The following is a 143836-nucleotide window of genomic DNA, read 5'->3' as shown; positions in this document are numbered from 1 at the left end:
CATGCATAAAACTTAGAAAAAAGAGGGGGGAAAAAGTCCCCCATGATACTATAACAAAAGAGACTCATTAATTCTTTTTTTATTTAAAAACATTTTTTTTACTTTATTTCAGACGTTCAGAGAAGTTTTCAAGACTAGGACAAAGAATTCCTGAACACCCTTTGCCAAGACTCCCCAACTGTTAACATTTTACTATATCTGTTTTCTTTCTCGATAGGTGGATAGATTTCCTGAACCCATTTAAGGAAAAGTTGCAGACATCGTGCACCCTTATGTAAACCTAAATACTTCAGTGTGTACTTCCTAAAAACAAGGAATTCTCTTACATAATCATACTATTATTTTTTATGTGTGCCTTTACAGGCTTCTTTTCTATGCACATACTTATATATTGGTATTTAAATTAAATATACATTGTTTTGTTTATATTCATTTACAAAGGCTTGCTTTTCGGAGGGGTTAGCAATAAAGACTATGTATAACCTCATGCCAATAAATATTCTACAATGTGATTCTTCATCAGACTCTGACTTCAGACACATGGGTTTCTGGAAGGCACATTTTAATGGGCCATTCTATTTCAGAGAATGAACTGTTCCTGTGCTCTCGCATGTCTGGTCATACGTCAGTGGAAACCACTGAATCCATGAGCAAAGAGTCAGGGTAGTGGAAAGCTTTGAATGCAAATTTAATCTTTATTCTGTAGCCAGTAGAGATCCAATGAAAGGTTCATAGCAGCAGAGTAAGCCAACAAGAGCTGTGTTTTTCTGGAGATAAATCTGACGTGTCTGTAGGAGGGAGTGAAGGAGGAAGAAATCAGAGCATGAGTCCGTAAGTCCCTTGGGTAAAATGATCCCTAGTTTCAAGGGCAGATCTCTGCCCAGGTAGAACAGAGCCTTCTCCAGCATAATGCATCCTTTTCTTTCATGTGTCTTTCAGAACTGGTTAAAGTCATATGGCTATCTGCTTCCCTATGACTCACGGGCGTCTGCGCTGCAGTCAGGGAAGGCCTTACAGTCAGCAGTCTCCACTATGCAGCAGTTTTACGGGATCCCCGTCACCGGTGTGTTGGATCAAACAACAATCGAGTAAGATTTGCGTAGGACGTTGTGCCTTTGAACTTTCCAGACTTACATTTGGGTTCACATTTGTCATGGCCTCATGTACACACCATGCCCATCCTACTGCTTTCCGATCTTTTACTCTGCAGTGTCATCATGGGAGGGAATACCCCAAGGTGCTCTTTCCTATGTAAGCTTGGGTTGTGCTCTGCCACAAACTTGCTGTGTGACCTGGGACCAGTCTCTTAACCCTTCCGGGCCTCAGCTTCCTTATCAGCACAGTGAGGGGGTTGGTTATAGGGGGCCTTAAATTTCCTCTGACTCTATAACTTGTACTTCTACGAATCGCCCCTCTGGCATTCCCTGAGATGTACACATCTCACTGGATACAGAGAACCCTTCCATGACAAGCTGACAACTCTTCTTCCACTTTTTCCATGTATGGAACATTTGCTCAGTGCCTACATGTGCCAAGCACTGTGTTTGACCCTATGATCCCCGTCCGCCCTCCAGAGGTTTATCGTGTAGTGAAAAGCACAGTCGTCTGGCTATACCAGTCTAGAACTCGGAAGGCAACACTGAGTTTCAGGGCGATCCTCAGCAGATAATAACAAGCCATGCGGATGGCTGAGATCACTCAGGAAGAGCATAAGGAGGAGGAAGAGAAGAGTTCTGGGGATGGACCCCCTCAACGCAAGCTGAGAAGTCGCAGACAGAGAAGTGGAAGAAGCCTGGGGCTGTGATGTCATGGCCGTGAGGGCGGGAACGGCCCGCAGGCTCAGCCGTTGCAAAGTGGTCCAACAGGAGACTGAGAAGTGTCTGCTGAGTCTAGGAACACAGAGGCCATTGTAAGCTCCGGAGCACGATGGAGACAAAATTAGACGCTGTGGGGAGAAGGGGAGGTGCGGAGCAGAGATGGCAAGTGTAGGGAAAACTTTCAAGAAGCTGAACAGTGAGAGGAAGAAGGAATAGATGGTAGCTAGCTAAGGGTGGGTTTTAAGATTGGAGAAATTTGAGCATGCTTAAGATTGTTTAAGAGATAGCCATGAAAGTTATTAAAGCTGTTTTTAAAAAGCCATTAACATCAGGAAGCGCTACAGAAAGAGCTGGAGTGAGTTTTTTTTAAGGAGGTGGCAAGGGGTGGATCCTGAGCTCAGGTGGAAGGAGAGAGGAGGGCTGGGTGAGGATGTGGGGAAGGTGCTGGGTAGAGGAGCAAGAAACGCACCCTGTTGTGGAGCCAGGATCAATTCACCCCTTGGGTGAATCCCTCCTTGAGAGAATCATCTTTCTGGGCCTCAGCTTGCTCATTTACAAAAGGGAGTGTTGGATTATGACTCTCAAATTCTAGATTCCATTATTCTAAACTTTTAAAACTTGGTGAGCCTGGGTTTTTATGATCCTAAAATCATAAAAACCCAGGATTCTCTCTATGTGTTCCTAGGATTCTCTGATTGTGAGGTTGTGAAATTCTAAGCTAATCCATTTCACTGCTCTTACGCTGTTGTGAGTGCAGTGGGCTCCTCGGTCCGGTGGCCTCACAAGCGATCTGGTTAAAGAGCGCCCGACCGCCTCTCCAAGCGGAGGTTATTTTGAGGGCTTTGTGCAGGCCTCATGGCAATGCATCCTGGGCAGAAGCACTCACTGGTGTCTCTGCTGAGGCACCACCTGGCCTTGGGTTTTACTCTGTTCCAGAAAGCCCCAGGCCTGTTGGACAGAATTCAGAGTGTGGCAGGTGGACAGCGAGAGGAGGAGGCAGAAGGAACAATCTGAGGGAGAAGGATGGCATTTCCCACTTGCAGTTCTGCCCCCACCTCTTTGTAGGAAGGCTGGGAATGCTGTTGTGGAGGCATGGAAAGAAAGAAGGTGCTCACACTTAAAACAAGACCTGAGTGGGGAGGGAGTTGGGGGAGAATTTAGAGACCTTAGTTTCCGCTCCAGCTCTGTGACCTTGGGCAGTTGCTGTCTTCTCTGGGCCTGACTCCGCGCTGGGGCTCTCCCTTCCAGGCCTAGCTCAGCCTTGTTGTAGCAGAGATGGCTCCTGGTTCTCTTCCCAGGGACTGTCAGTGAAAGGAGGCTAGATTAGCAACTCAAAGTACAGTGGTACCTCGGTTTTCGACCGGCTCCGCTGACGAACATTTTGGTTTATGAGCACCGTAAACCCAGAAGTAAATGGTTCGGTTTTCGAACACGACTCAGAAGTCAAACATGTCACACGGCTTCCGCTGAGTGCAAGATCTTGAGGCCTAGCTGTCGGCTCTTTTCGAACATTTCAGAACTCGTGGATTACGTTCGAAAACCGAGGTACCTCTGTGCTGTTTGAGTGCCTCCCTTAGGAAATGTCACACATTATTCATTCACTCATTCATTCATTCAGCAATCAGTTCCTCTAGCCCTTGTGTTCAAGGTGGAAATTGGTAGTTCATTCATTCATTCAACTACGTTCCAGTCTCGCCTCACTGTTTGCTACATTATACAAGTTGCTCAATTTATCTGTGTATCTTTTCCCTCATCTGTAAAAGGGAGAATAAATAAGTTCTGGGTACCTCACAAAGTTGTTTTGAGAATCAAAAAAAAAATGTTTTAATGTCAACACTGTGACAATTATAAATGTTTATTCTAATGCATGGCATGATTATTGCTTCTGATGATCGATTTCTGAGTATGGGCACTGTAGGCTGTGTGGAACATACAGAGATGAACAAGACCTGGCTAAGTCCCTCAAAGAGCATTTAATATTTGGTTAAAATAATCTGTTTTTCCTCTTCATTGCCAGTGGCAACTGCTTTCAGCAACTGCGAATGAGGTCAGACTGTTTTCCCTTCCAGGATCCCAAGCTACTGAGATAGTTTAGTGAGTTAGTCATTAGGCCAACAGAGACCTAAAATTCAAGGATGGCTTGGGCCCCAATCAGCCGTGATCTTTTAAATCTCCTATCCTGACCCCTTTTGTATGTCCCCAGTGATGTCTCAGGCTTACTGTTCCCTAATATAATTTCACCTGATAACAAACAGTTATCGGGATTTACTGTAGTTCAAGGCCCAGGACTAGCTTCTGGGAACATGATGATACATAAGATACAGTTACTGTCCTCAAAGAATTTCTCATTTATTAGAGGCAATAGATTAATGGATTTAAAATCACAATACAGTGTGATAAGTGCTACAGAGAATTGTTTCAAGGCCTACAGTTGTTTAGCCACTCTTTGAACACCTATAGTGAAAGAGAATTTGCTGTCTTCCAAGCTATGCCATTCTACTATTGGCTAGTTCTCAGTCATTCATTCATTCATTCAACAAATCATTATTGAACACCTTCTGTGTCAGGTACTGTGCCGGCATTAGGGATACAGGCAAGGTTCCTACCCTCACAGAGCTTAGAATCTGGCGGGAAAGACAAAGAATAAGCAGAATGTAAGTATATCATTCCCATGAATAATAAATGCTATGAAGAAAAGTTAAATAGGCTAAACAGATATTGGTAGAATGGGAGGGGGAGGCTACTTTAGAGAGGGTGGGCAGGGAAATCCTCTCTGAACGGGTGACACTTGAGCAGAGACCTTAATGACAGAAGGGAACACACCCTGTGAATGAGAAGAGCTTTGCAAGCAGAGCAAAGAGCAAATGCAAAGTGGGAAAACCTTAGTATGTTCAAGGCACAGCAAGAAGGTCACTGTGGCTGGAGGAGAAGATATGAGGAGGAGGGGGTGAGTGTGTCGGCCGACAGGTAGGCATGGGCGAGTCCATGCGGGGCCCTGTGGGCCAACGTGAGGAGTTTGGATTTTACTCTAGGTGTTTGTGGAAGTCATTGGAGGGTTTTCAACCAGGGAGTGATGTGATCTAATTACAGTCACAGAGCATGTTCACAGCCACGCCCTGCTTTGAGGTTCACTACAACCTAAGAATAGCCAGCACTATCATTCTTGCGTTGCAGATGAGGAAACTGAGGCTCATGCTGATTCAGTCGCTTGCCTGGGCTCCTATGATTAGTGATAGAGCTGAAACTAAGCCCAGGTCTTCTGACTCCTATTCTGTATGCAGCAGTGTTGCCTCACATTCAGTTGTGAGTGAATGAATGAATGAATGAGTCGATCATGTTCCTGCTGGGGAAGCGATCAGAGCCAGGGTCCCAAAGTCTAGGTAGAGGATGCACATTGCCATTCAGACCGGGACTGCGCACTCCGCAGCGTCTTCCTGGTGTTCACGGACCCCGGTGTGCGTGTGTGTCCTCTCTCTGACCAGGTGGATGAAGAAACCCCGATGCGGTGTCCCTGACCACCCCCACTTGAGCCGTAAGCGGAGAAACAAGCGCTATGCCCTGACTGGACAGAAGTGGAGGCAGAAACACATCACCTACAGGTGCTTTGACTCCCTCTCTTCCTCCCTGGTTTTGGCTCCAGCCTCATTCTGTTTCTTCCTGGCCTGGGTTTCAGAGGCTCACACCGTAGGTGGTTCTGCGATCAGGGTGAGGGCCAGTGCTGTGAGCCCATGACTTTTTCCTCCTGTGGCTTCCAGAGGATGCTGTGTCTCCAACTTCAGGTTTACTTGGTCCCTTAGGAGCTCCTTAGTTGTGTTCTGTTTAGATTCCTACAGTTTTTAGTGACCAAAAACAGGGTATGGATTGTTCAGTAACTTCCAGCTGTGACAAAGAACCATGGCTGAACTCATTCTCCCTATCACCCGTCAAAGCCCACTCTGGATCCCTCTCCCACTTAGCCTGATGGACTTCACGTGAGATTCCCAACACAGATTTCCAGTTGTTTCTTAAGGAGTACAAAGACCTGGGAACTAATTCACAACGGTGTCATTCATTGACTGTCTGAGGAAACCAAGGGCAGAGCAGGATCGGTCTCCAAGTCACACCAGCCACCAAGAGCAGGGACGATGGCGCCTACCACAGCATACACAGACATCAGAATTCGGAGTGGGCTGGGCCAAGGGCCAGACATAGGGCAGGCTCAGGTTGGCACCTCCCAGACTCTGATACCATCTCAGGTAGATCTCCTCAGTTCCGGGACAGGATCTAAGACAGAGATCTTAGAGTTGAATTAAGGGCTCTCCTGCTGACAAGCTGTAGAGATCAGACCAAGATTTTTTTCAGAAATCTGATAAGAGAAGGAAACTGAAGAAGAATCTGGGTTAGAAATTGTATAGACATAGGGTCTCCTGAAGAGGTAGAGTGGATCAAAAAAAAGAACTGGAGGGGGTGGCTGGATGGCCCAGTTGATTAGAGCACGAGCTCTCAACAAGGTTGCCAATTCAATTCCCGCATGGGATGGTGGGCTGTGCGCTGTGCAACTAAAGACTGAAAATGGAGACAGGACTTGGAGCTGAGCTGCGCCCTTCACAACTAGGTTGAAGGACAACAACTTGGAGTTGATGGGCTCTGGAGAAACACACTGTTCCCCAATATTTCCCAATAAAAAATTTTAAAAAACAGCTGGATTCTAACCCAAGTCTGACCTTAACTTTTATCACCCAACCTCTCTGGGTCTCAGTTTTCTTACCTATAGAATGGGTGAATAATCCTTGCCCCAGGTGTTCATGGGGCAGAACACCCAGAAGTAATGGTGCTCCGTTGTGGAGAATCATGCAGTATGCATATAGTAACCTTAAATAGCTAAATCTATAACTGATGAAATCAGACACCACCCTGTACCAGGTTTTAGACAGATGAGCAGTAGTAGCTGGTTCCAAAGTTTGTTGGTTTTTTAAAGAGACAGTTCACTTAAACTCTCCACTGTTTAAATATTTTTATAACTTTTACAAATGTACAGATTTTACGTATTGGGAGAAAACATAAATTTTAGAAAATGCTGTTCACCAATTTAATTTTTTCCTACAAATTGGAGCGAAATCCTATATTCAACACAAACTTTGCCAGAAAGTAAATATACAACAGTGACTAAAGCAAAGCTACTCTGTTTTGGGCAGGGGTAGGTCCCCAGAGCCTTGCCTATCGGCCCCTTCTTCAACCCCTAGGGCCCCTCCACAGAATTCTAGGGGTCAAAATGTGAACATCACTGGGCTATATGGTCTCTGATATTCCTTTTAGCTCTGCTAGTCTCTAACTCTGTCTCTTCCTCCCTAATCTAATTCCTTCCTCTCTCACCAGCATTCACAACTATACCCCAAAGGTGGGTGAGCTGGACACACGGAAAGCTATTCGCCAGGCTTTCGATGTGTGGCAGAAGGTGACCCCACTGACCTTTGAAGAGGTGCCATACCATGAGATCAAAAGCGACCGGAAGGAAGCTGACATCATGATCTTCTTTGCTTCTGGCTTCCATGGCGACAGCTCCCCATTTGACGGGGAAGGAGGATTCCTGGCCCACGCCTACTTCCCTGGCCCCGGAATTGGAGGGGACACTCACTTTGACTCAGATGAGCCGTGGACGCTAGGAAATGCCAACCATGACGGTAAGGACATGAGGGGACAGGGGGTCAGTGCCGGGTTTCTCAGAAGCCCTGAGGAAGAGCTTGGAGGATACCATAGATGAGCTCCTGGTATCTAAAACTTCCTGTCTAAAACTAAGAAGCTAAGAGGGTGGGAAGTGTAGATCCTGCTAACACTCAACACGTGCTCCAGCAGGGCCAGGGCCATAGAGATGGGTCAGATCACTTAGTAAATGGTCTAACCGGGCTGAGTCAGGTGGGAGGGGTTGGGCCATGAATAAGAAGATAAAGTAATGAATCAGAGGCTGGGGGAAAGGTTAAAAAAGCAGTAGAACTGAAAGTGGGATCTGAAAGTGGTAGGTTCTGGCCTGACTGTTGACAACTTCAAAGGCCGTCCTATCGGATGACGTGACGGACTCTCTCCCTTATGTCAACCTTACAGGTGAATAACAGGCCCCATATGACTCTAGCTTCCTTGCATAACTTGCTCTTCATCAGTATGATTCAATGAACACTATTTAGAGACAGAGTCAATACTGTGCAATCACAACAACAATACTCTTCAGATTTCAAAAGAGTTCCTCATCCATATTTACTCGTCAGGCATACGCTTAGTGAGTAGGCTAGTGTACACCATTTTTCAGGTGAAGAGTTTGGGGATCAAGTGGCATAGCTGGTAGGTGGCAGCACCGGGGCTCAAACCCTAATTCAACCACCTGGCTATGGGATTAGGGGCAAATAATTCACCCTCAGTCTCCTCATCTGTAAAACGAGGTACTGGATTCGGTGATCTCTGAGGTCCCTTCCAACTTTAATGTAACATGATGCACAACTCAGGGATTCCAAACATTTCAAAAAAAAGACATGGTCTCTGCCCTCTGGAAATCCAGAGTTGAGTCAGGGAGACAGATGTGTACGTAAGACACCCTGTCACAAGGCAGACTATACCAAAGCATGTAGCAGAAATACCAAGAAAACACAGTAGAGTCTAAAGAAGAAAGGGACAATAATTTGTATTCTATGCTATTTTAGACACAATAGACAACAACGAGTATGTTAATATTCTAAGGCCCATGTGCTTTCCACATAGTATGTACATATGTTTACCCCCATTTTACAGATAGGTAAACTGTATCGAGAAACATTAAGTAAACTACCGAAGGTCCCATAGTTGGCAAATGGTGAAATAAGGCTTTGAACCTGAGCATTTGACTCCAGAGCCCGTACCCTTAGCCACCATGCTAAGCTTCCATGGCTCTCAAACTGCAGGATGCACCAGAACCACCTAGAAACCTTTTTAAAGAATGCAGATTCCAGGCCCCAGGCCCCTAACCTCTTGCTACTCTGAGTCTCTGGTTCTGGGGCTGCATCTAGGAATCTGCACTTAGTCTAATAAAACCTCCAGGCGCTCCTGATGCAGGCGTAAGAACAGTCTTCATCCCCAGTTTCCCTAACCTGCCTGATCATAAGAATCAACCAGGGTTCTTGTTACAAATGTGGATTCCCAGGCCCTTCCCCTGGAGATTCTGATTCTTAGGCTTAGACAAGTTTGGAACACACTGGGCATTCTGTTTCCTTGGCGAAGCTTCAGAGTGAGAGCAGACCTTAAAGCCCATTTCCTCAGAGGCTGTGCCTGGTGTCTCTATAGATGAGAATGGCCTCCTTGAGAAAATTTCATATTTTCATGGATCGTCAACACTTGGCTTATCCATCAAAAGGTGGTTCAGGAGGTGGTTTGGCCAAGGCGCAGCCCAGGCAAAATTAGGAAACTGTTAAATTTCTCTTTGTCCCCTGCCCTCTTCAACTTTGTGTCCTCTTCCTATCTAGCTCTATTTCTGCTGCTCCAGTGTCCATTCCCTTCTGTCCTGGATGTGTTTCCTGGCTTTCAGAACACCTATTCTTGATCTCATTCTTATTCTTGGATCGGTGTCAAGGAATGGCGGTCTGTGCTGACTGATAAGGTGTGAGGAGAAGAGAACTAACATTTTTGAGCCCCAGTTATGTGCCAGGCACTGTCAGATAAGATTTTAGTTATAGCCCTGATACAGATAAATGAATTCTTAAAAGGTTGTTGCCCAGAGGAGATACTGGAAAGACACTTGTACTCCTCTGCCCTCCCCTTCCCAGCTTTGGGGGTTGGCATTTCCCATGTCCACTCCTTTCTGTCGGAGACCTTGGGCCCAGTCTCAAAATCCCAAGCACTTCTGGTGGTATGTGTGGAAAGGAGCTGGGACCATCCCAGCAACCTCCTGTCTGTCCCACCCCATCCTGATGAATGAATTTCTGATGGAAATTCCAAGATTCTGATAGAAACTCCAAGACGGCCAATGTCTGATTTGGACACGTCGGGACATTTCTGTGTTCTGGAAAACCAAGCATCAACTCTCCCGTTGCAACTCATAACCACAGCAAGAGAGCCCTGGCTGGTGAACTGGAATGCACCACGTTGGCCTAGGACAGCTTTTGGAAGGAGAGGAAAGGAATCAAAATTGACTGAGCACCTGTATGTTATCTTGTTTAGTTTCCTGATAAACTCAGTGAAAGCGGGAGTGGCGCCTCCTGGGAACTTTTTGTTTATTGGCTTTTTTCTCTATTCTAAATTTCCATTATGGAAAATTTCAAACTCACAAAAGTAGAGAGAACCCCCAGGCACCCATCACCCTGTTACAGCAATTATCAACATTACATCATTCCTATTTCATCTACCCTCCCCTCCACACTTTTATTTTGTGGCTGATGTATTTTTTTTTTAAATCCCAGGCATAATCGTTTCACCTGTTAAGACTTTAGTCTATACCTCTGACAGATTACCTTTTACACAACCACAAAATCAATATCCAACCCAACAAAATTAATAATTTCTTAAAATCAAATACCGGGTTCATGCGTCATACATGATTGACAGGTCCCTTAAGGTGCATTTAATTTAAACACAGTCACCTCACTTCCCTTTCCCCTACACCCTATATTTGGTGAAGAAATTGGGTCATTTGTCCTGAGTATAGTCATTTGGCTTGACTAAATTCAGGTTCACTTTTAACTTGTCTCTCTTCCCCGTGTTTCCTGAATATTGGTAATTAGATCAACAGGCCTGACTAGATTCAGGTTCCCCTGTTTGGCAAGAACGCTTCCTCTGTGGTTCAGGTCCTCCGTGTGGCATCACATTGGGAAGCACGTGTGATGCAGGCTGCCCCACGTTTAGTGGTATTAAGGTTGAGCTGTTCGTTCAGGTGTGTCAGCCTCACCTAACCGTTAGAAACTCACCTGGGGAACTTAACAAAAAAGGTTGCCTGAGACCTAACCCCAAACTCCTGAATCAGAATCTTCTCCACCTGTGTGTTTAAAAGACTCTCTGGAGAATCACTGGATTGTAAACTTGATTCTGATTCTCCAGCTCGTTGGAGTCTGTGTGAAAGGCAATCTGGCCCGCCGCACCTTGCAGCTGGTCTCGGGGACGGCTTCCAGGCACTTTCAGTCCTCAACTCTTCCTAAGGAGTCAAGCAGTGACGTCAGCAGAATTCACTAAGCTCTGCTGCGAGGGAGCCCAGCCCCGGGGTAGGTGAACACACAGGAAGAGTCACCCAGACCAGCCCCTCACAGGGTAGAGCCCTTCGGCAATTTGGTGACTCTTCCCCTCCCTGGGAGCTACGCCCAGCAGGGATCATACAATCTCCATTTTACAGATGAGGAAAGTACAGTTCTGAGGGGTTAAGAAATTCACAGTTGGTGAGCGGCAGCGCCAGGTGTGAGCCCAGGACTCTGAATTTTTAACAATCGCCCAAGGCGCTTCTGCCACACATGGTCCAAGGACCACACCTTGAAAAGTACCGAACTTTTGGCACTGTCCTGTCCTGGCTACTGTCACCTCGCCCCGTCAAGCACAAAGCTTGCCCTCAAGGAGCTCACAGTCCTAGGAGGAATAAAAGTGTGTGCTAGAGGCTATCATGTAGGGTGGAAAATGGTCAGTGCCATAGAGATGGTTCATATAAAGTGCTGGGAGAGTGCAGAGGAGGAAGCACTCACTGCCAGTGGGAGAAATCAAGGAGCGTTCCTGGTAGATGTGGCATTGGGCAGGTGGAGGAAACAGCACTGGCAAAAGAATAGAAGCAAAGGGAAATGCTATAACCTTTTGAGGAGTCAATGAGGTGGGACTCACCAAATATGGAGATCCTAAGAGAAGAGAAATGAGGCTGAGACCAGGTCCACTGGAGTAGCCAAATAGACTGTTGGGTACTTACGGAAAGGCCCAAGGCCTTGAGCTCCCAGCCCACTGGAATACTCCCTGTTGGAAATGCTGGTCCTCACCCACAGCTCAACGTGAGCCTGCTAATTAATAGTGATAGTTCTGTGCCAGGAGCCGCCTTACCTACCTTGCCTCATTAATCTTCACCTCGATTCTTACGAAGGCACCATTATTCCCTTCATTTTACAGAGGAAGAGATTTACACTGTCACACTGCTAGGACATGGCAGCGCTGGGATTCATGGCAGTCTGGCTCCCAGAGACTGTCCTTCTGACCACTCTATTTCCTGCTTCTCACCCTCTGGGAGTGAAGACCGTAACAGCCTCCTGCCCATTAAGAACTGGGGTCTTCTCCATCCCTCTCCTTTTCCACTCACAAGCTCCGGGAGTTCTCAGGCCCCATCCCCTCTCCTTCCATCTCCTTAGAACAGCCCCCACTTCACAGGTCTCTTGGGTTTCTGTGCGGTAAAACACCAGCTCCCCCACTCTGGTCCCAGGAACAAATCCACAGGCCCTTTCCTTCAAGGACTTACTCCTGTTTTCTGCAAAGACCCAGGCACAGAGGCTCAGGAATAGACACAAGCTGAGGACATAGGTTTAGAGTCTCACCAGGTGCTCGGAGCCCAGCTCCCTCATTCCCAGCTGAAATCCCTATCTATGCCCCCAAGGAAGAGCCTGTTTAGGAGACAGTGGCCCAAACAGCTTATCTCAGGTCAAAGAAAAGGCCAGGCGCAGAGCCAGGACTGGACCCCAGGAAGCAGAGCTGCCTTCCGCTAGCTCTAGCAGCCGCCTTGGTTTGGGATGGAGCTCAGAGATGAGCTCACCCTTCCCTGCTGCCAGAGGGACCAGGACCTGAGGAAGGAACTGGGGGCGGCTTCCTCCTGCCAGCTTGCCCTTCCCCAGCAGAAGGCAGCCCCAGGCTCTTGGCGAAGCTTGTGCTGATCTTGCCCAAACCCCCTTCACTCAAAACACTGGTGGTGTCAGCAGAGCGGCAGGCAAGCGTGCGTCTGGGTCTGCCCCATGGGGTTCTTCTCTTTTCCCAAGACTTTAGCCAGAAAGGCCAGAGACAATCCTCAACCCCATCTGACCCTCCCAGGGCCCTTGGCTGGGTTGCGGCAGAGCAACTCTACCTGGGGCCAGGGTGGAGCTAGGTAGGACTCCTGACAATGTTCTGGGCTCCTGGCAGACTCTCCTGCACTTCAAGGTGACAGGAATGGGCTGCAACATACCTTAGGGCTGGGTAGCAAGAGGCAGGGCTCAAGGGCATTCAAATGCCAGACATCAAAGTAAACAGGGTCTATAACTGGACAAGACAGGAATCGGGACGGTTGGTACAACAGCCTGCCCAACACCCAGCCCCTTGCATTTCTTTCCCAAAGCTGGAGTTCCTTAATCCCCCCAAAGTCAGGCCTTGCCCTATCCCCAGCCTGATCCGGAAGCTCAGGATAGCTGGCTTTAAGAGCATCTGGTTGCTAGAATCCCACTGGCCCTGTGCTTCCTTTATGTTCCAGGCCCCAGGCTTCTGTCTTATGTATGGGAACAACCACTACCCCGCAGTGCCATGCCCACTACACACATTATCTTATCCAACCCTCACACCACCCTATGCGGCAGGATGATTTCCCCATTTCCCAGATGAGGAAATTAAGGCTCAGGGGGTAGACCTTCGGGCCAAGTTCACCAGCTGGAAATGAACGAGGTCTGTCCTGCTCAGGGACCGGTGCTCATGACCACAATGTCACGTGTCTGCCTCAGCTTTATACTCGAGATCCCGTGCCCCATTTTTAGCACCTGGACCTTGTTGCTTTCACTCGCATTTGAATCCCTGCTTGATCTTGACCATAGCTCAGTTCTTTCAGGACTGAGGTCTTGCCAGACTGAGAGCTGCCGCAAGACCAGAGCCCTGCCCACCCCACCCCCCCAGGACTCCTCTCTGCTTGGGCCACTACCTCTGTCTGCCTTGGCTCAGGCCCTTTGCATCCCTCACCTGGACCCCTGGACCAGCTTCTGAACTGACCCCACTGACGCCCCTGTCTCTGGTCTCATTACCTTCTAACCCTTCTTCCAACCACAGCCAGATGATGTCATCGTGTCATCACCCCCACTCCTGCTGAAACCCCCCGCCAGCCAAGAAGCCAATCCAAATTCCTTTGCCTGGCATCACAGAGCCCAGCTTGCCAGCCTGGCTGACCTCATCTCTCTCTGGCCCTCCCCTTGTGCTTTGTTCCAGAGCCAAGTAGAATGAAGCTGCTTGTCTCTGGATCTTGTTTACAGCATTCCCTCTGCGAGGAAAGCCATCCCTACCCCTCTTCTCTCCTACCCCCGAATCCGTTCTCCTAGCTTATCTTTCAAGACTCAACTTAAGCTTCACCTTTATGAAGCTTTCCCTGAACACCTTCCTTCCAGTTTACATGACTCCCCCCTTCTCGGTGTGCTCACTGAACCCCTAAAGACATCTGCTAAAGCACCTGGAACACTAGTTTCACTTACTTTGTTTCTCTCTCCCTCTACCCCACTGTATGGAGCGTTCTGGAAGGCAGGGATGTGTCTAATTTCTCTGTACGTTCTCATGTCTGACACAGGGCCTGACACAAAGTCTATGCTCAGTGTTTGCTGACATAATGGATTGACTGATACCTAAGTGGTCCCCATCCCCTCTCCCCAGGGAACGACCTCTTCCTGGTGGCTGTGCACGAGCTGGGCCATGCACTGGGACTGGAGCACTCCAACGACCCCAGCGCCATCATGGCACCTTTCTACCAGTATATGGAGACACACAACTTCAAGCTGCCTCAGGATGATCTCCAGGGCATCCAGAAGATCTACGGTGTGTGGCAGGGGAGAGGGGCCACCATTTCTTCCGCAGGCCTGGGCTGTGACTGCCTGCCGGTCATGGGGAAGGGGGTGGAGGCAGAGAGGGGGGCAGCATCGCCATCCACCTGCATAGCTTCTGTGTCTCTGACAGCTGTTCCACCTTGGAGACTTCTGATGGCATTACTTAACCACAGGGGCAAGGCTACCTCCCACCCCACCCCACCCCACCCCCACCCCTTCCTCCCCTGTGGGAAGAAACCTAGGGGAGGGTCTGAGCCACTACTGGGAGGGACAAAGGTGAGTAGAGGCCCACCCACTCCTTCTTCTCTACCCACCTCCCCCTCCACACAACCTCCTCTAGCCTCCCGTGGGTCACTCTCCAGGAGTCCCACCTCTAGCCAGGAGATTCACACATCTGCCCAAGTAATGGTCATACAATGTGAGGAGGATTATAACCAGAGCTTTTTTCTTATGCAAGAAACACTGAGAAGCTAGGCTGGTATCTTGATAAGCTATGAGAAGCCTGCTTCCCTGCCTGCCTCCCAGTTCTCTGGTCACGCTGGTATGTGACGTTCTAGTTTTTGTCAAGTGGGCTGAGATGGGAAGACCAGACTTAAGCAAGTGCTTGTCCACGTAACACAGCCCCCTCGCCCCCACTGCTCCCAGGCTGGGGACCCCAAAGAGCTCACGCAGGAGGTGGCCCCACCCAGAGCCCTGGAGGATAGGCAGGATCTCCAGAGGGCAAGCTGTAGAGGACTGGACGGGGTGGTAGGGACTGGAAGGCATTTTGAAAATACAATGGACAGGATTTGCTGATAGGGCAGATATGGGGTGAAGAGAAGGATGGCACCAAGGTTTCTGGCTTTTGTAATTGTGGGGCAATAGGACTGGCCAGTCTGTAGCTCAGAGATCTGGGTTGGGATGTTGATTTGGGATCTCTGGTGCCCAACATTACCATATGTGGCTATTAAATTTTAAATTTATATTAATTACATTTAAATAAAATGTCAGTCCCTCTGTCAAATTAACGAGTCACTCATTTCAGGTACTCAATAGCCACATGTGGCCAGAGGCTACTGTACTGGGCAGTGCAGCTAGAGAACATGTCTGTCATCACAGAACAGCCCATTGGACGGCTCTAACGGAGAGTCTTTAAAGCCACGGACTTGGATGAGATCACTTAGGGTGGAAATTCTCAACTTGCCTGCCCACTAGAATCACCTTGGGATTTTAATCAATAATACTGATACCTGGCCCTCATCCCAGAGATTGGGTTTTCATTGGTCTGGGGTGCCTTTTGAGCCTCAGGAGTTTTAAAAGCTCCCCACGTGATCCTATGATGTAGGCCAAGTTGGGAAGCACTGACCTGGGGACCAGGAGAGAGAGAGAGAAGAGATGAGTACCCGGGGCCACCTCCACCTTTAGAGGAGGGTGGATGAGGAACCGCTGCCAGCACAGGAGGCTGAAGAGGACTAGCCCATGAGGGAGGAGGGAAACCAAGAGCATGCAGCGTTCCGGAAAAGAGAAGAGTGTTTCGAGGAAACTGTTTCTATGATCTTGCTGCTCATGGCGTGGGCCTCAGACAGCAATATCAGCATCACCTGAGAGTTAGAAGAAATGCAGAACCACAGGCCCCACCAAGACCCTCTGCTCTGAGTCATAATCTGTGTTTTATCAAGAGCCTTGGATTGATTCATAGGCACATCAAAATCTGAGCCAAGTAACCACTGGATTTGGCGACATGGTGATCTTGTCAGAGCAGTGTCAGTGGGTGACAGGGTGGAGGCCACATTGGAGCAGGACAAACAATGAAGGGGGAGTGAGAAAGTGGGGCCAATGTGTGTGGAAGGGAGCAGAGAAAGAGAGTATGGGGCACGGAGCCTAAGAAGGGCCATGTTCTCCCACAACAGTAGAGAACAAGCAGAACAATCTAGATCTGAGGATGGACAGATGAAAGTTCCCAGTTAATGGTGATTGTCATCTATTTTCTCAAAGATTGGGGAAGTACAAAATGAGGAAAGGGGACAGGAGGCTGGAGGGTGACAGACTTGTCTCAGAGCTGCCCAGGGGATGATGAGGCAATGGCAGTGGGAGGCAGGAAATGGATGGCCCTTTCTAAGATGTAACCCCTCTCTCTAGGACCCCCAGCCGAGCCCCTGGAGCCCACAAGGCCCCTCCCCACGCTCCCCGTCCGCAGGATCCATTCACCGTCTGAGAGGAAGCATGAGCGCCAGCCCAGGCCCCCTCGGCCACCCCTCGGGGACCGGCCATCCACACCTGGCGCCAAACCCAACATCTGTGATGGCAACTTCAACACAGTGGCCCTCTTCAGGGGAGAGATGTTTGTGTTTAAGGTAGGGCCAGTCAACTGGCACCATCCAAAGGTCCCCTCCCAGTCCGTCCCCCACCATGGAGCTGGAGAAGGCTGTTGCTGTGGGATCAGGCTCTGCTCTGGGGCCTGGACAGGAGCTGGCCCGATGGCCAGGACACAGCATCTCTTCCTTATGCTGCTGGGTAAATCAAGACGGAAGGGGGAAGACTGGTGATTCTGTACCTTCCCAGGGTTTCACGCTAGAGAAAAGTGCTGGAGACAGGATTTTGATCTGACTTTGAGCAAGTCACCTCCCTTCTCTGGACCTCTTGAAAACTAGGGGAGTCATTCCTCTAACTAAGGGTATATGAAAATTAAATGAGTGAGTGGCTGGGAAGAGGGCAGTTTGGAGCAGGGGCTGGTGCAGTGGTGGCTGCACCTATCTCCAGATCCTGCCAGGGCTGAGAGCCTGGTACTGAGGTGCCCGACAGAAAGCTGGCCAGGCTACATCTTCTCACCTGGCCTGGTCCTGTCACCTTGGCCATGAGCTGACTGGGGGGGTAGCCTGCTTAGTGTGTTGCAGGTTGGGTTCTAAGGGAAGCAGACTCTGAGACGGTGTTTGGAATGTAGGATTTTGATGAGGGAATACCTTTGGGATCAACATCTGTGGGAAGGAAGCAGGATTGGGCAGAAGGAGAAGATAAGCAGCAAGTAGGCCCATTGCAGACTCAGCCAACCCCCACAGGGGGCTCTGGAACTAGGTTGGCCCAGTCCAAATTATCCCACGTTGGGCCCCACATGGCTAGAACTTTATACCCCCTGCCTCATTCAGTCACCGGATAAGGAAGGGCATGACCTTGGGGGAGCTCTCTAAAGCGAGGCCATCCCAAGAGGCTGACAGGTGAAAACTACCTGCTGACCACTCTCCCAGCCTCGGAGGCAATAAACCCTCCACTGGAGGGGATCTGGGCAGCAGGTCTTTGCCACACGGGTGGTTGCGGAAGGCTGCCCCATTTCCTTGGCAGAGTTCTCTCCCCAGCAAGCTTTGAGCACTGAGCAAGAATCAGGCACCTTGGGTCAGCCCAATCCTGCCTCTCGCTGAGTAGCTCTAAGTCACTTGGCTTTCCTTAAGACTCTGTATGTCTCAGATCTGCTTAACAAGAGTTGTGAAAATCAAAATAAGGTTTTAAGAAGTGGATGTGAAAGTTCTTTATAAAACACCTGTACAAAGGTGTTTTCTAGCTTTTGTACCATCTTTTACAAATCACATTTATTCTTCTGCACTCTTGGATCCTCCAACTGAATGGTTCCTAGGCAAAGCTGGGTTTTATCATCCCATTTCCATATAAGAAAACTGAGGTCCTGGGAGGTTCTGGGCCTTGCCCAGAGTGCCTAGCAACCAAGGACTGCAGTGAGACAAGGCACCAGTTTGAAGAGAGGGCTTTTATCACACTCTTAGCCTACTATTTCTTCAACACCGACTCTGGGTCCTGTATTGTTCTAGACACTTCGCCCCTAATATCTCTCGTCTGATCCCCCATTATTACCCTCATTTGCAGGTGAGACTTTTTAAGTACTGTGCCTAAGGTCATGCAGCTGTAAGTGGGGGAACCTGAATTCACACCCAGATCTTGGGGAAATTCCCACGGTTTGCTTCCCATGGGCCTCGCCCTGCTGGATGGAGCCAGCCATGTATGAGGAGGGCACTTTGCCCAGGCTCAGAGACCACCGGAGCTTCCCACCAGCTGGGGCCCTGCAGACATCAGTGACTCTCCACTACCCTCATGTGGCCATTCCAGGCCCCAACATCCCTTCCACCTCCTCCACACCTCCTCCCCCCACCAGGCCTGTCTGCTGTCTGTTTCATGGCCCTTCGGGCAGCAAGAACCATCAAGAGGCTTACAGAAAGAGTTAATGAGCATCCTGTCTTCCTCACGGGGCTTTGAAAGGAAAAAGCAGTAAAGGGACAGACTTCGAGGAGGGTTGCAACGCTGGGCCCAGGGGAAGGTGCTGGGTTGTTGGGCTGAGATCACTGGGTTCAGAGGCTATGCCTCTTTCTCTCTCCTCCTTAACTCCCCCCCAGGATCGCTGGTTCTGGCGCCTGCGCAATAACCGGGTGCAGGAGGGCTATCCCATGCAGATCGAGCAGTTCTGGAAGGGGCTGCCTGCCCGCATAGATGCAGCCTACGAAAGGGCTGATGGAAGATTTGTCTTCTTCAAAGGTAATGTGGCCTGTGCCGAGGGACCTAGCATGGCTCCCTGCCCTCGGGACCCCCTTTTTCCATCTGTAAACTGGCAGAGGCGGGGTGGGCAACAGATGCCAGTTATAAGGATCCTTCTAGCCCTAACAGAGACACTAACAAACTGACATCGGACAGGACAGATCCCTGCAGGCAGGCAATGCACAATCTGCAGGAATCAAGTCAGGGAGTGATTGTTGAGGGTCTGCCTGTGCTGACGTTGGTGACAAGCGTCATCCACATGAAGTACAGGGTGTTCCATGGAGGGCCACTCTGGCAGTTCTGGAAGAGCCTGGAAGCAGGAGGTCACAGAACCCGAAGGCTAGAGAAGTCAGGGAATGGGGAGAGGGGCCTAACATGTACAGCATGCCACCCTGTGCCCACTCTGTGCCCACCCTGTGCCAGGTGGTTTCACTTCAATTATTGTGACGTGGGCCAGGCCCCAGCAGGGTAAGATACTGACAGTGAGAAGCGAGGAAAGCATTCCAAGGGAAAGAACAGCGTGGGCAAAGGAGTAATGTGGGAACATGCACGTGTATTCAAAAAGCTTTAGAAGGCAGCCCTGGGCAGCCATGGAGCCCTACATCGGAGAGCCGTGAGAAGCAGCCTGGAAAGGAAGTTTGGGGGAGAGGCCCGAGGAGTCTTGGTTGCCAGGCCAGAATGTGGTATTGATACATTAGGGCAATGCTGGAAATTCGCTGAATGCTTCTGAGCAGCAGAGAGCCAGAGAGCAGGCAGCAATCGGGGCAGAGACGAGGAAGCCATTTCTGAGATGGGTGCTGGAGAGGAGGATAGCAATGTCTATAAGGCCCACAGCAGGGAGGAGCCAGGAGGCTAGAGACAGCTAGAGGATTAGCAAGGCCTCAGGAGAGGCTGAGCATTAAGAGGGAAAGGCAAGAGCGGGCCAGAGGGGATGCTGGGACTTCTCCCTGGGGACCCTGGGAAGCAGAAAGGTGATGAGGGAGGGAGCCCCCTGTGGTGGAGATGGGGAACTCCAGGAAGCCTACGGAAATGCCCAGAGGCTGCTGGGCCATCGGGTCCCCTGGGAGAGTGGCTGTGTACTACAGCCTCAGAGTTGGGTGTCACTGGTGTAAGGTGGGGTGAGTACTAGTATGTATGAGTGGCTGAGGTCACCCAGAGAGGAGAAAGGAGCAAGTCACATGAAAGGCAAAGAGGCTGGGGCACAGAACCGAGGCAGTATGGGGTGAGTTGCCCAGGATTGGTGACTGGCTTCTGGCTTCTTGCCCCCCCAAGTTCTGCCTGGGCCAAGAGGCCCCAGTCTCCCACTGAGAGGATCAAGCAGGCCTATGGCTGTTTCCCCCTGACACTCTGGCTCTATGAATGACTTCAGTCCCAGTAGAAGATGGGCAAGTGGCACTAGCCACAACCTCTGGCACTGAGTGACTGGGGAAGGCTGATCCTGGGCTCCTCTTGGCCACAGGTGACAAGTACTGGGTGTTTAAGGAGGTGACAGTAGAGCCTGGGTACCCTCACAGCCTGGGGGAGCTGGGCAGCTGTCTGCCCCGAGAAGGCATTGACACGGCTCTGCGATGGGAACCTGTGGGCAAGACCTACTTCTTCAAAGGCGAGCGGTATTGGCGCTACAGCGAGGAGCGACGGGCCACAGACCCTGGCTACCCCAAGCCCATCACCGTGTGGAAGGGCATCCCGCAGGCTCCCCAAGGGGCCTTCATCAGCAAGGAAGGATGTACGTAAGGGCCCAGCCAGGTCGGGGGGCGGGGAGGGTTCTGATTTTATGTGGGTCTCCTCGGGGCCCACAGGCAAACTCTCAGGGTATTCAGGTTTGAGAAATACTGCCTCGTGGCAAAGACAACTGCCTCTTACCCACCTATGTTCACACAGTAAAGTCTCTCTTACCAGCTACCAAGTCACAATTTCTCATCTGCAGGGATGATTCGCAATTGAGAGATGTTTTCATAGACTGACTTCATTCCTTCAGACAGCATTCCTCAAACAGTGGTCCGCAGGAGTACTCGAGGGTTTCCTCAGGTTATCAAATCTGAATAGCAAGGATGGACATGGTGGTTCTAAGGTGTTAAGGGCAGGAAGATGGAGAGAAAAGTCTTCTTTATTTATGAGACATTTACTTAGCTCCTCCTGAAGGCGGGACTAGGAATTTCTCAAGAGGAGGGGCCAGGTCTTGCCAGGTGCAGAGTGGGTATCCATGAATGTCTGTTTGACGCATCTCCACTGATCTGGTCAAAAGCAGACCCTGGAGCCAGCCTGGCTGGTTTCACATCCCACCTCCACCACTTACTATGAGTGTGGGCAAATAACATAAGTTTTCTCATTTTCTTCATCTACAAGATGGGAATAGTGGTACCTATCTCGTAGGGTTTTGTGAGAATTAAATAATGTAAATTACGTACAGCCCTTAAACCAATGCCTAGCACTTATGCCCATGCCATATAAATTTTAGCTGCCATCATCACCATCATCATCATCGTTTGTGTATTTTCGTTTATGTGGAATGACAGGAGTCATTCATTCACTCCACAATAATTACTTAGAGCCAGGTTGCGTGGGAGGGCTGGGGATAGAGCAGGGAACAAGACTTGCAGGCTAGAGGCAGAAAAATAAGGTGCAACAAATGCTATAAGGGAAAGAATTGCTGTGAGAGGAGCAACTAGGCAGAGGGTGCCACAGTAAAGGTCATTGGGAAGGACTCTCAGAGGAGACGTCACTGGTAAGGAAGCCAACAGCCACAGGGACAGAGCTGCTATCTGGTGGCTCTCCTGTGTACCTAATGCTTTACACACATGGTCTCGCTTTCTGGAGAGCCTCAGAGACAGATGACATCAAGGACTTTGGCCAATGAAAGTCCCAGCCAGGGTGGGGAGTCAGCCAATAAGAGTCTGAACACATTGTTTTGCGTCTGTGGACTGGCTGGCCACTAAGGCTGTTGCTGGGAGCCTTGGGGTGGCTCCCCAGCCCTGCTGTCTTCTTTCCTTCTAGTCCCTTCCCTAGCAGGGTCCCAGAGACCCTGCAACCTGTGTTGCAAGGTGATGTGTGCCAAGTCAAAAAAAATCCCTAATCGCGAAGATGTGGTATCGACTGTCAATAGAAGAAATCTTCCTTCCTGTCTCCCTTGGCTCACGCAAGAGACAGGCTGAGGCCCTAGAGCTATGAGACGGTGCTGTCCAAGCCCTAAATTGGGGGCTTAATCTGACCCACATGGGGGTGCCTATGAACACTGTGACAGCTGTGGCCCCAGGCTGAGAAGGGTCCCATCTGGGAGGCACAAATGACCAATTCTACTTAAGGCCCCTCAGTGGCTCCTCAGAGCCTTTGAGAATATGGGCTGGGCTGTTCCAGGTCCCGGGTGCCCCTCTCTGCAGCTATGCAGGTCATATTCCATGACTCAGCCACACTATTTGCAGGATGTGCGAAGCACTGCACTCCCCCACTTCCAAGCTTTCCAAAACACAGTTCCCAGCACCTCGTATGCCTACCCCTCCTGCAGAGCTCCCCTGGGGCTCCTCCAGGGTGAGAGGTGCCCCTCCTGTACATTGCCACAGCACCTTGCGTCCTCCCACCCTGGCCGAGAGCAGGTGCAGAGAAGTGTCTGGAGTGGTGATGCTGGGCCGTGTTTCTGCAGATTACACCTACTTCTACAAGGGCCGGGACTACTGGAAGTTTGACAACCAGAAACTGAGCGTGGAGCCTGGCTACCCACGCAACATCCTGCGTGACTGGATGGGCTGCAACCAGAAGGAGGTGGAGCGGCGCAAGGAGCGGCGGCTGCCCCAGGACGACGTGGACATCATGGTGACCATCAACGACGTGCCAGGCTCTGTGAATGCAGTGGCTGTGGTCATCCCCTGCATCCTGTCCCTCTGCATCCTGGTGCTGGTTTACACCATCTTCCAGTTCAAGAACAAGGCAGGCCCTCAGCCTGTCACGTACTATAAGCGGCCAGTCCAGGAGTGGGTGTGAGCAGCCCAGAGCCCTCTCTGTCCACTCAGTCTGGCCAGCCAGGCCCTTCCTCACCAGGGTCTGAGGGGCAGCTCTGGCCACTGCCCACCGGAGCCAGCAGGGCCCTAGGCTAGGGGTCATGTAGTTGAAGTGGTGGGTGCACTGGCCTAGGCTGAGCGTGGGGCAGGGAGTGATGGCGGCTGTGCCCCAGGGTGGGTGTCTGGCACCCAGCCACCAGCCTTCTGTCCTGGGTGAACTGCTCCCTACTCAAGGGAATAGGCCAGGCCTCATACCAGGAGGCCCTGTGGTTACTGCATCCTGTGGTGTCCATGAGGCACCTCAGCTCTGTTCCTGGCTGGACCCAGCACCTTCTGTGGGAAGCCAGCACTAGTGCTCTCAGCCCCTTCTGAGAGAAGCCACCAGTCCTGGTTCCTCTCTGCCAACACCTGCTGGTCAGATGTCCCCCCACCCCCACCCCACTGTTTTCCAAGGCTACAGGACCCCTGCTGCAGACATGGTGGGCAACAAGCCTGGGTTTCCCCTGCTGGTATGCAGCAGATCCCTCAGGAAACCGGCTCCACACACCAGGGTCTCCTCTGAAACCCATGATTTACGGTCACATGCTGTAGGCAGGGCTGTGGCCCGGCTAGGTCTGACGAGGACCCAGCTGTCACATCTTGAATATTTAAATGTTCTGTCACTATTGTTTCAAGTCCCATTCTGCAAAGGCTGCTTGAGGCTTTAGGTGAATTAGATACAGGTGACTGTCTTGGTGATGAGGCCAGCGTGGCAAGCCCTCCCCCAGGCAGTAAGGACCAAGGTGCTGCTAAGGGTACTCAAACACCTAGACACCCGGGAACCAGGCCCTGTTCATGAGGCTAAAGGGCTGGGGCAGGAGCTGACCCCATTTATGGAGGCCGATCTGAGTTTGTGACCGTCCTCCACTCCCATCTCTCTCCTCAATCCCCATCTCCAGCCTATAGCGTGTGGTCTGGGGGCTCAGCCTGATTAGTTAGGTGAGGAAGAAAAGGGTCCAGGCCAACATTCTCATGGCCTTGGGATAAGGGACTCAGGGCAGCCTTCTAAAGTGCTCAGAGCCCACACCCAGAGCTGCCCTGAGGCTGACTCAATCTCAACCTGGAAGCAGTGTTCAGATCACAAGCTTGGCCCTTGCTAACCCAGCTCCCAGGGCCATCTTCCTGTATTGCTCTTTGGAAAAGGGCACCCACAATGGTAGCAGCCTCAAGCCTAGGGGCCCACCGATCACTGTCACTGGCAGGAATTCCTAGGGCTCAGCTTGTCTTACTCCAGCCCAGTGGAGGCAGCCGTTCGTCACTGACGAGCCCTAGGCAAGACCAATGGGTTCAGTGATGCCTGTTGGCTCTCTGGCCAAATCTAACAGGTGGTGTCAGTCTTCAGGGTGCTGGCAGGGCCTCAGATGCCAACCTGGCCCTGAGCCTGCGTGGGCCTTGCCCCCATCCCGTGACCTCTGGGCTTTGGGTCAGCTTAACCTGTAGCAGACAGGGACTCCTGCTGCCCTGGGAGCTGTCTCAAGCAAAATCTCTTGTCCCAGAGGCATCTGAGTCCACTGTGTTCCTTGTCATTATCCTTGTTTTGTCTCATTTTGGCCAAGGGCGGGCTCCCTGGGATGGGTGGGGAACAACTGCAGAGATATTAGTGATTCATAGGTTTGTACAGTGTTTTATACTTTGCAAAGCACTTTATTAGCTCACACCTGTCCACTCACATGAAACTTGTGTAGGCCCTGGGAGGCCGAGGGTAACTCTCACCGTGCCCTCAAATGAAGCACAGAGAGGTTGTTACATGCCCAGGCCATCCAGTGAGCTGGTTGGGCCTTAGGTCCCCACCTGTGGACCCTTCTAGGGTCCAAGATGAGATCAGAAGTGTCTCTTTTATCCATCTTTTCCTGGCTTCCCTTCTCCCCTTCCTGGTTCCTCTCCACTCCTCAGGTTGGTGCTCTTACTTCTTGAAAGCTCTAGGCCCCCCCAGGCTTCCCATTGGCTCCTGGTACTACCGAGGTCAGCTGAGAAAAGAGCAGGAGATGGAGGCAGGCAGCCCAGGCTGCAGATGTGAGGGATGTAAGGCCAGGCCCAGAGAGGGCTCAGCCTGGATGCTTCCAATCTCAGATTCTCTTGCCTTGTGGTCGGTCATCTGTTTGTCCATCATCCCAGGACAGAGCAGAGGGGCAAAGCACTGGGGGCCTCAGAGCCCAGCTTCCCCTTGGCCTGGGGAACATCACAGCATTTCAGTGTCAGTCACATTTTAAACTGATCAGCCTTTGTATAATGTTTTTTAAATCATTTCTAAATAAAACAAAAATACAAAGTGTGTCATTTCACTTGAATGTGGGAACAAAGATCAGGTTCTGAGAGTGGCCTAAGAAGCTTCTGGGGCAAGGGGAACAGGGTGCTTTGGGATGTGTAGGAGCTGCCCCATACATCTCATCTGCCAGCCCAGCAATCAGATGTCCCCTCTCTTCAAAAGGCTGGTCCAAGAAGCCCAGTGTTACTGTGTCCCAGGAATACAGCCTGATGATGCCTCATTGGGATCCAGGCTGGTGGTGCAACATCCCCTAGGAGGATGGGAAGGGTCACTGCGGCAAGGGCTTCTCTCAAGTCAACGTACACGGTGCCAGGACCAACAACAAAAGAGCCGCGTTTTCAGCAATAATGGACAGATAAGGTGAGGTCAGGTCAGCAGCCTTGGGGTCTTACCAAGAGTCCTGGCCTGGCTCTGGAAGTCAGTGACAGGGAAGGCTGCCCCGGGACCCAGACTGCTGGAGCTGTCGGGTGGGGATGAGCTGGTTTGGATGCAGGCTGGGAAGCGAACAAATTCCGGTTGGTGCGAGAGGACAGAGGCGAGACGGTGGCCCATGGTGAGGCTGTGGAGGCAGCCCTGCAAGGACTTCCAGTCCCCCGCGACCTCCTCGACTCTCATAGAGTCTACCGGGCGCCGGGCGGGGCGGGGACGGGGTAGATTAAGAGAAACGCCGGGCCGTGATGACAGACGGCAACGGCCAGACCAGGAGAGGCGGAGAGCACAAGAGATGAACGGTGACTCGGCGGGCGGAGAGTCAGTACCAAGAGGTGCAGGCGATAAGGAAGCGCACGTCGTCCAGCGGCCCCCACGGACCGGGCTCCGGCCGGGGCCGCTCAGGGCCCTCGGGCGCCGCGAGCTGAGGCTGGGGCTGTGCCTGCTCCGCGGCGCCGTCGCCGCCGCCGCCGCTCAGCTGAGCGCCCATGGCCTGCGGGAGCAGAGGCCCGTCAGGCGGGGGGCCAGCCGCACACCACCCCGGCCCCCGCCCCGCCCCGCCCCGCCCTCACCTCGCGCTGCCGGAGCCGCTAGTATTCCAGCGCCGACCTCCACGCTCAGCCCGGTGCGCACAGGCGCCTGGAAGGGCTGGCGCCGTGACGCCACCGCGCGGCGACACCGCCCTCGGGCCCCCGGAACGGAGTTTCCGGCCCCAGGGGCGGGGCCCAGCAAACTCGACCGCACCCACCAGCAAATGGCCGATCCCGCACCTAGGTCCTGGGGACCCGCCCCGCACGCAAACGGAGACCAATGGAACGCCCACCCACGCTCCTAACGTAAGGGTCCTGCCAAGGTTGGTCGGAGGCTGTCCCCGGCGCCTGGCAGCCAGGCCAGCACCCTCCATCCGTCTTGGGACAGAGGGTAAGATTGCCCTGTAGCCCGGTGCCCCAGAGCCCTTACACAGGGCTCTGCCCCAGGCTCCTCACACCATCCCAGGGGAGAAATGAAACAGGTTCTCATCCTTTGAAGTATGAGGCTGAAGTTGGGTGGAAAATGTGAGAACTCCAGTGTGGCGTGGGTGATTGTGGAACTGAGGTGTGTGTGCGCATCCCACCCCCCTTTCCCCTGGACAATGGTGGGAGCTTGGTGCAGGCCAAAGCCACCAAAGAACACATTTGGAATGGACAGAGGCAGATGCCTTTAATTGGGTAATAGAGGGCAGCAGAGCTCTCAGCCTGGAGCCATAAGGCCAGCAGACATGGCAGAGTTTGCAGTAACAAGATTCAGGAGATGGACAAAGGTGAAGCAGGGCTGGGCATCCAGCCACTGGATACCAGTGACCTCTCTGCACCAGCATCCAGAACAGATTGGGTGGGGCGTGGAGAGGGAGCCAAACAAAGTCCAGAGGCAGCCCGTGAAACATCATGGAAAGTGATTCATGTAAGGCTGCAGAGAAAGGAAGAAGCATTGTCAGTAAGTGCTTCACAGACCACACCCCCACCCTCTGTTCTCAAGGTACTTGCCACCACCCTTACCCCAGGCCCTTTGTTCCAGCTCAGGCCTGAAGAACCACACTCAGATCCCCTTCCAGGTTCCACTGCTCCCATGAGTCACAATCCAGTCTAGACCTCTCAATGCTTAAAAACTAAAAGTAACTCCTTCCCCACGCAGGTGCATTAACTCAGTTTATTCCAACTTATTGGTCATAAACCGGAGCCTCAGAGCTCAAGTCCAGTAGACATTAGAAAAGGGAACGGGGCTCAGTCAGGGTAAGGGATATGCCCAGACCACAGATCCCCCAGTGGCAAGGCTCAGGCCAGAACATTCTTCCTGCAGGTGGTAATCATGTGTATGATTATAAAAGTGAAGTACGTATTTCTGATGGCCTACCCAACACCTTCATTTTAAGGTCTCACTGGCAACTCAAAATCAATGGGTTCAAAATCAAAGGAAGCTAGTGAGTTCTGTCTCTTCCTTTCCAATACCCATTTATCTTATTAAACTGTAATGCTGACCAGTGCTGCTGACCATAAGCAATTCTGCATGACTTTAATGGCACCTTCTGAAGTTTCACCATTAAATGCAACATTTGCTATCGTTTTTCAGAAGGTACCAATTATCAGGTTACACAAATTTCTGGTCTTAGCTTATTAAGAAGTTTGTTGTTTTGTTCTTTAAATGATTAATGGTGTTAACTACTATCTTATGAGGTTCTATGTTCCAAAAGGGCAGAGGGGTATATTTTATTTGTCACCACATCACTAGTGTCTGGCACATAATAGGTGCTCAAAAAAAGTTGTTGAACAAATGACAAAAACACTGGTACCACCTCCCTATTCAGACCCTTTCAACTGCTCTCCAATGCTGACAGCACAGTTTGTCAGTGTGGTCTCCAAACTGCCCCATCAGAATCACACAGGGAAGTTTATTCAAATAACAACAGATGGTTGGGCCCCGCTCCAGACTGAGGAAGTTATTGGCTGGAGGGTATGCCAGATGCCAGGAATGTGGGTAAACAAAATGACCAAAGGTCAAAACCATAGGCCTACAGTCAAAACTTGACATAGGGGAGGAGGATTGAAGGGCTGGGTGAAAAAGATGAAGGGATGCAGAAGTACAAATTGGCAGTTACAAAACAGTCACAGGGATGTAAAGTACAGCACAGGGAATACAGTCAATGATATTGTAATAACTGTATGGTGTCAGGTGGGTACTACTTATCAGGGGATCACTTCATAAGTTAGTAAATGTCTAACTTCTATGCCGTACAGCTGAATGTGAACTGTAATAGAAAAAAACAAACAACTGTATTGACAGGGGCATTCGGAGTACTCAGCACTCTGGGAATAATACCTTTCCCCCTCACATGCTCCACACTTCTCCATCTCTGTGTCTGTCTGAAGTGCTTCCCCACTCTATGTATGCATGTTCAATTATCTACTCATTCCCTGAAGCCCAGACTAAATGAACCGTCCTCCATGAAACCGTTCTGGATCCCAGAAAGTCTCACCAGAGCTTCCCAAGCCACTTAAGGAATCTTTTATTTCTTCTTTGAAGGTAGCTAGCTAAGAGTTACGTGTGGCCACTACAACTTCTCTTGCCTGATACACTTTGAGGCCCTCAGACGCAGGAGAAGCACTAAGTTGCCCGACTACCCTCCATGGAGCCTTGTCTGTAGGGCTCCATGAACATCAAGCAAATGAATAAATGAAGGGAGAAGGAAGGGAAATTTTGCCCACAGTAAGCAGGAAGTCGCATACGGGGCACTGGCTCTACTTTGCGGTTTCTAGCCTCATAAAGACACCTGTGCTAGTTGGATGAGGTATGCCTTGAGAAGGATCCTCAATCGGGGGAATTAGAGAGGAGGAGGCTGAATAGCCAGCACCTGCTGCTCTTCCAAAGAAAGAAGAGATTCTAGAGCAGGGGTGTCCAAACTGCGGCCCCGTGGGCCAACTGCTGCCCGCAATCCATTGTTAATTGGCCCACAGCAAATTCCAAAAATATATTTAGTTTACTTAAATAAACCAGGTGAGGCAATATGTACTTCACACCTTGAGTGAGTGGCCCGGCTATTTGTGTATTTTACCGCATATGGCCCTTGGTAAAAAACATTGAAAAAAGTTGGGACACCCCTGGTCTAGAGCCTCACACCCCAGAATCTCCAGGGTTAAGACCTAAGAACCCACTTAAAAAAATAAAAAATCCCAATGATTCTAATTTTCATGCCATCCCCACCACCTGTCCCTTAGGCACCCGAGGTCTTCTCAGTTCCTAAGAGCAGCTTCCCCTACTTCCCTCAGTGAACAGCTCTTTTCTGTCTCAGTTTACTGGCTGGGGACACTGACACACAGGCAGAGACAAACCACAAAACAATGTGGTAAGTGGTAACATAAGACCGGGGGAAGCTTTGCCCGGAGATACACTGAGCCAAGTCTTCCAAGACAGGGATGCACAGATACCCAGGCAATGCTTGCTGGCTGTCCCCTGTGGCAGCCAGGCAGTGTGCAGGTGTGCCCTCACACGCGAGGAGAACCTACTGGTATGAGTACAGTGTAGCTCCCACTGGAGGTGGCATCTCCTTCCCCTACCCTCCAAAGGCAGAAAAGAGGCCCAGATACCTGTCAATGAGGGAATCCCGCATGCTGGTAGCAATGGTGCTAGGCTTGGCGTCGTTCAGCTTGAAGACACTCTCTATCACTGACAGCTCTGTGCTGGTTGTGTCCAGGCCACAGAAGGCACACCAGTCGTTCACCACCATCCCAGCGGCGATCACATCGCTGCCTCGGTTCACAGTGCCCGCCTGCCAGGTGATGGCTCAACGTGGATCATGGCATCAACAACCAAAGTCTCTCCCACCCCTCATAAGGACACTCCCCAAATCCTGCTCCCTGACCTGCAGCCCCAACCCCAAACTGTGATGGGTAACGACCCAGATTCCCAAACACTGGGCAAGGGGATCTGCTTTAGCAGGAGGTCAGGGAACAAGAATGCTTACCACAAGGGGAACCTGAAGGAGAGAGGACAGCTCATCTTGGTCTTCAACTGAAGTCTTGGGATGTACCAGCCCTCCCTGATTGCTGAAGACACAGTAGCTTCCTACGAGCACCTGGTCAGCAACTGTCTGTCTGAAGACTTCAACTTTGAGCACATCAGCCAGGATTTCTTCTGTTTCCTATCAGTCAAAGGTACTGTGCTTAGGGCCCAGAGCTTGCAGGTCAAAGAACCTTGGGCCCTCGATGCCCAGAACCATTCAGGGCTTGAGGCCCTAAGCCCCTCATTCCTCTGCTATGTAGCTTCATATTGAAGCTTCACCCCAAAAAAGGAGAGGATACAGCCTGGAGCAGAATCTAGGCCAGCTTTGGAGTCCGTAATACCCATTCATGCCCTGAACACCCAGGGGCTGGTCTCCATGCCACCCTCTTCCTCTAACCCACACTCAAGAGTTCAACTGTCTTACCATCTTTCCTGGCCCCAGCTGTAAGACCAGATGGGTTAATCTCCTTAATTCTGAAGGATCAATACCCTCCCCAGCTTCTTTCTGACAGTGACCACACCTTGGAAGGCCTCTACTAGCACTATTCCAATGAATGCTTGAAATGTGAATGCCCAGGTATAAAGAGAAACCACAAGAGATACCACACCCGTAATTCCTGCCTTAGGCAAGAACGGTGGCTAACCACTGCCTAGGCTAGTCCTGTGACTCCTGGGCCAAGCTAGGCTGCCTTACCCTGTCTAGGTCTGGGTGGACCAAGGCCACATAGTCATTGCAGGTGGTGACATTGCCCAGGGCTGAGAGCCGCTCCTCCACCCGCCGGATCTGTACTGAGTCCGGGAGGCAGTTGCGAATATGTTGCAGCTCCTGGTCGGTGGTGTTGTTGGGCACCAGGAGGCCATGCCTGTTACCTGGAAAAACCCAAGTTAAGGGGAGGAGCAAGGAAGCACCATGAAGACACAAGAAGCTTGCTGAGTCGTAGGGGCTGAAGAGACAACCCAGCCCCATCAGCTTCCCCAGGAAAGTTTGCGGCCCAGACTCCAGCCCTCCAAATCCACTGATCCATACAATAGCCATGGGGACTGGGAGTCCCACTGGGCAGGCCAGAGATGGCCCAGGAGTCTGTCCCAACACACCCTACCACTTTGCCATCATCAACCAGGGGGACCAGAACTAGCAGCAAGGGCTCTTGGCATTAGTTGTATATTTTGTTACTTAAAAATTGAGGTAACACCACACACCTACCAGAAGGGCTAAAATTTTAAAAACATCAAAACCAAGGTTGGCAAAAATATGTGGAACCAATAGGAGTGTAAATTGCTCAACCACTTCTGGGAATTATCTGGCATCATCTACTACACTGAATATTCACATATGCAGTGTGATTAAAAACTATATGACTACTGCTGCCACGTGCTATCCAACAGAAAGGCAGGAATCTTCAATTTATTGTATTTTTTGACCTTGATGGAATTGTGCGAGCTGAGTTGGTACCCAGGAACACTATGGTGAACTCTGAATATTGTGAGGGCTTATTAGAGCATTTAAGAAACGATGTGCATAGAAAATGGCCTGAGAAATGGGCAAACGGTTTCCTCCTCTATCATGACAACACTCCGTGTCACACATCGTTTTTGGTACAGCAATTTCTGTCAAATAAAAACATTACGGTGTGTCCTCATCCACCGTATTCACCAGATCTGGCACCGTGCAACTTCTGGCTCTTCCCCAAAGTCAGAAGGACCATGAAAGGTAAACGTTTTGAATCGATTCAGGACATTGAGGCAGCTACAACAGCGCAACTAAAGACACTCATGAAAGAGGACTTCCAGAGCTGCTTCAGAAAGTGGTGAGAACGATGGGATTAAGTGTTTTCAAAGCACGGGGGGAATATTTTGAGGGGGATTAATGGCAGTATGCTTTTACTGTAATAAATTTTTTTAATTTAAACATTCACCTCATACATAAAATGTACCATATAGCACAATTATATTGTGACAACGATGATTAAACAAACCTCTGCCTCCCTCTGCATGGACACAATTCTGTGAACTTTTGAACTCTGAGTTACTCCCATCATAAAAAAAAACAAAAAAAACCCCACACACACAAAGGTCATGATAAATACTTCCTTAAATCATAGAACTTGTTTTAAGTCCTATGGTTAGGGATAAGAATGTTTTGCCTGAATAAGAAAACCCTCAGAGGCTAACATCATCCAGATTATAATAAAAAAAGATAAAAAGAAACTCCTATATGACCCCAATGAGCAGAACTAGAAATAAGGGGTGGCAGTGAAGGGAGACAGATCCAGGTAAAAGAAAGGACCAATGGCCAGAGTCAGCCCTGAGAGGCAGGAGGGTAGGCAAGGGATGCCACTCAAAGACATGGTGAAGGGAATTTAAGATTTAAAAGGATAAAAACTGACTGAACAGGATGAACCAGAACCTTAGCCTATCCTTTTTAGAGGCAGAAATGGATGCTTAGAAAGAAGCAGCAACCTGCCCAGACAGGGAAGAGATGACATTGCAATCTTGCCTCACAACAGGTGTGGAACTTGGTGAGTCACTTGGGTTCTATGAGTCTCAGTTTTCTCATCAGTCAAATGAGGCCAATAATTCCTACCTCCCAGGGTCTTCGTGAAGAAGGAACGGAAATAAATGTAAGAGTGAAAGCCCTTGATGTTATTTGTTATTACTGTGATCCAGAAGTCTTCACTAGAGGTTGTCCCTGATCTGACACTTAAACTGCATTAAATCCAGGCCTAGTTTCCAGAGATAATGGATGAAAGCCAGGAAATCCCTGAGTCACGCAGGGTCCCTCCAGAGGTATAATTAAAGGTGCTGAGAAGTTCTAGTCGCTCCCTCATGGCGTCTTCCACCTGACTTACCCACACACATACGCCCAATGATGCGACAGCCAGCGATGGACGCGTGCACCACGGGGATGGTCTCGGAGAGCTCGCCCTCGAACACACTGTGTAGGAACATGGTCACAGGGCGGGGGCGGGGGGTGAGGGGGTGGTCTCAGCCCTCACTCCTCCGGAGCCCCCAACTTCCAGCACCCCTCCCCGCCACCCATCCACACACTGCCGGCAGGCCCCGGGGCTCCCACCGCACCTGTAGAAGTTCTCTGACCCGCCAATGGCCACCAGGCAGTAGGTGTTGGTGAGTTTGGCAAAGCAGCCGATCTCACAGTTGTTCTCGAACGACGCTCGGACCGCCATGAGGCCTGGGACCTGTGGGGCCGGGAGCTCAGGGCGGGCGGATCCTCCCGAGTGCGGGGTTCCTGGTCCTCAAGTATAGGCTCCTCCGGCCCCACCCCTCTCGGCCCCGCCAACCTTCGGCCCTGCCCACTGAGTCCCTCCAGACTCTCTGGCCCCGAACCTTCCAGCCCCCACCCCTCACGACCCAGGCGACCGAGCTGACCCTTCCTGTCTCCCTCCGCACCGACTCACCAGGTAACCGCAATCTCCTCCACACGCGACAACAAACCCTTCTCCACCCTTAATCGGTTTCCATTTCCGCCCCGCCTGGGAAACTTCCGGGAGAGCGCAAGGCACCCGGCCACGTGTGCGGCCACTCTAGCTCCAAACCTCTCGGGGAACTCTATGGTTGTAAATGGCTCGGTCGTGACGCCGCCTGGCCCCGCCGCCCAACTTGCTCTCATTCATTCATTCATTCATTCATTCATTCATTCATTCATTCTTCACTCATTCAGGAGCTTTTTGGAGGGAGGTACAATCGACCGCGACCTGTGGCTGGTTGAATGTGAGGCAAAGAGAGGTGGGACTGGGGATGTCTCCCTGGTGAATTGATGGAGGTATTTACTGAAGTAAAGCCTGAGGAGGGAGAGCAGGTGTAGGGAAGGACATCTGCTGAGTGTGAGGTGTGGGACAGGCATCCAGGCCGGATCTGGATCCCAGGGGAGAATGAAGCGCCGAGATTTGGGGCTGAAGCCTGGAGTGGATAAGGTCACCCATGGAGAAGGTGAGACCAGGTGAGAAGTGAGACCACGACAGAGGCAGGAGGCGGCACGGCCAGAGAAAGAGAGGAAACCAGACTGAAAAGGGTACTAGAGAGAGGGAGGATGGATGAAGCAGGGTATCAGGAAGAGTCCTGAGTGAGCAAGGGTAGGGGTGCTGACGGCTTTCCACTATATGCCCCTTGTATGTGCTTGATCACTCACTCAGCAACCACTTTCTGTTCCAGGACAGATGGTGGCGGTTAAGGGATATGCGTTCGCATATGGGATGTACTTGACCCACATTTTATAGGATCTGAAAAATCCCCGGGGGCTCTCAGAATGTCACAGTAAGGGCAGAGGGTGCTTGGAGCCCTTTCCTCCCCTCAGCCCTCCTGTGGCCACACTCCTCCAGGCAGCCCTCCATAATTGGCCTGGATGGTGCCCTGCCCCTGCCCGTGCCCCCAGTGCATAGTTCCATAACTTCACCTTCTTGGAGATCTACCAAGCTGCTGCCGGGTCATAACATATCTGCCTTTATTGATTTGTATCATGTACAATACTGTCCCAGGCAGGTAGTAAGCTCAGGAAAAGGACCCACCACGTGTCAGAGCCTGTGCTTCAAAGAACACTCAGCAAAATGAGTGTGTGTGTGTGTGTGTGTGTGTGTGTGTGTGTGTGTGTGTTAGAGTCTAGGTATGCACATCCTCTACTCTCCCCAGTTCATCTCAGACCCACTCCCTCAGTCCTCTTCCCTGTCGCTCTTCACCTGATTCCCTCCACCAGGAATTCCTCTAACCCTCTCCTCCACCTGTCTAAATCCTCCCCACCCTTGAAGGCCTGGCTCAAAGGCTGCGTCCTCTAAGAAACTTTCCTCACCACTCCACCGTCACCACAGCTCTCTACCCTTCATTCTTTACCACCCTCAGTCACTGGTTAGCCTTTAATTAGACAGAGCCTTGTCTTGCTGGCCAGTGGTTTATGCATTTAATCCAGGGACTGTGTCTGATCCATTTGTCAACTCTATGGCTTGCCCAGCAGGGCTGGGTGCACAGCTTAGGAACAATACTGGTTGGTACATTGTGTGTGTGTGTGTGTGTGTGTGTGTGTGTGTGTGTTTATGGTCTCTGGATCCTAAGGGGTCTACAATGTGACTGAATACATGTATCTTGTGTAGCCCTTCATTTAGCCAAATGCTATTTATTGAGTCTGTGTGTGTGCAGCTTGTGGCTGTGAACCCTGTCGGTGTGGTATGTATATTGTGCAGGCATTTGGGGCATCTCTGTGATGTATCTATTTTGTGTGCATGGGAACACATGAACTGTGGATATTGTATGTTATGTCTGTGCAAAAAAGCACAATCTTAAGAGTCAGAGACACAGGTTTGGGCTCCTACTCTGCCACTTACTTAGACCTGATTCCAAGCAAGTTATCAAACTCTCTGGGCCTCAGCTTCCACATTTATAAAATAGGGAGGATAATCCTACATTTCTATGATCCTAGAAATATATACCTACTAGAGGTCTATCTTATAGGATGCTGTGGAGATGAAGGATGCGAAGTAACTGGTGTGAAGTGCCCAGCACAGTGGATTCCGTGTGTGTGTGTGTGTGTGTGTGTGTGTGAGTGTGTGTGTGTGTGTAAGCTAGAATCTTGAGCCCAGGGAGTGTCTAACCTGGGCTTCTAGACACCCTCTCCTCCTCATGCAGCCCCTGCCTGAGCTCCCACCCAGAGCAAATCTAGAGTCTCAGTGGATGGGGGAGGGACGTGTCCCTGCTGGTAGCAAGACTAGGACTCAAAGCGGCTTCTGAGCAGCTTGAACTTGGACTTGTTGTACTTAGTGATGAGGTCCAGTTTGCTGTGGCCCAGGGTCAGCCGTTTCTCATCCCCAAATGGGCCACTGCTACTACCATTGCAATGACCACCTGTAGGGCCGCCGGGGAGGCCAGGTTCAGGTCCCTGCCTGGCACCCTGCAACTGATGATACTTGGTGATGAGGTCCAGCTTGCTATGGCCCAAAGTCATCCGCTTCTCATCTCCAGAGCCTACTCCAGGTTTGCGAGCCGGGTTCGGTCCAGGGAGACCTTTGGGCCCAGGACCCTCAGCCCGGAATGGGCCAAACTTGGTGATGAGATCCAGCTGGCTGTGGCCTAAGGTCTGCCGTCGCTCCTCTGGACCCTGCTTGCCAGCCCTGGCTGAGGAGTTGGGTTCAGGGGGCACTCTGGAGCCCCTGGCCTTGGGGTACTGTACCAGGAGGTCCAATTGGCCATAGTTGTGGTTTGGAGACAGCCTCTTCTCCTCTGGTGTCCGATTGCCAGGTCGGGGGGAACCTGACTCAGGGGCACCCCCAGCACCCTGGGCCCGAGGCAGGAGATCCCGCTGGTTGTATCTCTGTTTTGGGGACAACCTCCTGTCCTCTGGGGCCTGCTCGCCAGGCCAAAGGGAGTCTGAGTTGGGAGTAACCCCAGCATCAGGGCCTCCTGCTTCTTGGGCTTTGGAGAAGGGGATGAGGAGATCCAGCTGGCCATGGCTTTGACTCAGAGACACCTTCTTCTCCTCCAGGTTGCCAGGTACCCAGCGACCTCGTGGGGGGCTAGGCTCCTGGCTTCCCAGGAGCCCATTCTCTGGGAGCCGGGACAGGGCTGGGACACCCCGGGGGAAGGGGAGGAGGGGGCGTGGGCGAGCAAGCAGAGGTGACCCCACTGCCCGGGTCAAGAGACTGGTGCCATTGTGGTTGAGGGCAGGGGAGGACTGGGACCACGGAGATGCCCCCAGCTTGCCCAGGTTGGCCCTGTAGGGCCCTGGTAGGGAGCCATGGTTAAGATCTGACAGCTGGCGTTGCAGGGAGGACTGGCCACTGGCCTCACAACGGGCAGGTCCTGGGGAAGAGGACCCCATACCCGTGTCACTGCAGCCACCACCCCCTGGTAGAGCGAGGTAGGAGGAGCGGCCCATGAGAGGGGAGCACTTGATGCTGTTGAGGCTGGTGCTGGAGGGTGATGAGGATATGGGGCTCGGGATGCCGTGCCTGAAGGCCAGGGCCACGGGGGGAGGGCACTGTGCCCTGGCATCCTCACCAACACAGAAGCCCTCCACAGGCCGTGATTCGGCATACAGACAGCGGAACTCCCGGTCGAAGTCTTCCACGATGCGGCCCCTCAGCTGCAGGACCATGCTAGTGTGGGCCTGGCTGCAAAGCCAGGTGAAGCTGGGGGCAGAGGGTCAGAGTCAGGAGGCAAAGGTCAGGACTCTGGGGCTACATAGCGATCATAACCAGAAAAGCATACCAATACAACTGCACTACGAGGGCCCACGAGAGGGGACAGAGCTCTGACTCCAGAGTCTGTGAGAGTCATAACCAGCTTAGTGGACTTGGGCACGTGGTTTCCCATCTCAGGGCCTCAACTTCCCCATCTGTAAAATGGACCAGGGGCAAGGTTTCCTGAAGCCCTTCCAGTTCTGAGGTGCAATAGTTATTTTCCATGCCAACGGCATTAAAGTCCTTCCATAGGTTGAGTCGAGTGCCTCCAAGGGCCCAGCCTGGGGCTGTCTTGCTTCCCACACTGTCCCCTGAGCCCTGCACTATGCCTGACATGGGGCAGCTGCTCAGTCCATGTTGGAAGAAATGGATAAACGAAGGAAAGTTCAAAGCTGCCAGATCCCAGGCGTCCTGGCCAGCCAGTGGCCCAGCCCCAGCACCCTCTCCCCTCCATCCCACTTGCGCACCTGTAGCTGCCGGCCACCACCTGCTCACAGTCGATGATGACGAACTTCTCCAGAGCCTGCCCGGTGAAGCGGCGCCCTGCCTTGCTGCAGTATGTGTCCCCACACGTGCTCCGCACACGCACGTTCTGCACCAAGGAGAGACGAAGGTTGGGGGCCAACCTTGGGAAAATGGGGCTCAAGCCATGTCTAAATCCCACGGGGATTTCAACAGCCGAGGGAACCCGGTTCGCACTCCCATTGACCAATGCTCCCTGGCCCCCCTAACCGACTCCTCCACCCTCCCTGACCCCCCACCCCACTCCCCGGTTACTGCCCCCGTCCCTCACTGACCGGCAGGTGCCCCGCATTGAGGTCCATCTTGTAGCACATTTCCAGGAAGTGCCGCAGGTGCTCCTGAGCCAGAAGCAGGTAGACAGGGACGCCACGCCGGCTGGAGGCCTCTATGAGGTCACAGAGAAGCTCCATGTCGGTGAATACGTCCATCACCACAGCCACCACCTGGGGGAGGGAGAGAGCTCAGCCCTGCCAAGGACACTGCCCAGTCCCGGGCAGGGGCTGGATCCCAGGAAAAGAGCATCGGACTGAAAATCAGGCCAGAGCCTGTGAGAAAACCTGCATGGGAAGGGCTTTTAGCAATGCCCTAGCCAAGGGGTTCTTCATTTAGACACAGGGAGGTTTCACTGAAACCCTGAGAAGTTGTTTGCAAGTTTTTGTGTGCATTTTTTCTGAGGACAGAGTGTGTATGTGTCATAAGATTCTCAAAGCTGTCTGTGGATTAACTGCACCAGTTTAATGCTCCACTCTACGTACGGGAAAACTGAAGCCCAGAGGGGGGAAGAGTCAGAAGCAGAGCCCAGACCCCCATTCCCAGTCTAGATCTTTACACTCTCCCCCTAGTACTAGCTCAGGGACTGTCTGTCTGAGGCTCTCTTCACAAGAATCAGAGCTGCAAGCCAGTTACTGGAATCTTGATTGCATATTGCCAGGCATGCCTCAGTTTCTCTGTGAAGCTACAGAGATCTGTGTGACATCTTACACCCAAGGACTCCCTCACTTCCACCCACGCCAAGTGGGACCAGGTTTTCTGCTCAGTTGAGGGGCTGGAGCTTGTGGCCTCTCTCATAATGGCCTGCCTCAGAGAAGCCCTGAAAACCCCCAACTGTCCTTTCCCATTGCGTAGATCTGCTATGAGAACCTCCTGTCCCAGTCTAGGCTTAGAGGCAGGAGGAGGTACAGAGCAAAGCACTCCAGCTCGAGCCACACAGAACTGGGTTCAAACCTCACTCTGCTACTTCCTAGTGATAGAGCCCTGGGCAAGTTATTGCACCTCTGGGAGCCTCAACCTCCTCATCTGCTAAATGGAGATAATGATAGCTACATCTCAGAATTATGGGGAACTAAATGTGAAAATACTCAAAACACAACAGAGGTTCAATAAATGTTCCTTTCCTGCTGCCTCCTTAAAAAGGAGGACAGGGGGCCGGCCCGGTGGCTCAGGCGGTTAGAGCTCCGTGCTCCTAACTCTGAAGGCTGCCGGTTCAATTCCCACATGGGCCAGTGGGCTCTCAACCACAAGGCTGCCAGTTCAATTCCTCGAGTCCCGCAAGGGATGGTGGGCTCTGCCCCCTGCAACTAAGATTGAACACGGCACCTTGAGCTGAGCTGCCTCCCGGATGGCTCAGTTGTTGGTTGGAGCGTGGGCTCTCCACCACAAGGTTGCCAGTTCAATTCCTCGACTCCCGCAAGGGATGGTGGGCAGTGCCCCCTGCAACTAAGATTGAACACGGCACCTTGAGCTGAGCTGCCGCTGAGCTCCCGGATGGCTCAGTTGGTTGGAGCGCATCCTCTCAACCACAAGGTTGCCGGTTCGACTCCCGCAAGGAATGGTGGCCTGTGCCCCCTGCAACTAGCAACGGCAACTGGACCTGGAGCTGAGCTGCGCCCTCCACAACTAAGACTGAAAGGACAACTTGAAGCTGAACAGAACCTTCCACAACTAAGATTGAAAGGACAACAACTTGACTTGGAGAAAAGTCCTGAAAGTGCACACTGTTCCCCAATAAAGTCCTATTCCCCGTCCCCAATAAAATCTTTAAAAAAAAAAAAAAAAAAAAGGAGGACATTGGCTGGCAGGGAAAGGAAGCTCTTCTCAAAGTCACTCAGTGACAACCCAGCGTGGAAGCCTGACTTCTGGCCCAGAGGTGGAGGATCTAGATGTGGGGTGAGGAGGCAAGGCTCTGGGGGATGCCCTGGTCCATGCACTGTCCTGGCCAGGAGTGGGTAGAACAAAGACAGGCACAGAAGATCAAAGGGGCAGGGGTGATGACAGCAGCCACCTCACTAACAATTTCATTCCCAGTGCCAATTAGGCCTGGCCCACTCCTGCCTGGGGTGCAAGTGGATCTTCCAGGAAGGCTCTGGAGGGACCGGTGGGTGCCAGCATCCTGGCTCCTGATCTGGGTAGCAGGTACCCACCAGGCTCCCTTAGACAAGGGCACTGAGGCCAACCTACCTCAAATCCTGCCTGGGGTCATCTGATGTATTCCCCTGCCTCTTGAGTGAGAGGTCCCCTGCTTCTGGCCCAGCTGGAGATACAGTGCAGTAGGGGCGAGGGGCAGATGGGGACTTGCACCGGAAGGAGGGCTGTGCCTGGGGCCGAGGGCCTGAGTCAGGACCCTTTCCTTTCTCCCTGAGCTCTTCACCAGCTGACTGGACCTTCCTGAGCAAGGCCCAGCCCCTCTCTGGCTTCAGTTTCCTTCTCTGGAAGTCAAAGGGGTGGCTCAGATGTTCACCAAGGTTGGGTTCTTAGTTTAGGGATCATACATCTTTTTTGAGAATCTGATGAACACCGTAGACCCTCTCTCAAGAAAGATGCAGGGAGACTCCCTCCCTGCAATATCTACAACTTGGCATGCATTTTTAGGGTGCTTGTGGAATCCCTGAGGGCCATCCCCTGTTCTGTGCTTACCCATCATGTTCTTGAGTGCCAAGGGGTTACCAAGGTACAGGAGACACCCTCCCACCCTTGAGGAGCTTGTGATCTGAGGGGAGAGGTTCTAGTCCCAGTGCAGCCCCTATGCCACTGTGTGTCCTCGGGCTTGTCCCTTTCCCTCCCTGGGGCTGTCTCCATATCTGTGACATCAATGTCAGAAGAAATGAAGTCCTTACCATGCGTGCCTGGCTAAAGAGGAAACGCAGAAGGTCTTTGATGTTCTTGCTCTTGTCCCGCTGGAAGTGGACCACAGCTTGGGTAGGGCTGAAGCCTGTGGCCTGTGGGACCTCAGGCCAGCCCAAGTCCAGGTCTGGGGGGTCTACGTCGGAGGCCATGGGAAAGTAGGTCCCTGAGGTGACTTCGGAGAGTAGGCTGAGGCGGTCTGGCCCTGAGGCCTCCAGTCCCTGGGCTTCTCCGAGCTCAGGAGTCCCATGCACATGGCTGGTCATGTAGTCCACATCCAGGCTGCTCAAGAAGGGCAGTTCCCGCTCCTCAGAAATGACCTGCAGGTAAGCAGCCTCACCCCGCTCAAGGAGGGCGTCGGTCGCCAGCCGGGCGGCCTCGCTGTGCTGTAGCACCAGTGGGGTGCTCTCCCGCCACCACGGCCGCTTCAGCTCCTCCACCCTGCCCCGCAGGGGTCCCGCCATGCCCTGGGCTCCTGCCATGCCCTGGGCTCCCAGGCCTCCAGGCCCTAGGCCTCCAAACATGCCCGCCTAACTGGCTGCCGTCACCCCCCAGCAGTCTCCATGCCTGTACCCTGGGCTGGCTGCAGCAGGAAGAAAATACCAGCAAACCTGTCTTCTGCCTGTTCGCTCTGTGTGTGGCAAGGCCCCCAACCCGTTGCCACCCTAAGTCAGAGCTACGCTCCGCCCCATTGCCCCTGGCTTCTGAAACCTGTCAGGTCAGCCTCACCTGTCTGCCTGCTGTTGGGACTTGCCCTCCTAGGAAAACATCAGGGGTAGGCTCTTAGCACTGTCCTGCCCCCACCCCACCCCACCCCAGCATTGCCTGCCCAATCCCCACCAGGCTCCTAGCAGGTATCCTCCAAACCTTGACCTTCCAGAGCCATCGTGGGGGTTGTATGATGGTCCAGAGGGGTCCAAGCCTGCTCAGGGACACACACACACACATGCAGACACCAGGGTGGGGAAATGACTCAAGACACTGAGGTAAAGACGTGAACACACAAGCAGACAGGCTGACTGATATACTGCGAGTTGACAGACACAAAGACAGACTACAGGCTGACATGCGCAAACCACACATTTTGATCACACATACACTGACCCAAACACTAATTCAGAGAACGGCCATAACCCCAAACATAGCATGATCGATACTGCAAGCCTCAGCATACCTGCACACAAGCTCTGAAGAGCTGAAGGGAGTGTCACATAGACCTGCCAAGACATCACCTATCTGTCCCCTATCTGGGCCTCTTTGCTCCCATAATGGCCCTGTCACTTTCCACCTCCATAGCTGTGGCACTCACAGTCTCCTACAGCTCTGAGCCCATCCTCCAAGGGTCTAGAGCAGTGGTTCTCACCCTACAGTCCCCAAGAATAGCCAAGATGTCTTAAAATGCAGATCCCTAGGCTCCACCCACCTGATCAGGTTTCTGGAACCTGCCTTTCTAACAAGTGCCCTGGTGCATCTGCGTTGAGCCAAGGCCCACCCCTGAGAAATGCTGCTCCAGATGGCTGCGTTTCCACACCTTCACCTCCAGGGAAGCTTTTGGCCTGGTGGGAGTCAGACTGCAGCCTTCTTCCCCTCCTCAGGTACTGAGTAGTAAATGGTTGGTGAGAAAGCTTGTTTCAGAGGATGGGGGACACACTACAAAGTCAGGAGATAAACAGGGCCGGCAGGTTTCTTATCTCTGCTCCTAATGCGGGTCAAAGTCCCAGAGTCTTCAGGAGTGTGGGAAGCTTTGCTCTGGAGAAGGGGAGTCAGCCGATCACAGTTAGCTGGGAAGGCAGGCCAGGCTGACGGTGGTCGCAACGGTGCCCAGTGTCAGCTTGAGGGACCATCTTTCTATGGAGGGACGAGGTCCAATGAGGATGGCCAGGAGGGCAGGAGACCTAACGCCCTGTCTCAAGGCCCTGTTTAGTACTGACTGTAAATTGGTTTATCTGGTCTGTGATCATGTTCTTCTGTGTCCACAGAGCTTCACACTGGGCTCAACACATTATGGGAGTGGGGGGATGGTTAGGGCCCTCTGTGTCAAGCTGGGCCCTGGGGCCAAAGATGAATGGGGCTGGGCTTTATCTTTAAGGAATCTACAAGTGAGGGGACAAGGTGGGGCAAGACAGAACCATAGGCCAGGAGCTGAAATGCTGGAACATTCCATCCCATCTCAGGGGTAGGGGTAGAAATTGGAGCACCTGGCACTCAGAGGAGGCCCTTTCCTGGGGGTGGGGAGGCTCTGTGAGGGGCACGGGGTTGAGTAAGCAGAGCCAGACTGTGGGAGGGTAATGAGCTGTGGGGGTAGCCGAGGTGGCGCCTTCATTAGGCCTTATCTCCAGATTTGTTTAAGGGGAAAACCAGGGCCTTAACCTAGGTCGAAAAAGTGCTTCTGGGAGAGGAGACAGCCCTGTTTCTGTGTTGCTGAGTTCCTGTTTATCTGTCAGTGTGTGTTTGTCTACCTGATGGTATACATTTTTGGCTCTGTCTTTTTAAAAATTTTCATCTTGCAAAACTGAAACTTTGTACCCATGAAACACCAGCTCCCCATTCCCCCTCCACCCAGATCCTGGTCACCACCACTCTACTTCCTATGAATTTGACTGCTTCAGGTAGCTCATAAATTGGAATCATACAGTAGGTGTCCTTTTGTGACTGGCATAGTTCATTGAGCGTAATGTCCTCAAGGTTCATCCATGTTGTAGCCTCTGCCAGCATGTCCTTCCTTTTTAAGGCTGAATAATATTCCAGTGTGTGTATTTACCACATTGTGTATCCAGTCACCCACTGATGGACACTGAGTTGCTTCCACCCTTGGATTACTGTCAATAATGCTGCTTGAACGTGGGTGTACAAATTGGGCTCTGGATTTTTGTATATTTCCCTCCACGCCCACATTTGTATTAGATTCCATTTTTGTAGGTAAAAAGAAACACTGAATACTGGCAAATTTTTATGGCTCAACTCAACATATATACCCATACCTAGGCAGAACTGTCCCTGTGCATGTTATGGACACGGACATACTGTGACGTCTGTGCACCTGCTTGGCTGTCTAAGTATCTAGCTGCACGTCACCATATAGTTACCCATGTGTGCGTCTGTGTGTATGAGGTCTGACAAGTAAGTGCGCGAACTTGTTGCAACGATATTGCTAACCTTTCTTTGATACCAGAGGGATTATTCATTATGAATTTGTACCAACTGGACAAATAGTTAACTGAGTTTACTATTTGGAAGTGCTGAAAAGGCTGCGTGAAAAAGTTAGATGACCTGAACTTGTCACCAACAATTCATGGCTCTTGCATGACGGCAACGCATCAGCTCACACGGCACTGTCTGTGAGGGAGTTTTTAGCCAGTAAACAAATAACTGTATTGGAACACCCTCCCCTCTCATCTGATCTGGCCCCCAATGACTTCTTTCTTTACTCAAACATAAAGGAAATATTGAAAGGAAGACATTTTGATGACATTCAGGACATCAAGGGTAATACGATGACAGCTCTCGGCCATTCCAGAAAAAGAGTTCCAACATTGCTTTGAAGGGTGGACTAGGCGCTGGCATCGGTGCATAGCTTCCCACGGGGAGAACTTCGAAGGTGACCCTAATGATATTCAGCAATGAGGTATGTAGCACTTTTTCTAGGCTGAGTTCGCAAACTTAATTGTCCAACCTCGTACGTACTCCTGGGTGCCTAACTGGGTGCAGATCTGTTTGGGTGCATGAGTGCTTGGGCGACAGCGGTCTTTAACCCTAACTCTGGACTGTGGTACAGGGAGCACAACTGAGAAGGGCAGGGATGGGAAGACTGAGTTGAAGGGACCCCCGACATTCTAATAATGAAAGCATGTAAATCAAATCGAATCCCCCAGGGATGCAGCCCCCCACCATGGGCTGAGTGGGTAAAGGGCAACATGAGGGTAGATAGATAGATCCTGGCTATGGGGCTGGGCTTAAGGCTAGGGACCCAGAGTGATGGGAGCCATACAAATAGCTAAGCCCAGACCCTGGCTGCTGTGTGTTGGGCACCTTAATAACTGTTATTAAGAAGAAGAAAACTATTTTCCTGTCCAGGAGGTGTGTCAGGCGCCTGTTGGCATCATTCTGCCATCCTGGGGGCCATTTAGCCTTGTCTCTAACAAGCCGAGTGGCGCCTGTGCAGGTGACTGTCCTGTGGGGGTGGCAGGAGCAGAGGCTGGGCTGCAGCCCTCCAGGTGCAGGATGCCTTGCTGCCAACACTGCCACATACCTTTAATGTGGCACCTCTGGATCAGGGGAGAAGCAACCAAGGTGAGTAGGGGAGCCAGAGTGTCTAAGATGTAGAGATGCAGGGACAAGTGGTAAGGATTCCAAGAGGTTGGCTCAAGCTGGGTGTTAAAAGATGAGAACAATTTCAAGCTGTGCAGAAGGGCGAGCAGGCGTTCCAGGCTAGAGGACGAGAGGGGCAAGGGCATGCCTAGTGAGGGAAGCGGGGGCACGACGATGCCTGGAAAGGGCTGTCAGAAAGGCCATCGGGAGCCACACTCTGAAGAGGGCCTTGATAAGGTGCTGGCTCTCATAGTAAAGATGGTGCAGAGGTTGGCAAGATTCCTACAGCCATATTTTAGGATAACTTAGGAAGCAACCCCCTGAGGGGGAGAGTGACCCAAAGCACCAGACTCTCAGAAACAATCCAGATGGGTGTGGCTCAGTGTCCTCAAGCATCACAGAGGCCATCAGGAGGTCACACTGGCTCTGGTAGTAGTGGATGAGTCACAGTGGCTGAATCTGTAAAATGGGACCAACACCACCACCCCCTCTACCAGGTTGTTGTGAGGAATACAGGGGCTACTGTGTCAAGTGATTGAGAGGAGGAGGAGCTCAGTACGTGCTGAATTCCGAAGCTTTCCCAGCCCTCAAAGGGCAGGGGCTCAAGACAAACGATGCAGGAATGCCTTCTGGTCAGTCTCTGGCCCCTTCTGGACCAAAGGCTGGCCCTGAAGGTGAACATGGCTCCAGGGCCGTGTCAGGGGAATGTGGCCCTGAGATGTGGACCCTCATCCCAGCTCACAGAAGACGAGTCCCTCTCTCCACTCTGCAGACACACCTGTCCCCAGCACTGAGCACGCAGGACCGCAAGGAATGAGAACTTGGGCATTCCATTTCAGAATGGTGGTTGTGTCTGGGACTAGCCTGCAGACATGGTGACAACGGGGTCTCCTCCTTTCCCTCACATCCTCCCTCCACCCCTTTCCCTTTCATGCCATCCAGTGGTGGGAGACTTGTCCCCATGCCTCATGTTTCCATAAGGGGGGGAATTCCTGCCCCGCTCTCCTGGAGGGGAAGTAGAAGATGACCATTCCCTCTTCTCTCTGCCTCCATACTTGCTCCTTCCTCCCCAGTGGAGGGCCAATGGCTTGTCTGATCGGTGGCTTAGGGGAGGAGCTGGGCTCAAATCTTTCTGGGTTTCTCTCTTTTGTCTTATTTCTCAATTCCTTCTGAATTTGGGAGGGGAAGAGAGATCTTACCTATTGACCCCTTAAGCCCCCAACATAATTGATCCAGTCACCTCTCCCTCCCTATCCCATCCCATCCCATCCCTCTGTCCATCCAACCCACCCTGTACGTATTGAATGGCTTCTTTAGGCTAGTACTGCGGCTCCAAAGATGAGTAAGACTTAGTCTCTGCCCTGGAGGAACTCAGTTTAGTGCGGGAAGGCAGACTCATAAATAATTATAAGCCAGAGGTTAAGCCGAGGTATAAACCAAGTGCTTGGGATTTAGAGCTCATGACCCATTCTGGAAATTTAGAGGAACTGTGGCCCTCCCTCCACTCCCACAACTAGGGTACAGCCCTGTGGCAGGCTCTTTCCCAGATGGTGACTAGGAGGTGAAAGCCGTCTCTGTCCACAGGAAGAGAGACGAAGAGGAGAGGAGCAAGCCAGCACAGGCCTATGGGTTCTGAAACCTTGAGTGAGTCTCTCAGGGCCTCCGCCTCCCAGCTGTAAAGCGAACGCCCTGGGCCAAGGGTCTGCAATCCCTGGTCGTGCTCACACTGTATTCCTTCCCTTTTTGACCTCACAAGTCAGCGCTTGAAGACTCCCTCCCTGGAAACCTCCCCATCAAGATCTCTAGGACCTTTTCTCCCCAATAGAAGTGAGAGGGTCCTTAACCTGGGAGGGTCTGGGTCCTAGGCTCACCACTATGTCTCAAGGGAAGTCCCCTGGAGGCCACAGGAAACTTGTGATGGGGGGGCAGGATAAGTGGGTAGAGGATCACAGCCAGGGGCCTGAGGTCTGACTGACCCCACCTGAGGCTACACCCAGCGGAGGGGGTGGGCACAGCACGGGGGAATGCAGTGGGGAGAAGGCTGGAGATGGGTAGAACCAGGGCAACAAGTACAGGAGGGACGAGGGAAGCGCTGAAACACTACGGGACTGGCCAGTTCTCTGCCCGTGAACCTGCCAGCTTCCCTTCATTCCCACTTCACCTCAGTGGCTGATACACTCTAGGTTCCTGAGTGGCTAGACTAGCACGAGCGCTCCCCTTTCAGCCCTCACCTCAGAAATACCTTGTCCCTGGTCTGTTCTCAGGAAATGGTTCCCTCCTCACCTCCAAAGCCCAAGTTCTCAAGACCAGGCTTCCGCTTTCAGAAGGAAATAATAATAATAATAATAATAATAATAATACCACCTAACTTTATGGGACATTTCCTCCCACTAAGAAATCTTTCATCAGACTCATCCCCACCCCCATGCACATCTCCAGCTTTTTCTTGTGCTGAGGCCTTCGTTTTTACCCTGCTCTCCTAACTCCTCTCTGATTTTTTTTCATTTCTGCTCAGCTAGGCACTGCCCGACACCACAGCTGATGCCACACCCTGCCTTCACCCTTCGCAATGTCTCTCAAAAATCTCATTCCTGAAGTAGTTTAAAGCCCACTTACTCCCTGGCCCCTACTCTCTACAGTATAGTATCAAGAGCCTCCTCCTTCCAAAACCCCCTCGCCGTCACCCCCCCCACCCCCCCGCCTCTACTCCTTATTTTCCCTTCTATGCCAGTTCCTCTTCCTATGAATCCTTCCTCTGAATGCTCTTCCCTGTGAATGCTTTCCCTCACGCCCACCCCAGTCCCTGGTCTACCCTCTGCATTTCACCCCTGGGAGCTCGTCCAGTTTCGTGATTTCAAGTGTCCCTTCTATACCCAAGACAAGGCCGGTCCTTGGCTCCTGCCCTATGCCCCCACCCTCCCTGCGGCTCTCCATAATCTAAAGTCTTCCACCAGACTGGCTCCCACGCAGATACAACCACGGTGCACCAAAAGCAATGGGGACGGGCTCAGGAGACGAGACTGTTCAGCGTTACTACGGGGTCACCTTCACCATTAAGTGGTTTCTTCTCAGTGGATCTGTTCCCCTGATGCATGATGGGGCAATAATCCCTGCCCTGTCCCATAGGGCACTGTAATTAGCACTTGAAAAAAAACAACATAAAGATTCTTCTTTTCAGGCTCCCGTCTTCCGCCAGACACCACCAGCTCCCAGCTCCCAGGAGAGCTCTGAGACTTTTTTCTCTGAACTGTCTCTGGTGTTTGAACTTCCCTTTGAATTCCTACAATCGCCCCCCAGGCCCTCAAGCCTAGATGTCTAGAATGCCTTCCTGACTCAGCCAATCCACCCTGTACTGCCGTGCATCTTCGCTCCCATCAGTCAGTCCTTTCCAAGGATGCAGGTGGCTCCATTTCCTGTCAGATGCAGCGTTACCCAGGCTACCCCCATCCATGGTCCCACCTGGATCTCTGGAAACTTTTCTTCCCTTAGCAACCAACTCGTCTGCTCCACTTGGGTTTGAAGAGCTTCCTGTTCCCTGCCTTCCCCTGGGCAGCTTCTTGCTTCCTGTTCTTCCCTAAACCTTGCCCATCCTGTGTGTCCCGACTCCCTTCAAGGCTTTTCTGATTTCTTTAACGGATTGATCCTTTTTTTTTAGATTTTTTTTTTTATTGGCGAAGGGGAACAGGACTTTATTGGGGGAACAGTGTGGACTTCCAGGACTTTTTTCCAAGTCAAGTTGTTGTCCTTTCACAGTCTTAGTTGTGGAGGGCACAGCTCAGCTCCAGGTCCAGTTGCCATTGTCAGCCGCAGGGGGCGCAGCCCACCATCCCTTGTGGGAGTTGAACCGGCAACCTTGTGGTTGAGGGGACGCACTCCAACCAACTGAGCCCGGGAGGCAGCTCAACTCAAGGTGAGTGTTCAATCTTAGTTGCAGGGGACGGAACCCATCATCCCTTGCGGGACTCGAGGAGTTGAACCGGCAACCTTGTGGTTGAGAGCCCACTGGCCCATATGGGAATCGAACTGGCAGCCTTCGGAGTTAGGAGCATGGAGCTCTAACCGCCTGAGCCACCGGGCCGGCCCAAGGCTTTTCTGATTTCTAACCCCCTTGTTCTCATTTTTTCCTGTCAGTATGTGTATGTGTCCACACAACCCCATGTGGCTGGAACATTGCTTTAGGTTTCCTTTTACTTTATAATTGTAGCACAATTGACCCTTTCCCCATCTAGTACTCCTTTTCTAGAACAAAGAGCATTGGACGTGGGTGTCAGAACCACCTAAGTCTGCATGCAGGGTAAATTCAGGCCTCCCTGAGCTTGTTTCCTTCAGCCGTAACATGAGCTTAATAAATAACGCTTACCTCACAGAACTGTCACTGAGGATTAAATGAGATAACAAGTGAAAATACCAGTGTCTGCTACAAAACAGAAACGCCAAAAATACCGGCTGAATTGTGGCCTGAGCTTCAATCTTAGCTTGATGTAAGAAACAGCAATTATGTATGATTTGTCAAATTTTACACAAAATGAAATTTTAGAGGCACTATTCACTATGTTGCTCAGCATTTCTCATTTAAAACCCCTATAGTACATTCTTCTCTGAAGAGTAAGGAAAACATTTGTTTCTTCTGATGAATAAGTACACTTCCTTGTATGCCACAATAGGAACTACGTAACCTTAAGGCTTTCCCGTTTCTGCCTTTGACTGCCAGGAAGCTCAGAGCGAGGTTTAATACGTGATTGCAGATTTCCTCGCTGACCTGCGGGAGGCAGTGTGAGCTGAGGAGAGAGCAAGGGCCCTGAGCTTGGAAGGTGTGGGCTGGGGCACTCTTGGCCCCTTCCTACCCTGGATAACCTGCCAGGCCTCTCCGAGCCTTAGTCCCCTCACTTATGTAAAGTGGGTAAGAATGATGAGGATAATACCTATTTATAGGACTGCTGTGAGATAATGCATTAAAAACACTTCACAAATTACCCAAAAAGTCATATGAAAGTTGGATATTAGCAGCCTAGATTTTCTAACATGATTATTTTCCTTCTTTTCCCCCTTCCAATACTTGCAGCTTATCTTTTAACCCTTGTTTTGTTTTGGAGTTTTATTATAACGGTGTCTTCTAATTTGCTGTGATCCTTTCTGGAAGTACACAGAGTATAAATGACAAAATTATTCCTAGACAGAAATCTCCCTGAGGGCAAGAAATCACGTCCTTCACTTATTTTGTTGAGTAACAATTTATAATAGGAAAAACATGTAGCTATATAAAGAATGTTTTTGTTCCTACATAAAGGCCAAAGGAGGTACTTCATACTGAATTGTTCAAATAAGCTAAATTGTAAGTTAGACTGAGAATGGTCCAGAAAGGGGTTTTGTTGGGGTTGTACTGATAATAACTGATGAGTTAGTCATTCATTCCTTCTTTCATTTATTAAAGCTTACACTGATGTCTACTATGAGCCAGGCAGTCTGCTGGGAACTGGAAAAACGAAGGTGACAACCCAAACCCAGTGCCCACTCTGAAGGAGCTCACAGTGCAGAATGGGGGATGGGGACGTAAAAGAGTTGCACCAGGGACACCGCCTGGGGCAGACAAGAGAGGGGAGGGTATTTGAGGACCTGTGGCATTTCTTTAGTCAGAAGACGGAGGGAGAGGGTCCAGGTAAAGGAACACACAGGGTAGCCTCTTCAGGTAACCCCTAGTGGTTCAGTTTGCTCAGGGAAGAAATGGGTTAGCGACTCACAAAAACAAGCAGGGGTCAAAATAAGAAGAGCCTTGTAGCCTCCAAGCAGCCTGGATTTTATCGTGAAGGGGACTGGGAGGGGGGGTAGTCAGTGAAAGATGCCAACAGCCAGGAAGTGAGGGCTCCGGGACACCACAGACATGATAGTCCAATGTAGCTCTTTGAAGCAGCTCCGCATACAAGTTGCAGGCAGTGTTTGATGATTACTCATCTTATGAAGACGGGACTTGACTCCCAGGCCAGGCCCATCTGCTGCTGGAAGTATTCCTATAAGGGCCTGTCTGTATGAACAAGGCCAACTGGGATGTTGAGAAGCGGAATCAAGTTCTGGAGCAGGGCTGGACTAAAGGACCTCTACAGTTCCTTCCAAGTCGGAGATCCCATGATTCTAAAGCAAGCCCGGTAGCTGAACTGGGATCTGTGGCTGGGGAGCTGCTGTGGGCAGCAAATGGGTTAAGGCTCAAATAACTTTTATATATGAATTAATGTGCAGAGTTGGGAGCCAAAATCTGTTCCATTAATTTTTCCATCCATTCCAGGAGCAGTTAGGTACACACAGTAAAGTTTATTTTGGTGCATGGTATACTTCACTCCATTAAAAATAAATTAATCAGCAAATTCCTGCCTGGCTCAGCTCTGGTTTATGTAAATAGTGCCCAGCTGTAATGAGTTACAAGGTGTTATTATCTCACACACAGAGGAGGCTTCACTCTAGAGCTCCGTTCGCAACAAAAGCATCTTAAATAAACTCAGAGAAGGCGGTTTGATTTGTAATGTTTTCACAGAAGTGGGATATACCTCACCCATATAGAGTTTCTTTATATGACTCATTTTATAGCAAGTTAAATGAAGGAAGTTTGATGGGGGGGAGGGAGGGGCAATATGGTTCCCCGCCCCCTTTCTTCAAGTTAAAGAAAATCCCCCAAGAGATGACCCATACTCAGAGGGAGGAGGGGACTGGACCTCAAGCGCTCGGACCGAAGTGGCTCCGCACCACGCACTCCAGGAGTTGGGAAGGGCGTAGAAAGGTGGGCACGGGGCTGGGTCCTGGGATGGCACAATTAAGCCAGGAAGAATGTTCTCCTCTTTTCCCCAGTATCTCATATAAGGGGGGAAGCAAGAGAGGGCAGACAGCATGTTCCTCACCTGGTTCATTGGAGGGTGACAAAAGGTCCTTTTTCTTGAGGCCTCTATCCAAATGACTTGGGAGATGACAAGCCCTTGGCCATCAGAGGCCTCTGGGGCCCCAGGCGACGGGGGCTGAGAAGCTGTGGCGTGGCCAGAACAGTGACGTCTCCATGAACTGGAGGCAGAAGCAGCAGCAGAGACCCTCCTGACCCTCTCCCCATCCCTGTCTCGGAGCTGGGCGGTACTCTTCAGCTTATAGCATCTGCCACCTCAGATCTAAGTTTCTAAAAGACCCTGGAATAAAGAAGAATCATGGCAGAGTGAAGTCTCTGTTTCCTTTAATGGCCAACTCAACCTCAAGGCTCAAAGCCAGGGTACAGAGCATGGTCAACCTGTCTTGACTCAGCAGCGTTACGAACAACTCCTAGGCCACAGTGGGCCCTTGGTGGGGGTGTCGCCTTTCTAGCCTTCTCTATCCCTTCTGTGGCCTTTGGGAAACGCTGTTAACCACACGGCTGCGAGAGGGCACTTGGGAATGTGCGCTGGGAGCTCTTGCTCAGGGCTTCTCTTGAGGAAGAGGACACCCCAGAAGAGCTTCTTCCAGCACTGTACCCAACCAGGTCAGATTCCTGGGCACACACTAAGAGGAAAATCAATACAAATGGGGCCAGGTATTTGACAGATGCTGTTCGTAGGTCAGTTCAGGCCACTTTCTTCAGGGTCCTGAGCCAAACAGGCACCTCTCTCCTGGCGGTTCTTCAAAGCCAGCTGGCCAGCTCTTTCTTCAGAGGGACAAGCCCATCAAAGACCCTCGTCGTTATAAACTGGGGAATGGGGCTTCAGGATGCTCTGAGGATTCTTCTCCACCAGAGGGCGCCAGCTGACCTCCCCTGTCAGAAGCAGGTCCTCACCATTCATGGAGTCCAGGTACTGAATCTGCAACGGGGACAGCAGGAAACAGGAAAGGAACAGGGCAGGACAGACGTGAGGCGGCATAAGGAATCGGCTTTGCAAAGGAAAGCGTGGGAAGGGGGCATGAGGGAACTTCTGACTATCCCAGGCCAAGGGATGCTGGGGGCGGGGGGGGGGGGGGGGGGCACAGAGAACGAACTCTGATCTCCCAGATAAAGTCACTGGGGAAACTCTTTAGGAAATTCCCCATCATGCCTCTGATCAGACACAGACATACAAGCCCTAACTTTCAGGATTGAAAGACTTCTAGGGAGAATGTATCAGGAGGCGACATGTCCTTGAGGTAGGTGGGCGTGTGTGTGTGTGTGTGTGTGTGTGTGTGTGTCCATCCATTCAGAGTAGCAATGGTACCCAAGGCAAGCCAGGCCCCTTGTCTGAGATTTAAGTTTCTTTGTCTGAGAGAGGGGGTAGTAACATGCACCCCACAGGACTTACGACAAGATTAAATGACAGAACACGTGTACACTGCAAGTCACTGGAACTTTTTTCGTTTTAACAACGTACATCTCTAGTGAGCTTTGACCCCTTAGTTGGTTGGTCCTGACTCTGGTGAGTGGGTTTCATCCCTCTAGGATGGATGGCTGGGAGTTTATGCCCCTGAACAGCTCTGCAGAGAGGGGACACCTGTGACGGAGAATAGGAACGGCTGCAGGGGAGGTGTGGTCAGGCAGTTCTGCAAGAAGCAGGTGATCGAATGAGTGGCAGAGTCTCAGGAGATACAGGCCGTCTCTGGGGGGAGTCCCCAGGCTGCTGCTAACAAGGGGGGCAGAAGAATGAGAAATGCTCGAGTGGCCAGGCAAAATCTAGGATGAGAGCTGGATCAGAGCAGGGTCAGCACTGGATCCGGAAAGATGAGGCTCCGTTTGGGGGTGAGAAGGCATTTGGAGGCTAAGGGGAGGGGGCAGGAGTCCAGAGGCCTCACCTTAGGCCTTGGGTCATCTCCCTCTTCCAAGAATTCCTTTACTCCTGGTGTTTCATCTTCAGGCTGCTGACCCTCGAATTGAACCCGTCTCTCACCCATACCTCAGGTCTAGATGTCCACATGTCCTGCTGTCCTCCAGTGCAAGATCAACTGACCCATTACCTTCCCTAAATCCACTCCTCTTTCCAACTACTCCGTTTCTCTCCTAAGGCCACCACTAGGTGCATCTCCTGGGATAGAAATCTCAACACGACCTCTGGCTGGGTCTCAGGCCACCTACCACACCAACCAGCACCGGTGCCGGACTACAATTTGCTCAGCTTCCTGGTCTCCCCAATCCCCCCAGTCAGACTTAGTCCCTCCTTTCTTTGGCCTCCACAGCACTCTGTTCCTACCTGTGTCACCTCACAGACTGATTGATTCCATGTTAGCCTTGTGCCGGCCCGGCTCCTTGCCTCAAGGAGATGACTCCTTGAGGGCAGGACGAGGATTTATTAATCTCTGCTTTGTGAACAGTGCCTGGTACCGTAGGTGCTCTGTAGGTTTGCTGATGGAACTGAGTCCCCAGAAAAGCTCCACGCTTCCCTGAGAGTCCCATCACTGTTTTCCTGATGCCTGACGCCTGCCTCTTGCTGGGGCAATATGGAACTTCTCGTAGAGGCACTGGGATGGCAGCCCCTTCCTTTAGGACCCACAGAGAGGTCCCAGCTGTGTCCTTGTCATGGCCCCTGGCACAAGCCCACCACAGCAACTGGAAATGTTGGGCTGGTCCCTCAGAAAACATAGCATTTGCTTTGCCAATTGCTACTCCTGTCTGAGGGCGAGTCCAGTCAACAGTGGTGAGTCTCAGAATTCTCTGTGGGTGGGGCCCTCTGGCCACAGTGCCTTCTCTCTGGCTCTGGCAGATCTGAAGAATGATCAAACAGAAGTCCTGGCTTTGGGGGTTCTCTACCCTTTGGGTATGAAGAGCCTCAGTATGTAGCTTTTCCAGCAATCAACCAGCAAGACTGGTCCTGTTGACCGTCTTCTCATCAAGAACCAGAGCCTAGCTTTCCATTTTCTGGTAGTTGGGGCCATGGACACAGGTGAATAAGAGCATAATTATGGGGTTAGGCCCCTTCAGCTCCAGGGGTCAGGTCCATGAAAGAAAGGTGTGACTCATGGGACAGCCTGAGCTGATGAGCCGTCTGGAGCAGCTGAGGCCTCCAGTGGCTGCATGAATCACCCGGCTTAGGGTTCTAGGCCAGCTGTGCAGGCTGACTCACTGGGAGACCCTGGAAAAGCCTCTATGTTTCTCTTCCTTGCCACTCAGCTCGTTCATCTATAAAGTATGGATTTCCTCTCAATACAAGATGATGGGGCAGAGAGATCACGGAGTGAATTCTGAGGAAAACTGTAGCTAAGCAGTCCTCACTCTGGAGCTTTCTCCTAGAAACCTGAGTGTCAGAAAGCCCTGGAGAGCCAGAGGGGTGAGGAATGAAGTGGCGGGACCCTACTTGACTATGCATAGCAAGTACCCCGTGGAAAGAAGCTTAAGGGGTCTGTGGCATGCTGCCTGGAACCCAGACCTGCTAGAAATCAGGAGCAGGAAATATGAATCCTGGAGCTCACAGAGGGTACAGAGTGGGGCTACAGTGGGTGACTGCACTGTACCCCATGCCCGTATCTTACAGGACTGTGTGCCCAGGATCTAGCATAGCACTTGGCATGCAGAAGGCAATCAAATGTGTAGTGAATGAATGACTAAAAGTTTCTGAAAGCAGGAGACTACTTGGTGCCTTTCCTTCCGTTCCCATTCCCTGACCTCTTGCCTAGCGCACGGTGGATACACAGAAGGTGATCTTCATTGGTGCCCAGTGCTGAAATAATTTGGCCAGAATTCCTTCAGACTGGCCTCTGGGAACTCAGCCTCTCAGGATCCTCTGACAGTCCAGCACCGGCAGACATCAGGAAGGACTGCTTTCCATGAGACTCTGGAGAGGAGGGGAAGGGCCACTCACCTGTTTCCTCACATATTCCACCAACAATTCAAGTTGTCGAGGGTCTTCACATTTCTGGTTGAAGAAGGTTCTCCAGAGGGCGGCAGCCAGCCCGTGATCATCTGAAAGGATCCCCTGGAACACAGAGTACAACTGGTTTTCCGAGGAGTGTGGAAGAGCCATGATACAAAAGCTGGGGATATTGTGAACCTGTCAGTAACCCAAGAATTGGCTCAGGACATTACAGATACTACAAGAAATGGAGCAGATACATAGAGCTGGAAGCGGTCTTTAGAGAGCACCTGGTCCAACTCTTCATTAAAATATATAAATACAGAGAAGAATATGAGACCCAGAAGGGCTAAGGTTGACGCAGAGATGGGGCTCATGTCTGGTCAACCCTCCCAGGTCACCGCTCCCTCCACGCCACAGCACTGCACCAAGGCAACACTTGAGAGGCTAAGAAGAGAAATAGTAGCAGCTGTGGTTCCATTGCTCTCCTCAAGGCATGGGCTCGAACTATTTTAAGTGTGTATTTTTCCCCAGGAACAGAGGAGGGCGTGGACTACACCTGCTCTACTGGGCCAAGGCTGCACATCTGCAAGGAAGCTGGTCCTTTGGGAAAGGAAACTAGGTACCTTGGCCTCAGAGTTACCCAGCTCTGGGCTGGCCATGGCTGGCCCAGCCTCTAAGTAGAGGAACAGAACAGCCTGTTTGGCAGGACTGCCATGGGTCACAGAGAGAATGCTCCGAGCCTGTGTGCATGTGTGCCTATATTGTCTCTTCCGGCACAGAGGAGACCTCTGTTGAGAAGTCCAAATATCACAGAGGCTAATCAGCAGCAGGGCCATGGACTAGGGCCATTTTCTAGCTTGGACCTCTAAGGGAGGACAGGGGGAGGGTCTTGCTTCCTGGGTAAGGGGGACTGAAGGGAAAGGCCCTGAGAAGTTGCTCGGTCCAGGTGCCAAGGTAGTGTGTGGAATGAGAAAAAGTGCTGACTGGGAGTTAGACGGCTGGAGCAAGTCCCAGTTCTGCCATTGCCAAGCTCAGAGATGGTGGGCAATTCACTAAACCCGAGTCTCAACTTTCTCATCTATAAAATAGAAATGAAAATACTTGCCCTTCTCACAGCATCCTTGAATTTATAAATGTAAGATAATGTCAAGGTGTTTTAAGTGCAATATATCAGATACAAAGATTAAGAGCTTGCTTTGGCAGGCAGCTGTGGATATAGTTGAAACAACAGTGGGATCTGGGGATCAGACCACCTGAGTGCAAATGGCAGCTCTGTCACCTGATAGCTCTACAGGCTTTGGAAAGCCACTAGCCCTTCCTGAGCCTCATGGGCTAAACAAGCATAACAATACCCATCCCACGGAGTTGTTGCAGGAATTAAGAGAGATAATGGCCATGAAAGGTCCTGAAAGTGGTAAATCATTACACAAAGACCCAGGACCATTTATTCGAATTATGCTGTGGGCTGGCCTCTGGGGCATCACAGTACATGAAGTCTGGCTTTAGTTCTGCCGCCAGGAAGGGCAGTGTCCCGTATGGGGTACTGACAGTTTTGTGGGAAAACAGTCCACCTGTTCCAAATGCTTCTGCTAAACACCCCTAAAATTCCACCACTTGAGAGACTGTCCTGGCACAAGGGCCGAGTCAGGAAAACCAGCTTCTTCCGGTAGATGGGGATAAGAGCCAAGGACAAGCTCAGGCACAACACCGTTTTCCGAGCTATTTGCTAACACAACAGCCTGCCTGTGTCTGAAGTGCCCTGGGCACATGCCGGAGTGCTGTTGGCAGCGACCCACGTGTGCTACGCGGGAAGGAACCGGAGTGGGAGCAGGTATTCTGAGGACTTGGAGATGAGCACAGCATAGGACAGCAGAAGCCTGGGAGTCATGGCCTGCTGTAAACACACAGCCTCACGGTGGGTGAGATGGCTGGGAAGGGGCTAACCCATGATCAGTTCCTGGGCTGTCAGAAGGAAAAGGATGACTCAAGACTCTGATCAGCAGTGATAGCAGCCTTACTATTCCAGACGGCCGGAATTTCTGGATCCTAATGACTATGTATGCCAGGAAGAACAGGTATTATTATCCCCATTTGAAAGAAAAGTACACTGAGGCTTAGAGGTTATCTAGCTAAGTGGTGGTAGAATTAGGATCAGAATGCACTGGTGAGGTCAGGGGATGGTGCCTGACTCTGGAGTGAAAGTGCAGTAAAAATGGCTGAATAAATCCACGAAGCCAGCTTCAACCTTCTTGCCACCATGCTGCTAGTAAATCAGTGAAAACAAATGGGAGACTGGTCTGAGAGAGTATAAATTTCAAAACTAGGAAGCAGGAAAGGAAAAACGGTGCGTGAGAGCCAAATATTAGGTTGCATGGCAATTTTCCCACAATCTACTAGGGTGCCTACTTGTTTTCCCTCACGATACAGCACAAGCATCCATCAGGAAAATGAAGACACCTAGGTCTAGAATAACTGAGAGGACGCCAAAGGGACTGTCCTGGCTCTGGTTAATAATTAAGGCTTTAGAGTAGCAGTTTCCCTCAGTGAAGACTGACTTGACACCACTACGTGCTTAACATGATGCTAAGAACACAGAATCACAGCAAAATGGTCTCAGCTCACAGGCAGCTTGCAATCTAGTTGAAGGAACAAAGGTAATGCACATCAAACAGCAGCACAGAATTAAATCCTGGAGAATGAGCAAATGCTAATCTGTATAAGGAAACTCTGAGGTATACTCTGTACATGGCTGGCTCATTTTCTTTTTTTTGGTGATGGAGCTAATTACATTAAAAAAATTTTTTTTTCCACTGACAGTTGACATACAATATTGTGTAAGTTTCTGGTGTACAACATAGTAATTAGACATTTATGTAACTTACAAAGTGATCAACCCCAATAAATCTAGTACCCATTTGACACTATATGGTTATTATAATATTACTATATTATTTATGCTCTACTTTACATCACCATGACTACTTTGTTACTATCAATTTGTACTTCCTAGTCCCTTCCCCTTTTTCACCCACCCTCCACCCCCTTCCCAGTTGGCAATCATCAAAATGTTCCTTGTATCTATGAGTTTGTTTTGTTCTTTAGATTCCACATAGAAGCAGAATCATATGGCATTTGTCTCTCTGTCTGACTTACTCCACTCAGCACAATACCCTCTAGGTCCATCCATGTTGTTGAACATGGCAAGATTTCATTCTTTTTTACGGCTGGGTTATAGTCCATTATATATATGTATCACCTCTTCTTTATCCATTCATTTGTTGATGGACACCTAGGTTGCCTCATGTCTTGGCTATTATAATTAATGCCGCAATAAATATATGGATGTACATGTCCCTTAAAAGTAGTGTTTTGGGTTTCTTTGGATAAATACCCAGAAGTGGGATTACTCGGTCCTTCTTTGTCTCATTATAGCGTTTTAAAGTCTATTTTGTCTGGTATAAGTATTACTACCTCAGCATTTTTTTTTTCCTGTTTCCATTTTCATGAAATATCTTTTTCCATTCCTTTACTTTCAGTCCATGTGTGTCTTTCAATCTGAAGTGAGTCTCTTGTAGGCAGCATATATGTAAGGATCTTGTTTTCTGATCCATTCAGCCATGCTATCCTTTGATTGGAGCATTTAATCCATTTAGATTGAAAGTAATTGTTGATAGATATGTAATTATTGCCATTTTATCATTAATATTTTTTAGTTTTTTTCCTTCTTCTAATTGAAGAAGTCTAACATCTCTTGTAATGCTGGTTTGGTGGTGATGAACTCCTTTAGCTTTTTGTCTGGGAAAACTCTATCTGTCCTTCTATTCTAAATGATAGCTTCGCTGGGTAAAAAATCTTGGTTGTAGGTCCTTACTTTTCACCACTTTGAATATTTCATGCCAATCCCTTCTGGCCTACAAAGTTTCTGCTGAGAAATCAGCTGACAATCTTATGGGAGCTCCCTTGTAGATAACTAACTGCTCTTCTTTTGCTGCTTTTAAGATTCTTTGTCTTTAAACTTTGGCATTTTAATTATGATGTGTCTTGGTATGGGCCTCTTTGGGTTCATCTTGCTTGGGACTCTGCACTTTCTGGGCTTGTGTGTCTATTTCCTTTGCCAGGTTAGGGAAGTTTTCCGTCATTATTTCTTTAAATAGGTTTCCAATTCCTTGCTCTTTCTGTTCTCCTTCTGGTAGCCCAATAATGCAAATGTCGGCACACTTGATGTTGCCCCAGAGGCACTCCCTCCCTTAAACTATCCTCATTTTTTTTGGATTCTTTTTTCATTTTGCTGTTCTGATTGGGTGTTTTCTGCTACCTTAACTTTTGAATCACTGATTTGATGCTCTGCTTCATCTAATCTACTGTTGATCCCTCTAATGTATTCTTTCTTTGTTATGGTATTCTTCATTTCTGACTGGTTCTTTTTGATGTTTCCTATCTCTCTGTTAAAGTTCTCTTTGAGATCAGCGAGCATCCTTATCATCAGTGTATTGAATTCTTGCGTCTGGTAGATTGCATGTCTCCCTTTTTAGTTCTTTTTCTGGAGCTTTGTCCTATTCTTTCATTTGAGATATGTTTGTCTCCTCACTTTGGCTGCTTCAGTGTTTGTTGCTATGTAGGGCTGCTATGTCTCCCAGTCTTAATAGGGTGGCCTTATGTAGTATGTGCCCTGTGGGGCCCAGTCATGAAGTCTCCCTGGTCACCTGAGGCAGGTGTTTCCCTTGTGTGGGTTGTGCGTGCCCTCCTGTTGTAGTTGAGAGTTGGTTGCTGTTTGCATGTCAGTGGAAGGGATTAACCCTCAGGCTGATTACTGGTGAGGACTGGCAGAGACTACAGTGGAGGAGCTATTGTGCAGGGGCTGACCCTACAGAGCAGGATTTGCTCTAGCAGTGCTCCAGTGCCTGCCCAGTCTGCTTTTTGGGTGTGCCGTCTGCAGAGGCAGCTGGGTGGTGCTCTGGCTCAATCTAACATTGGCCACCCAGTGTGCTGGCCTCAGGGCCTTCAGGGAGGGGCCCCACCACAGGCCAATTTCAGCTGCAACCTGTGCCGCCCGGGGCCACCTGGCATGATCCACAAAGAAATCTGCAAATGGCAGCCACCCACACTGGGCTTAGAGGTGTCTGGGAGAGGCCAAGCCTTGAAGTGAGTCTGGCTGCCAATAGTGCTGGGCTTGTGGCTGTTCAGCAAGAGGTATGGGGCATGCTGAGGCCAGATGCTGCTTGTTTGGGGTTTGTGAACCTTTAAGAGATTTTAGGAAAGTCCGCAGCATGAGTCAAGACAGGACATTTATACTGAGAAGCCACTGGAAGAGGCTTGGGTGGATCCACAAGTTGGGTGGGATGAGATCTCAGGGAATCACCAAGGTGGGGCGAACATTGTTAGCCAGGCTTATGGAGACTCAGATATGGCAGCTGCCTGCGTTTGCACATCAGGAGTGGGAGAGAGCTCAACAAAGAAAAAATGGATTCTGCCAGCACTTCTATCTGGGAGAAAACTGCTCTTCCAGCACTCGTCCTGAAGCCAGACAACTCTGTTCCTCACCCTCCCCCCCCCCAAAAAAAAATCTCCATATGTCCCTGGCACCTTTTGAGCTGTTGCCCCAGTGCTGGAGCTCAGAGCGAGTGAGTCCATCAGCAAGTAAGTCTGAGTGGGCCCTTTGAGAAGAGCACCTGGGACTCTAGCAGCCCTCAGTCTCACTCTGCCACAATCTCCACTGGCTTTCACAGTCAGAAATTGTGGGGACTTCTCTTCCCAGCACTAGATCCCTAGGCTGGGAAGCCTGGTGTGGGGCTGGGACCTCTCGCTCTTCCACAGTGACCTCTGCAGCTGAGATATCTCTCCCCTTCTTTTTTTTCTTTTTTTAAAAGATTTTATTGGGGAAGGGGAACAGGACTTTACTGGGGAAGAGTGTGTACTTCCAGGACTTTTTCCAAATCAAGTTGTTGTCCTTTCAATCTTAGTTGTGGAGGGCGCAGCTCAGCTCCAGGTCCAGCTGCCGTTGTTAGTTGTAGGGGACACAGCCCACCATCCCCTGCAGGAGCCAAACCGGCAACCTGTGGTTGAACGTATGCGGTCCAACCGACTGAGCCATCCGGGAGCTCAGCGGCAGCTCAGCTCAAGGTGCCGTGTTCAATCTTAGTTGCAGGGGGCGCAGCCCACCATCCCTTGCATATCCCAATTCTTAACTGCCACACACGCGTGTGGGACTAGCCTGTTCTGCCTCTCTGTCCCTCCTACCAGTTTCAAGGTGGTTTCCTCTGTATGTCCTTAATTCTAGGAATTCTGTTCAGCTAGACTTCAGGCGATTCTCAATGATGGTTGTTCTGTAGTTTAGTTGTAATTCTGATGTGGTCGTGAGAGGAGGCAAGCACGGTGTTTACCTACGCCACCATCTTGACCGGAAATCCCGGGCTCCTCATTCCTGAGTCTTAGCTTCTATGACAACTCTTCAGAGACCTTCCCAGTCCACACTACGTACGTTCCCCTTGTTATTCTCTATGACTGCATTCCATTTATAATTACTTATTTGTTTACTTGTTTACTGCCTATCTCCCCATTAGAAGGTTGGCTCCAGTGGGAAAGAACCAGACCATGTTTGTTTTATTCACCAATATACTCCCAGTGCATCACACATGGTAGGCACTTAATAAATAACTTTTAAATTGATAGATGGATGGATGCTGAAATTTAGAGTAAAAAAAAGAGATCTAGAGAGGTCAGGGAAAGCTGTGTGGGAAAGGGGGCCTTCAGGAATGGAGCATATTTGGAGAGTTACAGGACATTCTAAGGAAGATAGAATAATTTTAGTTCACTAAATATTTAGAGGGGTTGCCTATAAGGTGCCAGGCTTTGAACCAGGTCCTCAGGGTCAAAGCTGACAGACTCAGCTACCCTTTATACCTGGTTGTCGTCCAGAAGAGCCTCAATCAGGCACAGCATATCTGTGGGGCAGTGAGGCAAATGGCCTCACTTAGAAGGCAACACATTGGCAGGCAATGGGAGTTTAATAAATGTGGATAGGACTTGTCACAATGGGGACTGTTCACAGAAGGCCTGAAGTTCCATGGAAAACTTTGGACCTAATATTGCAGAAACAGGAAGGTTCCAAAAGTGTCTAGGGTGGCGGCATAATCCAAGCAAGATTCTAGGAAAAGGGTGCTACAGAACAGCACTATCCACTTGAAATTTCTGATGATGGAAATGTTCTACAGCTGCACTGTCCACTACAGTAGCCACCAGCCACATATAGCTCTTGAACACCTGAAATCCAACTAGTGAAACAGAGGAACTGAATTACTTTTAATTTAATGAATTTAAATCAAAATAGCTGCATGTGGCTAGTACTGGACAGCACAGCTCTAAGACCTTGTGACTCCCAGTGTGGTTTGCAGAATTGCTGCATCCATACCACCCGCAGCTTGTTAACAATGCAGAATCTCAGGCCTCACTTCAGACTTGCTGAGTCAGAATCAGAATTTCACCCAGGTCTCCAGGTGATCCGCATGCATATTAAAATTTAAGAAAAACCATTCCAGAGTTGCACATTAAAATTACCTGGGGAACTTTTACAATTATAGATGCCTACCTATACCAGTTAAATTAGAACTTTTGGGGCATAGAACCCAAACTGATAGTCTAAAAAGTGTCCCAGGTAATTAGTACATTCCCCAAACTTTCCCACTCTTAAGAGTTATCTGGGCTACTTGTTGAAATACCAGGCACCACTCCTATTGATCTGGAATCTTCACAGAGGTTCTCAAAAATTAGATTTAAAAAGCACCCCTGGTGACTTGTGATCAGGCATATGTTTGTAAGGTGGCTCTGCCAAAATGGACTGGGATGGAGGACGGAGAAGACACAATTCAGAATCTCTTTATTAACACTGGTGAACAGAATCAACTACACCATCTGCAATAAACACCTCAAAAAAATGCTAATAGAGACTTATATTGCTTCAATTCTAAGCCTCATTCTTTATACACTGTAAGGTTTCTGAAGTCAGAATGCATCTCATTTAACAACTGATGTATAGATTTAAGCAGTGTTTCAACTCCCATCACACTCCTACAAAGTTCATGTTAAATTAATGATGTGTGTGGTATGCAATCTAAATTGCTCTCTTATAACTGAGGATATCTGGTGGTTTGGGAATCAGGAAATCTCAAGTTTAACTAGTGCTATGACCCTAACCAAGTCATTTAACTTAATTTTTTTTGTAAGCTTATCTCCTGGCTTTAATTATTATCTTCAGGCTGATAACATTTCCTCCAGCCTGAACTCTAAGTTTCTTACTTTCATTCTTTTATGCATTTCCTCCTTTCCTCACTCTTCACCTACCACGTGCCATGCACCATATTACCCAATAGAAATACAAACACTGCCATTACCCAGAAGAAAACCCCCACCCATCCAGGATGGCAGTTAACACTAATATAGCAAGAACTGTGGAGTCCAGGGAGGATGGAATGCGCTGAGCCTGGGGAAGTTCTGGGACTGTTTCCCAGAGGGATGATAAATCTGGAGGTAACCACAAAATGAGCATAAAAACACATGGTTTATTAAAAAGATGAGGTATGATGAATCCTGGTGGTGTGCACACAGGTGTTCATTACACCATTCTTTTAGCTTTTCTATGTGTTTGAAATTCCCATAATAACACGGGAAAAAAGATGAGACAGATGCTACAACATGGATGAAACCTGAAGACATTATATTAAGTGAAATAAGCCAGACACAAAAGGACAAAAACTGTAAGATTCCACTTATATGAGGTATTTAGAATAGTCAACATCATAGAGACAGAAAACAGAATAGTGGTTACCAAGGGCTGTAGGGAGTGGAGAATAGGAGAACAGTGTTTAATGGGTAGAGTTTCAATTTGGGCAGATGGAAAAAGTCTGGAGGTGGATGGTGGTGATGGTTGTAAAATAATGCGAATGTACTTAATACCACTAAAATGTACCCTTAAAAATGGTCAAATGGTTAAAATTTTGCTATGTATATTTTTTAATTAAAAAAGGAGATAGATCTAAATGTTCTAATGTGTAAGAATGCCCAAGACATGTTCTTTAGTGAAAAAAGTGAGTTGCAGAATAGTGTGTATAGTGTTAACTACCATTTGCATAAGGAAAATAAATATATAGGTGTTGGTGTATGGTGTATGCATGGATGTCTGGAAGGACACCCAACAGACTATTAACAGAGTTCTCTGGGGCAGGGAAGTTGGCAGGATAGGAAAGAGGCCTTCTATTTTCTACTTCAACCACTTAGGTACAGTTTTATGAATTTTCAAAATGAGTATGTACTGCTTTTATAATTAAAGCCAAAAGAGTGTGCAACTTTTCTGGCAGATGGCACTACTTACGTGTGTATGTCTTCTTCTCTCTAGGGGCACCAGGAGCTACGAAAGGGACTGATTTGCCTTTGTTCCTCCATCTAGCTCCCCACAGGCACTCAATAAATGCTGACTAGTTGAATGACCTGCCCATATTATAAAATGCTCTCTTTCCCAAGCACAGGCAAACCAGGGCACATTCATTCTATTTGCCAATGAAGATGAGGAAATAAACACTAAGCCGTAATGGCAGGCAGTGACAACCCCTGAAGGTCCAGTCAGAGGCTCTTGTCAAAACCTCTGCTGGGGAGGCCACTGTTCAGCCTAAGGCTTAGCACATGATCTTACCTCATCGTATCCCAAGATTGCTGCATAGAAATTATTTGTCATGGCCATCATGTTTTTCTTCAGGATATACGGGTTAACCTACAGAAATAAAATGGCAGAAACGAAAGTTGAAAGAAAGGAACACACCAAATAGTAGGATCTTCGGCCTTTAGCTGTCACACACTCTTAGTAGAACAAAGAGAGAGGGTCTCAAATAGGTCAAGTGCCAGTCCATCCCCATTTCCCCGATCTGTCGGGATACTCCCCAGACTGACAGCTTCTTTTAGGTTTTGATGCCAAATTACACAAAGCAGTGACTCAGTTTAATGAACTGAGCCCCAATCATGTGTCAGGTTTTGTGCTAGATCCTAAGAGCACAGAGTAGAAGAAACAGTTTCTTGACTGAAGGAGCACACAGGTTAGTATGGGAAAGCAGACATGTAAGAACTACTGTTGACTCTTGAACAACATGGGTTTGAACGGCGCCGGTCCATTTATACATAGATTTTTTTCAGTAAGTACCTGTACTGTTTCTGATCCCCAGGTGGAAGTCTGCGGATGAAGAAGGCCAAAGGTATTGATCTAGGCCATTTTATAGAGGGCACTAGAGCATCCACAGATTTTGGTATCTGCGGGGGGTCCTGAACTAATCCCATGTGGATACCGAGGGTAGTTAAGTTTTTGGGGAGTCAAAAGTTATACGTGGATTTTCGACTGAGCGGAGAGGAGGGGGGCTCAGTGTCAGATTGTTCAAGGGTCAAGGGTAATCATCCTACAATGTGTTGTCTCAAAATCTATTCCAAAAGGGGTGAACCATGAATGAATTTTAGGATAAACGGTCTCTGCTTTGGGGATTGGGGAAGAGTTCTGTAGGAGGCCATGTTTAAGTGGAACTCAGAGGAGGAGTCTGACAGTGAGGGGTGGAAGAGAGGAAGGACATCCTAGACAGAGGGGACATGGAGTACAAAGGGGCAGAGGCAGGAAAGACAATCTCGGGAGTACCAGGGAGGGTGAATGGGCAGGAACACTGGAAAGACACATTGGGTCCAGGTTAGGAAATGTCGTAAGGACCACTCAAAAGAGCTTATTGTGGTAAAAGGCCAGAAGAAGGAAGTGACAGAGGTGGGAAGAAGAGGAAGAGAGGCAGGGTTCTGAGAAGCTGAGGAGAAAGGGGAGACTGTAAGGCTGTAGAGAGTAGGGGAGAGTAAGATGGGCTGAAGTAGTAAGATCGTTACTGTTAAGAGACTATTTCAGGAATGCAATTCCAGTGAGACCGTTGAGACCCTGGTACGATTCCGCTCAGAGAAGGGCCAGCAGAGCCTTCCGAGCCTAGAGTGCAGTTCACCGAATGTCTTCAATGGGGAAAAACTTTGGCCTCTGGGAATATGACCTCCAGGAATATGCTTGAGGGTAGGACCCAGCTTTCATTCCTCTCTGGGATTCCAGCAGAAAGCCTGGTGTAATGTGTAATGTTTAGTAAGGACTCATGGAGTATTTAAACTGACAAATTTTAAAAACAAGCAAAAGTCATTTGGACCTTTCTGTGGAGAATAACAACCCTGACTGGAACCACGCCCGCCATCATCGCCTCCATTTACAGAGCGCTGGTCAAGAGCCAGGTGCTTTATGGGCAGCATCTCCTCTAACCGTCGCTGGGACGCGAAGAGGCAGATGCTCTATAGTCACGCTTTTACAGACACAGAAAACTGAGGCTCAGACGGGAGACGTGACGTGCCCTAGGTCCCACAGCAAATTAGTGATAAAGCTGAGATTAGCATCCAGGTGAGTCTGATTCCAAAGTCCGTGCACCTGACGTACCATCAAGTTTCTACCTCCAGGAGGAAAATTGTACTTTAGATCATAAATCAAAGACTGAGTGACTTAATCTCGTGGTGTATCAGTGGGCTCTGAAGAAGGGCAGAAAGGAGTAGTGAAGGATTTAGTTCAGGAAACCTGGGTTCAAGTCATAACTCTGCTACACACATACATAGGCTGTGATCTTGGGTAAGTCAAGTAACCTCTGAGTCTATTTTGTTGCCTTTTCAATGTCCTACACACAGGGCTGGTTTGAAGAACAAACGAATTAGCATGTATTCATTCATTCATTCAACAATGCATGCTGAAAGCCTTGGTAGGCTGTGACGTGCTCAGCAAATGCAAGGGATTATGAGTAAATATCTTCTGGTTTGTTTACATAAAACTGAAATCGGTTCCAATACTTTATAGTCAGGGATAATTTTCAAAAAGAAAGAATTGTGAAGCTTAAGACTGGAAAATGTGAGATTGGGTGTAGGCTGGTAGTGCAATCCATGACCTTTCCCACCCACCTTCAACCCAGGCCAAATTAGCTACCATCCTTTGTGTTCCCAAAGCTCTCTGCCTAGAGTTGCTTGGTTTAGAGTTGCTTAAGGACCTGTCTCTCCCACTAGTCTGTAAGCCACTCAAAGCACATAAGGAACTCTGTCTGAGTAATCGCAGCACCCCTGACACCCAGTCCAGGGCCTGGCCCAGAGCAGGGTTTACGACAGACTTGCTGAAGACCGAATCCTTACAAGGGCCTAGCTGCCACACATAGCGTGGTCTAGCCAATGACACCCATTTGTTTGTTTCCTTTGTTTTGCTGCTTAGTACCTTCCATGTTTCTGAAATTTCAGAAACACACACTGCCCAACTTCTACTGCATCATCCTCCAGAATGGGCTGAGGTGAAAGGAGAGTCAAGGAACAAGCCAGACTAGAGTTAATTCCTTCCGTAATGTGAGGATAGGACTAGAGCCCGAAATTGTTGATACTCATTTGGGGGGCTCTCCCTACTCCCATCCTAGTTGTTCTCCTCATTGTGCAAGAATAACCAGCCACAGACGGACAATGTCAGAGGTGTCAAACACAAAGACAGGAGCGTTTCTCAGAGGTAAACATATACTGAACCTCCTCACAGAGCTGGTTTATGTGTTTCATCAAACCAGGAGACGTTAGAGCTGCAAGGGCCCTCAGAAATCACCTGGCTCAATCCCTTTGAGGAAATGGTGAACTGAGACCCCAAAAAGAGAAGAGACTTGTCCAAAGTCACACATCAAGTTAGTGTCAGAGTGAGGATTAGAACCGGATTTCTGGATGAGTGCTTTTCCTACTTCACCATCTGCAGGACATTTCCAGAGATCACCAACACATTAATCTGCAAACCTCAGTTCTTGCTTTTCAGTAAGGTCTGTTTACATATGAACACACTTACTCCTCTCGGGATGCACCTGCATTCTGGCTGGCCATTGCCCAGGAGAACGGACAGCAGGAGTGCAATTCCTTATTAGTAAGGCTCCTCTGCCTCCTTGTCCTATATTCTAACTCTAGTGACCTGTGAGCTGCCTCTCCCCCTCACCTCTAGCTGAGAGATGGCAAGCTGCCACAGCTAGCGATGGTTTGCAGATATCATCACCCAGGCTGGATTAGATCATGAAAAGGGCCCTTCCTGGAAGAGGATGGAAGCTTGATCAGTGCAGACACATGATCTGCAGGCAACAGGTGAGCGTAAGTGAGAGCAGCTTCCTGAACTACTGGACTCACCCCGCTGGGCCCTTCTAGCCAGCCCGTCAGCCAAGGGGAGCTGGATATTCCCTCTGGTGAACCTCTGTTGGGATTTTATTCTCTCACTTAAGCTTTTGTTTGCTGGTGTATAGGTTCTGTGTCCCCACTGCTGGAACATTCTACATGGAGCAGCACCCTGCCCACGAATATACAGATGGACAAACGGGAGGAGAAACTCCTCCCAGATAGTGTTGAGCTGTTTTCTTATTAAACTCTTATCCTTTCCATAATGCTTGGCTTTTTATAAAAACCCATACATACAGCACCACCACAAGGAAAAGGTTCCTTTTATATCAGTTACTCATATTTTCCCATTTATTTAAGCTATTAAAATTCATGCAGATATTTTATAAGCCATCAGGATTTGGTGACTGGTATTACTGAATGTTTAATAATAAACTAAACAGAAGAAATCAGAGGGTTAAATGATGACTGCAATTCCTGTAATGACTTAATTAAATTTTTATTGAGTACATAAACTATGATGTCATTTCTAACCAACCCTGAGCCTGCTTTCCCAGCATGTCACAGGGTGGGAGCACTCAATAGGAGGCGAGGCTAAATGAGCAGCAAGTCTCAGCTGAAATGGGGAGGGGAGCAAGGCTCATGTAACACACTCAATAAATTATCCGTTCATTTTAAACAAAGTCCATGAGTTATAATATATTTGCCATGCACTTTTTATGACATAATAAAAATGTTACCTTAAGGATTACTTAACACATACTACAAATGTTATAGCAGGGGCAGGCACAAGGGGCAAAGAAAACAAACATGAGCAGGCCAGGGACGGGTCCTGGAGTTTATGTCCCGGGGGAACAGCATAGTATATTAAAAAGGGAATGCAAAAAAAGGGAGGGGGGGGGAATGCAAGAGTTCAGGGTTACTAATCAGCCGATTAATGAATGAGACAACCAACAGGGAGCACGAGCAAAGCAATAATGAATCTTGCAAAGCACATGTTTAATTAATGTAGTATTCTCAAGGAGGAATATTAGCTTTAAAGAGATGCCAGTTCATTTGAGGCCAATTCACTGCCCTTTCCCCTTTTCGTTTATGTGACTGCTTAACAGAGGAACCAGATTATGTGGATGGGGGAACTGATGGAGGATCCAGTGTAAACTCCATGAGCGCTACAAAGTTCTTCACGATCTGCTCCTGGTGGTCTTTCCTGCCTCGCCTCGTCCCAACTCCCCGCTTTTATCTCACCCTTCAGAGTAAACCCCACCAAGCTCCACAAGCATGCCATGTTCTCCTACAGTTAAGTGCGCTGCTGCTGGGACTCCTCCCCCTTTCTGTATCCACCGGGATGCTAAGTCCTTCTTCTCCTCTAACACTCAGCTTACAAATTTTATCTTCTACAAAGCTGCTTCTCTCCCCAGAATACACGTGCCACGAAAGTGATCTGAGTCCAGCAACAGGTCCCATAACTCACCGTTTACCATGTGCCAAGAACTATGCTGAGAGTTTTATACGTATGAGCTCACTTAATCCTTCCCAACAACACTGTGAGATGGGTACTGTTACGATCCCCACTTTAGAGAAAAGGAAACTGAGGTTTGGGAAGGTTAAGGTTACACAGCCAGGAAAAAGTGGGTCAAGATTAGAGTCCACAGCAGTCCGACTCCAGTGCTTATCTGTGTTGGAACAAACACCCTCAATAATGCGGCAGCCACTTTGTGTGCCCCATGCCTCAGGTAGAGGCAAGCCTAAGAAGTGCTAGTCTGGTCTTGGGTAAACACAACTCAGGGAATCCCAATCCCGATGCTAGCTAGAGATGGACTAGCAGATGGGTCCTCAGTGGCTAGTTAACTACTACCTCCGACCTCGCTAGTACAGCTGAGCCCCACTCCTGGGCAAACTAGGGGGAAATGGCGTAACTGTGCTGTGGGAGAATGGCAGGTTGGTATGGACAACACAACAACTGAAGAGCACGAACGTGAGAATAAGCTTTAAGGCTGCCAGCTTGAGGCCAAGTTGCTAACAGTAGCAGGTTGGTCAGATTTTGTTAAAAGGAATGAATGATAAAAGGTGGCTAGAGTTGCTGACTGAAGCCTAAGGAACATATCAAATTCATCATAAGGCTGAAACACAGTGCAAAAGATTGCGGGGCAGCTTTTAGTTGTCTTTCTAGTATCCAACAGTGTCATTAGCAATGCTTTGCAGAATCAACACAACAAGCCACAGTCATTGCATGGCAATAGGCTGTGTGCATTGAACCTCGGCCAGCGTTATTTCAATTTAATGCCAGAAATTAATTCAGTGCACAGTATCATGTGAGAGACACAGAAACAGGTGAGAGTAAAAGGAGAAAAGGGAGAGACCAAATACACACGTGTGCACATAACACATTTACTTGCATTATGACTAAAAATATCTACTAAGGGTCTTTCAGTAATGATCACAAAATATAACAAACACAACTAACTCTAACTGTATGTGCGTGCATGTGCGTGCGTGTGTGTGTGTGTGTGTGTGTGTGTGCGTGTGTGTATTAGAGATGATGCATGGTTAGCAAGCAGAAATGCAGAACCAGAAGCCTTAATTTCTGAATGGTCCCAAAGTACAGGAGCCTTTTCCTCAGGTTTGGAAAAGAGCCAATCAAGAGATAGCTGGCCTTGGAAATGACAGTCATTTAGCCACTTGACAAGGCATTCACAAATATCAGTAAGTCTGTATTCACACTGAAAAGAAGTTGATGGGGTATATGAAGGTCAAACTATCATCCCAATTTAATCTTCTATTCCAGGACATACAGCTGAGAGGAAGATAACGCGATAGTCCACTCTGCTTTCTGAAGTTTTTGATTGTATCCCACATGACAAGTTTCATGCAGAATCCAGTCAGAGGGTCAACAGTGGCTTGAACAAGTCACTGTTTTAACAACAGCGCTGATGGCACAAAGTCCGAAAGGAAATAATGCTGGGGGTCTCCACTGAAAGTCTGTACTAATAATAATTATGACGGTAGTGGGAATAATAAGCATACATCACATTTGATTTGATAATGTTTTCACGTATGTGATCTTATTTGGGCCTCACAATCATACTTTGCCCTCCAGCAGCTCATAGACTAACTGCTACTTTTGTCTTGATTCTATAAACAAAAAAACAGAAGCAAAAATGTCAAATGATTTGCCCCAAAGTCGGGACTTTTATCTCAGACAACCAGTCCCGAAATCTAGTGTCTTCTCTGTACTGTCTGTCATACCTTTCTGCTTCTGATGTGTCATATCAGAAATGGAGAGCCACACGAGCAAAGAGCTAAAATTGCTAATTTCGGTACTTTGGAAAACAGGAGTAAAAATCTGAGTTGTTGAAAAAGTATCCTAGAAACAAAGTAAGATTCAACAAGCTCAAACACACAGTAGCATGTCTGGACCAAAATAAATAAATAACAGGATGAAAAAAGGTTTGACTAGGTAGGCATAATATTGTCCCAGAGCAAATCCCTGATCGTGAGCTGATAAATGAGAACTGTGAAAAGGTAATCATAATTGAACATACGAAAAGAAATGCCACCCACAAAGATCAAAAAGTTGTCTTTCCTCTACTATCACAATAGTCAAGAGTCTTTGCGTTAGCCACCACACTTGAGAATAAACATGGAAAACCAGAGAAATTTCAAGGACGGATGTCAGATAGGTATGGTCCTATTGGGTTGGCACTGATCACAAGTCAGGGCATTCGAGAGTCTAGGGCCAAAGAGAAGCACCCAGAGGCTGTTCCCTGGGTCGGCCTGATTGTGTCCATCACCGACCCCATTGGATCAGCAGATCTTAGGGGTACTCTGATACTGTCTGGGGTGAGTATCACTCACTCTCTCCGCAAACCCTCTTTAGGATTGGGAACTACTCCCCAACTCCATATGAGTTGGCTGGCTGTGATCCTAGAACCCTGTCGCCTCAGAACAGAGATGGGCAGAGACCCAACTCATCTAATCAGACTCTCACTTCTGAGTAGAGATATCCAAAGATAAAAAGCAGCTAAAGTTGGGTTATCCCAAAGAGACTATATTAAGTTCTTATTACCAATATGAGGATCCCTAAACTTCCTTGTATCTTTCCTACCTGAGGACTGTTGTTACACGCTCCTTTCCATTCTGTGAGCCTTGCTACCCTCCAATACATTCCCTTGTTTGCTTAGGTTAGCAGAAGTCAGTCTCTGCTGCTTGCAATCAATGGATGTACTGTCAATTCAATAAAACCTCTCCATAATGACATAACGAGCTAGCATTTGTTACATGCCTACCATGCGCCAGCATATGTGTTATCTCTTTAATCTTCACAATAACCCTAAAAGGGGGTCTTATAGAAAAGGCATCTTATAGAAAAGGCATCACCTCATTTTTTGTGAGCCTTTCAAATTCTCCAAAGCTTTTTTTTTCCTTCACATGGTTTTTAATATTGCTACCAAGAAGACTTACTTATAATATTTGTCATAATAACCTTATATTATTGATGTCCATGCACTTTTACAAATTTCAAGAAAGCTCCCTGAGTACAAGGATTTGGGGGGGGGGGTGGTGAGAAAGTTTGTGCACATGCTGCTGCTCTTTTTGTGGTTTTCAAATACAACTCTAGCTTAAGGAGACCCGACTCCTGTCCTTTTCAGTCTGTCCTCACATGGTCTCTGAAACCCCACACCCTGCTCAGACTAATCTCTTCCATGAAATGAGTTTCACGACCACCTCTAGTTCCATTACTGCCATCTACTATAGTTCTAGATTTGGAGTCAAAAGCAGTTAGAAGTAAAAAGGAGAGCTTCTGACTGGACAAGAACTTTGAGACTGCAAAGGTAAGAAAACACAAAATGGGCAACTGAGCTTTCCTCTGTCACTGGTCTCTCTAACAAGATAATAGCCAACTAACTCTCTGAAGTGAACAGGTTAAACATGAACAGATCCCTGATCCTTGCCTGCTCTATAACAAATGCTATGGAAGAATAATTAGGAAACTTTCTAAGAAGTCCCTTTCTGCTCAAACTCCCAAGTTTAAGAAAGGGCTTATGCCCTACTAACACGTGCCAGTGCATGAAAGTTTTGGTCAGGCTCTGGTTTTCTCTTGTTAAATACAAGATTTGGAAAGTGAAAACAGTTTAATTAGTGATCACTAATGGCCAATAATCAAGGTAGAACCAATTAGCAAGACAATTTACTGAAGTATAAGCCAAAGATAATACCATTCACACCTACTAGAATGGCTATAATTTAAAAAAAAAAAAGAAAAAGGAAACTAAGTGTTGGTGAGGATGTAAAAAATTGGAACCCTCACGCACTGCTGGTGACAATGTAAAATGGTATAGTTACTGTGGCAAATAGTTTGGTGATTTGTCAAAAGATTAAACATAAACTATTCTCTGACTCATCCAGTAACTCCATTCCTAAGTATACATCCAAAAGAACTAAAAGCTGAGACTGGAATATATATTTGTACACCAATGTTCACAAAGCATCATTTTCAATAGCCAAAAGGTAGAAACAACCTAAGTATTCATCAAGAGATAAATGGATAACAAAATGTCGTACATACATATTAGGTTGGTGCAAAAGTAATTGCGGTTTTTGCAATTATTTAACCTTTTGAACCTCAATTACTTTTGCACCAACCTAATACAATGGAATACTATCCACCCAAAAAAGGAATGAAGTTATGATATATGGTACAACATAGATGGACCCTGAAAATACTACGCTTAGTGAAATAAGTCAGACAGAAAGAAAAATACTGTGATTCCACTGAAATGAGGTATCTAGGACAGGCAAATTCATAGAGACAGAAAATAGACTAAAGGCTACCAGTGTCTGGGGAGAGCAGAAATGGGGAAGTTATTTCATAGGTACAGAGTGTTTGTTAAGGATGATGATAAAGGTGTGGGAAGAGAGAGTGGCGATAGTTACATAACATTGTGAATGTATGTAATGCCACCCAATTGTACACTTATAGGTGGTTAAAATGATAAATATTATGTATATTTTACCACATTAAAAAACAAATTCCAACTACAAACGGCTCTTCTCCTACAAGTATTTCGATCTGTGACTTAACTATGTGTATACGTATATTAAAGCCTCTCATGACATTTACCCCATTCTGAGCAGTGGTATCACGACGTAATTTATGTTCCTTGCCAGACCATAAACTGTCTGGGTACAGAATACTACACTGCCCTGTAGTGCCCAGTATATGCTTGATAAGCATATGCTGAGTGCTTACTACACTAGGCACTGTGGTACATGGAGGTGAAAGATGAATAAAACACAGCACCTGTCCTCAAGAAGTTTGTAATCTCATGTGAAAGACACACCACACACAAATGATTAAAACACTTAGCACACTACATGTAAAGAATGGCAATGGTTGAGTCTGGGGATTGAAAGGCTTCGGGGTGAGGCAACATTTATTATACTGGGTATTAAAGGATGAACAGAGATTAGAACTTTTTAGACAGAAAGAATGGTATGTGCCAAGCCACAGAGAGGTGAACGGTATAGCGTTTTTCCGAGGAAAATCTGTAACAAAGACCTTGTGATGGGAAGAAGCAGAAGGTAGAGTTGGAAAGGCAGTTTGTGGTTGGCTGTACATGGCCTTAAATGCCCCATGAAGGAAAGATCAAGAAGCGTTCTAAGCAAAGGGAGGTTGCAGGGAATGGCATGGACAGATTTATTGTCAAAAAGTAACACTAGAAGTATGGACCACATAGCTGGGAGAAGGACCAGAGGCAGGAATACCAAAGGAGGCTGTGCCATAGCTCAGGTGGGAGTTGGTAAGGAACTTAATTAATGTCAGTGGCAAGAGTCACAAAGGAAGAAAGGCTTTCAAGAGAAATGTCTACAGCAGGCTCAACAGGATTTGATTGTCAAGTGGAGGAGAAAAGGTAGGCCGTGACTTGCACGTGATCAGACCTCACTGAATGCGAACTGAAGAAAGAATTCAACAGTTCCACGCAGTCATAAGCTGATGACTTTCTGACCCTGGCAGCACTGAGTGTAGACAACCAGTCTTGTAGGGTTTTAGCAATCACTGTGCCCTCAATGTCTCCTATGCTGTGGTAATGGAAAATCTTACTTGGACAAGATGTAATATGAGCAAGATGTGTATTTAGCTTGAGCCCGGCAGGCGTCTCCAGTGGAGCAGGAGTACAGTGCACCAGGGCCTAGGAGCCTGAGCCCTTTTCCCAGGGATTTGTTCACTACCTCAGTGGGTATCATTCCTCTGGGTCCTCTGCATTCTACCTGCAGCCATGAGATGTGACTGCTGTCAGTAAGAAGATGCTGACACACCTCAGCTTCCCAGAGACAACTGCAGGCTCCCAATTGCACCCTGGACCTCATGACTGACTGACTTTATGAGTGCAGAAAAGCTTCAGGCACAACTTTGCCTTTTTAATGATTTTCTACTACATTTAGGTAGACTGGGGACAGTGGAAAATTACAGGATGCATGCTCCCCATCAACACTGGCCATCTCAAATGCACTGACATATAAGCCAAACAGCTGAAAATGGATAATTAACAAGTTCATGAGTTCTTTGCTAATGGAGCCTGGGCACTGTCACTTGTCCTGGGTGTTGAGGATCTAAACAATCTAGAGGACCCAGACGCAACACTGAGCTCACTGACCCCAGCGAGAGTCATTTCCCACTCGGCAATTCCAAGACACATAGCACGCTGCCTGGACAGCAATATTTTCTTAGAGGATCCAAAATCGTGAGAGTCCTAGCCCTTTCATCAAATAGCCCTGCCTTCTCTCTCTCTCTCTCTCTCTCTCTCTCTGCAGTAATGAGGAGCAAAAGAGATGGGCCACTCTAATGAAAGGGATCACACAGGTTAACTGGTGACTCCAGCTGGGCAGAGGAAGTCAGACCAACGTCTACAGCCCCAAACAGTAACGTGGACATGTCCACTCTTCTCCACGGGTCACAGAATGCTTGTTTTAGCCACTGTTTCCTTACCGCTTACTATTCAGAACTGAACGATTTCCAAAATACTGACCCTGTGGTAATCTGAGAAAGAGGCTGTTCCCTGATGTAGCGATAAGGAAACAAGGGCTCAGAAAGGTCAGGGGAGTCTCCCAGTTATCACTCAGCGCATGGATGGTCCAGAGGTTCACAGAAACAAGGTCTTGACTCCTAGTCCAACACTCCTTTATTGAAGGCTCACACAGAATTGCCAGTCAGCTGATATTTTACCGAATCCTGAGAAGTATCCTGAGAACGGCTGAGCCTGGATTCTCGGTAGGAGCAATACGATCACTCCTGCCTGAGTCATGAGGGACCCAGAGTGAGGGAAGGCGTGACTTTCAGAGACTCCCTGAAAATGCAATGGACACCTGGCCTTACGAGCTGACAGTGGCCCCATCTCTGTAGGATAATTCTTTTTGTCCTCTTTTTTTAAGTAACAGGTTCTTAAAAGGGTAAGCATTTTATCTAAAGGAAAAAGAAATGGTGTATCTGTTAAAGAGATGTTCTCTCTAGCCATTTGTATTCAAGTCCCAATCGGACCTAAGAAACACTATGAAAACTAAGTAAATTCTGGGCCCAAAGAAACACTATGAAATCTAAGTAAATTCTGGGCCCAGGAGCTCCATTTCCCTACCTTGTGACTCTGGGAAGACAAGTCTCTGAGTCTCAGTTTTTCCATGAAAACTATGCAAGATTGCCTTTCCTTTTTCTTTTTCCATTATCATGTGAGATAAAAATGCTTAACAATAAGCGATAAAATGACTAGCAGCAAACATCTATCCAACCCTCAAGCACTGTTTTGAATCTCACATGTGAAAACTCATTTAACCCCCACAATGCTGTAAGGTGAGGTGGGGACTAGAGCAATCCCTATTTTACGGAGAGGAAACTGAGGAACAGAGATTAAGGACCTTGCCCAAGGTCACATGACTGGAGTGGATCTAAGCCCAAAATGACTGGCTTCTGTGCCCAAGCACTCTCAATCACTGTGAACTGCCCTGGAAAGAAATTTACAAACCCAACCCACTCCTCCACCTGAGAAGCAGGCCTGGCAGCTGCCATCCCTTTCCGCACCTGGGGGTCTCCTACTCTCCTACACCATCCTGCCATCACTCTCAGCCCTGCTCTGGGCCAGTTTCTCTAGGAAGTCTGCAGGAAAAAAACAAAACAAAAAAACAAAACCCAGCGAAGTCGTATCTTACTTGTTTATCTATTTAGTTTGGAACTTAAACTAAGAAAGAGACAACTTCATTTCTCTTCTTGCCATAAACATTGTAAACCCTGTAAGATCACTTCTCTCTCACATACTCTCTACCAATAGCATTTAGGGATTAGCATGTGGGGAGGGACAAAAATGTCCCTTAAATAAATGACTGAATGAGTGAAACAATCCTTAAGAGAGCCATACAAATTAATAATGCTGCTGGACCTGGAGGGGAAAAAATTCAACAATGCCTCCATCATTCACCAAATGTACACGCAGGGCTAACCATGCGCCAAGCACTGTTCTGGGAGCTGAGGCTACAGCAGTAAGCAAGAGACATCTTGAACTCCTGGAGCTTACATTCTAGGAAAGGGAGGATGGGACACAATAACATATACGGACTGTTAGATGATAATTTAGTGCTATCGCCCAATCCTGTCATTCAAGATCCTTAAGATGAGAACTGCCCACGGCTGTGGTGTACAGATGTGGGCACAGGTTGGGAATCTGCTGCTGCTAAATGCAGCCCAGCATTGATGTGAAAGTAGGAGAAACTGATCGGGGACAGAACGAAGGATGTATGATGGAAGACTGACTATAAATCCTGGAGGACAAGGCTATGTTTTGGCCCCATCTGTATCCCCAGCGCGGTGCCGAGCACAGAGCAGGCACTGAGTGAACACCTCATGATGGCGCAGAGCATCTGGGGACTGAAGGGGAACGGAAAGCGCCATGCCTCCGTACACAGCACTGCTCTGCACCACCATGCTGGGTGAGCGAGGGTCAAGGGGATAGCTGAGGGAAATTAATCAAGAAAATTTTATTCAGAATATGTTTTACCCACATATCTAGCACAGATATCTCAATAGCTATGTTAGTTTTTGAAGGATTATCTTTACTTCATTCTACTCTTCCCTTGGAGCTTCTTGCAATGCAACAAAACTACTTGTTAAATCTAGAGGCATTTCCTGTGTACCTCGACTTAAGAAGTTTACAATTGTATTGGTAGAATAAGACATAAATGTAAATCTGGAGTGGTCAGGGAAGATTTCAGGAGGGAGTCGGCAGAATATGGAAAGGCAGAGGCCAGAAGAAAAGTTCTGCAAGCAGAAAAGATAATAAAATGATGGTGAATCACAGAGAGCCTTGAAGACAGGTTAAGGGGTCTGGCGCAGATCTAGCAGGCGCCAGGGAGCCATTGCGGGTTTCTGTGTGACGAGTACTTGACATAAGAAGTGTTTAGGAAGATGAACTGGGCTGTTGAATGATTTGCAGGATGGATCTGAGATAATGAGAGTCGAGAGGCAGGGGGACCAGTGAAGCAGCTGACAGTGAATTTAGGTGAGAGGTCAGGACTGGATCTGTGTGTCAGTAAGACAACTTAAGTCCTGTTAGTGGTTGTTTTAAAGAAGGGCTCCAGGGGCGGCCGGATGGCTCGGTTGGTTAGAATGGGAGCTCAGGGTTGCTGGTTCGATTCCCGCATGGGATGGTGGGCTGCGCCCCCTGCAACTAAAGATTGAAAACGGCAACTGGATTTGGAGCTGAGCTGCACCCTCCACAACTAGATTGAAGGACAATGACTTGGAGCTGATGGGCCCTGGAGAAACACACTGTTCCCCAATATTCCCCAATAAAAATTGTTTTAAAAATTTATTAAAAAGAAATAAAGAAGGGCTCCGTGTAGCTCCACCTGCTCCTTTGAGGACCAGACATGTTACACTTACAGCAAGTATCAGTGCCACACAGAAAGGATCAGCCAAACAGATGACAACTGACATCAAAAAAGAAGTCCCTCCTTTCTAGCTGGGCCCCTTCAGTTCCAACCAATCCCACAGGCTCATACGCCCAGCATTTTAGGGAAACAAAGGGAATGAGGGATGTTACAGCTGCCTCACTGGTGGATCCAGAAACACTCACAGTACATCCAGAGCAGCTGCAATCAGTGTCTGGCTCTACTGTATCCTGGGTCTGACCCCTAGGTTCCAGAATTTTTTCACAGAGCCCTCCAGATCTTAGCAGAGCCACTGCCCTCTGGTAGTGCCCAGCGAGGGGCTAACCCCACAGGACAAAGGAGCAGAAGGCTGCCGAAAGAGAGGGGCAGTATCAATCTTGCATCATCACCTCAAGAGCTGCTCAAGGAGCCACTGTAATCTAATCACTCCTTTTTCTGAGCACACTATTTACAGAAAGCACTCGTTCAAATGCAAGTTTTATCTGAGACCATTAAACTATTATCCTAGTAGCATTCATTCACGATTTAGCATTAGTTTGTTAGGTAAGGTAGCAGGAGAGAACTGACTCTAGAAAGTGTGGTTAGGATAGTGGCTGAATTCATTCACTAACATTTGATGAAGACCTATTACATACTAAACACTGTGCTAGTCACTGGAACTGACCTTAAAAGGTCAGAAAAGGTCTGTAAGCTAGAAGGACAAAATGGAGGGTGTGTGTGTATGGTCGCTCCAGGGAATGGCAAAGGTGACAGTATGATGTAATGAAAAGAGTAACAGAATGAATCAGCAGTGAGTTTAGTCTCTGCTCTGCTACTAATATGTGACACTGAACAAGCCATTCTTCTTGCCAGGACTAAGTGTCCTCAACTGGAAAGGGCTGAATTAGAATCATCACTGCAGCTGTCAAGCTTCTAGAAGGTTGCTGGCTACTGAAGGGGTCCAAAATATAAATGTTGCTTTGCAATTCTGATCAGCTAGGGCAGTCTGGACTTCCTTCACAAGTCCCAGGAGTCACCATCTAGTGGGATTTTTCTGATATCCATCTCCACCCACTGCTTCAGACCAGAAAACTCTAGCATGTTCTGAACCCCACATCTGTCCCCAAACCATGTGAGGTTTTCCTGGGCCTTTGAGCTGAGGCTATCAGGAATGGGGCCAGTTCTTCAGGGCTACAGGGCAAGAGAGGCTTGGAGAACAAGCAGGAAGCCTGGCAAATTGCTATTCATTCTTATAAATTCTACGCTGGCTTGGAAAATTCTTATTTTTTTCCCCAAGCTGGAAGGGCCCTTAGAAATAACCTGGTCTAGGTTCTTCATCTGAGTCTACTAGTTAATGGTAGAACCAAGTCATTACAAGAGTCCCTACTCTTCTGGCTTCAAGACTAGTTGAGTGTTTTTTCAACTCTTCCTTCCTTTCCTCCCTCTACAGGAAAGCTCTTTGGCAGTCGATTCAGCTTGGGACCTAAAGCACAGGCGACAATAAACATTGTCGTTGAAAGAGAAGAAGTATGGCCATAAATATATACCCAGAACACCAAAGACAATGGAGTTCACTTGATATCTGAAGAATCTTAGCAAAAGGGCACGGGACAGGGATGCAAGTCACAGTGTGGGAGACACTGAGAAGTCCACTGAGCACTTAATGGGAATTGTCTCCTCCTTCCCCCACCACCAGGCACACACCACAAACTTGCTGATTCTTAACCCCAGCAGCTGAACTGCTCAAGGCCCAGAAAAGGGGCAACGCACACAGTTTACACCTTTTATTATTCTGATAGAAATTTCTCTCTCGAGAGCAAAAAGGGGTCAAAAGTCCAAAACCAAAAATATATGTCTTTATAAGTCAGAGCAAAGAAGCATTAAAGCAGTTATTAAAAAAAAAAAAAAAAAAAAAAAAGCCTCAGTGAACAGAGCAGAGTAGGAGGTGTTAGAAAACTCACTCCAAGTAATTTATTCGCTGGGAACCACAAAGGGCTTTCCCAAGAACAGCAAAAACACCATTAATTTCCCCAGTACCCTCCTTTCAAAGGGCTCCAAACACTTCACACATATCGTTTTAAATTGTCCTCAAAGGCTCCAAAATAAGGGGTTACTATTTCCCCAGGTTCAGATGGAGAAACTAAAACATTCCTGCCTGCCCTGCTCTGTCCACGTCATCCTAACAGATTCGGCCAACGGAGCCCGTGCCAGGGTGAACAGGAGATACAAAGATGAAAGGTATGAGCCCCACCCTCCAGAAAGTCAGAATCCAGTGGGGCATGACAGATGTGTATAGAAATCTTCTTGACATAAGGCAGCCAATGTCAGGTGCCTTATACCAGGTCCATATCCAGCACCCATTTTATCAAGTGCCTAACGTGCCAAGCGACGCGCTAAGTCTTTACTAGCCTCATATTGTCTAAGTCACACATTGGGTGTGGCTTATCTGATAGAGGAAGGAATGCAGGCAATGACAAGGTGGAGAGACTTGCCTAAGGTCTCAGGCCATACTATGGCAGAGCAGGGATTAGAACCCAGGTCTACCTGGTTCCAAAGCCCATGTGATGGGAGGTAACTGCATGGAAAACTAAGTGCTGGCCTTTGGACGTTTTAGTATCAAGCGCCCACATCTTAGAGGTGGACAGCATGACACAGGTGCCCTCACTAAATTTGGGGGGAATGTCCTGTTTCCCTGGCCCCAAATTGTATCTAATTTAGATTCTCCATCACAGGGACTGTTCTTCTGAGTCAGGAAACCAAAGGGAAGAGCCTTCCAAAAGGGAACAGAAGGGCTGAAAGGTCCTGAGCACTTTTTGTTCCACTGGTGGGCACTGGAAGCAGGTCAGGGCCAGGGGGCGTGGGGTCACCTGGATGGCTTTAACAGAAGGTCTGGTGAGGTCATGGTACGCATGCCAGCAGAGCATTCTTTGCTCAGAGCTGGAGGGGAACTCCTGCAGGGGAAGGAACCCCTTGCTAGAGATCCCTGGGGAAGGGCCTTGCTTGGTGACAGCTCTGCAGAGCTGGGTAATCTTTGTCTCTTTTGTCAAGGCTCCATTTTGGAAGCCAAGGAAGAAAGTACCAGGCTTACAAAATAAAGAGCTTCTAGGGCAGCAGGCCACTGTCGGGAGACCAGACAGGTCACAGCAAGCACTGTCACCCTGGGGAATCCCTGGGTCTTAACAAGAGCCAGTTTAATACAGAGGCTCTATTTTAAGCCCACAGGACCTGAGGCTGATGGGGGAAGAAGATACTCCAAATCCTGGGAGCAAAGCTGAAACTGGAACTAAGGAAGCCCAATCACCAGTCAAGCATTCTTTCCATTTCATTCACGGCATCCTTCTGGAATTGTTTTTAAATCTTAATTTCACCCTAACAAAACACCACCAACAAAAACCCTTTGATGGAGCCAGATACCTCTGTGTACTATTATCTCATTTAACACAAGTGACTTTGCTCCGATCAATGGATGGGTTAGTAATTAGTTCGCTCATTCATTACTTATATTCTACCTACTTCCAAAAAAAAGGTTCACAATGGCTTACTATAAAAGGCATGTGGTAAGGCCAAAAGAGCAAAAATGTTAAAATCAGTGAGATCTGGACTTGTGACTTACTATGGTGGCCACAGCCAAGTCCTTTCACTTTTCTGCCCCTCAGTTCTCCTCAGCTGCAAAATGGGGACACTCTCATCTCTACTTGTAAGGATTAAAGCAGATGGTTTCTGAGAAATGCCTGGCACAGATGTGGGCCCAGAGTATGCATCTCAACCAAAACAAAAGTAAAAGAGTTAAGTAATAAAATGTGTGTGAGAGAGAAAGGGGCTAATGAATAACTATATCAAAAGCTCTAAATACGAGAAGCTCTGTCCTTTCGGGCAACAGGGAAGCAGGACTGTTAGACCCTTCTCACTGTTAAATAAAGGGAAGCACAGAAGTTCATCAGGACAGAGAAAGTTCTTCATTCTACACGCAGAGAGGCTCATACACACACACACACACACACACACACACACACACACACAAGCGAATGTGCACGTGCACACACAGACGCACGCACGCACGCTTTTACTATTTTTCTCTCCAACAGGAACAGGGCAAACGGCTCTCCAGAGCCCTGCTGCCCCTGACCCACACTACTGCTGTGCGATGAAGTACTTCAACAGTTAAAACATTTTTGTGCCAATATTTTAAGAGTGCAGAAGGTTCCAAATTACATGTAAAATAAACAATGCCAGACTGTGAAAACTCTTGGCTGCAACGTTCTCTGATGTTAACAAGAGTTTCTTTATTACTGTAACCTTTCAGAAGTGAATAAAAATTATTTCTCTGCCCTAGTTTTGCCCTCCAGTAAAAGGGAAGAGAACAGTGACCATGGAAAGAGCTGTACAATGACCTCTCCTGAAGGCTGGGAGGCTGGGAAGGGGGCAGTTTAAAACACAAAGCCTTCCATATATGTTTCTAGTCAAAGGTTAGAAATTTAGTTTGTGCTGTGCTGATCATATTGTAAAATTTTACATTCCTAATATTTTTATGTAACTAAAACCCTTAGGGGGACGAGAGGGCATTTGCGAGAGCCCAGACTAAGCGGGCGCGATGGAGAAAACCCAAATCTTGACCAAGACTCCTCAGTCATTCGTAAATCTCCCTACTCAGAAACCGAGTCTGAAGGCCCCTTAAGAAACAGGGAAGAGCTACGGCTGGGCAGGACTTAGACAAAATATGTTACTTTGCAGACCTTTGAGGCAATGTGAATATTGGACACAGAAGGATCTCAAAATGGAGCTAGTCTGGATAGTCTTCTTTCACCAGTGCGGGAAAAGTCACCAAATGAAGGCAAACATGCTTTGTCCTCTCACCTGTCGACCTTTATCCACACTGTTCCTCTGCTAGGGATGCTCTTCTTGCATAGCAAACACTTATCTGAAAAGGTACAACCCAAATGCCATCTACCCCAAGCTTTGCTCCTCTGGGCCTTTCAGCAATTTTCAAATATCATAATTTCTTAATACTGTAACCACCTGTTTATGTTTGTCTTTTCCTACTAGACTCGGGGGTCAGGGACAATATCTTCATCACGTTTGTATCTCCAGTGCCTAGCAGAATACCTAGAAGCTAGCAGGCCACAATAAAATGGATGGATGGATGGGTAAAACCTTGTTTGTGTCTGGGAACAGAAATCAGACAGAGAATGATGAACTGCTAAAAAAACAGAACACAAGCTCTGGGATTTAACACAAGGCTAGCTTTTCAGACTTTCACAGAGTTGCAGAATGTTAAGTCTGGAAGAGAATTTAGAAATCATCTAGCTCTCCTCCCCAGAGAGGTGAGGTGATTTGACTTACTCAAGCTCACCCAGAGAGCAGCCAGGCTGGCCAGAACTCCTTCCATTGTACCATCCCATCCCTTCTCTCTACTGTTGAAAACTGTAGGTGTAAATATTTATTTGGCAGCAACATGAGACATATGATTAAGACTACATATTGTGAGAATGTTATTTCATTATAAACAAATGAACAATAGATATCACGCTAGGAATTCAAATAACTTGATATAAGATACGATATCTGAGTTGCTCAAAAAGCTAAACACAGAGTCACCATATGACCAAGCAATTCCACGCCTAGGTATATACCCAAGAGAATGAAAACATATGTTCAGACAAAAACTTGTACATGAATGTTGACAGCAGCATTATTCATAAAAGCCAAAAAATGAAAATAAGCTAAATGTCTATCAACCCATGAATGGATAATAAAATGTGGTATAATCCATACAATAGACTATCTATAAAAATAATGAAATACTGACACATGTTACAATGTGAACCTTGAAAACATTATGCTCAGTGAAAGGAACCAGACATAAAAGGCCACATATGATATGATTCCATTTATATGAAATGCCCACAATAGGTAAATCCATAGAGACAGAAAGTAGCGTAGGGAGTGCCAAGGGCTGGAGGGGGAGGAGTGGGGATTGATTGCTAATGGGCATGAAGTTTCTTTTTGAGGTGATGAAAATGTTTTGGAATTAGATAGTGGTGATGGTTGCACAACATTGTGAATTTATAAAAAAGCACATTTAAAATAGTGGATTTTATGGTTTATGAACTACGTCTCCATTTTTTAAAACGGAATAAAAAAATGGTACAATTTCTGCCCTCTAGGAGCTAACAATGTAATGGAAAGAGTCAAGACCAACATACAGAGATACTGAAGAACTCTTAGACTCAGCGTTATGCAACAAATAATGTTATGCAAGTTAGAGGAAGAAGGAAACACTTTAGTTTAAAATCTTCGTGCTAATGCTAGAGCCACCATTTTTAGTAACCACCTTGGCAGGCAATACAGAGTAGTGATTAAGAGCATGAGCTCTAGAGTCTGGCAGGTTTGGGTTCCAATCCAGGCTGCTGTATTTACTGTGCGAGCCTGATGAAGTTACCTGACTGGTAGGCTACATAGTGGTCTCCGAAAGATAGCTACATCGTATTCCTGGAACCTATGGATATTACTTTATATGGCAGAAAAGAACTTTGCAGCTGTGATTAGACTAAAGCTCTTCAGATGGGGAGAGTGTCCGGGATTATCCAGGTGTGCCCTTAATGTGATGACATGTAACCTTAAAATAGGGAGGCAGAGGGCTCTTAGACCCAGACAGAAGAGAAGGCAACATGATCACAGCGGCAGAGTCTGGAGTGATGTGGCTGCAAGCCAAGGAATGCCAGAAGCCACCAGAAACTGGAAGGAGCAAGGAAAAGATTCACCCCTAGGGCCTCCCGAAAGAGCACAGCCCTGCTAACACCTTGATTTCGGCCCAAACTGATTTCTGGCCTCCAAAGCTATGAGAGAATAAATTTCTGTTGTTTTAAGCCTCCATGATTGTGGTAAGTTGTGACAGCAGCTACAGACAACTAATACACTAACCTCTCTGAGCCTTAGTTTCTTCATCTGTAAAATGAGGATAGAAATCCTATCTATCTCACAGGTAAGATTGTTGTAAGATGCTTGAAAAGTACACCGCAAAGAGAAAGTGCTCAATAAATGTTAGCCATTACCATAGGTGAGCTCTGTATTGTTGAGTTTCTCTGTATTATGCTGAAATCCTCATGTCACTAGCCCATGCCCAGACCCTGCTCTTCTTAGCAGGGAGGGCCAGTGATCAGGAGACCTGAATTGTTGCTCTTCAGTTGGTTTCTAACTTACACTTACTCAGCTCTCCCAGGGCCAGTTTCTCCATCAGTTAAAAATGAAGCTCAGACAAGAGCAATGGGTCTCAAAGTGGGGGGTTTGTGAAAACAGATTGCTGGGTCCCGCTTCCAGAGTTTCTGATCAGCAGATCCAAGGTGAGGCACTAAACATGCATTTTTAACAAGTTGCTACGTGATGCTGCTGGTCTGGGGACCACACTTTTTTGAGAATCTCTGGACTCGATTATTTCACAGTTCCTTTCCAGTTTAACAGATTCTCCAGGCACATCTGACAGATGTAGCACTCAAATAAGAAACACTGCTGTATCAGGCTGAATAATAGCCTTAACACTAAGTTCCTTTCCTGGGTAGAGAGTGGGGGGGAGGGGGTAGCATGACTATGAGGTACACGGTAAAGACCAGTTTTAACTTTTGAACTAAGCAGAATGAAAAATCTTATGCAATGGTGGGAACAGGAAGAGGCTGTCCCATTATCCAACATGCTGGCCCCATTTTAATTTATCTTAATCCCACCTTTCTGCCTTTTTTACCAGACCCCTCCCCCTCACACTCTCCTCTAGAAACACATCTAGGTGTCTCCTGAATTCATTTATTGGCTTTGCCGTGCACAGTATAATACTGCCTTTGTTAGTCTCCCAGCCCAGCCTCTCCGAGCACCAGTATTCAGTCTCGGTGTTCCTCTACTCTTAAAAAAACATAAGCAAGGAGTCTCTGAAAAATAATTGTAAAATCAACTAAGGCAAATTCAGACGATGTGGAGACATTCAGACTCTAAATGCTGGAAAAAGAAACAAATTCAGAACATTGTTAGCATTCTCATCTGTCTCCCCCCGGCCCCCCCTTAATCTCTATTAGTCCCGTAGAGAAGGAAACCTCTGCCGTATTGGATTAGAAATTTTGAATAAAAAGTGCCTCAGGTTTGGGACTGCACTGAAGAAATGGAATGCCTCTGGATTCAAGAAAAGCTGTCCTCTTGGTCTTTGGAAACCTTCAGTAATACGACAGGGGAGAAGGAAGCTGCCATGGGGTTGATTTGGGGAAGATATAAAATGGACACTGGACTGGGAATCAGCATACCCTCGTTTGGGTCTTTATTCTGCTGTTTTCTAGCTGCATGACCTCAGGGAAACCAATTAACTTCTCTGGGGCTCCCGTGCCTCACTACAGAAATGAGAGGGAGGGAACAGATCTATGGTCCTTAACCTGAGATGAGCCTAAGAAATCTTCTGGGGAGATTTTTCAAATTATATACAACTGAGCCCCTTCAGACTGAGAACCATTTAATGAGAGAATCTCTGAGACAGTCTAACATTCTAAGCTTCACCTAGTCTATAAAGTAAATTAGAAGTATAAATGACGATAGAGAGCCAGGGAACCCATGAGGCAGGGGAGGAAGAGAAAAATGAACTTGGGGCGGGGGGCAGTAAGCAAAATTGAATGCAGGTGTGACATAAGATCACTCATTAAGTCAGTATGTGGAAGATAGTGCTAACAGCAGAAGCAAGTACCTATATTCACCCAGCAAATATCAAAAGGCACTCTGTTTCAAAGACCTCGGGGATCCTAAGATTCTTATCCCACCCAATGGTCGTGACCTACACAAACCCATAATTACAGTCTAGTGCTTTCTATCTCAGTTCATGCAAAGTGCTGCAGGAATACAAAGCAGGGAGTAGCCAAATACCCTAACATTGTTGGAGATGCTGGGAAAAGCTACTTGGAGGACGTACTATCCAGCTGTGTCGTGTAGCATCATGAGCAGAGAAGACAGGGGTTACGACCACTTCAGACAGAGGCAGTGGCATAAACAAAAGACCAGAAGCATAAAAAAGCATGACAGAATGTAGCACCGGCTAACATCTGGATGAGTGGAGCATGTGTTTGATGGGATGTGTGCAGGTACTTGTGCATCAAAAACCCACGTGTGGGGGGAGTGTGTTGGAAATTAGACACAAAGGCAGGCTGGAGCCAGAATGTGAAAATTCTTTACCCCCCGTTTTTACTTTTAAGAATTGCAAACTTATAAACATGCATGCTCTTTAGATTCATAATTAATATTTTGTGGCATTTGTTTAGCTCTATCTACAATTCACCCTTAAAAAACATGGGTTTGAACTCTGCAGGTCTACTTATATGCGGATTTGTTTCAATAAATACTGTAAATGTATTTTCTCTTCCTTCTGATTTTCTTAATAACATTTTCTTTAGCTTACTTTATTATAAGAGTACAGTATAAATACATACAATATACAAAGTATGTGCTAATCAACTATTTATGTTATCAGCTTCCGGTCAACGTAGTTAAGTCTTGAGGGAGTCAAAACTTCTCTGTGGATTTTTTTCACTTTGCATGGGGGGTGGGGTCAGTGCCCCTAGGCCGTGCATTGTTCAAGAGTCTACTGCATACATACACACGCACACCTTTTTTTCTTTTGCTAAACCATTTGAAGATAGTTGCAGATAACATTTCACCCCTAAATACTTCAGCATGTACCTGCTAAGAACAAGCACATTCTCCTACATGGTACTACAAAGGGTACTGTATGCCATTGCTAAGAAGTTTGAATTTTTCCTATATGAGATGAGGGCCCTCAGAGATTTCTGGACCGAGGAGGGACATACTCAGATGTGGGATTTAGGAAGAAAACTTCTGCCAGTTATACGGTGGGAGGGTTCAAGAGTGGGGAAGTCCAGGAGCTAGTGGAGAGGCCACGTGTGACAAAGGAGAGATGATAAGGATCGACATGAAGCAGTGGAACAGAGGAGAGAGAAAATCCAGATATATTTTGGGCAGAAATTGGACAGGCCGACTAGACGCAGAGCATGGCAGGGGTTGAAGATGACTTGAAGAATTCTGTCTTGGGGGGCTGGATGCAGGGCGATGACATCAGAAGTGAGACAGGAAACACAGGAAGAACAGGAGAACAGGTTCATGGAGCTATTTATCCCTTGTCTGCTGAGCGAGACTTATTTAGAAGTATTAGCGACCCCTCAGGGAGGTGTGGGAAAGGGTTTTGGCTGTGCCTAATGCACACAGCTCTATGCAGTATTGTAACTATGGTACAAAAGACAATCAAATGGAATAGGGCACCCAGAGAGACTGGAGGCAAGAGAGGTGATGGGTTGGAGAGCTGAACAGTTCTGAAATGATGAGCTGAATCGGGATTACTTAGCATGAGGAGTAAGTACTGCAACGGATCATAGAAAGGCAGGACAGGGCACTGAGGCAGCCAAGGCCTTGAAAGTGGAATTAGGTCACTGTCTTTCTCCTACAGAAATGCCATGAGATAAACTGTAGTTAACAAAAGGGGATCAAATTCACTCACTCACTGACTCATTCAGTCAAGAAGGAATTTACTGAATGCCTATTGTGTACAAAACTCAATTCTAGGAGTTTATAGGAACACAAAAACAAATAGGAATTAGACCTCAGGAAACTTACAATCTCTAACTGAAGGTAAAAATGACCATAAGAGAGATAAATAAATGATCATGTGTACAGATAGGAGATTCATGCTTTATTAAATTTCAAATACAGAAAGGTTTATAACTTCTCTTTCAGGGACACGCCCTGAAATAGTGATCCAGTATGGCACTCAGGACAGGCAACCAGAGCCATCAGACTGGCATTCTGGGTGCACGTACCCAGGCATAGAATCAGTTGGAAAACCACCTAAAGCACATACTCCACGCACCCTTGCTACCTCGTAAGGCCTGAGGGTATAAAACTTGTGTAGAGAAAGGAATAGAGACATACATCTTCATTTGGACCCTATTTAAATTCATTAGCCAATTCCAAAATGGAATTGCTCTGCATCCTAAGAATTTAGCCTTCTCTCCCCTAACGAACAAGTATCCACTCCAACAGCTTAAGACATTTTAAAAACTTTCAAAAGAACGACTGATATCTGAAGACAAACATATATTCTGATTTTAAAGGCCTTGAGCCCAAGGGATGTCTTTGTATTTACACTCCACCATTCATACTATTGACCACAAAAACTATACCATTAAATTGATTCTTATCTTTTAAAAACATACCTTTGGCGGTTACTTTAATTGTGATCTAGAGATACAAAGTATAGCAAAATTTTTACCTCATGGTAAAACAGGGGAGTTTGAAGATCTGGAGGTGGGGGGAGATCTGAGTGGAATTACAGAAGCCTGGAAGGAAATTTCCAGAAAAACTAAAACACATGCAATTGTTATTTTTACCACCCCTTATAGATTTAAAGCCTTTGTTAGTTTAGAAACATAAAATACTGTATGTATAAATTGATTTTTTTAACCAAATAATTCCATTAGAAGAGGGGAAAGGATGGAAAAATAAAAATAAAAATTGAGGGTAGAGGAAACAATTTGTTTTTCTTCCAATATTTAAGACTAACACAGCAAACACATGTCCTCCAAATAAAAAAAGGATACCTCCCCACCCCACTTTTTCCAATACTCATGGTCGGCTTCCAAAACGTTCTTCTTTCATCAGCTGTTTATTGGGCACACATTCAGCCAAGGGGCAAAGACAGGCACTTAGCAGACTACAAAGAGGGGTACATGTGATCCTGTCCCCCACCCCAACCCACTTCCCCTGGAAGGTAGTCAACATACATGAACGACAACGACACAAATACAGTGAGAGCCAGAAGGGTACATATAAATTATTACGATACTTCCAACGAGAGGAAACTGGGATTGGCTTCCCGTTTGGGGTGGAGAGATGTGAAGGAGTTGGGATTGGGATGTTAGGCCAATCCAGGTTTATGTACCACGGGAGGAAAGGGGCAAGACAGGAAGAGCAAGGCATTCGGCTTGGCTGGAGCGAAGAGTATGTGAAGCAAGGATGGAATGTGATGTTCACTGAGTGCTTACTATGTGCCAGGCACATGTGCTAGAAGGTTTTACATATTCACGGTTCAAGAAGAGCTAAGGGAAATTAGATTGGAAAGGGAGGCTGGAGTGTGATCAGAGAGAACCTTGCAAAGCAAAATGCTGGTACTGAAAAGCAAAGTAGAATTTTACAAAGGCGTCCAGTTCAGCCCACAGCTCCACCTCTTCCTAGGCCCTCTCTGCACCAGCCCGTCAGGCAGTTCTGCTAGGGAGAGCAGTAGACCATCAAGTAACAGGAGGGTCATCCTTATTCTGGAATGGTGCTAGCAAAAAGTCATCTGAAGTCCTGTGAAGGCACCCAGCATGCCAGGGCCCACTGATAAGGATAAACTCGTGCAGTGCCTTAACTAGCCCACCCCCACCCCTTCTTCCCACCTAGTCTCCAGGGCTTGGAAAGCTTAAACCTGCTCATTGTAAGCCACAAGGTGGAGATGTCTGGCAGGGCAGAACTGAGAGGAAGTCGTTTAGCCAGCCTAAGGTTACCATTAACACTTTGAGCCACTGCCTTGAGCTAATTTTTATGTTTGTTTTTTAAGTTTGGTTGAAATGTCACAAATGGAAAAATTAAGTAAAGCGCCCCGGTTAGCCACAAGACTGGACACACCTGGCTGCAAACCCAGCAAAAGAAACTTACTTCATTAGTAGGGGAGGCAGAAAGTGAAATTTACATCTGAAATCTGCCTGCACCAGGAGAAAGAGCTCAGGCCAAAGGCGCTGTCTGTTTTTACAGCTGTGTCAAGTCTTAGTTCTCTACTCTTACCAACACTCAGGAGTGAGGCAAGGGCCCAAGGAAAAATGGTCTCCAACCTCTTCAGCTGCAACTCAGCTCACAAAGGTTTTTAAGAACCAGTTAATGAAATAAAACAAGACCAGATGAGGTGATATAATGAACTTTATTTCCACAGCTAATTTATATGTTTAAATCCTAAATAATGTTTTTTTAAAAAGTCAGAACACTCTAAATTATTGATGTGATTTTTGTAACCTCAAATTTAACACTTGCTTTATACCAGCTTCACTGAAGATATATGAGTCTGCCTTGTTTTTCACAATAGTTGGGCTCCTAAAATGCTGGCAAAAAGCAAATTTTTGTAAAATGAAAAATTCCCACCAAACGAAAGACTGGAATTCTAATTTCAAAGTGCTTGATTCAAATTTCTGATTTGTCATTAATTCATAAGTGGCTCTATTAGTTCTCAATGTTACCCACACAAATCCACTCAAGTAAAGTAATGGCCTCTAAGAATTCTTTGGCACAAGAAAAATCACTACTACATTGATCAGTCTTATAAATCCTTGTATGAGTTTTCTTAAAGATGTACACCTGGGATGCCAAATAACACAGATAGATTTGCAAATTACCACCTTCAAATCACAGGTTGTCCAAGCTGAAAAGAAACTTGGAAATCATGTAGCCCACCTCCATTCCTCCCCACACACTTTTTTTTTTTTTTTTTTAATGAAAACACAGAATTACAGAGGAAGAAAGACTTGCTAGCGAGAGTCAGAAACAGGCCAGACTGGCTCCCGACTGCCTACTACTCCCTAACTCTCCAGCCACATGACCCTAACTTTCCCATTTCTTTAGGTTGTACACAGAGAAGACTGAAATCCCCTCTACATACACACACAATCACACTCACAACTTAGAAGTGTTGAATATATAATTTTCTTGCCTTTATAAAGGGTGTCTGCTGATATCATGAGACTGAAAAGGGGGGATCAAATCAATTATAATAGAAAAGCAATAACAGTAATTCCTCAACCCTTCCAAATCTCTTATTTTTAAATCATCATCTTTTATTTATCGTCTTTGTAACTAAACTGGAGCTGGGCATTTCCCTTCATGAAGGTGCGTTGAAGGGTCTACTTGGGGAGCATCATGGATCATCTGAAACCCTGCTCTTCAAAGTGGAGTTGCCCCTTCCCTACCTGCCCTACCAGTGGCATTGGCATCACTGAAGCTTTATAGAAATGTGACTCTCTGGTCCCACCTCAAACCTACTGAATCAGAATTTGTATTTTAACAAGGTCCCCAAGTGAACTGTAGGCACATTAAAGTTTGAGAAACACTGATCTAACACGCTTCTCTACAGGGCAGCATCATGCCTAGAACAATACAGATTTTTTTTAAAATGGCTGAGTAAAATGAAAGGATAAAAAAAAGGAAAGACTAATGCTTGCAGGACGGCACGGATGTACACCTGGGCCAGAAACTAATAAATCAAGTATGATTTATCTGAAAGATAGGTGGGCTTTAAAACAGAATTTCAGAGGCTAAAGTTCAATTTCTTCACCCAATGTTTACTGTGCAAGCAAAAAAACTGGAGATAAGAGAGGTCTCCTGCCTTTATAAAGCATAATAGACATTAAAAAGTAGCACAGGAGAAGGCTCAAAGTGTTGAATATTGTGCTAGAGCTATACATGGAAATCCAAAAGGAAATTCATGGAGGAGGGGCAACTAAAAGGCTTTCCTGTGACCCAGAAGTCACCTATGGCTCATTAAGCTATTCAGGTTGGGGACAGGTGGCCCACATGGCTCTAGTAGTCCAACTTCCAGCACAGTTTAGTCAACAGTGATAAGAAAAAAGGCTAACTAATAGAAGGGCTACTGTGGAACTGCATGGCAGTCGGCCAAGGCTTTAGCTGGCCGGGGGTATCATGGGTCATCATTAATGGGAAGATCTGAGTCTGCCAGCACCACCCTATGTCCACTGTGTGCTGCCAGAGTTGGGTAGTAAGTACTTGAGGGTAACTGGAACACTCAGCTGGATGAGGAGCCTAAGGCGGCTGATCCCACTCTAGGCAGCTAAGACAGCAGAAAGGCATGGCAGGAAGAAAGAAAAGAAACCAAAGAGCACAATTACAAAGACAGTTGAACAGTGACTCCAAAATAGATGATGATGATGACGATGACGACAGCAGCTAAAACTGTGACATATGCTATCACCTTCTTAGACTGAACTGATATGCCAATGGGCTACTGTCCCAGAGAAAGGCATATAAATGCCAGTGAAGTATTCCCATGTCCACTGTGCTTCCTATGCAGCTCCTCTAAAGACAAGAGAATTTGAAAATATCCTCAACCCACTCTCAGTAGGCAACCATCCTTTCCATAACTTAGTCTCAAAGACTATAATTTTACACACATAGTAAGCACATGATACCAGTAGACAATAACATAGGGATATGTGAAAATAATTACAATAAATGAAAGTAAAACCTGGGTGAAGATCTTCCACTTAACTCCCATGCAGCATGGAAAGATCTCCAAGACATATTATTGAGTGAAAAAATGGAAGTTGCATATAAGTCCACAGAGGATGATATCACATATAATAAAATATATACACCCAAAACCAATACTACAAATTTTCTATGGATAACAGGAAAAAGTCTTAAAAGACAAATAGCAAAGTAGAAACAGTGATAACTTCTTGAAAGGAGGTAACTGGCCAAGACTGGGATGTAAAGGGATTTCAGTCTTAGTTGAATTTTAAAAACAACTCTAAAGCAAAAACATATCTAATATACACTGAGTTTAAAAAGCCAAGATGTAAAACAGTGTGTATAGTATAAGCCCACTTGTGTTATGTTAAAAGAATTACAGTTATAATTTGTATTTGTATAGAAAACTAGAAAGATACATCAACTCTTAACAATGGTTACTTCTGGGAAGCTGGACTAGGGGAAGGACACTTGTTTTTTCCATTAAGCGCTTTTTACTATTCAATTTTTATTCTATGAACATGTATGACTTTTTAACAAATCTATAAACTTTGTTTACTTCTCAATCTACAGAGAGAACTTTGCTCTGTAATGAAAGAAACCAAATTAACCCATTTTGTGACCCTGTCTGATGGTTCTGTTTCAGATGTTCCCAAGCTAGGAGGCACAAAATGGGAAAAAACAAAGAACTACAATCTAATAAAACATGGTCGAGACACATAAAATACGCAAAATACACAAAGGAAGACAGTATTTATATAACCAACTGTATTCTAATGTTTTTGTTTCATCTTCCTATTATATTCTGTTATATATATACTACATAGTCTCCTTTCTCATGTTAATGATTAAGTATACTAACGTGCATTTCCAGAAGGTACCTTGCCAAAAGTATTCTTGGTTGTTAGTGATCAAGGAGCTTGTTATTCAGTACCTGAGAACAGTACAGGCCCCATGCCAGGGTCTTTTCATTCAACCTAAATTAGAGGACTGGTTCAAATATTGAATCAGTGTCAACAGCATAGTGTCCTTATACTGGATTATTATTGGAGTTCCTCCAGTCACCAAATTCATCCTTATCACCATGCTTTGGGCTTAATAATCCCATCTCCATACACAGGGTATCCTCACACTTGCCAGTGTGTGCAAACCTATAAATAAAGCCGTCTGTGGCTTGTCAGTCTCCATAGAGGCAGAGGTGACTCTAGCTGAATTACCACTTGGCATTAGGCAGCATTTCACAGAAATCTAAAAGCAAGGCCATTCTAGAACAGATAAAACTTCAACTCAGTCCCTCATTGTAGTTTCCAGGACCAGAATCTCACAGCACTCACTTACCCCCATGACTCTGCCACGCTGTTCAACATCCTCCCACATAAAATGAACTATGACGCGACACATGTATTTCCCACTCCGGCCTTCCTGCTTCATTCGGACGAGACACATCCTGGGTGGGAAGAAGACATAAAGAGTCACTGGCTGTTTGCATTTTTCACATCACACATTCCCACTGAAGGTCAGCTCATCTGAGTGAATTCAGCAGAGCAGAGAATCACAAAACTGGAAGTGATTTTTAAAAAGCTTTTATTGAGGTATAGATACCATAAAGTACATAAGTCTTAAGTGTACAGCTTGATGAATTTTTATATATTATATACATCTATGTAATCACCACCCAGATCAAGACATAGATTATTTAGGGTACCTCAGAGGGCCCCCTCACACATGGAAGGGACCACTTCTGGTTGTAGAAGATAAGGAAGTCTGAACCCTTCATTTTACTGATGACAACAGGAGTCCTACAGAAGTAATCTGCCCAACATCACCGAGTCTGTAAAGATGGGTAAAGTACTGAGCTGTCCAATATGGAAGCTGCTAGCTACATGTAGCTATTTGAGCACTTTAAATATGGCTAGTTCAAATTGAAATGTGGTATAAGTTTAAGATTTCAAAGATTTAGTTCAAGAAGAGAAATATCTCAAACTGTTTATACTGATTACATGTTGAAATATTATCAGATATATTGAGTTAAATAAAACCTATTATTAAAGTTTTCATTTTTTTATTTTTGCTTTTTTTAATGGAGCTACTAGAAACTTTTAAATTAAATGTGTGACTTGTATTATATTTCTGTTGCACAGCACTTGTCCAGAATGTAAGTCACAGAAAGTATTATGATTTCATCTGTGAAATTATCAAATTGTTTCCCCCATTAGAATGTAAGCTCCACTGAAGGTAAAGAACAAGTCTGTTTTTTTATTATCACTGTTATTTCCAGAGTTTATGTATAGTAAGCACTCGATATATATGTGCTGAATAAATAAATGAATAAAACACCTCAGGGACAAATTCAGGGCTCCTTCCCCTATACCACACTGCCTTTAATCTGGAATCCAGAGGGCTCTGTCTGCTTAAGACCTTACGTAAGAATATAAGAATTATATTTATTAATTCATAAGTACAATATTGTAAGATATTATAATAGTATAAGTATAAGTACAATATTATAAGATATTATATATCTTATTTAAATATATAAGAATATGAACAGGGTCATCAACTTTCCAAGCTAGTTCCTAATCTCATTCTCATACTTATTTCTATTATCTCTCATTAGTTATTCAGTAGCTACAACTGGACTAATCACCTCAAAGACAATTCCTGCTTTAATTATGAAATATTCAGTCTGAAGCAACAATTGTATCCCCATACACAATTAATACTGCCCATTACAATCTACTAGCAATAGCATGGTACAATGGAATGATTCCAGCCTGGCTTGCCCCAACATCTCTGTTAGTAGCTAAGAAGGAGAAAAGAAAACATACTTATCAAATTTGCAGATGACAAGACACTGGGCAAGAAGACAAATATGCTGGATGACCCAACCATGAACCAAAAATACTTCAACAGGCTGTTTCAACGGGCTGAATCTAGCAGAATGAATTTGAACAGGAATAAATCTAAGGTCCTGTACTTCGGCCTAAAAGAAACACTTATAGAGGTACAGGATAGGTGAGTCATGCCTACCTATGTGTGAAAAAGCCTTACAGGCTTAAGTTGACAGTATATGTTTAGAGGGAGTCAAGAGGATGATGAGGTTGCCCCCAAAATGTATGTGGTTTTAGATACAGTAATGGAGATATGATATCTTCAATGTGCAAAGTTAAAACTTCTTTCTACTCAGCATAGATTGACTCTACTTGGAACACTGTTCATAGTTTTGAACATTATGTTTTAAGAGACAAGAGAAAGAGAAGAAAGGTCAGAAGACATTTAACCTGGAGAAAAACAGGAGAGCTGCCTTAAATATTGTAGAAGAGTGATTAGACTGTCTAAGAATTCAGAATCAGAACCAACGTGTGGGCCACAGAAAGAAAAATAATTAACATTGAAATAATTAACATTGAAAGCAAAACTTTTTAACAAGGGAGTTTCTGAAGATTCAAATGATGGAATGGATAACCTCAAAAAGTAGAAAACTGCCTACTTCTGAAGGGGGAATACTCGTAAATGTTTAGTAGAAACTCAGCTCTCTGACAGAAGGTTAACAACCTGATCTCTGTCATCCCTTCCAACCTTGGATCTGCTGATGCTGTGATTCTAAATGTGCAGCCTCTGAACCCAGTTAGTGCCTAAGAAACACCATTTGTGACAATAAAAACATCAGGTCATGGAAAAAGATTTGGCCACTTTATATAATATAAGGCATATTCCAATGCAGAAACAAACTGGGGAAAGTTCAACAGTTCTTTTTCATAAGATCACTCATGTCAGCCTCTCACGTGAAAAGAACTGTGTGTACTGATGCTTAAGTGTCGTCAGAGGCCAATTCATCAACAGCTATAGTGAGGTAATGGAATTCTTCATTTATTTGAAAATTCTGTAGTTTGTTAATACACCTGCCCTCTGAGGTTTAAAAGGCACAGATTTTCTCAGGCCATAAACTTATTAACTATATCAACATGGAGTGAAGTATTTTTTGTTTCACAGCTGTTTGTTCTGTAGCCCTTAACCGATAACAGTAAGCTCAAATGGTCATCTGGATTGAAAAGATAAAGCAAATTGAAGACACATTCAAGATGCTGACTGACAATTCACTCAATGAACATAAACTGAGTTCCTGCTGTGTGAAGGAATGTACATGGTTGGATTCTGTGGGGGTTAGAGTGATGGTTAAAAAGAGCCCAGCTTCCAAGGAACAGTTAGTCTCCTAGGGGAGACAAAATACCGCGTTTCCCTGAAAATAAGACCTAGACAGACAATCAACTCTAATGCATCTTTTGGAGGAAAAATTAATATAAGACCTGGTAATATATATATATGTATATGTATATGTGTATATATATATATATATATATATATATATATATATATATATATGTATATGTATATGTATATGTATATGTATATGTATATGTATATACGTATGCATGTATATGTATATATATATAATATTATTATATTGCATTATATTACATTATATTATATTATACCCAGTCTTATAGTAAAATAAGACCAGGTCTTATATTAATTTTTGCTCCAAAAGACGCATTAAAGCTGATTGTCCAGCTAGATCTTATTTTCGGAGAAACACGGTACACCATATACAAACAGCCCTAAAAGAGAATGTGGTAAATGTCCCATGAGAAGCACAACGTGCAGTGGAGTTTGAGAGGATTACTTTTGGCTGAGTGGGATCAGAGAAAGCTTCATGGAAATGAAACATTATACCTGGGGCTTGGAAGATGAGCTGGACAGGTAGAGACAAACGATAAAGAGAATTTCCAGCAGATGGAACATTATGAGCAGAGGCAGGGAGATAAAAGAGCTCAGCACACGTAAGGGAACAATGAATCCTAGACTTTGTGGGAGGGCAGGTAAAGGAAACAGAAAAATATGCCACAGAGGTTATGAAGGGCTTTGAAAGGCCATGCCAAAAAAGTCCGGACTTTACTCAGTAGACAATGGAGAGCCACTGAATGTTTTTCAGGAAGAAGGGTTATAATAATATTAGAACCTTGGCATTGATAGCAGATGAGTCTCTAAGAAGTTAACGTCATCAGAGCTGGAAAGTGACAAATTTGGTGAATATTTACTTAGCAGAACTACAGTGTTCAGAATAGTCTGATGCAGAAATATAAACTAAAGTGTGCACCTGCCTTTTGAGAGATACGTAACAAGCAAAGCTTATTATAACCTACACCTATTTTTGCTGATACCAACAATTTAGAAAACATGGATTCAAGTCTGCTAAGTGAAAGGAGGGCAAATTCTAATTACTCCTAAAACACTGTTCCTAATTAGTTCAATAGACACTTAGTTGATGCAAAACACTTTCAAATATAAAGCTCTACAGTAAATTTCAGCACACATGGCTAACATTATAAAATCAAAACAAAGAATCAGTCTCCTCATCAACAAGAAGTATAATGAAGATTCTCCCATGAATTTGGGAAAATAAGATTCTGATCCACAGAGCTGTCCACTCACGAGCACCACGTTCAGCTAACTAAAAGCTCAACTAATTTTTACCCTGAATGGCTTAATCCAATTCTCTAGGTAGTTAAGGACAGAAAGGAGTCCTGTTGTGAAGAACTTCTGTTTGCCCTCTTCAAGGAGAAAGAACAGAAGGTGGGGTCCCACATCTTAGAAAGTCAGATGCCTGGAATGTCCAGACTGAGCAGCCGAAGGTCAATTCTTGGGCCACCTGACCTTGAAGCCTACATATTCAGTCTACTCCTTTCTCTATTTAATAACTGTTTTGAACAGGTAATACATGCACATGGTAATAAAAACTAAGTCTCCTTCCTACCCACTTTCCCCAGCCAGCCAGTTTCTCTCTCTAAGGCAACCACAGTTAGAAGTTTCTTAGGAATCCTTCCACATATAATCCACAAACTAATATGGATATGTGTTCTTTTTACAAAAATGGTAGCCTCCTTTTTCCCTATTTTTCACAATGACAGCCTCCTACACACACTGTTCTTACATTGAGAAAATACTTACGCTGCTACAACAGGATGTAAGTGAAGAAACTGCAATTCTAACTCTGTGTTTCATCCACAGATACCACAGTCACCCGAGTAAAATTTTTTTTAGGTGCCAGACATAATAGATTTCCACCAATTTACATAGCAATTGTTAGGGTAACATCTGATCTAGCTGAATTGAGCTTATCTGGCAATTTTCCCTATTCTAAAAATGACTAAGGAATAGGAAGAAAAAAATCCTTGACAGCAAAAATGAACAAGTGCTATAATTAACAGCTAACACAACTGTGTGCCAGGCACTGTGCTGTGATTTAGGAGCACTAGTTCATTTAATCCTTACAACAACTCTATGAGGCTGGTATTCTTACTATCCCATATTATAGATGAGGAAACTGAGTCTTAGAGAAGTAACTTGCCCAGAGTTACAAGCCTAGTAAGTGTCAACAGAGATCTGAACCCTGATAATCTGATCCCAGAGTGATATTGTTTCTCTGCCTCCTTTAATGACTAAATGAAATCCTCTGGATTCCATTTATTCTATTTTGTATTTAATCCTCACAAGGGCAGTAAATTTAAGTTTCAAAACTAGCATCACATTAGAAATAGCATATCAGAAGGGAAAAGACTGGCTAACTTGAGGCTACAACAACAAAAAGTAACTCCTGGTAGCCTAACCAGAAAGGAAGAAGGATCGGCCTGGTGGCTCTGGTGGTTTGAGAACCGTGTTCCTAAGCTGAGGTCGCAGATTCCATTCCCATACGGACCAGTGAGCTGCACCCTCCACAGCTAAGATTGTGAACAACAGCTCTCCCAAGAGCTAGGCTGCCGTGAGCAGCCGGAGGTTGGCGTGGGCTGCTGTGTGCTGCCCTGGGCTACCGTGTGCTGTCGCGGGCTACTGTGTGCTACCATGAGTGGGCAGTGACGGGCAGCCAGCGTGAGCTGCCATGAGCCGCTGTGAGCGGCCGACCAATGACCGGCAACCGACTGCCTCAGCCCGAGGGAGCACAAGGCTCATAATACCAGCATGGGCCCGGGAGCTGTGTCCTACAACTAGACTGAGAAACAACGGCTTGAACCGGAGTGGGGGTGGGGGAGGCAGAAGAAAGGAGAGGACTAAAAATTTATTTAAAACAGAACCAAAAAACAGTACAGTAACTGAAGTTCAATAAGGAGGGTAAACCCACCCCACACCCCTCAAAGAAGACAGTCTGGCAAAATCAGTTACAAGTTATCAGGGCCTCCTGAATCATCCAGAAATTGTTCAAGTACGTTAGAAAGTGAAAAGAAAATGAGTGAAACAAATTCAAAATGGTAAACAAAAAAAAGACTTGATGATCCTGGTACCCACTGCGAAACTAAGCTTACACTTGGCACAGGCTCTGACCAAATGACAATGTCTGAGTCAGTAAGTAAACTATTCCACAGCAACTGAGAATACTCGGTTTAAATAAAGGAAGAACAAAAGAGCTCTGCTTCAATTCACATCGTAGATGCGTTCCTCATAACAAATGCTTAAATTAAATGTTCAGAGGTCAAATTACATTCTGCTACTGATTCAACTTCATAATTTCAGAGCTCTAGCTCTGTTCTGGGGAGATTAGAGAAGGAGGGAGGGGGGACTTCCATGCTAAAACATAGTAAAAACTGCTCTTAAGAATGCAAAATAAACTTTAAAAGGTTTCACCTTATGCTCAATTTTGCTGTGAACCTAAAACTGCTCTTAAAAATATAGTCCATTTTTTAAAATCTTTTTAAAAAGAGACAATCTAGATTAGGACAACAGAAATATTTTACAATGAAAATTGATTACCTGCAAGAAGTATATAAAAATAATAATAAACTGAATGTTTTAAAAAGAGACAATCTAGTAACAAAACCAAACAAAATTGTTTTAAATAATTAATTTAATCATTCACTTATCGAGTATTTACTGAGCACCTACTCTAAATATAGACTTAATCTGCATAAACTACTCTGTTTAGGAGCAATTCCTAAAAGAAACTAAAAAGAAACTAAAAATTTATTTAAAACAGAACCAAAAAATAGTACAGTAACTGAGGTTCAATAGGGAGGGTAAACCCACCCCATACACCTCAAAGAAAACAGCCTGGCAAAATCAGTTAAAAGTTATCAGGGCCTCCTGAATCATGCTGTTTGATGCTGTTCCTAAATCTACAATTTATTATTGAGGTTTTAAGCTTCACAGGACTATCCTTGTCTCTCAGTGATTCCAGTGGCTCATAAATAATACTGATCTCTTTTACATATAAGGAAAGCAAATAACCCAGCTAGCAAAGTAAAGAAAAAAAGGAGCGTTCAAGCCCTACCTAGTCTGATGGCTCCCTAACATCTCTAAAAGGCAAGCGCAGAGACAGGAAAAGGGAAGAAAGACTCACTGATGAGGAAACTCAAAAGCTAAAGCGTTGGGATATAAATTCTGCCTATGTCAAATAATAATGATTACTACTATTTATTAAGTCCTCCCATCTGAGACTTGTCACTGTAAGAAGCGTTTGCATTCATTATCGCTTTCAATCTACCTAACCACCTGACTAGCCTAACTATTCCCACTTCATATAAGAGAAAACTGACGCTCTCAGGAGGTTAAGTAACAAGATTGCACAGTGGAGAAGAGAGGAGCTGGATGAAGCCTGAGCTTGCCCTTTCTTTCCCCCAAGCCACAGTGTCACCCACTGTCAGCACTGGCCATTTCCCCCATTCTGTGACAGCACAGCTCGAAGCGCCTCTTTCTGCTGAATCAAACGAGGAGAAAGATAACACTGCCTGCAGAGTTCAAACGAACTGAGAGTTTCCCAGCCATGCTTTCCTCCTCTCTGCCTAAATCTGGGAGGGAAGAATTCTTGTTATTCCTGACGCTGACCTCCTGCCATGTACTGGCAGCTGTGAGTATCCTGTCTCGCTTGCTCTATTTGGGCCTTCTGATAATGCCAGTTGTGTTTTGGCCTGTTTCTCCCTTAGGGTAGTTTAGAAGCTGCTCAGAGCGGATCTGATTTTGAATTAAATGAAAACTAGAGGGCACTCAGGCAGGTCTGTCACTCTGCTGCTATGAAGGAATCCCAAAGGGGACTTTTGCATAGCTTGTTTCCCTTATGCTGCCACCAGCTGAGGCCAAGAAAGCAGAGTCTACATGGCCACACTCAAGCCTCCGCAGTGTGCTAATGAATGGGTTTATTTATTTGTGAGCTGGCACGCTGACCCTTTCCCGGGGCTGTGTGCATGGCTATCTCCACCTGGTTTCCTAAACTCTCTCCCCACGAGGCCTAACCTTTATGTGGGGAGCATGGGGGCCACAGGACAGTCTGTGGGCAAACAGACAAGTGGGGTGAGGCACTTCCTGAAGCCATCTCACCTGACAGTGCGCCTCCTCCAAGAGCTATACCTGCCCTGCAGCCTGCCTGTCAAACCCACTGTAAAGAAAAAGCTCCTGGGTAGCAGGGACCAGGGCTCTTAGGTTATGCAATGTTAGTAAAATGATGCTGCATAGGCCTTTGCTTTGGGGAAAAAGCTCCATGTGTGGGTATTTGAACAGAGCGACTGTAGCTGGGAAAGGGAGAAAGCGAATATGCACAGGGCCAGGGCTCACCATATATAGCAGGTCTGGAGCTGCTGGAATCCGGCTGAGCTCGAAAGCCCTACAGCTACAGCAAAACTGCTCTGGTGGTTTTAAAGAGCCCTCTTGCAAAGACCGGGAGTGTCTGCCAGGGCAGTTCTCTGGCTGGACTGAAACTGGAACCAGTCTGTTTTCCAACCCCTTCCCACCTCCACATTTTACTTCTCTTCTTTCCCAGAGGCTTCTTCCCCTAGGCATATAAAAAAACATTTCAGTGTTTCCCTGTCTTAAAACAAAAAATAACAAAATGTTTTCCCCCCTCCATCCTGTTTCCCTCTCTAGTGATCATCCTCTCATCTTTCCTTCTCACTTGGAACATCTTAAAATGTAGTTTATAATTACTTCTTCCCCTCTTAAAAACTCCTTAAGACCCCCGTCCTCCAGTTCTAACCCCAGAGGCCAATGCAAACTGCTTTCCTTGACCATCCCCAGGAAGCCCCCCTTCCTATGTCCCCATAAGAGCTGTATACACACTTATCACCCTGTACTATTTTCAGATTTACTTGTTGTCTCACCCAGCACACAGACAGTGAGTGCCAAGAAACACAGTTTCATATAGTTGGTGGTCAGTGCTATTCTGTTCATATTCAGAGGAAGAAACCCTTCTCCCCATGACCACCAAAAGGGACACTCCAGCAGGAAGCAAAGTGTTGCAGAAGGAGCAGTTCACATAGTTAGCTTTGGATTTGAGCCTTGGATCTTCCATTACTGATAAACAGGCCTGTGACAAATCCCTTAAAACTGCCTAAAGTTGTCTCCCCACTTGTAAAATGGCGGCTGGACTAGATCTGCGGTTTTAAAACTGTGTTCTGAGTTTCCATGGAGCTACGTAAGGGTCCCTTACCAGTGGGTATGTTGTCAAGACCTGAAATGAGCAGGTCATTCCCACTTCTTCAACCCGAGCAGCAATCCTTTTATCTATTCACACATTAGGACTGAGCATCAATTTTCGTTTTTAAAAGACTCTGCTGCTAAAAAGATTGAAAACCACTAGGTCCTTCTGCCTGGAATGCTTTTTCATCCACTCTTTGACTTGTTAACTTCTACTCATCATTCAGGCGTCATTTTAAATGTCATCCCTTCAGCGAAGCCCTCCCTGACTGACCCACACCCCCAACTAAATTATGTGCCCCTTTTCTCTCACAGAGCCCTATTATTCCCTCTCATAGCACCTATCCCAATTGTTTTATTAATGATTTGTTTATTGTCTCTCTTCCAAACTCTAAGCCCTATGAAGGAAGGAAACAAATCTGTTATATACAGCAGGTTCAATTAGAGAATAAATGCCATAATTTTATGGATTTACATTTAAGAATAAGCAGGTACTTAACTAAATAATAAACATTATTAATATTAAATAGTACTAGTATTACTATTAAATAGTGTTACGATTAATATTTAATTAGTTACTTCAGTGGTTTCATACCAATGAACCAATGAGGAAACAACTTAATACTTTGAACCAGCCAGACCCATACTTGAATTTCCTCTCCACCATGTACTAACTAGTTCTTTAGACAAGTTCTCTGACTTCTCCAAGTTTCTGATCCCTTATATGGAAAACAGGAATGAAGTAGTTGTAAATATGTGTGAGATAATATATGTAAGTAAATAAAATATAATGTATGTAAAGGACCTAGTAATTATATTTATGATACACATGACTTTAAAATAATTTTTTAAAAATACAAACTGCATTTTACTCCCTCTCCACTTGATCTCGATCATAGGCATAGTCTACTTTTATTTGTTCCATTCCATTTTCTAAAATTAATTTGTGCATTTAGAAGGTACTAGTGTTCCATGACAAATTTTAATAGATGAGTCTCTACAAAAACGTATTAACAACGCCAACATGACTTCCAACCTCACACGTGTCACCGCCCGGGGAAACTTAAGTAGGAGTAAAGCTTTACCACTCTCACCTGACAGACAGACGTAGCCAGGACCCTTCCAATTGCCACAGGAGCCAAGTAGGATCTAAGGCCATTTACTATTTTATAAATATTTATTGATGAAAACTAAGAGTAAGACATGGAACTGAAAGGAAGAAATATCTCATTTTCATCTCTCTCTGAATAAATAATAAAAATTCTCGCCCTCAATAACTTTACCATCCACACAGAAGATTAATACATATATGATAAAATATAAAAATGTTATGTGATGAGTGCTATAACAGAGGTTTCCAAAATACTAAGGGAGCACAGAAGGGAAACTAACTCTGCCTTCGGAGGGAAGGACAGGCTTCAAAGAGGAGATGATATCTGAATTGGATAATGAACGAAAAACAGGAATTTGTCAGGTGAAGAGGAAGGAGGCCTTCTAGGCAGAAGAAAACTTCATGCAGAAGCCTTGATATTTCTATTATATAGTTTTGCTTTTTCGTGCAGAAGGAGGAGTGGTGGTGGTAGTGGTACCTAGAATGGACCAGATAAGGCTGGTAAAGGCGTTATATTTGGTGGGATATAAATGCCATAGTAAGAAGCATACTTTATCCTGAGAACAATGGAGACTATAAGAAGTGTGTATGTGTCTGTGTGTGTACTGATCCGATTTGTACTGAGAAGTATTAATCAATATTAAATATTATTACTGCTAATTGGCACAGGCAGAGAGAAGTTACAGGCCAAAGACCAGTTTTCAGCTCCTGTTGCTTATGACCTAGTGAAATCAATTTAATGGGTGACATCTTGAATTTTTGTTTAAAATGAATTCAAATGGAATAGAAAATATCAGAGATTATCAGACACTGTAAGAGTTTAAGTTTTACAAAACTTTTATATCAGATACGTGTGTGTCCTGGTTCACAACGTAAAATGCATTTGTTACTATGGGTCATGGATAAAAGAAGTTTGAGTTGATGCCTGGTAACTAACCAGATGAAGGGAGTGAGGGAAAAGGCAAGGAGGGCTCCCAGCTTTCTCATGTGGGCGCCTCAATAGATCACAACACCACTGACCAAGGCAGGGAACGGAGGAGGCCTGCTTTTATCAGGTCCCCTGGGGATGGTGGGTAGCCCAGACAGCAACCTCTCTCAACATTTTTTCAGCAGCTACAGTCAATACTAATCTTGTTCAGCAAAGACAAAGGACACGCAGGCATTGCAGCTGCAAGCTCACATGAATATACAGCTGATAAGGCCCCTCTGGAGTGGTCCCAATACACAGAAAAACTTAAGAATTAGAGAAAGCAGACAGGATAAGGAAAAGATCAACACCTCCTCCAGGGAACTAACAGGATGTGAGAAATCCTGCCCCCATTCTAAGAGTCAACAGGGAGCCATCACCCTTGGGAACCCAAGGAAGCTTTCTGGAAAGTCCACTATCAGGATATTCTGTTTATTATTGTTTTCATGGGGGACGGAGACGGTATTCTTCCTACTTTAATGACTACTCTTTAAACCTCACCACCTCTCCCTCTCACTACCACCACCAGGGAGGTATTTAAATCCTTATATATTTCCAGCAAGTCCAGTGAATCCTGTGATGTTGGTTTAGCTCTCCCTTGGTTATCCTCCTTGGACAGAAAAGGGCTAGAACACAGCTTCTGCACAGACCTGGGGTGGATCCATTGCTCCTCCACCTATCCCTGACTAGAGAGAGAGTTCCCATGTTTTCTTGGAGAATCATAGAGCAACTGGGCCCCAAACTACCTTTCTGGGGATCCTTCCCACTAACCTGCCCTCCACAAACCTGCCCCAGGCACTTCAGACAACTGGCTCCCCTCAAATACTCGATGTTCTTCTTTTTTTTTTTTTTTCAACTCCCTCCCCATTCTTTCTTTTATTGTGCTCAAATATACGGAACATAAATTTTGCCATTTAACCATTTTAAGTATACAATTTAGTGGCATTAATTACGTCCACAATGTTATGCAACCATCACCACTATCTATTTTTAAAACTTTTCATCACACCAAACAATTCCTTAACCATTAAGCAATAACGCTCCATCCCCATCTCCTCTCAGCCCGTCATCTACTTTCTGTCTCTATGAATTTGCTAATTCTAGGTACCTCATGTAAGTGGAATGATACAATATTTGTCCTTTTGTGTCTGGCTTATTTCACTTTCCATGTCTTTTATATGATCTGTTTTGCTCCTGATATCCCCTCCATCTAAAATGCCCTCCTTTTCTCTGACAGAAATTCACCCTTCACGGTGCATCTCAAATGTCACCTCTGCTACAGAGCCACTCTGTAGCCAACACTCCCCCCCCACCACCACCACCAAATTTGGATTTAATCCATCTCCTCGTGCATACATAGGATCTACTTGTGCCTTGGGCACAGTACTTTCTTCACTGTCTTCTATTACAGGCAACTGTACTTTATGTCTGTTTTCCACTAGACTAAGTTTCTTGAAGGTGCACATAATGTCATAGCCTTCTCTCCAACATCTACAGTCCTTAAAACACAGTAGGGCCTCAATAAGAATTTGCTGATATAAACTGAAAAGCCACTGCTTCATTTCACCAAAGCCTGCAGATCATGAGAACTAATGGAGGCAGGGTGGAGGGGAGATCAAGGGGAGATCTGAGGCAAACAGGCTCCCTCCTCCCACCTACCTGGTGGTGGAACTCCCCACTCCTCTGAGAAATTAAACCAACCTCAGCAAGAAAGACTCGGCGACACGTTTGGAAATGGTGGCCAACTTGAAAGAACTACAAGTAGTTTCAAGGTTCTCCCAGCTGCTATTAGTCAGGTATTGACCTTGGGATGTGGTCACAGGGATTATATATTTTATTTTGCCATCCACTCCCTCTAACACTCTGATACCTCTAACTATATGGGCAATAAAGAGTCTTTCATACAGGCTCTGAATATTATCTTTGAGCTCCTCTGGGAACAGCCTAGCCTCCTCTCAACCTTCCCACCTTTCCAGTGAGTAATTCTGTGCCACCTCTGCAGTCTTCCCTCTTAAAAAAGTAGTTTTTCTCTTAGTATACCCAGCTTCCCTCCCTGAGGCTTTTCCTACCTTCACCATTCACAAAGAAGGTAGTTTGCCTTCTCAGCTGCCTGACTAAAAGACATGGCACATTTCAAAGAAATAGGTAGAACTAGTAAAGGTTTCAATAGCTGATCCCATAAGCACTACTTACTCAGATTTATTATAGACCTTAGCCATTCTGATTTATAACTGACCATTTTACATCTTATCTCCCTCACTAGATTGTAAGCTTCTTAGAACTGTTGCTAATTCCCAGCAACGGCCCAGGACATAGAGTGCACTCAATATTACCTACCAACTTAGCAAAAAAATAACATAAAATAAACTGCCGCCTTAAGCCCCTTAGCCAATCTCAGTGACTGAGTTCAGAAGAAATATTTCAGAGATGATCAAAACCAAAAAGTCTTTATATAGTATCAGTCCTGTGATGCAAAGCTCAGCTGAACACGGTCTCAAACAAGGGTCCTTTTGACAGGGCAACCATTCCCCACGTTCCTCAGATACTCACTATGGTCAAAGTAGTAAACTTACTTCTCCAGAATTTACTTTCCCAAGACCTGGCAGTTCAATAAATACATTCCCCAGCCCCCACTTCAATGTCTCTCCTATATCCTTCTGACCTTTAATACTGGGTAACATTAGATGAAAAATTAATTTTTTTTGGCTACTTATTTTGCAGCTGAAGAAAAAATATACTGTTTAAGGTGTTAAATATTTTTACATGCAACAAACCTGGCATGAATCTAACCTGTATGCACATTTTAGAGGTACAGGCGTAAATGTCAGTGCTATAATTTGTTATAGGTTTCTGATGACCAGCAATGAAAATGACCACGGATTCTCACAATTCAAACCACTTTTACGTAAATGTGAACTTTCCTAAAACAGCCAAGGGAGAGAACTTTCCATCCAAGCTCATAGAGTTTCTTAGAGATACTGATAGCATTGTTCACTGGGTTAGGTGTTCTTTTGAGAAAATCCTACAAATATTAGCTTCTTTCTGTGACTATGCTTTGACCTTTAATAAAAATTTGCTTCAAGACACCAGTTCCTAAAATCAAAGGAACAGTTTTTAATGCCTGAACAACTGCCATTTCATATAATCAGCCATGCTGAAGGCTATACGTTACAAGTCAGCAGTGTTTAAAAAAAAAATACATTTGGTGACTTCACTTACATTGCTCACTTACCAGACGTGAAGAAGAGTTATAAGAAACCATGAGTTGAATGTATCAGGCATCTCACACCCTAGAAAATAATAATATAGTATAAATGTGTGTGGGTTTAGAGAAGGAATATTGACTATATTTTAAATATTGGTAGGAATGCATTCAACTACAATATATGGCAGTTACAGCGCTCTCTGCTTCTGTTATCAGAGTAGGCCAGGGGGAACCACTGCACAAGGCCACAGATTGAAAGAGCACTGAATGCAGTCAGGCAACCAGCCTTCTAGTTCCAGCCCTGTTATCACCTTGCTGTGCAGCCTTGGGGAAATCAATTCTCTTCTCTGAGCCTCCGTTTTCTCACTTTGAATAATGGCCCAGATGATCTCTATGGTTCCTTCCAACTTCCATGCAAGTCTGTGTTCTTCTCCCTTCCTGGTCTCAAATTCTTCTGGAAAGCTAGGCAGGCACACCTTGCCTGCTCCACTGTCAAGTACAGGCTTTTTCCACTTGAGCCCCACTGAGAAGTCAAAGTTCTTCTAGTCTCCGTTTCCTGTCTTCTTTCTTTAAGGGGACCCAATGTGCTACAAAACATGGGTGTACTGAAAGACTCATCCAAAATAAATGACCAGGAGAAAGAAGGGGGACTGCAGGGAGCTGTGGCTGAATAAGAAAGCAGAACAAAAGGCTGTTCATCACCTCCAGGAATGACAAAACTGGGCAGGACTTCTCCCTTGGCTTAAGATACCAAAAATCAGGTCAGTGCTCAGACATCCAAGCCTCCCAATTCTCACATCTCTAGGAAATGCCTCTGGCTGGATGAGGGGACCCCCACTGAATATATTCTCCTTATTCCATGACAAGGAGAAAAACTGGAGCAAAAGGATAAAGAAAAAAGAGAATCAGTGGGTAGAATCCGTCCTTTGGAGCAATGACTCAAACAATGACGTACACAATGTACTAAATGATAACAAACAGGGGCCATTAGGAGAAAAAACACAGAGCAGGACCCCTGTGAGGTACACTAACACCACCAATAATAATACAGATCTGTCATTCATTATAATAGATGCTCTACATGCACTGGCTCAATGCATGTAAATCCAAACAATCCTACAAAGTGTGTACTGGTGTTATCCCCATTTGACAGGTGAAAAAACTGACTCTTAGAGAGATCAAGACGATTGCCCAAGGTCACACAGCTATGAAATGAGACACGTGGGATTAAATTCAGATCTGCTTGATTCCAGACACTGGTCTTAATTGCTAACTGCCTCTCTAATACTAATATCAGAAAGGAACATTTACGAAGGGCCCATACTTCACACCAGGTCCACTGCTAATCATGTCAATACATTATCTCACTTAACCCTCATTTTAACCCTGAAGGGAGGCCTTATAGTCCTCATTCTAGAGATGAGAAAATGGGCTCAAAAGGCTAAGTTACTTGTGGGCAGCCATTATATTAACAAGCGAGTGGCTGGGCAGGGGTTTAAGTCCAGGTCTGTCACAAAGTGACACCAAAATATTCTGGTGAGCTTCCTGGGAGGTGCCCAGCAGCTGTCAAGTGGACTTCCTCTTGGAGCCCAGCAGCAGGGAGGTGAAGGCTGGCCTGGCTGGCCATACAGCTATTAAGACACATGCCATCTGAGAGTGGGCCAACCACCCTCCACCTAGAACAAGAATAGCCATGAGAAACTCTCAAGCCCGGATCTGAAGTTGGGTCTTTTTTGGATGCTAGAACAAAACATTAAAAAGAAAAGTTTTCTTGGAAGTCTGTCTTTCAATCTGGAAAATGAAATTTGGCTGCTTCTAAAGGACAATCTGTTCAATTGCTACCTCTACATCAAAGCTTCTCAGCAGCCTCCAGGAGCGTTTCCAATTTTCTCAGAGAGGGAATCAGTTCTTGGGCTGAAAGCACAGACAGACAGACAGGCCAGCAGCTGGACTTGGGTCATAGTTTTCCCTTCTGGGGGTCGGTTCAGGGCTGAGGATGGGAAAAGAGCTGGCATATGATTGACTCCCTGTAACCACAGGGGTCAAAATAGAAACCCACAGCGTAAAGCCCTAAAAAACAAGACCACTGAATGTTTGACTGTGAGCAACATAAAAACACAGCAGATTCTTTAGCTCAATGAAATGTGCTTTAACACTTCAAAGTTGAAACCTGCTGTAGTCTTTTGCCATAATCACACTCTTGCTCCAATACACACTCAGTGCATTATTTTCTGAGGTGAGGTACTTTCTTCCTCAGCACCAAGTTGGATAAAATTAAATAATTCATTACTGTTATGGGGAGGCAGTATTAACACAGTTGTTTGTTTAATGCAGGCTCTGGGGTCAGACTGCCTGATTCAAAACTGACTACCTCTCACTCGCTACATGACTCTGAATAAAGTTACTTAGCCTCTCGGTGCCTCAGTTTTCTTCTCTATAAAAATGGGGAAAACAAGAGAACCTACCTTATAGGATTTTTGTGAGGATTAAATAAGGCCTATAAAATGTTTAGCAAAATGGTTAGTATTTAATAGGTACTCATAAATATTCACTATTATTTTTCAGTGAGTTCTTTAAACACTGGGGTTTAAATTATCTTTAAAAAACTCACAAATTATTTAAGACTGTGTCAATAACATGATGAACTTCAATCACTGACTCAGAACTTACTCATTAAAGAACCTCCTCTCAAAGTATTGTCTCTTAAGGGCTAACAACCAAGCAGTCTGTAGACAACAGTATGGAATTAGACACAACCTTGACTGATTGGCCACCTCTGATCCAAAGTGCTCTTCATGACAGAACTGCTCTCCAAAAGACTAGTTAGCAAACCGCTGTGTGCTCATGTATACACAGCAGTGGGCTGCTAAGGTATCTCACCAGTCAGAATCCCTAATATCCAGCTCTCAGGATCAAGACCTTTGAACACTTTGGCTCTGAGATAATAGTCTACTTTAGCATTTTCTGGGGGCCTGTCCAGGAGGCTGTAGGCATATTGTTTACTCACAGACTGCGAGTAAACAATGCATTCTTATACAATCAATCTTCATGAAACAGGCCTCACTTTTGTTGGAGTGAGGATGACACTGGCAAGCTACCGTTATCCTTTTTAAAAATTACTGAACTCTCGGGACTCTAAAATACCAAAATCCAAGGGACCAATGGCCACTTTAATGGTGTAATCTTGGGAAGCAATATATATATTCTCTTCTTTTACCCTAAACCTGTCTGGCCTACTCTTTAGAACCTAAGATGCAAAAAAGTCAATCTCATTATTTTATAGATATTCTTTATCTGCCTCCAAATGATACTTTCCAGATTAGCTCCCCTTTTTATTCACTAGCCACAGTTTGGAACCACTTTGGTTTGATTTTAAAATGTAATCTATCCACAAATGACAAAGATGGACCAGAATGGAGCATAATATACAAATGAACATTCTATGGGTCTAAAAGGCAATTCTCAAACTGAGTCTTAGAAAACCTGGCGTAAGAGTGGTATCACTGAAAAATGTACGGCCTCCATAGTTAGCTATTTCAAAGAGCAAAGATAGGACAAAGCTCATTGAGATGTACTCCTTAATATATAATAAACATCAGTTTACTATACTAACAGGGCACCTCATAGGTAGTTCTCGTTTAAGTATAATAAATTACAAAAATATTAAGATGGACTACAACTTCTAGTTTGAAGCTATATTCACTCACAAACAATATGTTATAGTGGAAAAATTCCTACATTTTAAACCAGGTGACATAGGATCGAGACTTGACTAAGCACCTTTGAGCAAGTCTTTAGCCTCTTTAAGTTTCAATTGCTTCTCAAAACAAAACAAAACAAAAAAGGAAATAAGAATATAAGCCTTGCCTATCCCACAAGGTTTTTTAACTCCTAAATGAGAAAAATGTAAAAGCATACCACGTAAATATAAATTTTTAGTATATAATGGTAATAATTTTTATGAACTTTTATTTTTATAAGTAGATTACAACAGATTATAAATTGAAACATGATAAATTAATTTAAATATGTAATAGTCTCATTCGATACTAGAATATTAACTCAAGAATCTGCAACATTAAGGACTGGCTTTGGAGATAGCTTCCAAAATAATCATAATACTTTTCTGAGTTATTTATTGAATCAACCATTAAAGATATCTGAGGATGAGGTTTTAAACATATCTGATGAAAAATACTTGAAAAATCCAGCCTCTAATATTAAAAGCTTCTTCATCATGTAGAGAAAAAATATTTTCTCCTTTCAGACTAATTTTTCCTAAAATGAGAAATTGTTAGCGATTAAAAAGCAGGAAAGTTTTCTTTCTTTACTATGAATAAATAGGAAATGGAAGGTAGATACTAAATTAGTATTACAACTGAGTATGGTGTTTTAAGTTTCTAATATAATATCAATTGGCTGAAATAGTAAAATAAACAAAATTTGCATTTGGTTTTAAAAAACCAAAATAGTTATTAAATCATCAAAACTGCATCTAGCTTTCTTCATTGTTGTTAACATAGTTATATATAAATATTTGCTGTCTGTGAAAAATACCAAGTTATTTTGGTATTTGTTTGGTGTTTGTTGCTTTGAGGATAATGGCTGTTACCAAAGACATGCATAGCACACATTTCTTTCCAAAATCTGTGGAACTGGAAATGGCTTAAACTTTCCCAATGGCTTTACAAGCATCTGCTTTAATTAACTTTGTTTATAACTACAACAGTTTACAGCATCAAAATGAATACTGTATTGATACAATCAAAGGCTAGTAGTGGTAGTCTAAACTAGTAAATCCCTTTTGGAAAGCAAATTATCAGTGGGCTATAAATAATAAAAGTGTATGTGCCTTTTGACCCAATAGTCCTTGAACAGAAAGAAGAAATATACTGAGGCACATTCCAGGATTAACTAAAACAATTAACAACTAGAAATAAAAGAGGACCGATTGGCAAAAAGTTGACATCAAAATGCTAAGCAAAACATCCAGAATGTAAAACAGGATTCTGTTTGCACGAGTATTCTTTTACACAAACGTGCATGTGTGGACAAGGGGGATGATAATGTCAAAAGTGCTAGATATATTTTTAGGTTTTTTTCAAACTTGTTAAAATGTTTTATTTATAGGGCTCTTTTAGTCTTTGTTTATTCTATTAAAAGAGAAAAATAAGCAGCTTTTATTATGCACTTTGTGAAGGAAAAATGATTTTACTAGTGACTTTAAAAAAAATCTATCCTATTAATACTCAATCATAAAAATGAAAAGTAGATTTCTTTTCCTTTTCAGAACTATCAAAAACAGTAACTTACTTAGAAAGAATTCCTCGAAGTCAGTTTTCTTCACACAGTTAGTATACATGCGCAGGGCCGCAATCTTAATCTTCTAGACAAAGAAAATAAAACCAAACTCAAGACATGACCGAGTGGATGGATGTTCTATTGCCATTAGACATATGTCACAGAACTTTATGTTTCTTTAACTAGAAGGAAGGGTCCAAACCTGTCTCTAGGCAATTTAATAGCTAAACCAACATAGATATTTCTTTCTACTTTTAAAGCTAGTCATTCATACAGACTTCACACAAGTTTCACATTTCAGGACTTCAGCATGAAAATGTCAAAAGGTTTTTCCAATATTTAAATAAAACCTCTTCTTTAGTTCAAGCCCATTTCACCACATGTGAACCTCTAAACCACTGAACAGCATCATCCACATTAGCTCTTTATAATCTGAAACCCTTTATATTAAAAAATTACTCATTCCTCTGACCAAAATCAAACAAACAAAAACCTTAATCCTTCAATCTTTCTTCAGAGGTACAATTTTCTATTCCATAAGTCTTTTTTTCCCTTAGGAAAGATGTCATTTTTTTCTATATTTCCCTAGTTTTATAATTAGCTGATTAACAGAAGACCATATTTATAAGAGTTTCCAATGAATATAAAATACAGTAGAAGGACTGACCTTTAACTATTTTCCAAAGCAATAAGAATTCTCTTGGAATCTTGATATGAGTGGTGGTTTTAATTTATTCACTGAGCTATATACTTAAGATTTGTATGTTTTACTATATGTACATTATGCCTCAATGAAAATAAATCTAAAAATAAAAACTAAGTTCTTTTAAAAGTTGAACTGTAGGGCTGGCCCGGTGGCTCAGGCGGTTGGAGCTCGGTGCTCCCAACTCCGAAGGCTGCCGGTTTGATTCCCACATGGGCTAGTGGGCTCTCAACCACGAGGCTGCCAGTTTGATTCCTTGACTCCCGCAAGGGATGGTGGGCAGCGCCCCCTGCAACTAACAATGGCAACTGGACCTGGAGCTGAGCTGCGCCCTCCACAACTAAGACTGAAGGGACAACAACTTGACTTGGAAAAAAGTCCTGGAACACGTTGTTCCCCAATAAAGTTCTGTTCCCCTTCCCCAATAAAAAAATCTTAAAAGAAAAAAAAAAAAGTTGAACTGTAGGTCTGAAGACCAACTCAGTGCTAAGTGAACAGGTATTTCCAAGAACTTTCAAAATATTCCCTTAAGGATACAATTAAATAAACTAGTACATCAACAAAAGGCTTGTAGAAGCTTGTTTCTTCTTAAAATGACAGAGAAAATTATAAAGTCAAATATGCACAGACTAAAAAGAAATATGCACAGTCTGAGAATGACATAGCAACTGAAGAAAACTAATCTAGAATTTTAATAGAGGTATGGTTCTAAGGTTCAAAGTCACCAAAGGTATTTATTATAGCCAATACTCCCTGGGGTACCAAAAAATGTATACACATGGCTTGTATTCATCTTTTGTTATCGGTATATATTGAGTATTACAATTTTAATACAGTTTTTTCCTTTCTTACAGTATGTATACATTTTTGAGGCACCTTCTGTATATAATGTTCAGATTTCTCTATACTCTCTAGAGTCTGATGGGTAGAAATACCCATAATAAATTAAGGAAGAATTATGTTTATGATTATAATTAAGATTTTTTTATTTGCTAATTTGAGGCCTGTGATGATTTCAAGGTTTTTGTCTAAAGCTCATATAGGGGAAAATAGAACATGTTAACAAGTGGAAATCAGATATACCTATATGGGGAGTAAATCAGCATTAGAAGCCTACAATTAAACAAAATCCATGATAAGACACTAGAACAAAAAGGGCAAATTAAGCCTAAAAGCAAGCAGAAAGTATGATATAATAAAGACTAACAGCAGAAATAAAATTGAAGATAGAAAAATAATATAGAAAATTAAAGAAGTCAAAGCTAGTTCTTGAAATATCAATAAAATTGGTAAAATTTTAGTCACACTGATAAAGAAAAAAACAAAAAACAGAGAAGATACAAATTACCAATATCAGGAATGAGAGAGGACATCACTAGAACTCCTGAAGATAGGATAATAAGGGAATATTATGGAAAACCTTAGGCCAATAAATTTGATTACCTAGATGAAATGGATAAATTCCTAGAAAGCCACAAACTACCAAAACTCACTAAAAATAAAAAAATAACATGAATAGTCCTATATCTATTAAAGAAATTCGATTTGTGGTTAAAAACCTTCCCACAAAGAAAACTCTAGTCTCAATGGCATCACTACAGAATTCCAAACATCTAAGGAAATGATAGCAAATCTACAAACTCTTCCAAAAAACAAGAGAAAAGAATACTTCCCAGCTCATTCTATGAGACCAACATTACTCTGATAATTAAACCAAAGTCATCAGAAGAAAACAAAACTAGAGCCTTCATAAACATAAATTCAAAAATCCTTAACAAAACATTAACAAATCAAATCCATCAATATTTAAAAAAGACAATTATCATGATCAAGTGGGATTTATCCCAGGAATATAGAGTTGATTTAACGTTTGCAAATCAATATATCAGTAGGCTGAAAAACAAGCCTATTTAACTTTGTTAACACCTGCAGGTTCTTGGAAGTATGTGATACAACACATTTTGGGAACCACTGGTCTGTACAATCATCAAACTGATGATATCCTAATGATATCATTATCCTAATCCTTTGGCCTTTGACAGACCTATCCTTGTGACAGGGGGTTAGGACATATGCTAGCTCTTCACTTCATTTGACAATTTACTGAGTACCTAACTCAGTGCCAGGCATTGATTTGGATGCTGGGAATAGAGCTGTACACAAAGCAGTCAAAAACTCCTGCTTTCATGGAGCTTATGGCCTAGTTCAACTATAGATACATTTATCATTTTAAATACAATTCCTAATGGCCTATTTCTTGATTTGTTTTTAACTCTGCAGTTTCCTTCAGATTCTTAGTTGGAGAGTCCTCTAGATTCATTAATTAATCACCCCACCTGGGAAAGGCAGACTTGCCTCCAAGGCCCAAATCTTTCCTTGAGAAGGAGGTTTTGCCCCACAACATGTTCATGAAGAAAGCATTCATTACAAATAATGAAGACGTCACCAGATTGGCCAGTATTATTTATACAGTGCTCATATTGGGGCAATCAGGAGCATTTTATAGTTCCTCACTTTTCCTACAGCGAAGCCAAGCCTTTAGTGAGCCATTTTCCTGGACAAATGTCTAAAGGAAGTCCCTTAAGACCATCACACAGGGACTGGAAATAACAACCTGAGGAGAGAACCTCTTCAAGATTCACATGCTAATATAAGTTAAGGAGGTAGGTGGAATAAATTTCCCTCCAGTCAATACATACAAATTGTTCTGGTCCTCAGATGACTTCGTGTTTATTTCATTCTAACTTTGGAAGACTTCACCGGTCTACCTGACTAAAACAGAAGCACCTAAGACAACTTTTGGAAATGAAAATCAGCTCTCCCACTAACTGATACATTTTGTACCATCCCACAAGATGAAAAACAAATCTAGGAAAAGGCTTGCACTAAGGGAAAGGGCTCTGAAGTCATCTGAACCTTCTATTCTGTACTGGAATTCCTTCTACAGCATTCTTGATTCATGGTCAACCATCTGGGCTTCAAACAAGTCCGATGACCCTGTGAGGCTGCCTCTCCTACTGAAGGACAATTCTTAGATTGTTGTTTATTGAACTTAAATCTGCCTCATGTAACATTCACTAAACATCACCTGCCCACTGGAATACTTCATATTAAGTATCTTCATTTTGTTTTTCACATTTGCCCCTCAAATACCTGAGAAGAGCCATGTCTTCTCTTTTCCAGGCTGAGTATACCTATTTCCTTCACCTATTCTTCATTCAACATGGTTTGTGGTTTCTAAGGCCTTCACAAGGCTCAGTGCCCACTCCTGAATGCATTCCCGTTCATCAGTATCCTTCAGAACTGGAACAATTTTTTTTTGCTTAATGCTAATCTGGAAACTGCCTATTCTATGACATGTGGCTGAATCTAGTAAGTGTTGTCCTCGTCTCACCTGACACTGCTATATAAAGATAATGACAAAGAATGCTTATTTCAGAATAGTCAAATAGGTAAGGAAAAGCTACTCTTAAATTCCTAGATATGAATCTAAAAGAAAAATGGAACGCCACATGAAAACATTACAGAAAAAGATGGAGGAAAGACGGTTGATACTGCTAATGTGGACAGACAAGTAAGTAGTCATTTTACTCCCTAATCAAAGACACGTAAAAAAACACAAAACTCAAAGAATCTTGCCAGTGCAATCCAAAACAAATGTATAGCCATAGATTTCTGAATCAGCATTTGCGTAAAAGGGCTCACAACCTTTCAAAATGGAAAGCTCTACCTATATTTTCCCACATAAATTATACCAAAATGTCATATTCTGATGTTTTGAAGTCATGAATTTAAAAATGAAGGTTATAGAAAGTAGACATGGCCACATCACGAAAGATTTTTTAAACGCAAATATTAGAGACTTAGTTAAGGTCACAAGGGAATTAAGAAAAATCAGAGGCTAACTTAAGCTAAAACGTGAAGAAATTTTGTGGTGATTTAATAGTCTTCCAAATGGTAGCCAACTTTCCCTCTGGAATCATAAAAAAACAGACTAGCAAAAGCATACAGAAGCAACCAAGTGGAAGAAGCAACCAAGTGGAACCCAACCATCAAATTACTAAAACCGATTTTTTTTCTCTTTTCCTTCTTTCTGCTCTCATTTCCCTTTCCTTTAATTTCTAATTTTCAAGCAAAACACTTATTTTAAGTTTTTAAACCCAAATGTGATCATCACAGCCATTTTTTAATAGAGGAAAAGATTGTGGTGAATAACATTACCAAACACACCAATAATTATCAATTGTCAAAGAATTACGATGTAGGAAAGATAACTTTAATAAACACAACTAACATTTCTTTTATGATTAAGAAGGCACTTCATAACTCTTAACGTCTCAAGAATATCATTATTATCTAGTATGTTATTTTCTATACTTTTCATAGCCCCTTAAAAACAAAATGTTTGTGGAATCACTGTTCGCGTTTCAGAATTTATGTAAAAGGGAGATTATAGAGAGAAGCCTACGTTCGCTACAGTGAGAATTGTTAGGAAGACAACCAGACATTATAAGAAGAAATTAAAAGTAGACGTCTAATAAAATCGAAATTATAATTTGAATCCAATTTGTTAAAATGGTATAAATGGCATTATTTGGTCATTTTGGGCAGAGCTATGACATTTTCTAGAAAAGTCTTCCCTACTGCTTTGTGTTGGCTTGCTTTAATATATAACTTATGACTGATTAGGCTTATCCAACCTTCTAGCAACCTTAAAAGGCACTTATACCATAATGGTAGAGAGAAATTCGTAGTACTAGGTGATAACTGGAATGAAAAACACTAAATGGCCAACGTTTTATTTAATTGGTTAGAGCCATTGGTTAAAAAAAACACACGTCTGGGGCAGTATGCACCTGATGCAGAGAGGACATTCATTCAGTTATAACAACTACTATGTAACAGTAGTTATATGCTAGGCCAAGAGTTGACTAGAAATGATACAGCTAGCAAATTTCCCACTATAATAAGTCAATACAATGATCGAGTAAAAATTACTTATGAATAGAGATTCATCAGACAGTAATGTTTCCTTAAGAACACTGTCCGTCACATCTGACCTGTCTAATTCCTTAGAACTCATCTACATGGCATATCATGTAGCATGGGCCTGGAAAGCCCAGTCTTACTGGCTTGCTTGCTTCTGAGATATCTGAGGAATCAGAGAGAGTACTTCAGCCTCACATGTTGTATAGATATGTGTAGATCTGACTTAGAAAGGAGAGCAGGGGGCAACAACACATTTTGAAGCTTTCAAAATAATGTATGAATTTCACAAAAGCAAAGCAGAAGCTTTAAAAAACACCTTCTATGAGGAGCAGAAAACACAAAGCCCAAACAGAAAAATGAGAAGAACTTAAAAGACTTTACCCATTTACTGTATTTCAAAGGTCCTGTGAATCCCATGGCTTCTATTATCTTCGTGAAGGCACCAACCTTCTCAACAGGCTGTGGAGAATCCTTGGTGGTAGAAAGCTATTTAACCAAAAAGAAGGGGGCCAAAATTAGTTGCAAAAAAGATTTTTTTTTTTAAAGAAGACTTTTGTTTCTCATTAGGTCTAAGGGCATTTTTATTGCTTAGAATTTTTTTCACCTCAAATTTCTAATTCTCATGTTTTTCTGGTCATCTCATCATTCAGTGCAAACACATATGCATCTCTATCTAATAGATGTCCTCCAAATTTCAGAACAAGACATACCCCCCTCAATGACCATATATGCCTATGAACCCACGTTTAGGAAATGATAGATTTGGGGTATCAGAATAAAAGTTCTATGAAAAAGAGTACTTTTTAAAGAAAATCTTGACCCTCATTTCCCAAAGAACAATTCTGAGAAGAGGAATATTCTATGTTTATTTATAGAACAGGAAAAGGAAAGAAAAATACTGTCTGATAGCAGTCGAATACTCACTGGATAAATGTTTTTGGACTCTCAAATTTTTTAGTATAACAAATTTTATTAATAACTATAGAAGACACGAGTCTTGCAGTTTGCAAATAAACTCCAAGGAAAACTCTGTTCTAATGCTAAGCCTCTCCAAATGAAGGCAGGCTATAGAACCAATAATTCTTCAAAAGTTATATATCACTTTATGTTTAACATGTAAAAAAATTCATAAGGACTTCTTTCTCTAAAGTATTTTTCAGGCAAGACAGTACAATGGAAGAAATACAGGACATGGGATCAGAAGCCTTTGGTTCAAATATTCAGTTGGTCTGTCACTTCCATCCTTGTGACCTTGAGTTAGTCATTTCACTTCCCTGAGCCTCACCTTCTGCGCTGGATAAAATTCCTTGCCTCATCCCACTAACAATTTTGCTGAGATTCAAATAAGAACTCCTGTGTGAAAGTACTCTATAAACATAGAAAGCACTAATATTCTCACCTTATTTGTGGTGTGATACTTCCTACTCAGCTGCATGTCTATTCCAGGAATCTGTTCTGATCCACCACATGCTAGGGACTGGCTCATCTGAGGCCACTTGGGGATTTAAAAAACAAAAACAAACAAAAAAAACAGAGGTAAATTAACACTGAGCATTCACTTAGAGGGTGCATCTAACCTAAGCCGAGCTGCTTCAAAGTAGACTATAGACGCTTGCTTAACCCAATTCCTGGTGATCTGATCACCAAGAGGATCCAAGATTGACACCTAGAATGTTGTTGGGTTAGGCACTCAGTAAATATCTGGGGAATACGTGAATTGATAAAAGGATTTGGCCCTGGAAACCTGGAACTAAATAAACCTGAGTCAACTAGAATTGCAATAAGTACCTATTTAAACATTGGCAACAGTGCAATATATGGGGGGGCGGGGGAAAACCAAAGACTTTAACATCAGTCAATTTTAAGTTTAAAACTTGCTTCTGTCACTTACAAGCTAGGCGGCCAAGGACAAGTTACTGAACCTCAGTTGTAATGATGGATTAAAGGAAATAATACAGTAATCCCTCATTATCTGTGGTTTCACTTTCAGAGGTTCCAGTTAACCGCGGTCAATACAGTCTAAAAATATTAAGTGAAGGGCCGGCCCAGTGGCTCAGGCAGTTGGAGCTCTGTGCTCCTAACTCTGAAGGCTGCCAGTTCGATTCCCACATGGGCCAGTGGGCTCTCAACCACAAGGTTGCCAGTTCAAGTCCTCGAGTCCCGCAAGGGATGATGGGCTCCACCCCCTGCAACTAAGATTAAACACGGCACCTTGAGCTGAGCTGCCTCCTGGATGGCTCAGTTGTTGGTTGGAGCGTGGGCTCTCAACCACAAGGTTGCCAGTTCAATTCCACGACTCCCGCAAGGGATGGTGGGCTGTGCCCCCTGCAACTAAAATTGAACATGGCACCATGAGCTGAGCTGCCGCTGAGCTCCCGGATGGCTCAGTTGGTTGGAGTACGTCCTCTCAACCACAAGGTTGCTGGTTCGACTCCCACAAGGGATGGTGGGCTGTGCCCCCTGCAACCAGCAACGGCAACTGGACCTGGAGCTGAGCTGCGCCCTCCACAACTAAGAACAACTTGAAGCTGACAGAACCCTCCACAACTAAGATTGAAAGGACAACAACTTGACCTGGAGAAAAGTCCTGAAAGTGCACACTGTTCCCCAATAAAGTCCTGTTCCCCTTCCCCAATAAAAATCTTAAAAAAAAAAAAAAAATGTACAAGAATGTTCATAGTGGCACTATTAATAAAAGCCCAACCTGGAAACAATTCAAATATCCATCAACAGAAGAATGGATACATGAATCACAGTATATCCATATAACAATACTATACGACAATGAAAATGAATAAACTATTACTACACAGAGCAACATGGGTGAATTTCTAAAACAAAGTTCAACGAATGCAGATAAACACAAGAGAGTACATCCCACAGGTATAAAAGGCAAAACCACTCTATGGTGTTCAAAGTGAAGACAATGGTTAACCTTGGTTGGGGCAGTAACTAGAAGAGGATCAAGGAGCCTTCTGGAGTTCTACTTCTTGATTTAGATGCTGGTTATGTTCAATTTGTAGTAATTCACTGAGCTGTATGCTTACGATGCATGCCTTTTTCTGAATTTTATTATATTTAGTAAAATGTACAAAAATGCTCAAAGATGTGGAATAGGCAGTGTAAACAACAGAAATTTAGAGCCAGAAAAGAATGACCTAGAGTCATCAGAAAACACTTTATAGAGAAGCCTTAAGAAGTGGGCAGGAGAGAGAAAGTGAGTGAGAAGGCAGAGGTAAGGAAGCATAGTGTAATGAAAAGAGAAAAATACTGAGTCAGAAGACATGGGCTGAAGCACTAGCTCTTCCTATCTCATAAATTTGTTCGGAGAACCAAATAAAATAACGTATGTGAAAAAGATGTCTAAACTATAATGCATAATATAAATGTAAAGACCCGTTCCAGACAACTCCAATAATAAGGTCTTTTGCAGGCAGCCCCTTGTTAAAAGGAATATAAGGTTTCTGCCCTTATTTTTCACTTCCAAAAAGGTTCTGAAAGTGAAGAGACTTTGAAGGAGGGAGAGAGGAGGGATGAAAGGAGGGAAGGAAGGGGAAGGGGAAGGGGGAAGGGAAGGACTCAAGCAATTCTTGGATACCACGGGTATGTTTGGTCCTTTTAGCAAAACTGTAAGGTCCATTCCACAGTCTATCTTATATTTCTTTTATTTCCTAACCCAATGCTCAACACCATTCTGGGCATGGAATTAACACTCAATAAAAACTAGGTGGATTGTTGTTTTTTTGTGTGTGTGTTTTGTTTTTTTTTTAAATAGAAGGACAATCTGGAGAAGGTCCAGAAAAGAACCACAGGAATGATCAAAGAGATGAATAAAAGGTCTTAGTGGAAAGGTTAAAATGAACTAAGGCTGTTTAGCTTGGAGAAAGACAAAATGAAGAACTAAGGAGTAACTTAGAATAACACTTGAGCTGGAAGAAATCTCAGAGATCTAAGTCCAACCTTTTCATTTCACAGATGAGGAAACTAAGACCCAGAAAGAGGCTGAAACTTAACGATAGTTTTAGCACCAACCTTTTTTTTTTAAGTTTCAATTTATACAGTGAGGAGAAAATTTACCCAAGTAGCACGAACATAAATAGCAAAAAAAATACTAGGTACAACTTATTGAAAATCTTCTATATGCCCAGCACCTATATGCTTAGTGTTTTACTTACATTTATCTCACAACAACCTTACAAAATAGATGCTATTCTTTTCCCATTTTAGAAATGATGACACTAAGGTTTAAAAAAGTAAACTTCATTAAGGGGTAGAACATATATTCAGCACTATCTTCCTCATCCTATATCAAGCAGCTTTCAAAAACCTATGTAGAGTTTAATAACACAGACTCATACACACTTAACAACCAGATCTTGATTTCTAAATATTCTAAATACCATTCTCCAAGAAAAGGAACCAGGGCTCCTTGGAGAAATTGTTGAAACTCGGGCTAGAGCAAAGAAAATACAATATGAACCTGAAATATCTTGTGGTGCCAGGAAATAAGGAAATGTTCAAAAAATGATGAAGGCGTGATGAAAGGAACTTGAAGGAGTTCCCAATATCCAAAGCTGGAACAATTTGATCAACAAAATAAATAATGAGAATAATGGATTATAATTCATAGAAGAAAATAAATATCCATGAGCTCCTTCTAATATAATTGAATAAATAAATAAATGGGGAAGAAGTGACAGCTCTTTCTTACAGTAGAATTTAATCAACAATGTAGTAAGGATAGAAGTAGAAAATCACCATTAAGCAAATACACAGTGATCAGTCAAGAACCATCAATACCATTACCACACGATGTAGCAATCCCTCTTCTGGGTATCTATCCAAAAGAATTTAAAGCAGGATCCTGAAGAGATACTGGCACACTTATGTTCACTGCAGCATTATTCACAATAGCCAAGATGTGGAAGTAACCCAAATGTCCATCAACAGATGAATGGCTAAAGAAAATGTGGTATTGCATATAATGGAATATTAGGAAGGCTTAAAAAAGAAGGAAACCCTGTTATATGGTATAATGTGGCTAAGCCTCAAGGACATCATGCTAAGCAAAAAAGTCACAAAAGGACAAATAATGTATGATTACACTCTTACATACTATGGAATGTAGTCAAAATCACAGAAACAGAAAGTAAAAAGATGGCAGCCAAGGGCTGGAGGGGGTAATGGACCCGTATAACGGGTATAGAGTTTCAGTTTTGAAAAATGAAAGAGTTCTAGAGAGCTGTTGTACAATAATGTGAATATACTTTCCACTACTGAACTGTACACTTAAAAATAGTAATGGTGGCCGGCCCGGTGGCTCAGGAGGTTAGAGCTCCATGCACCTAACTCCGAAGGCTGCCAGTTCGATTCCCACATGGGCCAGTGGGCTCTCAACCACAAGGTTGTGCCAGTTCAATCCCTCGAGTCCCACAAGGGGTGGTGGGCTCCACCCCCTGCAACTAAGATTGAACACCGCACCTTGAGCTGAGCTGCCTCCCGGAGGGCTCAGTTGGTTGGAATGTGTCCTCTCAACCACAAGGTTGCTGGTTTGACTCCCGCAAGGGATGGTGGGCTGTGCCCCCTGTAACTAGAAAACGGCAACTGGACCTGGAGCTGAGCTGCGCCCTCCACAACTAAGATTGAAAGGACAACAACTTGACTTGGAAAAAAAAAAAAGGCCCGGAAGTACACACTGTTCCCCAATAAAGTCCTGTTCCCCTTCCCCAATAAAATCTTAAAAAAAAAAAAATGAGAAAATGCCACTAAAAAAAAAAAAATAGTAATGGTGGTAACTTTAATGTTATGTGTTTTTTACAACAATTTTAAAGTGAATTAATATTATATGTCATTTTAAAAAAAGAACCGATTGATGTTAAAAGTAGTGAGCAAAAGTATGATGAGAAACAATATTTGCATAGTCTCAAAGTATCTTCTCACAAGATACTTACTAATCACAAAGGAAAAGAACAACTTCATAGCTGGAGAACCTGACAGGCACCAATGTAATAACCAACTGATCAAAGATAACACCACCAGCAATAAGACATATTGGCATCATGTATCCTCTGATCTGATGCACCAGAAAGGAACATCACATTTGTCAAAGATACATAACTTCAATCTAATTACAAGAAAATATTAGACAAACCCAAATTGAGAGACCAAAAAAGGACATTAGGGGAAAAAACTAGTAAAGCTAGGAAAAGGTGTGCAGATTAGTTAACAGTATTATATCAGTGTTAATTTCTTGGTTTCAATAATTGCACTATGATTATATATGATGTTAACGTTAGAGGAAGTAAATGAAGGGTATATGGGAACTCTACTATTTTTACAACTTTTCTGTAAGTTTAAATGATTTCAAAATAAATTTTTTTTAAAAAGTTGATTCATTAAAGTATGACAGAACTTCAAGAGGTTATGTAGGAAAGACGGATGAAAGTACAAAGTCCCTAGCTTTTTGAAAATAATAGAATTATAGCCTTTGACACTACCTTAGAGATCATCTGATACTACCACTCAATCATTGAAGGACCCCTCTATTACATGCCCTAACATACAGCCTTCCAACCACTGCCTGAAATTGACAAGTAAATTCGACATTTACTATGTCAAAATGCAGCCCACACATTCCATTACACCACAATTCTAACTAACACAAAGTTCTTCCTCATTCTGAACCAAATTTGCCTCTCTGTCAGACATGTCCCTGAGGCTGTCATTCTGAGACAAAGGTTTCCAACCAGGGGTTCTCAAAGATGGGAATATGTGCCAGTGAGGTACAGTCATTAAATAATGACAAATGTCCAGTTTACTACACTGGCTAAAATTACATCTTGTCAGCATGAAATAAACTACCCTAGTTATTCACATGAATGTTTTGCTATAACACTGTCCCCAAGCCTAATACAATACTTGGTACATATTAGGTACTCCAGAAATGTTTATTGATTCAAAGAACGAGACACAAGTCAGAGATTCATATAATGAGTCCCCCCCCCATCATCTATGCACACACAAGTAACATATGATTTAGAACCATATGATAAATTCTATCAAAATTTTCCAATGCACAAAAAGCAATAGAACACAGCCCAACTCTGAAAAGAAATAGTGGCCTGACTACCCAGAGTAGCTTCCTCTTCTGCACAGGCATATTCTCATTCATTCAACATACATTTAGTGTCTACTCTGTGCCTGGCTTAGTGAGAAGCCCAGGAAATACAGGGACAAACAAGACCCGTCTTCAGAAGGGAAAAGCTTACATACTTGTTGGAGGGACTTACTCTATATTTTATATTTTTAGTATATATTTATATAAACATATATACAGATGCTCCTTGACTTATGATGGGGTTACGATCCAATAAAACCATCCTAAGTCAAAAATGCATTTAATACACCTAACCTACCAAACATAATAGCTCAGCCTAGCCTACCTTAAACGTGCTCCGAACACTTACATTATTAGCCTAATTTGGACAAAATCATCTACACAATGAATACACTGGAGGGTATCAGTTGCTTACCCCCAAAATCATCTACACAATGAATACACTGGAGGGTATCAGTTGCTTCCCCCGGGGCTGACTGGGAGCTGCAGCTCGCTGGCACTGCTCAGCATCACCAGAATATTGTACCACGTTAACACTAGCCCAGGAAAAGATCAAAATTCAGAATTGAAGTATGGTTTCTACTGAATGAGTATCACTTTTGCACCACTGTAATGTCAAAATATCATAAGTCAAATCATTGTAAGTCGGGACCATCTGTAGCTATATATATCAAAAATAATTTTTTTGATATAAAGTTAATGGCTACCGAAGGAATTCATATAAATTGGTAAGAAAAATGAATTCCCAGCAGATAAATGGAGAAATGATATAAGCACACAATTTTCCCAATCTAGAACACAACTGACCAACATAGAAAAAAATGTTTAACCCTGATAAAGAAATGCAAAGCAAAACAAGGTAGCATTTTCTACCTAATTAGTTTAAATTTATTTTAAAAACACCCAATTTAAGGGAGGTAACGATGAAATACTAGCTATATATTCATTGCTGATGGCAGTATAAATTAAAACAACTTTTTGGAGAGGGAAACTGCTCATATTCTTTGACCCAGGGTATAGCATCCTAGGAATTAATCTTTAATAAATAATTAAATATAAGAAAAACTATATATCAAGAAAATGGTAACTACATTAAAGCCTATAATGGCAATAAAACTTGGAAATAATTTTAATAGCAAACAAATGCTAAGTAAATAGAATAACATGTAGCCATTAAAAATTTAATTATAGAGGGCAGCGGCACATCTCGGTGGGTTAGAGCGCAAACTCTGAGCAACAGGGTTGCTGATTCAATGGGCCAGTGAGCTGCGCCCTCCACAACTAGACTGAAGACAATGAGCTGCAGCTAAGCTTCTGGAGGGGCAGACGGATGGCTCAGATGATTAGAGAGCAAACTCTCAACAAGGTTGCCAGTTCAATTCCCGCAGGAGATGGTGGGCTGTGCCCCCTGCAACTAACATTGTAAACAGAGACTGGACTTGGAGCTGAGCTGCACCCTCCACAACTAGACTGAAGGACAATGACTTGGAGCTGATGGGCCCTGGAGAAACACACTGTTCCCCAATATAAATTTATTTAAAAAGAAAAATTTTAATTATAAAATCTATCTACCAACATGAATAATGTCTGCTCAAATAAGTGAAAAGGCACCAAAATATAAAATATTTTAAGATACCTAAGGGAAAAACAGTACACACACACGCTCGCAACTGGAAAAGAACCAGCAGGTATTTTCAGGTTTGAAGTCATGAGTGATGTTTTTTGTTTTTTTTTCTAAAACTCTTAAGAGTTTATTTAAGCAAAAATCAATTGAAATCAATCAGTACCAAATCAGAGGTGGTTTCCAGCTCTCCCAAGTCATGAGTGATTTTTATTTCCTTTATTACTAAATTATTTGTACAATTAATAAACATCAGAAGGAAAAAATCTCTCAAGGAGGGTCCAAGGTAAAGTACATTATAATGAATGATGTGGTCAGTGGTAAACTGAGGCCTCAAATAATTGTTCTTCGGATTTTACGTTCATGAAAAAAAAAGAAAGAAACATTTCTTACCCCAAATCAAAGTGGTTATGAAAAGAAAACTGAAGCAAAGTTAACTCTGAGATGAATATCTGGAAACACTCCCAACAGTAAAAAGCGTCCGACTGTAGCATGGTATCCTGGGCTAAGTTCCACTGCTGGGGTATTTAGAAGCAACGCCCTAGACATCATACTGTAGGAATCAGTCCTGAGACACACCACAGAGACCCACAAGTGGTCTCATGAGGTTTTTCCATCACACAATTTGGTTGGCTAATTTATAAATACATGACATTTACACATAAACACTAAGGTTTTCATACCAACCAAAGGAACAACAAACCTTACCTGGGAAGTGCCAGACAGAGCCCTGCCACACTGTCCCTGTGTAGGACACACAGGTACCAATCGGCTGCATACTGGAAACCACTGGGAGATGCTAATCCGGTCCCTCTAGAGAAAGAAAAAACAGTCCGTCAAGAATCTATAGCAGACTCCACATGTAGAAGGCAAAGAGCGTGTCTAAGTTGAGAAACCCTGCCAGAACAGGGCACATGAACGGAGCACATCCAAAACAGGACGAGAATCAAGCCTCGTCATGCTTATCTCTTCAAGGTTAAGACATACTATGCCCATTCCGGATCTATGAACTAAACAAACTCTAGAAAGAGCTGACTCCCGCAGCGGAATATGTGCTCCCTGTCAGGAGAGGAACAAAATAAACAGACTTGGGGCATTTTACAATGAAATTATCATTTAAATTCGAGTTTGCAACATCTTTTCATAAATACGAATTTATTTGATCTTCATAGAATCCCTTTAGATGAGCAGTGCTGAGATTACCATCATCCCCAAAAGGATGAAGAAATTAGGGCTGAAATTTTTAGGGTGGGAAAACACATTTGGGCAACTTGATTTCCAAGACAAAAGAGAGATTAAATGGCTGCATTATGATGGTGGTTCAATTTTTCCCTCTGGCATTACTGACCTCAGAAAACTCTAGGCCAAAGTAAAAGGCTAGGCTAGATGCAGAAGGACTTCTATCTTGCTAAATGAGAAGGCTACTTTATTTTATAAATCTGAAATACACTCCATTGTATAAATGGCATCTATGTATACAGCACTAGAAATCTCTATTCTGGGAACCAACCCTGGGGAATCCAAGGGTTTCTTTCACTTGACCTATAGACCTTATAGGGTCATAATGAGGACTGGTTACACAAGTTATTTGAAAACAATTTGCCAAGCATAAACTATGATATTAGGAGTCAAATATCTGGATTCTAGTTTTAACTCAGCTACTCTAATATGATTTTTATAAGTAATTTAAACTCTGCAATCCTCAGTATCCTCATAGCAATTATTAGTAGTAATACTTATGAGCACTTACTATGTGCCAAACATTTTTCTAGGTATTTTACTTATATGAATTCATTTAAACTTCACAATCACCACCCAATGACTTAGGTGTATTTTTATTATCCTATTTATATAAAGAAACTGAGGTATGCGGTGGCTGGATGGCTCAGTTGGTTACAGTGCGGGCTCTGAACAACAGCGTTGCTGGTTCGATTCCCACATGGGCCAGTGAGCTGCGCCCTCCACAACTACATTGAAGACAACGAGCTGTCTCTTAGCTTCTGGAGGGGCGGCCGGATGGTTCAGCTGGTTAGAACGCAAGCTCTCAACAACAAGGTTGCCGGTTCAATTCCTCCATGGGATGGTAGGCTGCAGCCCCTGCAACTAAGATTGAAAACGGCGACTGGACTTGGAGCTGAGCTGCGCCCTCCACAACTAGATTGAAGGACAACTATTTGGAGCTGATGGACCCTGGAGAAACACACTGTCCCCCAACATTCCCCAATAAAATTTATTTAAAGAAAGAAACTGAGGTATGGATAAGGAACTTCCCGAGGTCACATACTTAATAAATGGCAGGGTTAGGATTTGAACCCAGACAGCACAATTCCAGGATCCATGCTCATTTATGGGAAGAAAGCGTCAAGGGAATATCTCCAAAGCACCTTCTAGCTCTAACACTCTATGACCTAGTCTTGAACCAATTAAACCACAGCATAGTACTGTGGAAAGAGCCATGTACTTGGAGTGAAAAAGCACTGATTTGATTCTTAGCTCCACTGTTAGTAAGCCACGAGCCTTTGTTGCTTCTATAAAATAAAGAAAAACCCTTGTTTAATTTTTCTAAAATAAAGAAAAATGCTTCTCAGGAGTTTATTTTAAATCAACAAATGTACCCTGCAGTATATCCAACTCAGTAAGTATTAAGTTCAATCTGAATCTCCATTTCCTTATGAGTAGGCAGGAAAGGGCAAGGGTGAGGTTCGAATTTTAAACCTAGAGATGCTTTCTAAAGTGTCTCAGTTCCAAAACTACGTAACTTTCTAATAGGCCACTCATAGACCTTGTTTCAATGAAAAGTGAAAATCAAAAATATTTTATTTCAGCCGAGGTTTGATTTGTCGGGATGGTTTTCAAATGAGAGGTAGTTACTGGCGTTTTTGTTTATTAATGCTGACAGATTTACCAGAATCATTCAATATCAGATGTTCCTTTCCTAAAAATGTAAACATGGGATAGGATGCAATGGGATACAGATTCATGTCCAAAGGAAAAGAAAAAGTAAGAGAAAATTACCAAGTAGGAACAATGAAAACTTTTGGAAGATTTTCTGAAGAATTTCATCATATTTTTTCCAATGTCAACAAAATTTTTCTCTGTAATTTTGGCTCTACTTGGGCTTATGCCAATACTTTAAATCAGTTCTTATTAGAAGAAAGGAACAATCAGCTCTGTTCTTTCCTTCTCCAATCCTACAACAGCAATTCTTGTCCAAACCTTTAATTGACACTGCTGAGGTGTAACAGAAAGGGTGTTTGAATCCCAAGCCTGCCATGAAACAGCTGTATGACCCTGAACTAGTTTCTCAATTCTCTGGGCCTCCATGTTCTCTTATGTAAAGGGGAAATAATAAAAGCTACCTCACAATAGTGTGCCAAGGATCATTTGTAAAAGCACGTTGATAACAGTGAAACACACACACAAAGGCATCATTATTGTTATTAACAATTGTTACCGAATTACGTAAGTAAGTAAGCGTCTCTTTCCCTAGCAAACTATCGCAGCAGCAAGAAGCGTTTTCTTAAAATATTTTGAACCTGGAATTCCCTTCCTCAAAAGCTCACAGTGGATCCAGGGACCTCTTGAGTCAAACTTACATACCCGATCTTTACCAACTGGACCCGTCCAGACTCGTCATTAGACTCACATACCCTGCCCTGCAGTCTCCACTCAGCAGTTCCAACACCTGACTCAGATTCTCTGGTTTGGGAGTCACTACTCCACTCTACACAAGCTAGTCCCCTTGTAGTCAGTTGCTCTGGGACTCTCTTCTTCACTCCTTCCCAAACCATGAGCTCATTTGCTTCAAAGAGTCTCCCTATACTCCAGGTTCTGGTTCTACTGACTCTATTCTGCTTTTTCCTTTCCGCCTCTTCTTTATTTATAAGTCTGTGGAAATACTTACAGTATCTCCTTCTTACAGGTACTAAGTCATTAGGCCTATACCAATTAGCAAATCTCAACTACTCCCAAGTTCAGAAAAACATTTATAGCCATTCCCTGTTAAAATTATTGCTCTAACTTAGGAGAATATATACACCATTACTAAGTGGGAAACAGTTTTATTCTTTTTGCCTCATCCTTCAACACTAAAATTTTAAAGATAGAGTTCATGTTTTCATTTCCTATGCATATTATAAATTGCAGGTGATTTTACATTTATATTTCAAAATATTCTGAGAGCCCAGCTCTTTTTTCTTTTTTCTCTTTTTTGCTGTACCTGTATCAGTCCACTAACCAGTCTGTTTCTGCATGTGGTTTCTAAGATACATAGTATTTTCCTTGGCTCACACATGAGCTCCAAAAGGCTTTACAGGTAGCTGATTCTCCTAGTCCCCATAGCTATGTTTTACAAAGTGACCTCAGACACTGAGTTAGCAAATACTGAACCATTGCTCCTAGGGGAAATACAGGGTTAGCTTCCTGCAAAGCTCTGTTTACAACATTTTCATCAACCAATCAATACAGAACCTTGTTCTATGTGTGTTTCTGTTTAAAGATGCCTTATTTAATATATACTATTGATTCACTAACAATGAACTCAGTCAACAGCACTATAATTCACTCCTGAACAAAGTTGTATAACACACACATTTTCTCCACAAGAAATATCACAGCTTTCTTGCACTCTGCAACACTAGACAGCACATCAGCACTACACTTGGACTCCATTTTAAACAGGAAAGTCATCGACAAAAGCATAAAAATGCAAAAAAATATGGCACTAAATAGACCGTGAAAAGGACACTCGTTTACAGTATACAAGGTGAAACAAGGAGGCAGACTATTGCCTTATTCAACCTCAGCAAGGAACATGCATGTTGTAGCTCAAATTTCTCATTCTGTACATGTCCACAAATGACTGCAAAAGCACCTTGAGTATTGATGTTAGGACTACACATAAATTTTAGCAAGTACAGAATGTATCCCCCTTATCTGCCTGGGATACATTCCAAGACTCCTGGTGGACGCCTGAAACCACAGATAGTACCAAACCCTAAATATACACTATGTTTTCTCCTATACATACATATCTTTTCACTTAAAGGAAGCACTTTACAGCTTCTCTTTGGCATATCTGAATTGCCAGCATCACTGCTCTTGGGCTTTGGGGCCATTAGTAAGTAAAATCAGGGTGACTGAACACAAGCACTGAAATAATACTGCCAGCCATCAATCTGATATCCAAGATGGCTACTAAGAGACTAACGGATGGGTAGTATACACAGCATGAATAACCTGGACAAAGGGATGATTTCCTCTCTGAGTAGGACGACGTGAGATTACATCACGCTACTCACAATGGTGCGCAATTTATTTCTGGAATTTTCCATCTAATATTTTTGGACCGTGGTTGACCATGGGTAAGTGAAACCACAGAAAGCAAAACCGTGGATGTGGGGGGAGCAGGGGACTACTGTATGTGAACTGACAAATAGAGAATCTGTGAATAATGAAGACCGACTACAGTCAGCAAATCTTTTACTCTGAAATTCTCCAGTGGTGCTTGTATTCTCAGTGCCATCAATACTAATCCAATTCCATAGTCCAAAGGCTAAACACTACCACAGCAAACTCTCCTGCAAGTTACAATATGGCATGCTACAAAAGGATACTTACACAGACAGGAGGAGCAGAGAGTGTTCAACCATTCCTTCAGTAATTACTGAATACTATGCCTCCTCCCATTTTGTTGGGGGTATCCAATCAGAGCTTTCAAAAGACTCAATACATACAGGAAGGATTTGAGCAAAATCAGCAAATATATTAACAATGAGGGGTCAGGTTTCTATCACAGAAAGGAGTTTACAAATATGAAAAGGCAGAAGGGTAGAATAAACCCTGTGTATTGGGATGGAATTAAGAGTAATTGGTATGGGCTTTTAATATATAGATAAATAAAGAAATAGATGTATGTATGTTTATGCATATGTACACACATACATATATTTCCCACCATTGTCCTGACAGGGCCTAGAGCAATGACACCCCAGTAGCAATGACCACAGGTAGCGTCCAAACTAGGTTTCTAAATAGCAATATTCAGTAAAGGGAACTAGTCTTCTCCGTAGAAAAGTTGACTCCTGATGGGACTGATGCTCCCCAAAGCCTTATTCACAAAGAACTGGCATTATTTGGTCTGTCTGGTAGTTCCTTGGAAGACTCCATTTCCAAGGCTGTCTTGGAACTCATCCAATGTGAAAAATGTTTTCCCCAGGATCACTGATTGAAAAAAAAGAGAGGCAACTGCTTAACTTCATGGCTGCCTGAGGCAAGGACTAATACTTGTGGAAAACAAAAAGCTAACCAAAAAGCTTAAAGGGAAAAGCAGGAGAATGAGATGCTCATAGGTGTTTTGAAAAAGCTCTGGCATATTCCTTCATGAATCTAAAGGCCATGCACGTGCACAGAACTGTACACATGCCCAGAGCTGTGCACATAAACAGGAAAGACCTGAGAAAGCCCTAACCTCTCACCTCGGGGTGACCCTGAGGCTCTACACAGGCAGGAAATGATGGTTAAGGCAGAGCTGTCAAACGACTGGCAGAATGTTGAAAGCATGCCCCACCATGCACACAGAGCCCCTCAGCAAAAACTGGGAGACTTATTGGTTCCATGCATTTAAGGAAATCTCCAACCGAGCATTATCTGACCACCAAACAAACTGAGCAGAGACCACACAATAATTAACGTTACATAATTAATTCAGAAAAGCCACTAAACAGAAACAATAACAAACTCTTGGAAAGGAAAGAACTGATTTCCAGAGGTGCCACATTATATTATTTGAACTGCCCAGTTTTCAACAAAAATTATGAAACACATAAATAAAAAAGCACTGTCCATATATAGAAAAAGAGAAATCAATAGAAATTGTCCCTAAAGAAGCCCAGACATTAGACAAACTAGACAAAGATTTTGAACCAACTATTTTAAATATTTAAGATCGAAAGGGAACCATGTCTAAAGAACTATAGCAATGTATGAGTACCATATCTTACCAAATAGAGAATATCAATGAAGAAATTATAAAAAAATAAATAAAAATTCTGAAATTGAAAAGAACAATGAATGAAATGAACATTTCACTGGAGAATTGCAACAGCATATTTGAGCAGAAGAATCAGTGACCTTAAAGATAAGTCAGTCAATTGAGACTATCCAGCCCGAAGAAGAGAAAGAAAAAAGAATGAAGAAAATTTAACATCCTCAGAGACCTGTGGGGCACCATAAAATGTACCAACACATGTATAATGGGAATCTCAGAAGGAGAGGAAAGAAATAAAGGAACAGAAAAAACATTTGAAGAAATACTGGCAGAAAACATTCCAAATTTGATGAAAAACATCCATTTGTACATCCAAGCTCAACTAACTCCAAGTAGGATAAACTCAAGAGATCTAAAATAGATAGATGATAAAGGATTGATATCCAGAATATATAAAGAACTCCTATAACTCAACAACAAAAAAAGAAACAATTCGATTAAAAATGGGTCTAGGACTTGAATAGACATTTCTCCAAAGATATACAAAATGGCCAATAAGCATATGAAATATGCTCAACATCACTAATCACTAGAGAAATGCAAATCAAAACTACAATGAGATATCACCTCACACCCATTAAGATAAAAGAAAAAACAACAGAAAATAATAAGTGTTGACAAAAATGTGGAGAAATTAGAACTCTTGCGCTTTGCTGGTGGGAATGTAAAATGGTGCAGCTGCTATGAAAAACAGAATGGCGATTGCTCAAAGTATTAAACACAGAATTATCATCCATTCCTGTAATCCCATTTCTTAGTTTATACCCAAAAGAAATGAACATAGGGACTCAAACAGATATTTGTACACCCATGTTCATTGCAGCACTATTTCACAATAGCCAAAAGGTGGAATAACCCAAGTGTCCACTGACAGATGAATGGATAAACAAAATGTGATATATACACACAATGGAATATTATTCAGCCTTAAAAAGGAAGGCCATTCTGATACAGGCTACAACATGGATGAACCCAGAAGATACTATGCGAAGTGAAATAAGCCGGCACAAAAGGACAAATACTGTATGATTCTACTTATATTAGGTACTAGAATAGTCAAAATCATAAAGGTGGAAAGTAGTATGGTAGTTGCCTGGGGCTGAGTAGAGGGGGACATGGGGATTTATTATTTAATAGGTACAGCGCTTCAGTTTTGCAAGATGAAAAGAGTTCTGTGGATGATGGTGGTGATGATAACACAACAATGTGAATGGATTTATTATCACTGAACTGTACACTTAAAAAATAGTTAAAATGGTAAATTTTACATTTATGTGTATTTTACTATAATTCCTTTTAAAAGTAGAGTGGCTTTCTGCAATTTCGAATGCTGTCAAAGAAAAGCAAAAAGGATCCCCAATGCCTGGGACCGCGCATAACACTTTAAGTAAGATTCCGTCGTACTACTCAAACGTCCAGCTCCTCTGCTGGAGCTACTCAGCAATGGCAGGGTTTTGGTTTCCTCCTCCTTCCCAAACCCATCATTGAAGAAGGGAAAAAACTGGCCAACAAGACCGAAAGAAGAAAAAATAAAGGGAGACTAATGAGTGCTTCAGAAATACTACCTCCCTGTGGTTCAATTTTCTTCATCTGTAAAATGGGGAAAAGAATACTGCTCACCTTTCCAAAGGGCTGTTGTAAGGATTAAGTTCACATATATAAAATATTTAAGAGTGCTTAGCACATGGTAAGTGCCCTATAAATGTTAGCTATCAATATTATTGCCTGGGAAATCTCAACATCTTGCTTTAAATACAACCTTTATCTCAGTTCTCTCTCTCTCTCTCTCTCTCTCTCTCTCTCTCTCTCTCTCTCTCTCTCTCTCTCTCTCTCTCTCTCTCTCTCTCTCTCTCTCTCTCTCTCTCTCTCTCTCTCTCCTGAACATCAACTCTCCAGCTGCTAAAAAAAAAAAATCTCCAGCTGGATAGTCTCAGTGGACACTGCTATTAACTCAGTCATCAAAGGCTGACCTGGGACTTACTATTAGATTCCTCCCTCTCCCTCACCCTCAACATCTAACCTCTCACCAAGCCCTGTAGACTCTATTTCCTCTTGAAACCACCCCTTCCTCAATTTAACCGCACTGCCCCTCCCCCTTAGTACAGGCTTGCATCACTTCCAGGATTACTTAAGCAGTTTCTGACTGGCTTTGGGGACTCTAATCTCAGCTCTCTCTGATCCATCCACAACTGCTGCAGGGATGTATTAAAACAAAAATCTAATAGTGGGTATGTAAATGTTTACTATGTTGACTTAAAAAAAAATTTTTAATACTATCTTTTAAAATATTTTAAAATTTCAATTAAAAAAATGAGAGAAGAAGGAAAAATGTTTCCCCAGACAGCAGTGGTTGGGGGAGGGAAGAGCATGAGGAGCGAAGAATTACAAAAGGGCACAAAGGAATTTTTGGGAGTGATGAATACGTTCATTCTTTTTATTGTGGTGATGGCTTTTCAGGTGTATGCCTGTGTCAAAACATCAAATTGTACAATTAAATAAGTGCAATTTATTGTGTATCAATTATTCCTCAATTTAAAAAGTTTAAATGGGGGGAGAGAAGGAAGTACATGCATCAAAAACCTTTCAAAATAAATCTTCCTTTGCTTAAAATACTTCAATAACCCCTTCTGCCTACAACTCCTAACCATGATATAGAAGCCCTGCCTCCTCTCCTGACATTTCCCCAGAAGTGCCCCTGAGCCCACCCAACCAAATAAACTTACTCGCAGTTACTTGGTTGTCCAGCATTCTTAGCACAAGCGAATGCTTCTCTTCTATGTTCTTGTACCCATTCTCTATCTTATGTTCTATCATTTAGGTCAGGCATTTCTCCCTGATGGATGTTTATGTAATTTGAATGATAATAATGGCACAAAGGAGATGCTTAGCCTCAGGCTGGCTTAGGTGCCTCTCTACCTGCTCCCTCAGCACCTGGTACAGGCTTCTGTCACAGCATTTCAAGTACTGTATTAGTAGCTTTCTAGAGTCTCTTCTATTAGATTATAAACTTGAGTAAGGTCTGTTGTTTTTCATCCTCAATCCCTTGGATAGTTCCTAGAATGTAGTAAACACTCCAAATAGCTGCTTAACTAAAAGGAAGGGAAGAAAAGCATTTAAACATCCCTTGTATCAACTGATTCTTTGATAAACCCTACCAATCTCACTGTTAAAATCTGATGCTGGGAGAAGGTAGGTGACTTGCTCAAGGTCACACCCACAGTAAGTAAATGGAGCCAAACTCAACCGAAGGCTCTTCAGCCTCCTAGACATGTGCACTTTCCTGTACTTGTGAATTCTTCAGAGTGCCTAACCCAAATTCTTCAGAGTAGGTGATCAATAAATATCCGCTACTTTCATGTTTACTAGTACTTTCAACTAGTCCTAAGGGAATTTCCATTGCTTTCTACACATTACATTATACCATAAGAAGGCATCAAAGAATCACAGTATAAAGTGAAAGTGACTTTCCATATCTAACCTTGCTTTTTATCTAAAAAGATGAATAGAAAGGAATAAACAGAAGTAAAAAATCCTACTAACAGAGGACAGTTAGAGAGTTGGTTTCTATGGATGCTACTACCACCTAAGAAGAAATGAACCTGAAACAGTACGCATGCTCAAGAGCAAGAATATTTAAGATAGCTGAGGCATCCACGAACTTCCAAGATAAATCAAGATGTTTCAGGTATACAGCCCAATGCACTTTTCATCTTTTCCCCCAAATACTCATCTTAAAAACAAAATAACTTAGGACACCCTAGTTGCCATTTCCTCGGCAGTCCTCAGATCTGAATCAATTTCTGCCCTGGCATCAACAATTACTTCAAGTGAATCTTCCTGTGGGTTATAGAAGCTATTCTTCAAACAAATATTTACTGAACAGCTACCAAGGGTACTGCACTTTGCTAGGCTGGCAAGGAACACAAGAAGTCAAACTGCAGTCCTTGTAAGCCACATATAAAAAGATTAGAAACAAGAGTGTAAAATAACAATTCAAAAGATAGCCAGAGGCAGGAGGACTAGGCAGTGCCTGCCATGAAGAACAACATCCTTGACCCAGTTTTGCAAGACTTGCTAAAATTAAAAGTTCTCCCACCCTTCCGTGATTAGGAACTAAACTCTGTATCTTCCTAACCTGTTTCTGCTGCTATTTTCCTTCTCCTTTAATTCCTAGAGGTCACAGTATCCTAGAAGGATTGGGACTGGATCACAAGAGGTGCAGTAGCTCCCCATAAGGGTGCTAAGAAGTCTAGCAGTGCTTCCTTCCTTCCTTCATTCATTGAACAAATATTTATTGAACGCCTGACGTGCCAGGCGCTGTGCTAGGCAAAATGAAAAACGACAGACAGGACCCTGGTTCTAGTGCAGCTTTCAACTTAATAATCTATAATAGTATTTCACTTAACTGTAGTTAAGAATTGACGTACTGATATCTGAAACAGACTCAGAGAACCTCAGAATCCGAAGGGACTGCAGATGAACGTCCTCGTTTTTCACATGGGGACCCTGAGGCCTGAAAGTGACTTGCCCAAGGTCACACTGTGCATCAGTGACAGAACAGGGACTAGAACCTAGGTCTCTTAAAACTCCAATCAGTGCCCCATGTGCTGCCTCTTCCTGAGGGGGAAGCGGTCACAGATGGTAACTGAGGAAAAACAAACTTCATCAAATTTAGGTCCGATGTCACTCTCCCTCTCCACCAAAAAATGGGAAGCTACCGCCAAACCCTTGGCAGAGGGAGGTGGGAAGCTGCCTCTGTTTCCCCCAGAGAGGCGGCGGCGCAGCCTCGCGGCCGCACAGGCTCCCCTCCTGCACTTCCCTCCAGTTTCTCCGGCCCCCGCCCTCTCCGACTCCAACCCCAGGGCCCGGAGGACGACCATACAAAACGATTCCTTCACTCACAAGGACTCGCACCAGCAACGCCATATTCCTCAACAACCATTTCCGGGTGAAGGGTGGGCTTCCGGAGTCCCCGCTGCCGCCACCCCTCCGCAAGTTTGTCCTTTCGCTGGCGGGTGCCCGGCAACGGCGGCGCAGGCGCATCGAGGCCGCGGCGCGCACGAGCGCGCGCTTTCTCCGCAGGACGCGAGGCTGCTGGGCCCGCCCCGGCCAGGCGCGCGCCTCCCGCTCTCTGGTCTACGCCGGAGACGTCAGAGAGGCGAAAGTCCTCTTCGCAACGCCGGTCCTCCTTGACCTCTGTCCTCGGGGTTTTTTTTCATAGCTCTGCCTTATCCCCACCTCATTCAGGCTCACTACTCAGCGCCCCCTTCCCAGACTCTACCCCGAGGAAGATCCTCCTCCTTTTCACTGGGGTTGAAAAAAAGATCTTGGGGGAATCCCAACTTGAAGGTCTTCCTGAAAAGAGTCTAAGAAGGGGTGCTGAGTCCTTAAAGTCAGGGGAAGAGGACGGTCACATGCTGACCTGAGGCCTGAACAGGAAGGAACTTGGGTTTCTGATTTGTTGTTTTAGTGGGAACACCTTTCAGTACTGATAGGAAATGATTGTAAAGAAGAAGATGCAGAAGAAAGAATCAAGGACGTAAGGAGTTCCCTGAGGACGTGGGAGAGAAAGGCCTTACTTAGCTAGAGGACCTCTTCCATTGTATCCTAAGAGCAGTAGAGCTGAGAAATGTGTCAGTGCCCCTGGGGTTGACTGGAAGCAGAGAGACAGGATGTGGAAGGAGTTCCTTCCTTT

General features: G+C 45.0%; 5 protein-coding genes across 7 annotated transcripts in view; 1 reads left to right on the top strand and 4 right to left on the bottom strand.

The window, feature by feature from the left end:
- Positions 1-25345, top strand: part of MMP24 (matrix metallopeptidase 24) — a 43194-nt gene extending 17849 nt beyond the window's left edge. For 2 of the 3 annotated variants that reach the window (XM_088789183.1, XM_088789184.1), the window contains exons 2-9: positions 940-1088; positions 5300-5416; positions 7173-7477; positions 14361-14522; positions 16649-16863; positions 18904-19042; positions 20502-20768; positions 22680-25345. In XM_088789183.1, the coding sequence (XP_088645309.1) occupies positions 940-1088; positions 5300-5416; positions 7173-7477; positions 14361-14522; positions 16649-16863; positions 18904-19042; positions 20502-20768; positions 22680-23017 (1692 nt within the window). In that variant the 3' untranslated portion in view covers positions 23018-25345. Of the gene's footprint in view, positions 832-939; positions 1089-5299; positions 5417-7172; positions 7478-14360; positions 14523-16648; positions 16864-18903; positions 19043-20501; positions 20769-22679 lie in introns of all 3 variants that reach the window. The other variant, XM_019733399.3, reaches the window with a different exon arrangement.
- MMP24OS (MMP24 opposite strand) lies at positions 24697-26805 on the bottom strand. Its single transcript, XM_088789186.1, has 2 exons — positions 26341-26805; positions 24697-26261 (listed from the first exon to the last, which is right to left on the bottom strand). The coding sequence occupies exon 2, from the start codon at positions 26256-26258 to the stop codon at positions 26091-26093; it is 168 nt and encodes a 55-aa protein (XP_088645312.1). The 5' UTR covers positions 26259-26261; positions 26341-26805; the 3' UTR covers positions 24697-26090.
- Positions 26806-26949: 144 nt separating this feature from the next.
- EIF6 (eukaryotic translation initiation factor 6) lies at positions 26950-33819 on the bottom strand. The gene is made up of 7 exons (XM_019733421.3): positions 33718-33819; positions 33380-33498; positions 33151-33236; positions 30996-31171; positions 30264-30440; positions 29887-30068; positions 26950-27214 (listed from the first exon to the last, which is right to left on the bottom strand). The coding sequence occupies exons 2-7, from the start codon at positions 33484-33486 to the stop codon at positions 27205-27207; spliced, it is 738 nt and encodes a 245-aa protein (XP_019588980.2). The 5' UTR covers positions 33487-33498; positions 33718-33819; the 3' UTR covers positions 26950-27204.
- A 115-nt stretch (positions 33820-33934) lies between these two features.
- Positions 33935-48038, bottom strand: SACK1C (scaffolding CK1 anchoring protein C). The gene is made up of 4 exons (XM_019732498.3): positions 41118-48038; positions 38280-38447; positions 37950-38074; positions 33935-37431 (listed from the first exon to the last, which is right to left on the bottom strand). The coding sequence occupies exons 1-4, from the start codon at positions 41646-41648 to the stop codon at positions 36012-36014; spliced, it is 2244 nt and encodes a 747-aa protein (XP_019588057.3). The 5' UTR covers positions 41649-48038; the 3' UTR covers positions 33935-36011.
- A 4581-nt stretch (positions 48039-52619) lies between these two features.
- On the bottom strand, positions 52620-143201 carry UQCC1 (ubiquinol-cytochrome c reductase complex assembly factor 1). Its single transcript, XM_019733379.3, has 10 exons — positions 143044-143201; positions 131802-131906; positions 123755-123850; positions 122737-122841; positions 116676-116748; positions 111390-111447; positions 96963-97071; positions 65869-65946; positions 56193-56306; positions 52620-53234 (listed from the first exon to the last, which is right to left on the bottom strand). The coding sequence occupies exons 1-10, from the start codon at positions 143182-143184 to the stop codon at positions 53100-53102; spliced, it is 1014 nt and encodes a 337-aa protein (XP_019588938.3). The 5' UTR covers positions 143185-143201; the 3' UTR covers positions 52620-53099.
- Between the last annotated feature and the right edge of the window lie 635 nt (positions 143202-143836).

This window comes from Rhinolophus sinicus, chromosome 13, assembly GCF_057876585.1.
Source record: "Rhinolophus sinicus isolate RSI-liver-muscle chromosome 13, RSI-T2T, whole genome shotgun sequence".
Taxonomy (NCBI): domain Eukaryota; kingdom Metazoa; phylum Chordata; class Mammalia; order Chiroptera; family Rhinolophidae; genus Rhinolophus; species Rhinolophus sinicus.
This window is presented reverse-complemented; position numbering and strand designations above follow the sequence as displayed.

Excerpts from the sequence above, each read along its gene's own strand:
- MMP24OS (XM_088789186.1), bottom strand. The coding sequence starts at position 26,258 with ATGGGCGCTCAGCTGAGCGGCGGCGGCGGCGACGGCGCCGCGGAGCAG.
- EIF6 (XM_019733421.3), bottom strand. The coding sequence starts at position 33,486 with ATGGCGGTCCGAGCGTCGTTCGAGAACAACTGTGAGATCGGCTGCTTT. Across the intron at positions 33,237-33,379 it reads GGGTCAGAGAACTTCTACAG|TGTGTTCGAGGGCGAGCTCT; the intron begins GTGCGGTGGGAG and ends GTTCCTACACAG. Across the intron at positions 30,069-30,263 it reads TCCTTCAGGTTCCCCTTGTG|GCGGGCACTGTGAACCGAGG; the intron begins GTAAGCATTCTT and ends ATCACCTGGCAG.
- SACK1C (XM_019732498.3), bottom strand. The coding sequence starts at position 41,648 with ATGTTTGGAGGCCTAGGGCCTGGAGGCCTGGGAGCCCAGGGCATGGCA. Across the intron at positions 38,448-41,117 it reads TCTTTAGCCAGGCACGCATG|GTGGTGGCTGTGGTGATGGA; the intron begins GTAAGGACTTCA and ends TCCCTCCCCCAG. Across the intron at positions 37,432-37,949 it reads GTGGTGGCCGGCAGCTACAG|CTTCACCTGGCTTTGCAGCC; the intron begins GTGCGCAAGTGG and ends CTCTGCCCCCAG.
- UQCC1 (XM_019733379.3), bottom strand. The coding sequence starts at position 143,184 with ATGCGCCTGCGCCGCCGTTGCCGGGCACCCGCCAGCGAAAGGACAAAC. Across the intron at positions 122,842-123,754 it reads AGTATCACACCACAAATAAG|CTTTCTACCACCAAGGATTC; the intron begins GTGAGAATATTA and ends TTGGTTAAATAG. Across the intron at positions 65,947-96,962 it reads AGCGTGGCAGAGTCATGGGG|GTTAACCCGTATATCCTGAA; the intron begins GTAAGTGAGTGC and ends TTATTTCTGTAG.